At 39.9% G+C, this 142,609-nt stretch overlaps 6 protein-coding genes and 1 long non-coding RNA gene across 24 annotated transcripts; 3 read left to right on the top strand and 4 right to left on the bottom strand.

Moving 5' to 3' along the window:
• Nucleotides 1–7,718: 7,718 nt before the first annotated feature.
• On the top strand, nucleotides 7,719–11,728 carry LOC148224792 (uncharacterized). Its single transcript, XR_015801428.1, has 3 exons — nucleotides 7,719–7,902; nucleotides 8,434–8,762; nucleotides 9,999–11,728. It is a non-coding gene; the product is annotated as an uncharacterized LOC148224792 (long non-coding RNA).
• Nucleotides 11,729–11,733: 5 nt separating this feature from the next.
• ATP7B (ATPase copper transporting beta) lies at nucleotides 11,734–53,927 on the bottom strand. Of its 6 annotated transcripts, none has more exons than XM_014868858.2 (21): nucleotides 53,805–53,927; nucleotides 34,794–36,021; nucleotides 33,027–33,263; nucleotides 31,790–31,953; nucleotides 30,802–30,963; nucleotides 29,303–29,379; nucleotides 28,763–28,937; nucleotides 27,993–28,226; nucleotides 27,714–27,805; nucleotides 27,467–27,594; nucleotides 26,236–26,390; nucleotides 25,917–26,051; nucleotides 24,848–25,042; nucleotides 23,123–23,305; nucleotides 21,367–21,565; nucleotides 20,017–20,163; nucleotides 18,788–18,930; nucleotides 16,733–16,936; nucleotides 16,529–16,646; nucleotides 15,661–15,763; nucleotides 11,734–13,762 (listed from the first exon to the last, which is right to left on the bottom strand). In XM_014868858.2, the coding sequence occupies exons 1-21, from the start codon at nucleotides 53,853–53,855 to the stop codon at nucleotides 13,498–13,500; spliced, it is 4,395 nt and encodes a 1,464-aa protein (XP_014724344.2). In that variant the 5' UTR covers nucleotides 53,856–53,927; the 3' UTR covers nucleotides 11,734–13,497. The 6 variants fall into 6 exon arrangements, 5 of the variants coding, with proteins under 5 accessions (XP_014724344.2, XP_088015764.1, XP_014724343.2 ...); XM_088159638.1 differs by lacking the exon at nucleotides 53,805–53,927 and adding an exon at nucleotides 52,451–52,556; XM_014868857.2 differs by lacking the exon at nucleotides 53,805–53,927 and adding an exon at nucleotides 43,377–43,892.
• Nucleotides 53,928–58,007: 4,080 nt separating this feature from the next.
• Nucleotides 58,008–62,993, top strand: ALG11 (ALG11 alpha-1,2-mannosyltransferase). Its single transcript, XM_014868863.2, has 4 exons — nucleotides 58,008–58,129; nucleotides 59,032–59,262; nucleotides 59,978–60,909; nucleotides 62,600–62,993. The coding sequence occupies exons 1-4, from the start codon at nucleotides 58,092–58,094 to the stop codon at nucleotides 62,869–62,871; spliced, it is 1,473 nt and encodes a 490-aa protein (XP_014724349.2). The 5' UTR covers nucleotides 58,008–58,091; the 3' UTR covers nucleotides 62,872–62,993.
• An 860-nt stretch (nucleotides 62,994–63,853) lies between these two features.
• NEK5 (NIMA related kinase 5) lies at nucleotides 63,854–89,237 on the bottom strand. 2 transcript variants are annotated; one of them, XM_014868861.2, is made up of 23 exons: nucleotides 89,182–89,237; nucleotides 87,984–88,124; nucleotides 86,168–86,264; nucleotides 84,703–84,800; nucleotides 82,579–82,662; nucleotides 82,401–82,471; nucleotides 81,054–81,140; nucleotides 79,962–80,016; nucleotides 77,738–77,938; nucleotides 77,570–77,651; nucleotides 75,874–76,010; nucleotides 72,445–72,644; nucleotides 70,958–71,024; nucleotides 70,520–70,639; nucleotides 70,151–70,234; nucleotides 69,949–70,050; nucleotides 69,028–69,108; nucleotides 68,132–68,200; nucleotides 67,227–67,350; nucleotides 66,877–67,032; nucleotides 65,752–65,889; nucleotides 64,997–65,108; nucleotides 63,854–64,610 (listed from the first exon to the last, which is right to left on the bottom strand). In XM_014868861.2, exons 2-23 carry the CDS (start codon nucleotides 88,098–88,100, stop codon nucleotides 64,415–64,417), a joined length of 2,478 nt encoding a protein of 825 aa, XP_014724347.2. In that variant the 5' UTR covers nucleotides 88,101–88,124; nucleotides 89,182–89,237; the 3' UTR covers nucleotides 63,854–64,414. The 2 variants fall into 2 exon arrangements, with proteins under 2 accessions (XP_014724347.2, XP_088015755.1); XM_088159629.1 differs by lacking the exon at nucleotides 66,877–67,032.
• Nucleotides 89,238–90,595: 1,358 nt separating this feature from the next.
• NEK3 (NIMA related kinase 3) lies at nucleotides 90,596–103,443 on the bottom strand. 6 transcript variants are annotated; one of them, XM_088159623.1, is made up of 17 exons: nucleotides 103,322–103,385; nucleotides 102,499–102,556; nucleotides 101,974–102,190; nucleotides 101,069–101,162; nucleotides 100,734–100,831; nucleotides 99,622–99,705; nucleotides 98,939–99,006; nucleotides 98,734–98,820; nucleotides 97,640–97,694; nucleotides 95,873–96,073; nucleotides 95,464–95,533; nucleotides 94,817–94,863; nucleotides 93,842–93,941; nucleotides 93,298–93,420; nucleotides 92,157–92,291; nucleotides 91,399–91,525; nucleotides 90,596–90,829 (listed from the first exon to the last, which is right to left on the bottom strand). In XM_088159623.1, exons 3-17 carry the CDS (start codon nucleotides 102,088–102,090, stop codon nucleotides 90,766–90,768), a joined length of 1,470 nt encoding a protein of 489 aa, XP_088015749.1. In that variant the 5' UTR covers nucleotides 102,091–102,190; nucleotides 102,499–102,556; nucleotides 103,322–103,385; the 3' UTR covers nucleotides 90,596–90,765. The 6 variants fall into 6 exon arrangements, with proteins under 6 accessions (XP_088015749.1, XP_088015748.1, XP_088015753.1 ...); XM_088159622.1 differs by lacking the exon at nucleotides 102,499–102,556 and having other exon boundaries at nucleotides 103,322–103,443; XM_088159627.1 differs by lacking the exon at nucleotides 100,734–100,831 and having other exon boundaries at nucleotides 103,322–103,352.
• A 313-nt stretch (nucleotides 103,444–103,756) lies between these two features.
• On the bottom strand, nucleotides 103,757–114,135 carry CKAP2 (cytoskeleton associated protein 2). Of its 7 annotated transcripts, none has more exons than XM_014868866.2 (9): nucleotides 114,014–114,135; nucleotides 112,355–112,442; nucleotides 111,494–111,572; nucleotides 108,996–109,807; nucleotides 107,817–107,982; nucleotides 107,155–107,322; nucleotides 106,532–106,604; nucleotides 105,426–105,816; nucleotides 103,757–104,618 (listed from the first exon to the last, which is right to left on the bottom strand). In XM_014868866.2, the coding sequence occupies exons 1-9, from the start codon at nucleotides 114,072–114,074 to the stop codon at nucleotides 104,387–104,389; spliced, it is 2,070 nt and encodes a 689-aa protein (XP_014724352.2). In that variant the 5' UTR covers nucleotides 114,075–114,135; the 3' UTR covers nucleotides 103,757–104,386. The 7 variants fall into 7 exon arrangements, with proteins under 7 accessions (XP_014724352.2, XP_014724351.1, XP_088015742.1 ...); XM_014868865.2 differs by having other exon boundaries at nucleotides 111,494–111,569; XM_088159616.1 differs by lacking the exon at nucleotides 114,014–114,135 and adding an exon at nucleotides 112,864–113,005.
• Nucleotides 114,136–114,221: 86 nt separating this feature from the next.
• Nucleotides 114,222–134,222, top strand: VPS36 (vacuolar protein sorting 36 homolog). Its single transcript, XM_014868869.2, has 14 exons — nucleotides 114,222–114,389; nucleotides 116,184–116,252; nucleotides 119,651–119,721; nucleotides 120,773–120,887; nucleotides 122,293–122,382; nucleotides 123,711–123,797; nucleotides 126,608–126,640; nucleotides 126,759–126,836; nucleotides 127,251–127,385; nucleotides 128,282–128,347; nucleotides 128,905–128,969; nucleotides 129,414–129,498; nucleotides 131,929–132,005; nucleotides 132,089–134,222. The coding sequence occupies exons 1-14, from the start codon at nucleotides 114,294–114,296 to the stop codon at nucleotides 132,180–132,182; spliced, it is 1,161 nt and encodes a 386-aa protein (XP_014724355.1). The 5' UTR covers nucleotides 114,222–114,293; the 3' UTR covers nucleotides 132,183–134,222.
• The last annotated feature ends 8,387 nt before the right edge of the window (nucleotides 134,223–142,609 follow it).

The raw sequence follows: 142,609 nt of genomic DNA, 5'->3' as shown, positions 1-142,609 counted from the left end.
TGACAAATACATATAAAGTTTCATTGCTAAAATGATTTGTATTTTGGGTACAGATGCTGGACTCCTCAGTTTAATGCTGGCATGTGAAATTATCAGTTTGCAGCCTCAAGCACAGAGACAATAACTGCTGCTGCACACATTGTCACTGCTGTGTATTTTTAGACTCTTGTAGGCGTTTGTAGTCGCTTCAAAGTGCCTTGATGATTTTTTTCACATGTTTTCCACCAGGAATGAAGATGATTTCCTGAGCTAGCTGGATATAATGACCAGTGTGAAAAAAAAAAGGCCAAGGAACTCTCTTGTTATTTCAGATCCAGAGCAATTCTGAGACTGAACAGACATTTCCTTTTGCTTTCCATATTAAAGACTTTGTGATGGCAGCTAGAAATGTTTTTCATGACTCTGCCCATTTTACCATGCCCCCTAGCAGGGACATACTGCTCATGGGTTGCAGGATGATTTCACTCTCAGGTACTTAGGATGGGGCTGGTTTTCTCCCTTGGGCTCCCTGAAGACATACTGTCCTTAGGACAATGATAATTGTACCCAATTGCCTTAATTTCATTATAAAAGAAAACATGTGAAAATTAGATTTTAGTGGGTTCACAGTTCCTATGAGATCAGTGCTGAGTTTTTCAAGAAATAATGTCATTTTTCCACAAGGGTCTGGAAGGCTGAGCTGGGGCTAAGGAGTCACAGGAGAGAGCTGGAGGGCAGCACTTGGCTCCTTTCAACTCACCCATTGCCAGGATGCAAAGTGGGGGAAAGCTCCAGCCAGGGCAAAGGGGAAGTCATGGGTGGGCAGAGCAGGAGTGGTCAGTCCAACGAGCCAGGGAACAGAAAATGTGGGACAGGTCCTGTACAGCTCAGCCTGAAAAAGAGGTGAGTGGGGACACAAGTGAAACAGGCCTGTAAAGTCCCGAGGGACACAGATGAAGCTACTGGTCTCCACTACTACAAAATTCAGGAGGCATCAAAATAAGCTATCTGCATTCTCAAGAACAGTATTCCCGGTTTTAAGTGGTCAGCATTCCCTAATTTCCAGAAATTTAGTTTTAAATGCTAGCCCTTTCCAAGTCTTCAGAGGTTTGGAGTATGTGGCCCTAAACATAATGTTTAAACGTTTAAATGAGAGGCAACCTTAATTCCCCTTTAACCAAGATCTTCTGCAGGGTTTTGTGCTGAGTGCCTGCCAGCCAGCCATTTCCAAGGGACTAGAAGTATTTTAGTGCCTGCAAATCCATCAAAGAGGTCCTGGCTGGATTTTGGGGTCCCTTTGGGATCCCTGAGACTGCTTCTGCAGCCCTCAGTGATGGAGCACATTCCCGAGCCTTGCCCAGATAGAATTTTGGCTCGCGGTGAGATCTTAGACCAGCGGGGTGAAGAGATTGGAATATGTAGAAAGGCACAAATCCATAGTTTATTCTAGCCAATCTAGCATATACAACGGTTATTGTTTTACAGGGGTTTTTATATCTTTTGAGGGTTTTACAGTTTGCACCAATTACCAAGGGAATTCTACATTCTAACCACTCCCTGAGGGATTTCACGTTCAAAGCTGGCCTATGGATACTAAAAGGAAATGAGCCACTAATATTGAAGATAGATAAGATGGTCTACCAAGAGGGGGAACTGGATTTATTTTTGTATTTGTCATTTCACAAGCCATTTCTTATCTTTAAGCTATGGTTTTCCAAGGGGCTTGTTCTGAGGATGCAGGGAGACTTTCTTCTTTGTGAGTATTTTCTGCTCCCTCCATAGTCCTGTATTGTTTTTAGGTCACATTTCTGTGAAAATCCTCCCATGCTAAAGGATGATTTCTGCAAGGGACACCAACACCACAACCAGCTCCAAGGTATATCCACAAAAAGAAAAGGTCAGGGCAAAGCAGGTGAAGAAGGGAGCATCCATGCAGCCTCATGCTCCTGTTGTGCACTGCTGTGTCCCTGCTCCAAAGAGCTCTTTCTGACCTTTCCACACCAGTCCCAGGGCTGGCACAAAGCACGGCTGCACAAGGACAGCAAACACAAGAAATACAAGAAACTCCTCGCAGCAGCCCCAGGGCCTTCCTGGGCAGCCTGGGTATGCAGCAGTCCCAGTTTCTCACTGCTACACTTCTAGACAAGCTTTTAATAGTCTCGTACTTTTGCCTCAGCAAAAGTATTCCCACTCTCAGCAAAACCAAACCAAATTAATGGGTTCACATGGAAGAATGTAACCAGTAACATGGACACCAGTACATTCTCATAATTTGGTTTATTATATGTTCTAAACAACCTATTTGGTACCAGTATTTCTTGTGTTAGATACCATCAGTAATTCTGTCCTCCTCATTTATCAATTAAAATTTGTAATGAAAATGTACCCAGCCAGTTTAACTCACTGAGCAACTCTCTTGTGGTTGTAATCATGGCTCTAAATGTCCAGCACTGCAACTGCAATCAGTGGTAGAGATCATCCATGGTATGGCTGTCCTCTCATTCTCCAGAAACAGCCAGCAGAAAACAGCAGTGAGAGACAAAATAATCCTCTTGTTGCTTTTAAACATCAGCCGCAGCCTACAAGGAGCTGGAGAAAAAGATGTCTCTTATTAAGCTGTAATCAACATTGTCCTCTTTTTTCAAGTATTATTAACTGAGTTTGAAAAAATATCTGGGGAATCACAACTAAGGTCCAGAATCACCAAGGTTTCAGGAAGCAGTGTCTCTGCTACAGGAGAGTCCTCTGAGCGTGCTGGAAAGACCTGAGACCACCAAGTCTGTGTCACTGAGCTGACTCTGCAAGGGGTTAACCCGGGTGATGGGGCAGAGTGCATCTGCAGCAAGTTTGCTGATGACAAACAGGCAGAGGTGGCTGATGCACCAGAGGGATGTGCTGGCATCCAGAGAGAGAACAACAGGCTGGGGAAAGGGGCTGGGGGATGCCATAAAGTTCAACAAGAAGAGCGAAGTCCCACACTTGGAGAAGAACAATCTGAGGCACCAGCCCATGCTGAGGGCTTGGCAAAGAAGCACCTGGGGGTCATGAAGTTGATCATAACCCAACCGTGTGCACTTAGAGCAAAGAAAGTGAATGATGTCTTGGGCTGCATTTGGATAGGTGCTGCCAACAAATTGAGGGAGGTGATCCTTCCTCTCTGCTCAGCTCTGGTGAGGCCACTCCTGGAGTGCTGGGTCCGCTCCTGGACTCCCCAGTACAAGAGAGACTCCAGTGAAGGCCATGAAGATGATGGAGGTTGTGGTGTACCTCTCCTGTGAGGAAATGCTCAGAGAGCTATGACTGTTCAGCCTGGAGAAGAGAAGGCTCAGAGGGATCTCATCAATGTGTATTCACTCACCTGAAGGGAGGGTGCAAAGGGGACACAGCCAGGCTCTTTCCATTGTGAGTTCCCAGTGTGAGGACCAGAGGCCATGGGCACAAACTGAAACACAGAAATTTTCCCTGTGACTGTGGGGGTCACCAAGCACTTACATTGTTGGATCCCAGAAACCTGGGGTTTTTGAGCTTTCTGTGCTGTCTGGCGTGGACCCCCTGGAGAACACTGCTTATGACATGAGGCCTTGGAGAAGGCTTCTAAATTTGAGTGATGAAGTTAAAGTCATGGGTGTGTAGTTAAATAGAAGTGTGTGCTTTCACATGGTGATGGGTTTTAAATTTGAGGTTTTTATGGTATAGTAATAGGTATGGGATAAGATGAATGATTTTGGGTGGTGTCTATTTCGGTGTTCATCTTCTTCCTTCTTCTTCGTGGGTTTCAGGTAGTAGTTTCTGACTGATCAGTCAGTGTCACACTGAGGGTCAAGGGAATCTAGTTATTGGGTTAAAAGGATAAATAATATAGATGTTAATTCTGTATTGGACTGTTTATCTTTAAGAGACCTTGTAGCAACTGGATCTTCCTCCATTTTCCTCACTTCTAGCAGGTAGCTAGAAGTGCTGTTGAACGCTCTGTACTTTCTGATAAGATTTAATAAACGACCCAGCCCAAACATGAGAAAAACTGTTTCCATCATGTATTTGTTAATTCTGGCTCTGAGTGAAGGCAGAAGAGACTGAGACAAACCATTAATTAAGTGATGCAAAACTCCCACTGCTGTTACATGACATAGGTTGCCAGTTTTCAAAAGCTATCTGGAAATGGTCCTGGGCAATTGGATCTGGTGGCCCTGCTTGAGCATGGGAGGTTGGCCCAGATGACATCCAGAGGTCCCTCCCAACTTCAACAATTCCGTGGCTCTGTGAACCTAATTGCTCCCACCACTGCGTGCTCTTAGCACATTGGTCTTTCACATCAAAACTTTCTTCACAATGAAGTGGCATGGAGAAAAGGTGACCTCTTTCCAGTTCTCAGCTTCTGGAGGGAGGGACAAAACAGCACATTCCTGTACAATGACAGGAAATGCATATTCCCAACATGGTGCCATGTGATCCTTGGCACAAGACCAGTGATGGTGGGAACAGCATATCTGGTGTGGGCAGAAAGACAGGATGTCCACATGGGCTTTTGGGGCTGAAATGCATCCCCCAGCTTTCTGAGGCCATGGGAAATTCTGATTCATGGCTCTTCCTGTAGTCAAACCAGTCTTTCTGAGTGGGAAAGCCGTCTCCCCAATTCCTGGTAATTGCTTTTGTGGTAAATACAGTTGGGGATGAATAACACTAAAAAAGATAGCTTTTCTGCAATTAATTATTTTCTAAAGAATCTGGTATTCAGCCAAATGCTAATGAAGCCAGAGGGAAATGGGAGCTGGGCCATTCCTGAAGCAATGAAAAAGCTTACAGTTTAAGAGCTGTATAATTTTATTCACAAAACCAGACAGATACTGCCCTTTGCATTCACTTTGCACACTTGAATATTCCATTCTGCAAACACTATCACTTAAATCCTGCACTAGTATTTTAATACTAAGATTAAAGACTTACATACAGTGGGAAAGTCCAAAGCAGAACTTGAAAATATTAATGAAATTAATGAAAAATGAGGTTTTGGAAAAATGTCCAAAATAACTCTTTAGTGTGGAAAATATTATGTGAAGAAAAGCAAAATGGAAAGAAACCTGTACAAAATGGAAAAAAACCTGTGCAAAAGAGACTGCCTAATATTTTTTAAGCCCAGGTTGAAAAAGAGATATAAGTACCCAGGGGCATGCAGAGCTGTAAGTTGTCATGACTGGATAAGTAAATGAGAGGGTCTAATGGGTTTGACACTACAACCATGTGCAAGAACAGCAATAAACTAAGGCTGGGAAAACTGCCTTGATCACGAGGAGCTACCAGGGAATAGGTGACAGGGTAAGTGGTAGACAAAAGTTTTGGAGTCTAGTGCCTTGCTCTGGGCCCCAGCATCTGTCTGAACAGCTCACCAGATCAAAGAAAATGTAGAAAAAACCATTTCTGTCTTTAGCTTTTTTTGGTTCTTGCGTGCTAAAAGTTCTTTTTTGCTGAAGCCAGTGCATGCATTGCAAAAAGGCTGTTCACAGCATGGGATGTGCGTGTGTGTGCACCACAGTAAATCAAATAGGGAGAGTGTTAATGCTGGTGTAGGTGCTGTCATCCTCATTACACCCACTGCCACTCCTAAACGTGTAATTTGATTGATAAAGAAGGAAGCAGAAGGGGAGCAGGCAGGGGAAGTGCTCTCATCAGTGCAGATGGGTAAACGTGATGCACAAGTACACTCACCTTGGCAGAACCCTCAATCTGCTCATTTCATTACCCTTCAGGTCTCTTGTTACAGGGGTTTCCAACAGATCTCTTTTCTGACTTACTCATACAAGATGCTGAAAATTACGGAAGAGCTGATGAGAACGGGGAGGGTGAAGAAGATGTTGGGAAAACAATTACACATGTCTGAATCAGAGACCAATAACCTGTCTGCTGGCAAGTTATGTTTTTGTTCATTTGTTATTATGAGCTAGAGGTCATTTTTTTCAAATTCAATTTTTATTTTATTGGTGGCTTTTGAGGTTTTTACAAACAAGTCAGGCAATCAGGAGAACAAAACAAGACAGTGATGAAGAGAGAGCTGAAATGCAAAACACCCTTGTTCTGCTGTGGTCAGACACCAGTCAGGTCACTTCACCTTTGCCTTAGCTCAGCTTTGTGTAAGATGCAATCAAAGCTTTCCTTGTGGAAGTGTCTTGATGCTTTATTGATGTAAAGCAACTTTATCTCAGGGCTTACAGTTAATAACTGCACAGGGAATTATTTAACAACATTAACAACAGCAATGACAGTGTTATCAAATCAGTGGTATGCTTTCCATAGAATTCAACACTTTTCAAAGGAGAAAAATAGTGAGGTTGCTTTGGGCTCAGCTTTGCTTTTCTCCCCACTCCCTGCCCTTTTCGGCCTAAGACTGTGAAACCAAACTTTCCAAGCAAAGTTGCTTTTCTTGTTACTTTAAAGACATCTTGAAAGCAAACCTGTTTTTCTGCTTATATTTGCCCAACCTGCTTGTTTAAGCAAGAGGACCTTTTCCTACAGCTTAGCATGTTCAGAAGGGAGAACTTTCTGCCAAATTGCCATTTCCTCCCTTCTATTTAAGCTTGTAAGTTGTTGGTGTAACCATTAATAACTGGTTAATGGTTTCCTTGGGGAAAGGAGTCCTAATCTGACATCTCTTTCAGTGCAGTGATGCTGTATGAAACCTACCTTGGACTTGCAGGTTTTGGGGTGCTCATGTCTCCATCTGTAGGCTGTGGTGGGTGCTGGTCAGACCTTGGCATCCCTCTGGATGACTGAGGCTTTCCACTCTCTGAGATCCTCCAGCAAAGTGCCCTGGTGGCCTGAAAATAGAGCGGTGCCCCCTCCCTCCCCTAAAATCAACCTTCATGTCCTAGTTTCTCCCAACCCTGCACGTGGGTCACAACAACCCCTTGCAGTGCTACAGGCTGGGGGAAGAGTGTCTGGAAAGTGGCCCAGCAGCAAAGGATCTGGGGGTGCTGGTTGACAGTGGCTGAACATGAACCAGAGTGTGCCCAGGATGCCAATGGCATCCTGGCCTGTGTCACCAACAGTGTGGCCGGCAGGACAGGGCAGGGATTGTGCTCCTGTACTTGGCACTGGTGAGGCCACACCTCAAATCCTGTCTCAGTTCTGGGCCCCTCACTGCAGGAAAGACATTGAGGGGCTGGAGGATGTTCAGAGAAGAGGTTACAACTCACCTTAAACACACTGACTTTCTCAGCCCATGTTTCCCACTCGTGGGAACCTGCACCAGCAGAAGCAGGTGAGAACAGGCATCTTCCACCCAAACCACCCTTCCAGCAGCTTCTTATTATTCTTATATTATTCTTATATCCAGAGCTACTGGCTTAAACTTTTCCTTTATAACGTGGCCTTGGCCAGAGTAGTGTTGGCCAGGTCCTCTTTACAGCCCAAATTTGCCTCCCCCATGGACAAGAAGAAAGCAGCATGCTACCCAAAAGCCTTGCCTACCTCTTGTTCATCCCTAAGATGACGCACTTAAAAAGCTCCATGGTCTGTATAGCAAATGATCAAACAAAACCTTCCTAGTAAGTTAGTTGTGGCACAAATATATTGGCAGATGTATGGGGTTTTTAAATCCTTCTGCTGTAGAGAGAGGAAAAAATTCCCAACACAAATGGCAACTCTGCAGCAAGATTCTGACATAATTACTGTAATTATATTGTCTCTGCACTCTCTTATAAATCAGTGACAGTATATATTTAATGAGCCCTTTCCCGTTCAGCAGGTTGCTCCCAGCCACTCAGATTTGCAACTGCAATGCAGAGGTATCTTAAAATAAAATTAACCCTTGGAAGCAAGGCCCCTTTCTGTGAGGATGCAGGAGAGTGTCTCAGAGACTGGCACTGCACACCTTTCCCTGCATGGCTGGAACACACAGGCAGACTTCAAAGCAAGAGCTGATTCGCCTTGGTGAGTGAAATTTTGCCTGAGCGAGCTGGGTGTGGTGGAGGTGAGCACTGTCAGAATGGGACCTGCTGGCAACCCGTTCATGGGTTATCCTGGCTCAGCCCGCAGTGGTTGGTGTTGCAGAGTCTGATTTGGTGCCCTGTAGGAAAGCCAAGGGCTGCTGCGACTTCCCCTAAGGTCTACTTGAAACAGAGCCCCACTAAAAAAGCAGTCTTGCACCCTCAGCTCCCTGGGGAGTTTAAACTCCCACCACAAGGTGTAGGTTTGTCCTGAGGATGCAGGCACTTTGCTTTGACTTCTCGCATTACAGCTTTTCTTCTTGAATCTCAGCTTGTCGAAGGAAAAAGAAAGCAATTTCAGCAGACATATCTGTGCAACTGAGGATTTACTTAAGCACCAAATAATACAAAGTACCAATTCAGAGTTCAAGGCAAACACACACTAGCCTAAAATCTATTCCTGGGCTATATAATATTGTCAGGCCAAAATTTTAGACATTAATTAAACTATCCCTTTACAATTTTCCCCTTGCAGGTAACTGGCAGTGAATGTACTGGATCTTCAGAAGCTTTGCAGATTAAGGGGTTTCTGTGGCTTGGACTGGACCTGCAGTGACATCTCGTGGTCCCCCACGAGGTGAGGTGCTGGCTGCTGAGTGTCACAACCCCCTACCCAAACCTCACCCCGACGCCCCCAGAGCACAGAACTGCTCAGCGCTGACCAGCACAAACCTCCCTGGGGACACACCTGCACCCGGCGGGGCTGAATGCCCCGGGGGGAAAACAACACACACCTCCCCCTGCCACATCCCTCTACCTGCAGCACCAGCGGAGACTTCAGAAATCATCATTTTAAGCACGCAGGTAAATCAGTCATGAAAATCAGATCATTGCACAGAGAGCCTGTGGGTGGGCTGTACTTGCCTGCAAAGCCTTGTCTGTCTCCCCCTGTGCTTATGTCTGTCTGAGACTCACATGTTAGCAGGATGTTTTGCGCTTCACCACTTCTTTTGTTGTGACTCTCAAACAATTTCCCACTGAAAACCAACACGATTGCTGTTGGCGTCTTAGTAGAGGAAATTAAATCCAACATTTCAGCGTTATCTGATTTCACATCCCTGCACACCATTGTATAATTTCACCACCTACTCATTCTTTTTCTTCACACACAAGTGCATTTAGAGAAAACACAATCCTTGAACGAATACTTAGTCAGAGAAAGCTTGTAATCAGCTCAGATAGAAATCAGACAGCTTATTTGCTTGAAAAAAGGTGAAAGGAGGAAGAAATTAAATGGAATAATTTCTTTCCTGCGAACTTAGGGAACCAAAAAATTGTATGGCAAAACTATAACCCTAGAAGAAAATTAGTTGAAAAACTTGACAGGCAACAGTACTCCTGAGCTATTGCACTAAAAATAACAGGAAAGTCAAAGATCTGATTCATTAGATGTCTTTTGTGTTCATTAAAAATAATTTTAAAGTTTCAACAAAAGACTCACAATTTTTTCCCAGAGCAAAATAACTGGATGTCCCTTGTAAACCATCAGATATATCAACACTTTCCATCAGACAGGCAGCAACCGAGCTGTGCTGGGAGAATATGCACAATGCCGACACCTTAGATCAAAAGTGGATTTGAAAAGTTGCTCCATACTGTCTAATCCACTGAAATATTCAGTCCTAGGAAAGAGGACAAGTGTGGCACACTGCTGAGCACCTCGGGCACTGAGCTTAGGGAGTCCACGAGTCTCAGGCACCTTCCTGCAGCTCTTTTGCTGTAGGGGCAGCACAGGCAGCAGACCCAGACCAGTACCACACTCTGCTGAGGGCTTCAGGCTGGTGGGGACAAGGACAGTTGGTAATTACATTATGCAGAAATGCAAACTCTGAGCTCTGCCTCATTCACCCCTCCAGTGAGACTGGATGTGCAACAGGAGCTCAAGTTTAACAAGAGCTCATGATCACAAGTGTCAGGACTATCACCTATATTTCTTTTTCTTGACTATGTGTAACTATTCTAACGTTCTCATAGACATTTTTGCCTTGGGGGTGGTGGTTGACGAGAAGTTTAAAATGACCCAGCAATGTGTGCTTGCAGCCCAGAAAGCCAGTTGTGTCCTGAGCTTCATCCAATGCAGTGTGGCCAGCGGGGAGGAAGGGAATTCTGCCATTCTGCTCCCCTCTGAGACCCACCTGGAGTGCTGCATCCAGCTCTGGGGACCCCGGCATAAGAAGGACATGGACCTGCTGGAACAGCTGCAGAGGGGAGCCATAAATCTGCCCAGGGGGCTGGGGAACCTCTCCCATGAAGACAGGCTGGGAGAGGTGGGGCTGCTCAGCCTGGAGAAGAGAAGGCTCCAAGGAGAACTTAGAGCACCTTCCAGTGCCTAAAGGGGGCTACGAGAGAGCTGGAGAGGGACTTTTGACAAGGGCATGTAGTGATTAGACAAGGGACTATGGGTTTAAACTGATAGAGGGTAGGTTTACAGTAAGCATTAGGAATATTAGGAAGAAATTCTTTACTGTGAGGGTGGTGTGGCACTGGAACAGGTTGCCCAGAGAAGCTGTGGATGCCCCATCCCCGGCAGTGTTCAAAGACAGATTGGAAGGAGCTCTGAGCAACCCATTCTAGTGGAAGGTGTCCCTGCTCGTGGCAGGGGAGTTGGACTAGATGAATCCTAAGGATACTTTCAAACAAAACCATTCTATGATTTTATGATTCATGCATGTTTCACAGCCGTTTAAAGCCTAAGACATTATGCAAACATAATGAGCAAACCTTTTCCAGCTCATTTCAAGTATGAAATAAGTCAATCTTTCTTCTGGTTCTTCAGCACTTCTTCAGAGTAGGATTGTGTGGTCAGTCCTCTACTCCAATAATTTTTCGGTTCTTATTACTTTCACAGAAATAAGAGAAAGCTCATCTGGGGAGAAGGTCAGGAGCTGGTATAGGACAGCTCGCTGCCCCAGGGCAGGATTCTCCTCTGGCTAACACATTATCACCAAATATGTGCCTGATTGCCATGTGCATCTGAAGAGCCTCCATCTGAAACCTCTTCCAGTGTTCCACAATCTTTCCTGTCACATAATTCCTCACTAGTGACTAACCTAAATATTCTTTAGTTCAATAAGCTTATTATTTTCTTGTTCTAGTCACCATGAACATAAAAGACACTGAAAAGATGAAAGGAATAAATTGTTCTCTTTATGTCTTGAGACCTGTATTTCCTTATGGTATTCTGTAGGCAAACCTACTCAAACTCCTTCGATCTTCTTATAGTTCTCATTCTCATATACTTACGTTCCCATGTTTTCTAGATTTCTGTTAAATCTCATTGTTCTTCTCTGAACTGCTTTTTCCTAACAAGCATGACATATAGAACTAGACCTGCTATTTCAGCTGATGCCCCTCCAGAGCAGAACAGAATGAGGTATTTTGTCATATGGGTGATGCAGTTTTTATACCTTTCTATGTTTCTCTTCCTTTTGCAGCATCACTGTGGTGTTAGAACAGGTCACAAAACGAATACCAGACAACCACCTGGCCTTTTCCAGCTGCATTGACCTTTAATTTCTCTGTTCTGTTTGCAAAGTTTCTTGGTTCTGTCCAACTTCCCAAGATGATTTTGATTCCTATTGCCATCCTTTAACATGCTTGCAGCCTCACCTGTCTCAACATGAAACAACACCGTCTCTTTTTCCCTCCTATATATCCTGCCTGAAATAGGAAAGCAGTCAGAAAACCTTGTACATATGTACCCTGCAATCCAACAATCTCTGTTTATGCTCTTTTTATTCTGAACCCCTCAATAAAAAAAGAAAAAGACACACAGTTATTTGTTTAATTTTTTTGTAAAGCAAACCATATTTTTACTGTAAGGACTGGTAAGAAAAAACAGAATAGTAAAACTTCTGACCCTCTTTCCCACAGGGACAGGTACCTATGGCATGTTCGAAAGGTGTGTGTGCTGTGAAAGTAATCTCTACTTATATAGAGTTTCAAAACTGATTTGTAATTATATTTAAGAGAGTGCTGAGAAAATAGGAAGACCCATCCAATGCTTCAAGAACAATTATTTTGCTCTCTGACTTGTTTTTCATTTTTACCTTAGGAGAAGCAGGATTTGAACCCGTGTTAGAAACAGCTCTATATTTCAGTCAATGAAAAGAAGTAGCTATTTCATGTTGTTTAGCAAAGTATTTCCTCTTCTTTCATTTTCTAAATTAGACTATAAAACTCTGTTTACATCAGAGTCCCACAGCTGGACAACACAGTGCTCTGAGACTGGAACCACTGCACTAAAGCTGTTGATTCCTACTGTCCTGACTCTAAAAAGTGTTAAGGGGTGAATCTGATATCCATAGGGATGAAGCTAGTGCAAGCTTTGGTAAAGATGTTAAAGCAAAAAAAGGTTGTCCAGCACTTTGATTTGTCATTGAAATAAAGACGGTAACTAAAACCAATGCAAACCATAAATACAAATTTTCTTAGTTCAGGTCCTGTCATTTATTTGTATCGTGGCAAACAAAAGCCCATTTTAAGGCCATTTTTCCACCTTTATAATTTAAACTTTTTGCTGCATTTTAAGCAACCAGCAAGCTGGGCTTAAATGATGCAATAAGCTCTCTCTGTTCAGCTACACTGGAGTTACACCAGTGTTAGCTCTGTTCTGTCACACCAAGGTAAATACCACCTTTGCTCACACTGGCATAAATTCTTCACTCTGTCAGAGGAAAGAGACTGACAGCTGCCCAACTCTAAGGAGCTTCCCGGGGTCCAGCAAGGTATCTTGGATAACTGGGCCCAGGAACTGTTCCACCTTTATGGACTTCAATAGGAATGGAACGGCTCCTGGTGACTTAAAGAAGTTTGTCCCAAACAGGAATCTCTGTAAACATAATGATAACTCATAGATCTCTTGTGCAAGAAAAAGGGAAAAAGGTCTCATGTGGAGTAAAAGAGAAAATCAAAGAGAGCAGTAGAAATGTGCATCAAAAGGATGCAATACCTCAAAGCAAGTGAAAATCTTTGAAAAAGACCTTTCGGAGAGTTATAGCAGGTGAAACAACAAAGCATTTTTGGTCCTAGGAGATGATATGAATCCTAAATACAAAGTGTTCTCACAGTGACATGATTAGTTAGGATTCTGTGTAAAAATTCAACTTCTGACCACAGAGTTCCTTATGCCATTGCTAATTTCATTTAAACACAAATTCATATTTGGCAGCTCTGAAAATACCTTTGCTTTGTGTGGTCTTGAAGTAATAAAGTTTGAAAGAGTAAAAAATATGAAATTTGGTTCCTAGCAAAGAGTCACAGAGAAACAGTTTTAGACTCTGAAAATTACAATTTTACATTATTTCACTAAATGCTGTGTGCAAACAAACCAGTTCATTATAGTGTCGCAGATTATTTCCGTAACTAGAAATAACTGGTGACCTGAAAATAATCCACAATCCATACAACCCAACAATGAGCTGAGTTGCACTTGTCTTATGAGCTGAAGGAATACTTCACTTACAATAAGTGGAATAAGTCAGTCCCTCCCCTGACTGGGGAGGAGGAACATTTCCTCCTGTACTGAGAGTCCAGTGCTTCAGATGTGCTGTTCTTCATCTGCTCCGTTTATGAGCAATGACCACTTGCCCTTTTCCTCCTCAATGAAACCATTGCGTCTCAGCAGCTTGTCTGAAGCCAAGGAAGACAGGGACACCTGGCTAGTCTGATCCCAAGGAGATGATTTGGAAGAATCCCTCCTCCTGTCGTCCATTCCAATGTGAACACTGATTTGAGAAGGAGTAAGTGGCTTCATGCGGCCTTGGGCTTGTGCTTCATAACTTTCTGTGTCTGGCTTCTTGTAACTAAGAGGAGAAAGAGAAAAGATATGAACAACTAGAGGTCAACATGTAGAAGCATCTGGCACTAGAACAAATCCGACACTTCTGATAATGTAAATGTATTGAAAATGTTTATACGGAAAAATATAATTATAGATTAATTACATATGTTTAAATTAAGTTTCCTACCTAATAGCTCACAAACAATTAATTTAAAATGCGTGGTGTCAAGAATGTAATGGTCTCAAAAATTAGTTGCAAAATAACTTTTATTACTACTTGAATTTTGAGCCTGCCAATTCTCTCAAGCCAAGATAAACACAGAAGGATAAAGGAAGATGATGGAGAAATGCAGAACACTCCTCAAGATGTTTCTGATCTGAGTTTTCAGTCATTCAAGACCACATACCACTGATTGAGCACTCTTGCATTTAGTGGTTGACTTGGTGGTGCCAGGTTAAGGGTTGGACTCGATGTGCTTAAAGGTCTTTTCCAATCCAGATGATTCTGTGATTCCATGCACTTCAGACACAATGTTAAATAGCTAAGAGTACTCATCTCATGCCATTAAGACATTTCAATAGTAAAAGAGAGGGACTCTCAAAGTGAGGTTCTTTAATAAAAATTATGACTTCGCTGAATTATTAGAAGGTTCATAGAAGAAAATTGCAGGTGAATGGACTCAATGAAAAAACAAAAAAAATAAAATTAAAAAAAAAATCACTTTCTGATTCAATGTATACCAAGTCAAACCCCAGCAATGGCATGTATGCATGGTCTTCTTCACATATATAGGCACTCTTGTGTTCTTTGGAACCTGAAGTTCTATTCACCTGAACTGAAGCTTCAAGAAAGATTGTTCTAAAGTGTATACTGTAATACAGCTTCCATAAGACTGAAGCCAATTTTTTTTAGGGGGGTTCTCAATATCTACCCAAAATGGTGTGTGACGCTTAATGCAATCAGCACAAGGTCAAAAGAAATGGAGAATTAAGGAATCCCTTTATAGAAATTTCTCATCCTTTGGATAACTATACACTGAAACCTTTTGGGATGAAAATCCTGTAGTAGTAGGGCTGATTCTGCAAACAGACGTGTATGTATGTCTTTTGTATTCATATTGAGCATTTGCAGGATTAGAAACATGATGTAGTAACAGATTTCCTATATTAATTTATACTATACTGTACTGTACTATACTGCAACATACAGAAGATCCCAGCTACAGTAAAAATATGTGAAGGTTTGGACCAATTTCAGACTACATAAAACATAAGAACAACATAACAAACATAAAAACAAAAAAAGTCTTATTCTTGAAAGGTGTTTGTTTTCTATGCTGTTAAGAACAGGTCCACTGTAACTGCCAAAAAGGGCACCCAAAAAAATGTAGCATTAAAATGAACAGAACTTGAAAAATTTTGCTGTAGATCAGAAATTGGTTTGCTTCCAAAAGATTAAAGAAAGATTCCTTATATGCAGCAAAGTGCAAAAGAATAAATACACTGCTTCTCCATTTCTCTCTGGCTAATTTAAATAGACAAAAATAAAAAACCAAACAGGTGCAAATATTTTTTCAAAAATCCATTGCTACATTATAGAGAATTATCTTTCAAACTAATTGTTCATTTGGTATTCACAGCAAAAAACTTCCTTATCATTACTTTACTTGGTTTTGAACTAGATCTCCACCACATAGGCCCAGGTGACATCCAGTCCCACTGCTAGTTAAAGCACACTGCCTACTGCCTTAGTCCAGGTAAGTTCATAATAGTGACACCTGTCTCTTTTGGAGACAATGATTAGACAGAACAAGCCCAAGCTAATGGACTTTCAGGTACTTTTAGATGTAAAAAGCCCAAATTGAGTCCCAGCCCCAGTACTGCCACTGCTGCCCAGCTGATAAACACAAGACAACTTGCCATTTCAGCTGCAGGGAAGACAGCAGGACAGACACAGAAGAAGCTGCCATCGCAGCTGATCCCATCCAAGGCTGAAGCACGAGGCCAACAGGCATGAACACACCTAGCAAAAAAAATATGGACATGAGCCAGAGCTGCTCGTCCCAGGCATTTCTACCCCTGCATATCACAGGACACATCAGCAGTTCTGCAACACAACCTGCTGAGACCTCCATAGACACAACTAGATCAATATTTGTATTTACTCACTTCTTACTAAACATGTCCCTTCCACTGCAAGGGATGACTTGCACCAGTACAGGTACAAGACTGCAGCCACAGGGTGAGACTATTTGCCCCTTCCAGATATTCTGCACATATGAAACATAGCAAAGGCAACAAGAAAAACAAGGCAATAGTAAGGGAAACGGAGGGAGAAGTTACTCATAAATAAACGAGGAATACTTGAATAAGTTTTAAATAGGAATTTAGAGCATGAGAAAATGTCTGACAGAGGTATAAAGAATACAAGCAGTAGGAGAGAAAATGTGTAATTCAGGGCAAATAAAAGAGGGAGCACCCAAAAGTAGGATGATACATCTGATTAGAGCTGGGTTTGTATATAAAGAAACTAATCCCCAAGTACTGCTATACGAAGTAAGAGTATAGTTTTAATTTCATCTAGGAGTATTTATTCCTAAGAGGCAAGCAAAGAGAAAAAAAAAAGTAAAAAAAAAGTAAGTATTTATTTTCCCCTTCTTCTACCAAGTTTTAAATAATCTAGGAACCTGTCTTTGGTTCCTTGAGCAGAGAATCAATCCTACAAGAGGCACCACAGAGATCAACTGTGCTGCTGTCTTTGAAAAGCTCAGCTCTGGCAGTCACATACCTGCTGCTATGGGTATTCCAAGCATATTGTAAATTAAGGCAAGGATCAGATTTATTCGTATTCTTCGAACTGTTCTCTTGGATAAGTGAATACTGGCAACTACATCCAGCAAATCATTCTGCAAGACAGAAGAGCAGTGAAAGTTTTCCACATGCAGTCTTCAGAAAACTAAATCAAATAAAAGGCCAAAATTGTAGTGCTCACTCGGATAAGAACAACATCTGCAGCTTCAATGGCTACATCGGTGCCCGTTCCAATTGCAATTCCAACATCAGCCCTGGCTAGTGCAGGGGAATCGTTGACTCCATCACCAACCATTGCAACCTTCTTCTTTCCATTTTGGAGTTCCTGGACCTTTGCAACCTTGTGAGAAGGAAGAACCTCTGCAAAGACTTTTTTGATCCCAACCTACGTACAAAGAAAGACACCCTGTTGGTGACATGCTTCATGCTGGAAGGAAGAGACATTTGCTGTTTTAGGTGAAGGGTAAACAGGAATATCAACCAAACTGATTCTGGTGAAGGCAACACCTGCAAGCTACACGGAAAACTGAAGAGTAACATGCCTTTGGCATAAGAATAGACTGATAACAGCACCCTCCTACTGCAGAGATGCTGGCAAACCATACTCTGTGCTTAGCATCATGCCCTGCATGGCTTCTGGAGCTCCACTGCCCTAGCAATAAAGATTTGTCCTTTAAATACCTTCAGGGGTGGTGACTCCACCACCTCCCTTGGTCCTGCTGACCACACTTGCTGATACAGGCCAGGATGCCATTGGCCTTCTGGGCCACCTGGGCACACTCTGGCTCATGTCCAGCTGCTGTCAAGCAGCGACCCCAGGTCCTTTTCAGCTGGGCAGATTTTCAGCCACTCTGCCCCCAGCCTGTAGTGCTGCCTGGGGTTGTTGTGGACAAAGTGCAGGGCCTGGCACTTCACCTTTTTGAACCTCACACAATGGGCCTCAGCCCATCAATCCAGCCTGTCCAGATCCCTCTGCAGAGCCTTCAAGCAGATAATGCAACACACGAATCATGTATGATCAAGCATTACAGCAGGGGAAACACAGAGACAAGTATGTGCAGGTCTCAGGGAGATTATAAAAATAAAGCACATGGCTGGCTAAATGCTTCTACACATCATAACTTATGTGGAGTTGCTAGCAATGGCTCTAGTGTTGTAGTTGAAAAACAGATGAGTGTATTAAATAGTGCTGGGATAATGCCTTTTTTTTGGCTGCCTCACCAGGCAGAAGTAGCTTTTCACCACATAAGATAGAAGTACTCTTTTAACCTTTTAAAAAGCAGAAAGTAACATTTTATAATGTTTTTAAAACTGCTTACCATTTCTTTCAATTAGAAAGTACATTCCAAAAATTCAATGAAAATGTAGGTTGACACAAATTAAGCTTGTTTAAAACATTCATCTGTGTTCCTGGAACCATAAATCCAAGCCTGTTTCTGAAAGACTTTTTTCCCTTGACAAAGAGAGTTGGGTGGGAAAGCACTTTACCATAACTGAACACAAAAGCAAAAGAGTGAAACCCAATAGGAGGAGCATTAAAGCATCACACAGAGAAACAAAACAGACCTCACAGCACAGAAGAACGTGCATACCACAGTGCTGGCTGAGTCAGCTGTGTGGTGGGACACCTGAGGAAAGCAAAGTGGCACATGGTAAGATTAGAAGTAGACCAATGCAAAAGGAAAGAGGGAAAATAAGATTGATAGGGTGGAAACATAGCAAGGTAGAGTGAGAATCTGACTTTTCATTTATAGTTTAAGATGGGGGAAATCTCATATAAACCAAACTCCTTTATACTGCTATGCTTCTTGACAAAAATTTGTATTTTTATGTTACCCTTTAAGATAATGACAAATCCACACTGTGGATTCCCTAACTGTGACCAGGACTGGACCTTCAAGGAGCTTTCCTTCATCATTAACCAAACAGGTCTGCCTTTCAGCAAAGGGAAACAGGAAGCTTCAGTTCAGCAACCAATTACTGCAAGAAACTCCATTACTCTGGGGAAGTACTGACTGCATCTCTTCAGCAGGATCTTAATGCAGCCACTGCCTCTTCTATGCCGTAGGACTTGACCTGATTTTCAGTCCAGTTCAAGAAAAATTTGTCTTCACTTAAGGTATCCAGGGAAGCTGCAGTTCCAGTGAAACTGAAGCTCCAGCTTCAAGTTCACCGGAGCAAACAGGAGTTTTAGAACCTCATTGTGTAGCTTTTTGAAACACAGAGAAGCAGATACCTGAGTAGCAATGGCTTTTGCAGTTTTCCTGTTGTCCCCTGTTAGGAGCACCACGTCTATTCCCATGCTCTGCAGTGTGTGCACAGCAAGGGCTGCCTCCTGCTTGACGGTGTCTGCTATGGCGATCATTCCACACAACACACCTGCACAAATGAAAACATCCTCTGTCAGAGAGAGCTGTGGGAGCCAAAGTGACAGTAAGAGAACAGACCTCCCCCTCCATCCCACTGTGGTAGCCTGTGAAATAGCACATTCTGAGCCAATATTGAAAGTCATGTCTGCAGCTTTCTCACTTATGGTCTCTTATTTTTATCATTTGCTTGTTTCAGATCAAACAATAAACACCTTTGATACTTAGGGATCGGGAAGACAAAGAGGAGAGTAGCTTTTAAACAAGCCTAACTTTTATGTTTTATGGTATGTGAGTGTGGGTCAGAGAAAGTGTTGGTAGTTGTGCCCAGGTTAGATGTTGAAGCCAGTCCTCCAAGAAGAAGCATATAGAGTCTGGTTTTATGTCTCCTAGTCTTTCAGGGTTGGATCTCTGCTAGAATTAATTATTTTAATTGAGAAGCCTTGCATCTGCCTTCCAGTATATTTGCTCAAAGGTGTATACAAACTTTCTTCACAAGCAAATGCCTTTCAGAATTGCTCTCTAGGAGCACCTAGAATATTTGTTCAGTAAATGAATCATTGGCCTCATTCAAGATCACAGGTGTGCTAGCAATCTATCACCATTGCAATAATTTCTCATACCGAAGTATTGTCTGGAATCTCTTTCTGCCTGGCATAGAACAGAATCCCACTGGCAAAACTCATTTAGTCTAATCTATTATACTTGAGTGATCTAATGAATCACCGTGTTCATTCACTGCATGTTTTGAAACCAGTGATGTGACAGGTTGGTCCATGATCCTTAACTGATGTAAATTAAGGATTGGACATGGCATCGTATCGGCATTGCTTGTTTGAAGAATGATCCTAGACAAGAGGCGGTTCAGAAATTAGTTCTTAAATTAAAACCTCCACAACAAAAGATTATAGACACTGTTCTGTGGCAAAAGCTTCTTTTAAGAGCACCTTGATATTTCACAGTTCACAAGCAGTTCTGCACTAAAAGATTAGTAGTTTCTTGACACTGAGCCAGTGATCAACCACTTCAGATTGTTTTCATCCATTCCACAGCAGGATTGACTCATATTTGTTAAATCACTCTAAGGAAGAGCAGTTACCATCTATAGCCACTAGTATGGCAGTCTGTCCTTTCATTTCATGGTTTGTCATAGCATCATTTATATCATTTGTAATATTCAAGCCATTGCGTCGCATCCACTCACGATTTCCGATCAGCACTGAGTATTTCTGAGAAGCTGATGGACCTTTGTGCAAAAGAAAGAAAAAGACAAAAAGGAAAATGAGCATCTCAAAAGCAGTGTACACAGGCAGAGATGTTTGAAGAAGACAAGTCAGGTGGAGGCACTGCCTGAAGAGAGCCTCATACAAGTTTTCTCTTTCAAGACCCAATCTGTGGCTGTTTACACACAGAACTGCGTCATGGACTTAATGGAAGTACTTGCTCATGTTTGCCTTTGTCAGCTGGCATTGTTTCTCTGAATAAGCTCAGTAGGCGCATTTAATAAATGCCATCCTGCTTTGTTCTCACAACTAATGACTTTCAAACTTAAAGGCTACTTCTGACAAGAAAAAAGTAGTGTAGTTCTAACAAACAATGCACCTCATTATGAATTCAATCCAACTTCACAAGAACCATATAAGCAAGTGAGAAAATATTACATTAGCACCATTCAGAAATGGCACAGTTCTGATGATTGAAGTTCTCATTCTATTTAATTCTTCTAAAAGTTTTCTCAAAAAGGTCAAGAGGACCACAGCCTTCTGAAGAGAACTGATGAGCTCTTTAATGAAGGCTTCAAATACCTTTTATTTCTCTCCTACACTACAAAATAGCAAAGTGGCTTCCAGAGAGTCTGTAACAAACCTGAATGTATTGGCTTAATCAAAAATATCAAGCACTAAAATCAGTTTTCAGATATAGCATACTTTGTTTTGCATCTGCTGGAGACATTTGGGTTTGGGTTTTTTTAATTTTAATTAAATGCCTTGAGAGGTATATGAACAGGAAACAAAAGGTCCAAGTTAATATGGAACTAAGGGGTAGGATATAAAAAGTTATAGTAAGATAATATATGTTAAAGGTAACTGCTCTAAATGGGAAGAAAATGCTAAACGGAAAACTTTGCTGTCTGCTGGACCATTCTTCTGTCCAAAAGGAACATTGCTGGATATGCCTTATTGTCTATGTATTGTATGGAATTTTCAAGTACCCATCACTGTACCTAATTCTCATTTAAGTTTCTGAATTGCAGAGAGAGATCAACAGTTGTGGAGAGAGCTTCAATTTTTTGTTAAGGCACATTTTTGTCCCTCCTGTTCTTTGCCTTCTTCTGCCCCATATCCACCTTTCTCTTGTACATAGTCTGGTGGGTGGTTGGTGCTGTTGGTTCATTCTCCCTCACGTTGCAGCTGTCACAGTGCCAGCACAGGGGCAGATAATCACTTACCTTGTGATTCCAAGGGTGTGATCACTGCGTTATCTCCCAGAGCAGCACTGCTGTCCCCACTCCTGTTAGCATCCAGCTTATCGGGACCTTCCTCAGCTGTGCCAAGGATGGCCTCAACTCCCCCGACCTTGCAGCTGATACCACAGCCTGGGATTGCCTGGAAGTCGGTGCAGTATCCCAGGCTCTCAGTGCCAAGCTCCTGAAGGTGTAACCAGAGGCCATCATCAATCTGTGCTGCCCACGTGGGGTACAAATATGAAATAACTCTTGCCAAAAAGAGGCCTCATTCCTCCCCTTGACAATGACTGACCAGCTGGAGTATCAGTAGCACAGAACTAAAAGTAAGGTTGCTCTGGGTGTGCTGTGGCTTAGACTTCCAGAAAGGGACAGCCATACAGATCCCAGCCAGGTCTCAGCCCAAGCACCAGCAAACCATAAGGAACAGCTTTTCCTGGTAGTTCAAGGGTGAAAAAAATTAAATTGGTGGTTCATGACTCCAGCCAAGACTAGGAATGAAAGAGAAATATTTCAACATTAAGCCATGCAGCATCTAAAAGATACAGCTTCTAATTAACCTCACAGACAATTGGCTGTGGTGGATTAGAACTTTTGTATATATGTAAGAATACAGTGAAAAACTGTATCTAATTCTTCAAGGGATCTGTCTGGATGTTAGGGAAACTGGGCTTTTCTGTTGAGTTAGGGAGAGAAGCCAGTGAGTATCTTCAAGATTAGATAAAGGAATTATCAGGACCCTACAAGTCAAAAAAAGAATGGAGAAAATACTAATTTGTAAACAAGTTATTCTAGGTTGCCTCTGAAAGTTGTAACTTTATGTACCTTTCAGTGATCTTAAAATACAGGGATGACAAGATAGGTGGTAAGAACATCAACCAACAGTATAGCATTACAATTCATGTAAGGCATGATCCAGTAACAACTGCTGCATGGGAAGACTACAGAACTGTCATGGGAAGACTACAGAACTGTCAGGGTACTAAACCAAATTTTAAATAAAAATGTAATATACAAGAAAGACAACTGATTTATTGCTTATATTCTCTTTTTCTTTCTAAATTTATGTTTTACTTCTAAATTTTATAACTGAAAGATCTAGCAAATTTGATATATTTTTAAACATTATTTTTCCCTAAATCAATTAATGATTTTTCTTAGCAGACATAAATTGTTTATTTACACAGGCTTCCTATTTTCACTATGACTTGTGTTTTAAATTTCCTGAGGCTTGAGGAACACATGACATATATAAATTACCTCTGAGGATATGTAAAATTTGCAAAGACTGGAATAATCTATTAATTTATTTGTGAAACAGTTTAATATTCAAGCTTTAAAGCCTTTTGCCTAATTAATTCAAATGAGCAAGTGACTAATAGAAGTGACTATAGTCAGGTAATATGAAATGTCATCACACACATTTGCTTCATGGTGTTATTTTAAGTAAAAGTATTCCTCCTGCACACATTCCTTATTTTCTCACTAGTTCAAGATAAACTTAGCAAGATCTTCCTTCAGAACTCCACACTGTTACCAGGAAAGCACAGCTTAGAATACACTGTCTGGTAATGTCCAGACCAAGATGCACAACCATTCAATCTCCCTGCTTCCCAGCCTGTTACTGTTTAAGTAGGTATTTTTCTCTGGGACCTGCTCATTTTGTACAACATTGCTGCAATTTCACAGATGCCTTGGATGCATTTTCACAGGCCCTGGATGGAATAGGAAGGCTAAGTACCTCTTTGCAGTATTTAGTGACAGCGATTCCTAAAGGATGTTCACTGCTGGCTTCTGCTGTACCAACGACAGCCAGCACCTTCTTCAGGGGGAGCACAGCTGTGTCTCTCATCAAAAGCACCCTCATGACTTTAGGAACTCCATAGGTGATGGTCCCAGTTTTATCAAACATCACAGTCTTGATCTGCAAGAAAAAAATACAGTTACTGCCTAAGCCCTGCAAGCAGAGGATGCTTGTATGTTTATGGCACATAAATACAGTCAAGACTTTATGAAACAATTGACTATATCCACACAAAGACAGAATAAATCTACAGAAGCAGGGATCCCTGTAGGTACCTGGAACTATCTGCACAGCAGGTCTCCTTATACTTTCTTATTCTTTCCTCATAAAGCTACAAGATCCTCCTGTGCCATATCAGGATCTCAGACAACAGTGTAATTGTAGGACTGAGATGCATACACAAAGGACATACATGCATTCACATGCAGGATTCATGTAATGCCACCTTAATCACTTTTACCACAAGGTATGCGATGCAAACAGGGCTTTTTTGAATAAGTTCTAAACAATTAACAATAACACTGAGGAAAGAGTACTCTGGAAGTGGTTTGGTGATAGAGAAGATGTAAAGAGTGCAAGAAGTTCAAGAAACAACAACCTAAGCAAAATCGATGTCATGCTATTCACCAAACTCAGCCATCACTTGTCAGCCAGGCCAGTGGGTCTTGAGGAATCAGAAATGAACCAAAAAACCACAGCCCCACATATACTGGAACCCAAAGATAAAGTCAATTCTAATCCTGAAAATAAACACAGCAGAGAGAAACACAAAACCCAAAAACTTAGCAAAATAGGCACTTCTTCCACATCCAGCTATTCCAACACACCAACTTTGCAGAATCCAACAGGTCACCTAATTTTCTAAGTCCTGATCATAGCCTTGCTTGGATCCAAAAGGTAAAAAGTCCTAGCATTAATTAGCAGTCTTTTTTTTATTTTTCCCAGAGCCTCGGAAAAACTTCTGGTCAAGTAAGAACAAGAATTATCAGTCTGATTAACTTGCTGTTACCATCCTCTTCCCTTAAAATGTTCTGGATATGTCTAATACAGCCTATTACAGCATGCTTTTGATTCATTTTCTTTTCAGCAGCTGTGTTTTCAAATCTCTTTCTCCTTCAACCTCTCCCTCTTCTTTGCATAATTTAAATCTTTAATAAAAGTCTAATAAAATTTAAGTCTATTAAAAGTCTTTGAAGACATTTTTCTCCCTCCCTGCTATCTTTCTTGTCTATAGACTAAAACAACTTCAAATAATTTTTTTTCTTGCATTTTACATTTTAAACTTCTGATCATGAACAATATGTATTTCACAACAGGTCTTAAAGGAAAGACAAAACCTCAGTGGATTATTGGGCTCTTCCGCAGAAGAGGTAAACAAAGTGCAAAATCAGAAACCTCTGAGGCCATGAAGTGGATAAGCAACCACACAGTCGTGCAATTGTAGGATATGTTGGCTCTCAACACTTTGCTGTGACTACTTTGAAGAAGGTCCAATTTGTCCTCTTAACCTTAACAAGCAGCAGTCAATTAAAAAAAAAAAAACAATAAAACAAACCAACAACTTTCCACAGTCTTTCCTCGGATCTGCAGGATTTCCTGGGGAATTATATTTGATGTAGCAATAGCTGGGTAAGCTACAAAAGTACAGAATGAACTATTAACCTGATGTGCCATTTCCAGGGGTTTTCCACCTTTGATGAGAATACCATTTTGTGCAGCCACTCCTGTGCCCACCATTACAGCTGTGGGGGTAGCCAGGCCTAAAGAGCAAGGGCATGCAATGCTCAGCACAGTGATTGAGGTTTGAAATGCAAACCTCAGTATTATTTCAGCTTTTGAAATGTTTTTGTTCTGATTCTGCAAAAAGAGGGGAGAGAAGGTGAAAAAAACAAAGATATGTAAGATTTCCAACAGCAGATAACATCAATCAATCACAGTGCAATCAATCACAGTCATTTCAGAAAACACATTTATCTGGAAAACTTTAGTACAGGAAATCAATCTATTATTGCTACTGTAATGCTAAAGAAAGGTCAATGCTATTAATTGTTTATGGCAATATTTTCTGGATTTTTGCTGCTCAAGCATACAAATGCTTGTCTCTGCTCTGAGTCTCCCAGGTGTCAACATAACTTGTTGGAATTTCCTTTAAAGCTTAGCAAAGGAGAACACTATTTCCAGATACACAGATCCCCCCAGCTGCTGAGCATAGCAAATACACATCCTAAAAATAACAGAAGCTCAGCTTCTTTCTCAAGCCAAAACCACTATCTGCCATCAGAAACAGGAATATCCACAAAAATTTCAGACATAATAGGAATGGCTCAGCTCCTTGCAATGCAGCTATAGATCGTATTTAATCCAGAAATGCTGTCAATAATTTCTATTTGTAAGAGCCCCATGCAGAACTGAGGGGTAAATGCAGATAGATTTATACCTGCAGAGAGATTTTAAACAGTATAATTATCTGCTCTGTGTAGAAAATACCACGTTTTACAGAAGTATTTGCAGAATATTCTGAGTTGGAAGGGACTCACAAGGATCATGAAGTCCAACTCTTAAAGTAAAAGGCCCATACGAGGATTGAACTCCCAACCTTGGTGTTATTATCTAACCAACTGAGCTCCTCTCAGGGTGATTATAACATCAACCCCTATATAGAAAAGGTATACTAATTACATTGGAAGACATCCTAACACAAAAATCCAGTTATAATAATAAAACTACTTACAGGAAAATATTTTTTAATAACATCAAAATTTACAAAACCAATTGTGATCCATACTATCAATGTCACAGTTGAAATGAGGATGATAAATGGAACAAAGTATCCACTGAATTTATCTGCCAGTTGCTGGATGGGTGCCTATAAAAAATAAACCCAGTTATTTGCATGTTCATGGTCAAAACACATAAATATACAGAGTTCATGAAAATACGCAATAGTTCTGGGAAAACAGTTTGCTGAAGTACGTAAGTATCAAAACATAGAATTTTTTTATTATTCAATCAAAATCTGTGAATAAGGCTTTCTTCTCCATTAGTTTTACCTTTGACATTTGAGCTTCTTCCACCAATTTCACAATCTGTGCCAGAGTGGTATCACTACCAACATGAGTTGCATTAACAAGAAGTGAGCCATGTGCATTTATAGAACCAGCAATCACTGTGCTCCCAGGCTTTTTAATGACTGGCATAGGCTCCCCTGGAAAGAAGAGGTAAAAATAAATGAGCCAATACCCCTAACACATTAGCTAATCCATCAGCACACAGCTCATTCTGTGTTAGCAAAATCAGCATGCTAAGCAATAATGACCAGAAATCATATACTATGTATCTCTGTCTGGTGAAGACATGGATAAGTAGTGTCATACTTTTATAAACCTTTTTGTGGAATTAGTTTCAAAGCAAATGGTTGTAACTTTTCAGTATACCATCCCTCAAAAGGGCAAGGAGCAAATTGGCTGGAAAAGGTAATTCTAGGAATTTCTCCATTAACACCTTGCATAGCAATGGGAGTTTGAGAAATCTGTCTTTATCTCCACAACCGTCAGTTTTCAAAGACTAGGAAGTTTTTTCTGGGGAAAGGCTCCTGTTCTCCTGCTACCTCTGCAAGAATACTAGCTCTAGAACAACCTTATTTTCTCTATTTTTAGTGGTAGTGATAATGACTGGTTTCCTGAAGCTAAAGGTGTCCCTGCTCCCAAGTAAAGTAAAAACAGAACTAGAACAAGTAATCCAATGCCAGTGTAATTTTTTTATATCCCTTATTTATAACGATTGTACAATGCATTAAATCCTTACTATATTTACAAAATGAAATGAAAATTTCAGAAGATGTAAAAAAAGTCCTGTAACCCTTAATGAACATCAAATTTTGAGGCTTTCTTTCCTCCTCCTTGTTCATTGAGAGAGCCCTGTCATATGAACTCCAGCATCTCATCAATATTTCCACATTATCCTTTAGAACTTATTTCTGAGAAGGTACCATTTCTACAAATACATTCAAGGGGAAACTCCAACCAGATTGCTGGAATAATGACAATGCTGTCATGACTCTACCCATCCCATCACTAGGTTAGTGAGTGGCCAAACTGAGAGGAAAACCTTTAGTTTTTTAGGGTGTGCACAGATGCAGGATTTGAATTCAAGCTCACAAAGCCACAGCATCCATTGAGGGAGGCTATTCAGACAGCAGTGTTTGGGTTGGGTCTGCCCTCTTTTCTCGTAATAAAGAGTTCCAGAAGATTTCACTTGTTCGTGTAAGATAAGGGAAGTTACCAGTAATGAGAGACTCATCTGCCATAGAACTGCCATCAATGACCTTTCCATCCACTGGGAACTTTCCACCAGGAACAACTTTTATAATATCACCCCTTTGAACCAGTTCAACAGGTACTTGCTCCTCCCTGCAAAAGACACAAGTAGAACAGGCAGGTTACTTACGCCATCAGCTTTCAGGTTAACTGGATCAAGTCTAGTCCGTGACCCAGGCAGGCTGAAGGGATTTTGATTCATAAATACATACCTGACAATAGAGTTGCCAGGTCCAAGAGTCACCACGGTGGCTTCTGTGGCTTGAAGAGACATAAGCTTAGCAAGAGCTTCTGAGGTCTTACCCTAAGAAACAGAGACTCATGTTTAAGATACACTGAGATGTATAAAACCTCATATATACTTAACACAATGAACTCTAAATAACCTTTCATATTATAGACTACACCAGAAACAGCTGGCTCAAAATTGCTCTGAACAGTTTATTTTACTCCTACCACAAACACGCAATGTTTGTGTGAAGTTGAGTTACCTTGGCTATGTGTTCCAGCCATCTGCCAAGTGCAATGAACACAAACAACATCGGAGGAGTGTCGAAGAAAGTGACAGGGCTTTTCTCTGCCTTTTCAATGATTGCTACTATCAGAATCACACAGGAATACAGATAAGCAATGGTCGTGGCCATTACGATGAGCACATCCATATTGGCTGTCTTGTGTCTCAGTGACTTGTAAGCTTGTACATAAAAATACCATCCACCAAGGAACTGTTGGTGTAAGCAGGGACAGACTCATATTAAGAGCAGTAACCACAGAGTACATAATACTGCCCACAGTAGAATTAAAACCATGTAGTACATAAGGGAAGGCACTGCTGACCCAAGCAAATTTGATACTGATATAACTTCAGTTCTACAAGGAGACTGACTCCACTGACATCCTCTCATTTGCACTTCCTTGTTCTCAGAACCAGCAAATATAATCCTTTTCCTCAGCAACACAAAGTAAACAAGGCATAGAAAATAAAAGGATTTACCTACAGCTACCCAATTACTTTGCAGGTATTTCTTTAATATCACCTTCTCCACTTGGAAACTGTCTGATGTAACTTTGGCAGAAATAAGAGCCATGAGTAAATACAGAATGGATAACTTGCAGAAAAGTGCCACTTTGTTCTGCATAGGTGGTTCAGGCAAGAGGGCCTAATCCACTAAATCTTTCCATTAACCTGTCTTTAACACATCAGATTACATAAATGGGAAATTGATAGAAAGCAAACCCCTAGGAGGTAGTATGGACATACCTGAACAAAAGTGCACAGGATAAAGAAGAGAAGATTCAAAATAGATAATCCAGGAATGAGATTCTGTTCCAGCACCTTAGATCCATGGTCTTCACCATTGGGTATTTGCATATAAATCATTAGGACTACAACAGGGATACCAAACACTAGGCTGTACAAAAAAGATTTCCTCCACCTGAAAAAAAAAAAAGCTGTAAATCCACGGGTTTTTTACATCCCACTCAGGCCCAACTATGCTGGCAGTGCAGGGCTGGGGTTGGTTATTAGCACTGTGCTAAGACACAGCTTTGGGATATTTGCAAAGATCCAGTATTTTGGAACAGCTTCGGTGCCTGCAACATGTTTAACTGTATAGACTTCTGGCAGTTAAAAACTAAAACTAATGAAACTAATAAAAGTACTTGAACTAAATGGCGAATGGTAAAATTAAAATTGCTTTACAAAAAGAATAATCTCATTAACTGGGAAGAGTGCTGGGGGAAGTAAAGTTACAAGATATGATCTAGACGTTCATTAGTGAGAGAGGAAAGAAATACTTACTGCTGTATTTCCTTTTTATGATCCAGGTTATGTGCATTTGGAGCTCTTTTAGCTACAGAAGCATGAAAGCCAATTTCCTTTTTATAGAAAGGGAAGGAAAATAAGTTAGTTTTGATGAAGCTAACCATATTACTTACAACACATTTAAATGACACTACTTTCAGAAGAAATGTCAGAAAAGGACAATGTTCAATGTTCAGTAAATTTCAACCCCTTATTTATTTTTTCATTCTGCCAAAATGAGAGGCTATTTCAATCAATACTCAAAATTTGGAATGCAAAGGACTTCTGGTTCCTATACATGAACACAGTGTATAGTCCAAGTTCTTAGGCATGGGGAGCTTCCACTGATAGATGGAATTCTACTGCACTCCTCCTAAAGGAAAATATATGCCCTTTCACCTCCACTGGAATAATCAGGAGATATGGCATATACCACAAAGGAAATTAAAATGCACAAGCCACTGGAAACTAGGTAGCCTTGTGAAGAAGTCCCTAATACTACAGTTTAATAAATACACCTGAAGTTGAAAATTGAAGTGTCTAAAGTTAGTTTAAACCCATAGGACAACAAACCGCAGGGCAAAACATCCCAAGCAAAAATCCAGCTTTGATTTGAGTCACAGTTGAGTGAGTTACTGCAGTAGAACCATGCCTCCTGCCCAAACCCAAAAAAACCCTAAAAACCCAAAGCACACTTGCAAGAACAATACACTTAACTTCCTACCTGCATCATGAAATGCTTCTGTGGCAAAGCATGCTTTAGAGAACTACTCTGCCAGCCTGAACAGTCTACTAGTTAACATGTTAATAACTGCTGCTGCATCAGTTCTGTGGTCTAGCAGATCTTTTCTGAGTAAATACTCTAGAGCATAGAAGACAAGCAGTCTCTGCTGTCCTCCTGACTATTCACTGCATGCACCTCATACAGTATCATCTCTTCCCTTCTGGCGGGACAAAAAAAAGAAAAAAGTTTTGTCCACATCTGGGCTATGATAACAGTAGATTTTATGATCTTTGTGATTACTGGTAAACCAGGATTTTTTTATTTATTATCAGGCTGTATCACAAGCTGTTTCCATTCAAAAAGATGTGGGAATAGATGCAAGTATGTACATATATATGTAATACTTGTGACACGATCTGTGGCAAAACTTCTTTTACAGTCTTTGCCACTGTCAAGAGAAATAAGGGTTTTTTCTGAATTATCAACACTTCATTGAAATGACTGTGATTCTACACACAGAATTGCAAGAAATATATGACACTTTTCCCAGATCAAGATAAAAAAGGTTCATTTTGTAGTGTATGTTTTTAGAGTAACAGCTGGGGAGCCTATGCATTCCTGTGGAGCATTGCAGCCTCACCACAAGAGCACAGAAACATGTCAGCAATATGGCATCTACAAAATCAGTGGAATCTCTCAAATATCAGCTGCTTTATTTCTTTATACATTTTACCATGTGATTGTCCACACATAAAAAATTTCCAAAGCCTACCTTGATTATTTTTATAATATCACGAGGTCCAATAACTTCAGGATCAAACTGGATGTGAGCTTTGCTAGTCGCAAGTGCAACTGAGGCAGAGAATATGCCATTTGTTCTCATGAGTCTGGATTCAATGTTGTGAACACAAGAAGCACAAGTCATGCCTGTAATCTAAAGAAAAGACAATTTTGGGTAGTTAGCAATCCCCCACATTCACCCAATATTTGTAGGTGTACTTGAGACAATGCCTCAGCATAGCTTTATAGAGCTGTCTTAAATGATACAAAGCTGAGAACATAACTATCCACTTTTATTATAAAATTGTGCAGACGGCAGATATAGTCACAGCCATGTATTTGCATGGTATCACTCAGATATGCTATTAACTGTAGAAGTATAACTAATATGGTTCTATCAATACCTATATTAACATTGCCAAAGCTAAACTCTGCACGTGTAACTTCACCTCTCTTAAATTTTCCCGTGACTTCAATAAGGCATGTTGCCATTTTGTGATCTATTAACACAGCAGCAGTCTATTGTTCTCTGTCTTGCAGTAAGTATTAGAGAATAAAAATTAGTATTTGAGGAATCCATCCTTCATATAAGCAATTTACTAGTTTTACTGATTTCACCCAATGTTCCTAGACCTCTATGCAAAGCCCTTAACATTAGCAATGCATATTTTTGTTGACATTCTCAGTTACTCAGAGTCTGTACTAAAGCGCCTTAAAGAAAACTTCTGTTTCATTTCTGGTTGATAAAAAAAGTCTAATCTGTACATAGAACTATCACTTTTTATTTCAGTGCTTTTGGATGGGTTCTTCTAAGAGAAGTAGATTTTGTCTTTTCAGCAATTATGAAAAAAATAGTGTCACCAGCCAGAACTGAGCTGCTGAAGCCACAAGTGCTCAAACAAAACTATTTGCAAGAAAATGAGACTTCCAGACCTCATTTTTCCAAAACAAACATTTAATTTCAAATACACATGACTTACAAGAAGCTCCACTTGTCCTTCTGTTTCTGCATTATTTTCCATGATGGTAGCTTCAAAACCCAAATTCTGGATCAGCTGTGCAATTTCAAGAGGCTCTATGAGTTGTGGCTTGTATTTTATCTCTGCTTTACCTGCCATCAGTGCCACCAACACTGAAACAATTCCTGCAGTGGCAATAACAAAAATATTAGATAATGTAGCTCTTCTGAGGGAAAGAAAAATGAAATGTTACAAGCTACTGTCAGTGAGGACTGTAACAATTTAGAGATATTATAAGCCTAATGATTTCTCTCTGCCTCCTTCTAGTGTTGTTCCCTAGTCACAACAGCAGTTTTTACAGAGACCCAGCCACACTGAGTTCCCCTTTAACAATGAGAGCAAGATTTACACATGGAAGGAGGTGAGTTTTGCTGTGATTTAATGCTATAAAAAGGATGTTTGGAAGCAATCCACTGCTGCAAGATCTCCCCTAGACTCCTGTAGTTTGGAATGAGCCCCGCAGCACAATGACCTTTGTATTTGCCTGTTCTCCACACTCCTTGTTTTTTTAATAAATAAAAAGCCCACAGAAATCTAAATTTAGAATTGAAAAACAAAACATAAAGATCACAAGGCCAAAAAAAAAACTGTTTTGAAGAGCTGTCACTTTTTCTGATTTCTAAATCAAGGCAGTGAGATCACCACTGGGAGACTGGTGAGAGAATAATCAATAAGCAAAACCTCCCAAAGGCATGCTGACACAAATGAAATCAGATCTTGCTAAGGCTCATCTGTTAATCTTCTACATGGCCAGAAGAAAGGCAGCCCCAGCCTACAGACTTCTAGACCAGTAAATATCACTGTGCCTAAGCTTACCCTGGCAGTGGAGCCATACATTTGTTTGCCCCTGCTTGTGCAAATATGTTCAAAATGCCTGAGCTCTCAACGGCTCTGGGGGAGATGGATTGCTTTGTAAACCAACAAGGCCCTGAAAACTTAATGAGAACCATTTCTCTGCTCTTGTCTTCAGACTTACTTGAATTTTTTAACCTGTTAGAAGTATGTTCATCGTGCTTGTCCACCAATGCAATAGGATAGCTAAACAGTGACATAGTTACACCAGCACTAAAAAAGAGCATTAATTCTATTTAACTTCCAGATGTTGTAGGACAGCCTCTTCCATTAATCTCACAGAATATATTTTCCATCCTATCATCCCTTATTATTAGACTCATTAAAGAAGTCTTATATTTATTACCATCTTCTTTCTGCAAATTTCTTTCAATGGTAGACACACACGATGCGCACGTCATGCCTGTGATTTGTAGAACACACTTTTCTTCTGTGGTTCCACCGAGCTGGTTTGACCCATCAGGGTAAGGACTATCTGGAGGAGCATCCGAGGCATCACCCTGGCGAGGAGGCGCTGGAGTTCGAGGCTGCACAGCAGCTTTGCTGGCGTCAGGCTGGAACCTGTGTTCTCCAGTGGCAGTATCTTGAATAAATGCACAATACACTGAACTGCTTACAGTGTGATTAGATGATGCAAAAATACAAACAAGTCACATTTAACAACCACACAAGCCCTCATAGTTGTTTAGAAGGTGAAACAATAACCTTGGTCTCTATATGGAAGTAATATAAGTTGTTACTATGCTTATAAAATTACATATTAACTAGTACCACTTAAATGACCATCGAACTCTACAGAACTAGTTTTCTACATTCAGATGGCAAATGATTCCCTCCAATTTCAATGCCTAGAGCTGTCAGCTACCTCCACTTGATAAAGATACATTGGTATCTAGAGGGTCCTTATCCAGCACAGAGAATGTAGTCCAGTCATACCCATTCTGTCATTGTTGCCATCTATGCAGCACTCATATCACTTGTTGAGAACAAGTCTCTCAACAGGTTTCTCTTTATGGCACAATATCCATACTGCAAGTACTGCAAAATGAGCATTGGAAGCACCCCAGAGACCTGAACACAAACAGGCCTCTTGCAAGCATTTTTATTCTTTGCCAGATATCGAACAGAAACACAACAGCTCCAGCTGTGTTCATAAACTACCCCCCTTGGGCAGAGGTTTGTGTAAAGGAGCAAGAGTTGTTTCTGAACATGTTAAACACGGGGGTTTCCTTCTTTTCCAGATGGAGTGGAAGGTCTTCTACTAACAAATTATAAGCCAAACAAATTATAATTAAACACCACATACATGCCCCTCCTCATTTGTAGTAGTACCACAGATTCGGAAGGATTGGACCCATGAGAGAAATGAACAGGATGTGGTTTTTTGTGATCAAACTACTTAATTTCAGGTAAACTACATCAGTATTTCAAAGCAAATGCATTTAGTTGAAGCAGGTAAGAATTGCCACATTTGAAATTTGCAAGAGAGGAGATTGTGCATCAAAACGACTTTTTAAATCTTGAGCACATGTACAAAATGCATACACTGCTGCAGCTGACATGTAAAAGCAGCTGTTTCCACCCAAGAGTACCTGCATTTTGCCATTTACCCTGCTTAAAGCAAGGTTTACTGAAGCAAGGCTGGTAAAAATACTCAAGAAATAAAAGTCAAAGGCTAAATAGAGGTTTTATCTAGGTAAAAAGTGGTTTAAAATGAAAGATACTTCATTAAGTTTGTAGGTTTTAGTATTCTGGAACATAAAGGCAAACATTTGGTTTGACAGATCTACTTAGAGCAGCCTGTAGACATAGGAGGAAACCTATTTCAGGGGGTAAGGGGATGAGCTATTTGAAAGGCTTTGTACCTCAGACCTTGTGGCTTCATAATGTAACTCAGCTCTTACACCCACTGATGCAGTTACTAAGGGCTGAAACAAGGTGCTTTACAGCTGAAACCTCTCTCCCTTGCTAAGTGAAGTCGGATCAGGACAGGAACTCAGAAGAGACAATGGAAATGTGATGTTTTAAGAGTTTCTCTCCAGAAAGGAATCTCAATGCAGACATTGCATGACCCACCTTGGCACACGACCCACAGAAGAAAAATCGCTGTTACCTGTCAGCACAGAGGCATCAAATCCCATGTCTTCTAAGGCAGCTCTTAACTCTTCTCCACTAGTGACAGCTGGATCATAGTGTATGGTCCCAGTACTGCCAGCTAGAGAAACTGCTACACGCTGCACTCCTTGTCTCTGTGATATGGCCCCTTCTATGGACTGTACACAAGAATTGCAGGTCATGCCACCAATCTTAATAACAACCGTGTGTGTCGTGCCTTGTGGTGGTTGTCTGACAACATTGTATGTGAAAGCACCCGAGGGAGATGTTGCTTCATTTGCTTCTGAACCATTAAGGAGGTTTACTTTAAAGTTTCCAGGTGGTAGGGATTTGATAGCTTGCTGCAAAGCTGACAGGGTGATTAAATCTGGGCTATACTGTACCACAGCACATTTATGCTCCAAAGACACTTTAATACTTTTTATGCCAGGAAGATCTGATATATTTCCTTCGATGTTTCTGACACAGGACTTGCAGTGCATGCCCTCTATCTGTAGAGTCACTGTTGCTGTGCTACCCATCTCTGTGACCAGTGGATCCAGCCCATCACTCTCAAGACTTGCAGGTGTCTCCCTGGGGTTTGCATTCTGCAAGCGCTGGAGATCAAGGGCACCCAGCTTCAAAGGGGCTGATTTACTTTTAATGGTGCAGTCATACCCAAGGTCACTGATGTGTCTCTTGAGGTCATCAGGCTGAATGATGTAAGGATGGTAAGCAATAATTGCTTCTTGGTTATCAAGTGACACCTTAATTTTTGTTACACCTTGCATTTTCCTAATCTTTCCTTCAATGTTGGTGACACAGGACTGGCACGTCATGCCTTCTACCCGAAGCTTAACTACTGCTTCTTTCAAGCTTGGCAAATTTACAGTTGCTGTTGTCAACTTCTCTTCTGCTATGTTGGCATCAAAGCCCATATCCAGAATTTCCTGGCAAATTTGTTCAGGGTTTATTTCTGACTGCAGATACTTGATAACGGCATTGTTCTGTTCAAGGGAGATTTTAATTCTCAGAATGCCCTTCACCTTGGAAATTCGGCCTTCTATCGACTGCACACATGATTGGCAAGTCATTCCCACAATGTTGACTACCACAGTATGCTCTTGGGAAGGTGGAGAGGGCATGGTTTCAGAGCTCTCCTCATAGCCCATGTTGTCAAAAGCAAAATTATGTTTCATTGTAGGCTTCAGCTCACAACCAGGAGGAGCATCGGTGTTGGACAAAGCCTAAGGAGAAAGTGGAAAAGTAAAAATAAATGCATGTATCTTCAGCCCTGTAAGAGCAACAACAGTCTTCATATGCTCTCAAGCACATACTAGAAGTGCTCTCAAGTTAGTCTACATGAACAAAACCCTTTACAACATTATTTTACACTTTGAATATTTACCAATGAGTTAGGCACATGATGATGACAGTCTCTTGAGCAGCAGTTTAGAAAATACTGACTAGAGATACAAAAACAGAATTGATTCAATATTCCTACCCCAACCAAGTAATTTAAAACTTGAGTTCTCTGCAGCCACAGGACACTTCATTCACACAGCCTGAGCTGCTCTTCAGAGCACACTGTCACTGGCACAGTGGGTCACAGTAGAGAATGTGCTGACTGCCTCTCTAAAAAGGTCATAAACTGGCCCAGTTTGTTCAACCTGCTACTTCCCAGGAGGAGTTCAAACCAAACAAAAGACAACCAAAAAGCCCAAGAAAACAGAATCAAAACTTTTCCAGAAGCCTGAAACAAGTTGGTGCAGGCGGGGTCAGCTGCATGACATTTGAAAAGCTATAAGCACACACACAAAGGCCTGGGCTCTCTGCATTTAATATATAATCCTTTTAGCTTGAAATCTGTATCTAACAAAGACCTTGAAGGAAACATAATTCTAAGCAGATATTTTCTCTATGGCTTAATTTTATTTACCTACTTGTGAGGCACCTAAGACTATAAACTGTGGTACAGTAACTCACTGATTTGATCCAACATTGATTCTCAGGATGGCCAGTATTGAAATAGGCCAGCCAGAAATGAACTATCTCTCAGTCAGATCACAGGCTCTGCAACACTGGAACTCTACAGCTGAGTGCACTTCAATCAATTGAAAATTTATTTTTTTTTAAAGTGCCAATGCTTCTCCCAGAATAATTATTGAGAGCAGAGACTCTGTCTCCAATTGCTGGAGCCATATGATGAGAAAGATTGAAAAGGGCAGGAACAAGTCCTAGATTGACAGATTTCATGGAAAGAAAATGAAAATTCATGTCTATGATTTAAGGCAACTTGAAATACTAAAGATCTAGATGAAACTACTAGGATAAATCTATTCTATTGCCTGCAAAGCCTTGGGCTCTCTGACATTCAATAAAACACCTGATGCTGGGCATTACAGCAGGAAGAGCCTGGAGAAGGGCCCACTGGATCAGGCTCAGTTCTGCAGATCCTGTTCCTCTGACCCACAAGAAAACTCCCTTCTCAATACCACAGCATTGTTACAAATTTACTCACCACAATCGGGTAGGTCAATCAATAAGGCAATTTATTAATTCGTTGATAAGGAACGGGCAGGCAGCACTGGGGACGAGGGGAGTCTGCGCTCCACCAACACGTCTGTCCTGCCCCTGGTCACTGCCCCTTCCATAGGCAGCTTCTGGTGGGGTCGTGTCGTGCTTACTGTGCTGGGGTACAAGCCTGAGGAAGCCCGAACACGTTGGCTACCATTCAGGTAGCAGTGGCTACAAGCCCCCCACCAGGTCTGGACAAGGCTCAAACAAGTTGTCAGGTTACACTGCTAGCAGGCAGGTAACAGCAGTGACAAGTCTGTTCATGTCTATACAAGCCTGCATTTTTCCTTATACATAAAAAGTGGATACGATTTATGATTTTAGTGACAAAATAATAAAAATACATGAAAACAAAAAGCCAACAATTTACAGCAAACTGATTTAAACAAACATAACGAAATCGTTAGATTTTCCTGTGTCTCATGTCCATGATTTACTTTGGGTTTAGTATTTTTGTTTATATTGATCTCATGGTGTATATTTATAATGACACAAATCACTATGTAATATCTCACAGCACGGATGAGAAGCATTTAGGCTGCTTAGTAACACTAAATTGCATCCAGTTCATTTGATGCAGTATTCAAAATTCATTAACTTGGTTTTGTTTCACGCTTAGACAGCTTGGGAATAATGAGGACTGGGGTCACAACCAAAACAGCAAAAATTTGAGAAATTTGCTTTCAGCCTTTTCTGCACTGTATTTGTTAGAACAGGAGGAGGAATGAGCAAGCTCAACTCTTCAAGATGATGGTGCAGCCCCTCAACTATCCTGACAGAAACTCTCCCTCCTGCTCCCCCTCTTCTGCTTGGCCTCATGGCTGCACTCCACGGAAGAAGAGTCAGAGGAATATTATAGTCCCGGGTCTTTCTTTTGTCTCCTCCTCCCACAGGCCTGGCAGCACCCAGGACACTGTTCTCCTTGCACTTCCCATAAATCAGTGAAATCCTCCACATACATGGGAATGTGCCACAAGCACCTCCTTTCGAAATGAAGCATTAACAGTTAATCAGACTTCCCTGAGAAGGTGGTGCCCTTCTTAAGCACCACACAAAGACAGCCAAGACACACCCCCATTCCTGTGTCCTATCATTGTGACTTCCCACAGTTTGAAATAATGATCTGGCCTCATGTATGGGAAAAAAACCCATCTGAAAACAGTCTCCCAACCACCACATTTCAAATGCAGCCTAAACTCAAACTCTCATTTATTGCAAATCCTGCCTCAAGAAGCATTATATGAATATTGTCCATCATCCCCTCTTCCCTGTCTCCAGTCCCCCAAGGACACTGCCAGCTCTTATCAAAAACACCCGGTGAAATCAGTGTGACATTTACAGAAGCTCACCTTGTGCAGGTACTTTGGCTCACAGCACAAAGGCATTTTGCCTTCTGCATCCTTTGGTGAAACAAAGCACGAGTGGAGGGGACGAGCATCCACTTTCTGCCTCACTGCCTGTTTGGCCACCACTTGCAGGTGAAACTCAGGAACCATCACAGGCCTTATGTCCTCCACTGTGTTCCCTCCACCCCCACACTCACTAACTGTCTCACTTTTCCTAGGTACCCCATGACATAAAAGAAATTCAAATTAATCGTGTAAAAAGATTAGAGGATATTTCTCGTTATCCAGTCTTTTTGAGAAACATAAAAGCAAGGACTGATTCCACTATTTCAATACATTGTAAGCCATAGAAACTTCAAAACTTGGCCACTGCTTTTCGTTTTGTGCAAAAAGCTATCCCAACATTCAGAAGAATTGGCAAAAATACTTGGTTTGCTACTCGTCAAAACCAGACGCTTATGCTCTGTAGGAGAAAAATCCTTGCACACAAATTTTTAAATGACAAGGAAAAAATAGAGAGGGGATGTGGATATAAGAAAAGAAGAAAGCTTCTCTCCCTTAAAAAACCCAAAAACACACAAGTGCCAAAACACTGAAGAATCTCCCCATAAAATAAATGTGCACAGGTACAAATAAAATATTTACAAAGCCTTTAGTACTGTTTTTAACAGCTTCAAAAAATCCCCCCAAAAACGTATAGGCAGAAATACATCTATGTGTATATTTGCAAGAAGGGTGTTTCTACACCAGACAAGAGGAAAACGGCAGATTCATGTAAGGACACAAAGATGAGGCACACAGAAATGTGTCCATGGTTTTCCTCAGGCACATGCTGGGTCTCAGAAAAGAGTTTCCTGATACTAGCTAACACCCACACATAAAATGGCATCTATGAGGCTGTGTAGTAATTCAGAGATACTATCTGAATTACTACAGAGAAGCAATCACCACCAAAAGTGCCCAAAAAGGTGCTTGGGAGCCACAGGATTTGCCACTTCTGCTTTTTTTCTGCCCAGAGAGAAATACGAACAAAATAATGGAAATACATCTGACTCTACATCCAGAAAGGAATGTGTTAAAGAACTGGCCCTAGTTACTCTTTTGTCTTTCACACCAAAGGAGAATGGTTCACTTTTAAAGGCAGGTTTATACCACGTCTGTTTGCTCTACCAGTATCATGCATATTTTACAGTATCTATGTGAAGAATATGCAAATAATTACACATGAAATTATGACAATTCTTTCCCTCCTTTGTTCTGCATGTAAAAGTTGGAACTGAAAGCACACAGCAGGGTGAGTCTCTACTCTGAAAGCTAAGAATCCTGACACAAAGAAGTTACGAAGCTCATATGAACGATACCAAAAAAACTGAAGAAATTTGAGAAATCATTGACACAGAATCAATAGTAGATGGAGAGAGCTTTAAAGAAAGCACCAGAACTGGTTGGAAAACCCTTGCATCTACAGGAGAAGCTCTGAACCAGACCCAAGATGAGTAGCAAATGTGCAGGAGTGTGGCATCTAAAGCCCAGGTCCCACTATGAGGATTTCAAAGCAAGGAACAAGGCATTAAGAACAACCCTTGATGTCCCAGACAGGAGCTGTAGCACTCATGCCTGTCCTGGGGCAAAGCAGGCCTTGGGAACAGCTGAAAGAGGCAGAGGCTCATGCTCCCCTTTCTAACTGCCTCCAGCCAGCAGGAAGGTCATCCAACAGGAATACGCCGTGGGGCTGGACTAATTTTTGTGAAAGCATGGAAGTGGAACAGGGCAGGGAGATGCTGCTGGATTGGAAGCACCAAGTCTGGAGCCCTGGTTTGGCAAAGAGCTCTTGGTATCACAGCATCCAGTTCATGGCAGGTCCATTTGGGGAAGGCAGTCCTTGTCCATGGTCTGTATGGCTGGTGGGGAAAACCCACTCCACTGAGGGCTGCCCTTGGAGGCCTAGCATCATGCTGACCCACCATCCCCCAAAACAGGCTCCTTCTTTTGGATATTCCCATTCAAATATGCAAAGGCTGAGAGTTCAAGCAGTGAAGGGATACATAATAAATCTGAGAAAAACCACTGAACTCAGAAAAATAACCCTAAAACCACAGCACTGGGTAAGATCCTCACACATGTACACATGATGAGCCATGTGTTGAGAATGGATGCAACACCATGGCTGTGAACTCAGCAAGGAATGTGCCTTCCTTGGCTTCACAGCCCAGCCAACCCTCTCCATGCTGCCTCCATGGTCACCTCGTGGGATGGCCTGTCACCAGGAAAGCCATCCCTCTACCTGTTTCCCCTTCCTAAGAGGTGCAGCCACCTCCAAAAGGGCAGTATAGCTCTCCTGGCCTCTGCAGCACAAGGATGAGGTTATGACAGGCACACTCCACAGCTCCCTGAGCATCACCCACACCAAGATCCAGCACAGGACCTCTCCTCTCTGTTCATCCAGCAAAGCTCTCCCCCCTTGGCTGGCATTGCTCTCCTGCCCTCCATTGCCTGGCCTCCATGCATGGGAATTTTCACATCCTAAAACTCAAGCACCAGGCTCCTCAAAGTGATGCCAGGCAATCAGCTGGGGAAGAGATGGGGCCCAACCCACTCAGCATCTCCCCCTCTGCCTCTCCCTGCATGCTCATTCAAAAATGCTGGAGGTCACTGAACCTCTCATCCACTATGTCCTAAAGTTTTGGGCTGCTCTTTTCCCTGTACCTCTGTGGGCTGAAATCAATTATTGCCCTCTTACCTTTGAGTGCACAGCTACCAAAAAATAATCTAATCTGTGTTTTACCTTCCCTACTTCCGTCTCTCACAACACCTGATTCATGGCTTTGGATTCAGGCGGCAGCAGCACACAACTGAAAAGCCACACACTAATAATTAAATGCTTCAGATGTTTCCCAGTTCATTTTAGGCAGACAGTGAATAACAAAATGAGGGCAGAGCAGCCACAAAAACATCAAAGGTCACGAGTCTTCAATTTCGTGCCTGTAACAGCAGCACTCTGGCACACTGAGTAGCCAGAAATTCAATCCTCAGCCTCCTAAACATTTTTCAGTGCATCTCATTAGAGCATATTGTTTAAATGCATCCGATAATAACTAGTTGTTCTTTCTCCCTTCATCTCCCAAACGAAGATTAACAAATGTCAGTAGCTACTATATTCAGTAACTACTTACAGCACAATTTATTATTTTTCAAACAGTTCCTGAGTCTTACACGAAGAAAAAAACACCTTCTAAACCTGAATATCAAGATTCAAAGAGAATATTACTACAAAGCAGCCTTTATGAGGCTTCTGTTTCCAAAATACTAAGCTAATAATACTAACGCTTCTGCCAAGGGACTGCTGTTCCCCATCTGGGCTCAGGTTTCTCTAATAGTACAGATGATAGGGAAAGATTTAGGCAGTTGCAGGCAGTCTTAGTGAAATGACACCTACACTGTAGTCAACAAACATCAGAGATCTTAACAGGCACTTTTAAATTAAAGGGAGCTGTGCAAACCAGATTTGGTTTATGGGAAAGGGGAAAGGCTTGCTGAAAATGAAATGTTTCTAATTTAGAATTAAAACAAGGCAAACCTCTTCATGATGTTCTTCACAGCACCAGTACAAGCAACATATATGTCCCAGTGAACTGAATATAGAGAAGAGATCCTTCGGTAGAACAAAGTCATTTATGTCATGATTGTTTTCTAGTAAACATTTATAATACAAGAAGTAACTCCAGGCAGAAAAAGCCTTCGGGTATATTTGGTCTCTTCTGGTAGTTATTTCATTCCAGTCTGACACTATTTGAGCCATTCTAAGCATACATCGTTTCAAAGAACATGAAAACAAAATCACAGAACATGCTGAATTGGAAGGGACCCACAAGGATCATAAAGTCCAATTCTTCAGCAAATGGCTCATTCAGGAAGCAAATCTGCAACCTTGGCATTATTAGTACCATGCTCCAACCAAATGAGCTTTTTTCTGACAGTTTCTTTTCCTTAAATATTCACAAATCCAAACTACATTACTGCAGTATACATATATTTTAAACAGCAAAACTATTTTAAAATAATAAACCTCATTATGTTTCTATCAGCATTGATCTTTCTAAGTCTCTTCTAAGTCTCTTCACTACAGCAGTTAATCTCCAAAAATACCACAGTTATATACAACACTGAATTTAAAAAAAAAGTTTCACAGATGTATTTATCAGGAAATTCACTAGCACCCACTTAGTAGATAGAAATAAACTACTTACAATAGTAGTACAATAAGGAGCTTTTAATATTTCTGCAATTTCTGTTATTCCAAACTAGTATGAGCTTCTGTGAAACTACTGGAGCAATTGAGAGTTCAAAAGGAGAAATACTATTATGTTTCGTTCCTAAGAATCACCACTCTACATTATTAGAGGTGGAGCTGAAACAATGCTCATTAGCTACTACAGCATAAGTCATCATTAACATCTAGTTTCAAAGCTTATTTTCAGAGGATCCCCAGAGGACTTTGCATTTGTACTGCTTGTTATGGGGCTGGCATCCATCCTGGAGATTGAGACAATTTAGATAAAGAAGGTTTAACCTCCTTTAATATACAACCCATGTCCAATATGCTTTGTTTTAAATTCACCAGTTCAGAAACTCCATTTCCCTCCCAACATGCACACCCACACACACCAGTGCTCACTGACCTGTCTTTCAACTGTATTGACTTCTGTCATTCCCATGGAATAACTCTGCAAAAGTTTCTCTTCTTTCTGCAAGTTACTTCTTGCTTTTACCGGCGGTGCTGTCTTGGACTTTTCACCAATAATCAGTATTTCAGGCACATCACAAGCTGCCTGCTGCTTACGAATAGACACCAGGGATATGTTTCTGTCATTTAAAGTAGCTAAGTAGGACAGTTCCCTTTTCATTTTGTTGTCCAGTTTTCTCTCCATTATTTTTCTGGACTTTAAATATTGCAACACCAAACAGAAGCTTTACGAGAGCAGTTGTTTGTTGTCCCACAAGCCACGCTTCTTTCAGCTACATTTACAACAGCTTGAAGAGTTCTGCCGTCTAATCCATGTGCTTATAAGGCATTCATCACAAAATCCCAGATGGAACCTGTGATCCTTATGTAGGCTGCTTGCTGCACTCAGCTACCTGCTCTCCCTGCCAGTTTAAATGTTTCCCACCAATTGCATCCCTCGTGCTTTCCAAAATGCATTCGGCACTGCTGATCTCTGCACACGGCGTTGCAGAGGCTCAGCCAAGGCTGCCTTTCACAAGCTGCTCAAACATGACCTGTGTGCAGCAGCCAGCACGGAACCAGCCCACACAGACAGGCATTAGCTCCTTGTGGCCATGTACACAATCCCAGCTCCCACACAGGGAAAATGCTGTCCCATTTCCTCCTTCTATGAAATATCGGGGGTTTCTTGGATAAAATGAAGTCCTTTCTAACACTGAAAACATGCCCACGATTACCTAATTAGATAAGGCTCCTACACCAAAGGTCTTTCACTCATTCAGGGCACAAGAACATTCATTCTTTGTTTCAAGAGGGAAAACAAAAGAGTGAATACAATACATTCACTTTCTGAAATGTGCCTCTTTACCATCAAAAAGCTTTACTAAAAACCAATGAACCAAACAAAATTACATGAGCAATTAGTGCCAGAAAGGCAAGAAATAAAATATATTCTCCTTAAATTCTCTGGGCAACAACTTGAACATCTAATTTAGACAGCCAGACACACGACAGGTACCACCACTAGAAGTGCCTTGAGCCAAGCCTGAATATATTTCTTTGGGATTTCTCACAGCAAATTCACAGGACTATGCTAATGCAGTAAGTGGGATCTCCTGTCACCAGCTCCACAGTAGTGCATTCCACTTCTGAAGGCACCACTGAACAGGGCCATGCACTTATGCATTCATAAAATTGATAAAATATAACAATGTTATTATTTATTTATTTCTTAGAAATTTCCACCCTCTCTGCCTGTGCAATGACATCACTGCACATGCAAGCCTTAAATAATTGTTTTAAATGCAATCAGAGTCTCTTGGACTTATTGGAAAAAGTAATAACCTTACTCCTACGCAGAGTTTAGCACACAGGGTCAAAACCTCAGCATATCTCTGTCACATCACGAAAACCTGAGGGATAAATGACTGAGGGATAAATGACCTGAGGGATAAATGACTCCACCTGACGAAAGAATTAGTATCATATTTATAATTTCTATAATGTGCCTCTTTACCATCAGCTAGCTTTACCAAAAATCAATGACAGGACAAATTCAGATTCTTCTTCTGTTCTTCTATACTTCTGCCTTCTATTTCCGAAGGCAGAGGTACACCACTCACACCCCTGTCACATAGAGTGTGCTCCAGAAAACCACCATGCAGGACAATGGCATCCTAGCTTGTCTCCCTGTCATAACTTCCCCACCACTCTGGATCCTGAGTTCTTGGAAAAATAAGGTCTTCTGCCAGAGAAGCGTAACTCCAAATACTGCTGCAGCACTGTTCTGTATCATTGTCTTAATATAAGAAACCAGCGATAATATTAAACTTTTTAAGGGCTATTTTGAAAACATTTTGAGAAATGGCCCTTCTAAAGGGAATTACTACAAAGGTTAAAGTGCCCCTCTTTGTTCTATATTTATCAAACCAATTAGAGCCACATCTGACCAGTTTAAACACTTTACTGAAAAAGAGAATTGTGCTAAAGATGAAATAATTTCAGGAATTACTAATTTTAACTGGTTTTGAAACGAGCAATTGAAAATCATACAATTTGACTTACTTAGTCTACATACTAAATACATCTATAAAGTTAAAAATTAATATTCATCCTTCTAAAACAAAACAGGCCTCTCATCCTAAATCAAAGGTATTCAGAAATTCATCTCTGTGTTCTAATTCCAAATAATGACAATTTCAAAATATTGATTTTCTAAGGGAACAGGAATTCCAGTTTCTGGCCATCAATAAAGCATATAGTTGACCCATTCATCTCTGACAGTATCTTTGCTATCAAAAATATCCCAAAGCCTACTGAGTAGGTAACTCAGTTCTGCAGGGAACTAATATGCAAAAGTATACTGTGATGAAAACTACTGTAAAAACAACTTAGGGTTTGGTTTTTTTCTTCATTTCAGGTTAACCAGCAAAGCTCAGCTTAGACGACAGAATAAGATATTGAATAAGTATCTTCTCTTCAATTCCCCTCAATCATCTTTGTTTCCCCCCACAACTTCTGAGCAATCCTAAGATTAAAATCTGTTTGTTTCTAACAGCAGTGGAGAGAAATTCTTGCTCAGTGCCCCACAGTCCTTTGCCTTCAGCAGAGTCTTGAATACTGCTTTGGAGATAGAGAAGAAGCACATGAAGTTGTGCTTTGAGCACATTCAGTTTACAACATATTTATCCACATTAAAAAGAAGGATTCGGCAGGGGGAAAAAAGCTTAATACAGTTCTTCAGATAAAAGGGACAAAAGATATATTTTAACCACTTTAAGTGCCTAGTTTAGCTGTGGGCTGGAGCAGAGCAGTGGCAAAAGAAACCTGCACAGACGACAGAGTCTCGAGCAGCTCTTGCAGAAGAGGCACCAGTCACAAAGCAGAAAAAACTGATAATCTTTTAAAGCTAAGCAATTCCTATTTATATTAATACATGAGACTGAAAGCTCAGAGGTTCTGCCCCACCTCAATCACTGCACAACTCTCTCATGGTTCAGGAGACATTTCAGGAAGGGATCCAGTATTGGCACCTCAAGGCTGGCAACATCTGCCAGGGAAGTGAGGCAGATACTTGGAATTAACCTCTGTGATTGTCTGCTGCTACTGGCTTCCAAATTATTTTCTCCATTCTGTCTCAATCAATTGCCCCTTCAGAGTCTAAGCTAATTGTGTGAGCTGCTGACTAAGGGTGAGCATTTTACTTAAGGCTGAAATAGGAAAGGCAATACTGCCCTTCTCATCTGATAATTGTACCACTCTGGTTTAAGGCAGGATTTTGCAGAGCTTAGGATTTTCACTAGGAGGAATCATTCTGGCTTGGCAATATGAAATTCAGATGGCAAACAGAAAACATGCCTGCTGCCTTCACAGCTTTCTGCTAGTGTCTGCCAACGGTTGCATTTTCATGTGAGAAAACACAAATCAAATCCCTTTGATTTAAAGGCTCAAAGCTGATCAAACATGGGTTTTCCCCTTTATATTACCTGCATGATCAGATTACGTGACAAATACAAAAGAACAATGTGTTCTCATATAAATTTTGTTTCCCAGGTGGTGCATTCATCCTTGGCTTTATAGGATATCTGGCCTGTGTCTAATCCCTCTGCTTCCATGACCAAAGAAAGCATCTTAAATAGTCTTAACAATGCCTTGAAAGGTGAGATGCTTGGGTTGAAGGAAAAAGAAAAGGGGACTGTGAGGTTAGGGGGTAATACTTATTTAATCTGTGTAGGGGAAAAGAATGAAAAACAAAGTTCAGTGAGAAGGAGCACAAGTGTTGGCTACAGTTCACCAGGAACCAGGAACAAAGTGCTGCACACCTTAGGAGCAGAAACACTGAAGAAGTTTGATGTGTCACTCTAAGAGAGGCATGAAACAAAGGGTGGAGGTGTTGTGGTCATGCCATGTTTAAGACAGTGCATGTAACAGGCACTAAGCCACAGGAATGACACAAATGGTGAGCAAAAGCTGACCTTTGCTTCACTAAATCAAAATACATACTATTTTTCGTGCCTCTGTACATGCTGACAGACTAAAACCTGTACATGCTTTAGATGTATGACTGTAGTCTCTCAAACGACATTTAAACATGTAATGACATCAATTTTAACTTTTCCCTTTTTCCTCTCCCTCAAAGAAAACAATATAGATATAGCTTAAATGGAGTAGGAGGCTAAAGAAGACTCCTCCTTTGTGAATGCCTAAGAAGTAGGACTCAAACACTTAGCTATACTGAGTGCTTCTTTGGGAAATTTAAAAAGAAATCTTGCATTTGTCATCATACTTTAGCCCAATAGAGCCATCTGGCAATTTAACGTCCTTGTCACCAGCTGTATTATTAATATTTTGTGTATTCACACATTTTGTGTATTCTCAGATGGTGTATTTATAAACAGCAATCCAGTAGCAATCTGCATTTCTGTTGCTCAATAAATGACACTATCTTGTACCTGGCCATAAGAGTTACTGAATGCACCAGACTTCAGATCTGGCTGCAAAAGCTCATTGGGCACAACCAGACTTACAGGGAATTGCACTGTTTGTGCATCTGTAACTGTGATGCTTCTTACTGAGCACACCTGGACCTGCAGTGTCACACTGCCTCTGCATTTCTGATGCTTAGAGCTGAATTAACTTCCACTCAGCTGTCCCAAGCCCCTGATACCTGAGATCCAGCTGGACCAAAAGGGGGGTTATTTTTTGCCAAATCTCCCTCCTCTTAATGCAACAGAAAAGTTAGCCTTACTCTTAAGGCAACAATCCATCAGATAGACAATAGGAATTATATGTGCACTTCATGTCAGTACAAAGAGGGATGTATTGGAATTAATTTATCACCCTAGAAATCCAGTCTGCCTTTGAATGTTAATAATTTTCCTACTCTCCTCTTCAGACGTAATTTTAAACCTAGACAGAATCATCAGCAGAATACAATGAGGTATACAATGATACAAGGCTAAACTACAAGTCATGTCATATTTGACAGTATTTTGAGTTATTCCTAATTTGTCTTCAGGATGCAGTCAGCTAAAATGTTTTAATTCCTTCCCCCTTTCCCAATCTTAGCAGAGTTAGATTGTATTTGGTTTTAACACATACAATGCAACTGCAGGAAATGGAGCATTGAGTTAAAAAAAATTAAAAAGCAAGGAGGGGGGAAGTAAAGTACTGCAAAACTCATAGTAATATCACAAACAACAGTGCTAGCAACTCACCAGGTATCAGCAAATTGTTTATACATTGCTTGAGACTGAACCTGGGAAACACCCAGCCCTTGTGTGAAACAACTATTTCTCCTCTGTCAGGGCCCTCTTTAAGCCAAAAGTGAAGTAGTTAGTAAAGGTATCCACTTTTTCTTCAAACAAATCCCTCTGCTTGCTCCACATTCATTTACTAAGCAACTCAAGCCTCCCATTTCCCCCATGGATCAATCAGTCACACCTGAAAGTTCAGTGGAAGCTCAGTCATATTCATGGTACAGAACTATATCCTTTATTCTCCTAACTGATATACTTCTTACTGAACACAAAGAAAAAGGCCACACCTCATTTTTATTGAAGAAGCAACAAAATTCTCTCTTTACCTACATTTGTACCTAGTTTTGAGCCACACAATCAGAAAAAACTCTTTGGTCACAGTCATAAGAAAAGTGGCAGCAGCCAGATACAGAAGTGTTTCTATAGCATAAAAACCTGTAGATATTTATTTCGAAAGATGAAGAAGCACGATCATTATTTCTTACATTATAAGGAAAAAAGGAAACTGCAGAAAACTGAAATACAAAGAAACAAATTCCTACCTGCTATGATTAAAATTGCTTAAGAGTTGATGACCTAATTTCAAATCAAATCAGCTCAGACTTTGGCTTCAGTTTTTCAGGAAGCAGACTCAATCTTCTCCAAATATTTATAAAAGGTTTGTTTGCTCGAAACCAGCAAAACTCAGCGAAGTACCTTGTTTGTAACAGGGCCCCAAAACGTGTACTGATCTTTTTCATTCCACAGCTTTTTGTATGATCACAAATTATGTGGACTTGGTACTTTGTCTGCTTTTAAAAGTGCTGGTTTCAATATGATAATTTCTGTTATCTGTTTATACTGCAGAAATTTGTTTTCAAGACCTGGAACTATGAGGCTGATCTTATTATCACACAAAAAGGCACACCTTTTGGGTCAAGGTTCAAGTGCAAAGAACAATTGCAATCTGCATGAATTAATTTGAGTCAAGATTTCCACTACTGCTTATGCACCAAGCAGTTTAAGAAGGCTGGCAGAACTTGTCAGGCAGTGCCACAACAAACCCAGTATTTTTACTTCTGTGTTTCCTGCTTAATTTGCTTGATTGGCTCTTGCTCAAAGCTGTTTTTGTCTTGTGTAGTTTGTGCAAAAGCTTTTTAGAATTCCATGCAGAGAAAAGTGACCTCCATTTTACCCATTTTAACTGCAAGATTTAAAATACAACTTGAGAATGAGTAATATTACAAAAGTAACTATTTTAAAAGGCTAATTTGAGAAAACAGAAAGGGCTATTACTTGTGAACTAATATTTGCTGTCCACATTTAGAAATAAGAAAATATTAGTGTTACTTCTTAAATTTGTCAATTTCTCAGTATTTGTTGTAGCATTTAAGAAATATCGCCTACACTTACTTTGATTATATAAAGTGATAAGTCCCTGAATTGTGATTTAAGTAAATAAGAGAGCTGATTTTTTTAATTATTATTTTTTCCCAAAATAAACAGCCATTCACCCTGTAGCAGGCAAACAAATGCAATGAGGCACCTGGGACTATGTAAACAGCATAAAGCACATCATATTTGTAAAGTATACCAAAAAAAGAAAATACAAAACCAAAACCAAACAAAAATACAAAAAAACAAAAACCAAAAACAAACCCAAAAAAACCCACCCAAAAACCAAACCAAAACAAAAAAAACCCACAAAAACAAACCCCAGAAACTGGTAACTCTGATTTAAGCTTGCATTTCAGGTTCTATGGCCAGTCAACTGCTCAGCCTCTGAATTCAAGAGAAAAAAGGTAAAACAGTATCGTGTGTTTACATTACAGATGCCACATCCAAAATACAAACATACTGCCTTTGTTAGAGCAGGCTAGATATGTAAAGGCAAGATCAAACTCAGTTCCTTTGAACAATGATTTCTGTGTATCTCAGACTGGCAGGAACCACCTATATACACACACAGAGGAGTTTCCAGAAACTCCCAAATCCCTAAGTAAGCCTAAAAGCTGCACTCCTCACCACAGCACCTGGACTCCTCCAACACAGTGCCTAGAGCAAAGTCCTGTCTGCTTTCTTGGTGGTCCAGGCAAAACTCTGCCTGGGAAGAGGGGTTTCCACTTTTTGTTTGATTATTTTACTTCTTTTTTCCCTGCTCTCCCTGTGAACCGGTTGCAGTTGCTGGGTAGAAAAAGGCAAGGCAGTGTCAGAGCCCTCTCTGCGGTGTCACTCTTGCAGAGAGCACAATCTCTCAGGTGACCCTGTGTCTCTAGGCTCAGGTACAGCCCAGGCATGAGGGCTCTTCTCACCTGCCTTCCTCCTCTCGCCCTTTTGGACTGTGCCACGTGCTGCCGAGACAAGGTGACTGTCCTTCCAGGCGGGAACAAACCACAGCACTGCTCACAGCAGAGCCGCACTCATGGTGGCACCAAGGGGACACCAGGGGCAGCAGCCTGGGCCTCCCCAGATACACTGCTGCCCTTAGGTGCATTTTTCTTCCCAATTTAGAGAGGGAAGATGATGCTGCCACAGCAGGCAAGAAGTGAGGAGGGGAACCTTTGCTGAGAACATGAAGTAGAAGATTTTCTGTTTCCAGTTGTCAAGAGTTCAAAATTGTAAAATATGTGAGCTACTGTTTAGCTAACCTGCATTTCCACAAAAGTCCTGTCAATTATTTGCTATCCAGGGCTAAGAAGTATACAACAGTGCCCTGTCCAGGTCTAATATCTCACATAAACTTACATTTAACTCTCAGCAAGAGCCAAAGGCACAGAGCTGCCAGTTTCTATCAGTGGAAAAAACATACTCCAAATTACCATGAAAGTTAAGTAGAACTTGCCTGGATAGAGACATACTGATTCATTGCAGAGCCTTACAGAAACTAAGAAGATAAATAAGAAATAAAAATGAAAATATATTTGCTGTCATTGGTTTTTTTTATTTTATGTTTGTTTGGTTTTTTTCTGCTGGAATACCTAAAAATAATTCCCTATTACACTGGCAGCCTACACTAATTCGGTACGAATTCAGGTATAAACGCCAGAACTAAAGCAGCAGTCAGGGATGAAAATATGAACACACAGGAAAGTGCTGCTAATTTTATGCAATCTCTTCCATACAAACAGTTGCTTTGAAAAAACATCTAAGGGAAATCGCACTACAGAGTAAACCTCTTTTTGTTTACAAGTATTTTATCTGAAATATTTAACACCTGGATTAAAATACAGTTAAAATCCTGTTTTCAAATGCAGACATGTTGTTTCAGGTTGTTTCCTGTGACATACACACCGGGTCATCACAACTGAAACTCACTGTGAAAACAGCATTCATTTATTGCATGAGGACACAGAGGAAACTGGAGACATCTGACTCCTAAAGAAAGAATTCCTGGGAGCCTGAAGCTGTGAGAGAAGGAAAACACAAAAAAGCTTTCTAACTCTAAAACTGAGCTCTCAGCAATACTCTCATTTCCAGAGGTCATGTCAGCCTGTTCTCTAGGCAAAGAATGTTTCTTCCAAGGTCACATTTAGCCAAAACCAATACATTCTGCAGCTCAGCATAAAAGAAGGTACCAACCCTGGGAGTTGCTGAGCAACCATCTGCCCTCAATTCCTGGAAAGCATAGATGTTATCCACGGAAATTCAGGCTTGATTCGTTTACCATTCCCTCCTGGTACCTCTGCTTATTGAAAGAAAAGGTACTGCAGCAGGGAACTACTTTTAAGCAGCCCTGGTCCATCCCTTGAAAGAGAATCTTTGATTGAATCTACTTCATGGGAAAATCACCAACCTTTCAAGCTTTCTTCATACTTGGAATAGAAATAAGTCATAGGAGGTGATGAAGCACAGTATCCACAACTCTCATGCCTGGACTAGCCAAACAGTCTCCTCCAACTCCCTTCTGTCCTGCTCTGCAGGCAGTTTCTGGCTCCCTTCTCTTTCCTAATCAGTGCCAAGGAGCCAGACACGAGCACAGAATGCAAATCCTGCTTCGGCCTGGCTCCATGTGAAACAACTTGGATTTTCATCTGAATACCACTCTTCCTTGCTTCCTGAAACAGTCAGAAACACATGTGGCAAAATGCACACTGAATGAGCCAGTGCAGTGAACAAGTTATGTTCACTTTACATGAACCCTTTATAATTTGAAAAGGAAAGCACCTCACTCGGTAAAAAAAAAATACAGTGGAGTTTTACAGCTCCCTGTGGATCCATAGTTGATCTGAGCAGGTGTTAAGGTCAGACGGTGAAAGAGGTGCCCCTTCATGATCCCCTTCGTGTTCTAATTAGGTGCAGATGGCCATGGATATATTACTATCTATTTGCAGAAAGGAGAATTAAAAGCAAAAAGGGCTTGGTTCTGCTATCAGACCCTCAAAAATAGTCCCTAGCTCCTCAAGAATCTCAAACTTCCACTTGAAAAAGCTGGGACTTAAGATGAGTCCAAATGTTCTTTTGCATGCTCAATGATGTTATCATTAGGGGTACATCATTTGCCATCTCATTTCTGCCAGTGCTCTAAGTTGCTTGAAAACATTTCCTTCAGCTACCCGAAGAAATGGCAGATGTTTAGAATCCATGGGAGTTTAAAACACTGTCACAATCTACAGGAACTGATTTGTTTCCCTTCATGGTCCTTACCAAACTGGGACAATTTGTGTGAAAATAATCTTCTGTTTATCAAAATATACGGGTTCAATCTGTATAAATTGCTTGGTGATACAAATAAATGTGCTTTATGGTCTCTCCTGCAAATATAATTTGTAGATCCAAGCTGCTTAATTCTTCATTGCTTCTGCCAAAAAAAACAGAGCAGCTTTTGCTCACAGATACATGGTGTGAACACCTATGCCCTAGAACATGTAACTCAGAATTAAGGATGACAGTGAAAAAGAAATTACTAGAATTGCTTATATTTAGCAACTTCAATATTACAATATATCAGTGAAAACAATCCCATAGTGTTTTTCCCTGGGTATATCAATGCCACAATTTCTTACCAATGCTTGGGCTTTGCTTCACAAATATTTAGCATAGAACTGGTGCAGCTTTATTTCTGATCCTGTTACTATGCAATGAAGAGCAAATGTACTGTAATGTTCAGCAGCCTATCACAAGACACATACAAAAGTGAAAAAACTTACTCTGTATATGAATGATCTGAGATTCCATCTACTAAAAACAGTCCCAGGCATTTTCGTAGCTCAGACAGCAGCACTGAACAAGAGACTTGGTGCTACACAGTGAATATTTCTGAAAGAAGTAACTAACTGTACAAGAAAGCATAATAGACCACATGACTGTCATATGAATATCCTTACACAATATTAATCCAGTTTCTTTCTATTATTACTTGCCAGCGGTTTTATCTTGCTAAGTTACTCATACGTGAATGAGAGATACAAAAATATACATTAAAACTGTCTCAAATGCCTTGCAGGCTTGGGGAGAACACACAGTGAGTGGATTCTGCTCTTTATTCTAAGTACTCTTAACTTTAAAAAGCCAATTTGCATGGGTTTCTTCAGAGTAAGGAGCTTAATAAGGAAAGCAATTAAAACAGGACCAAAAAAAGCTTACAGAGGCAACAGAAGATTAAAAACTTGGTACATCTCTGGGAAGGTGAAAACAAAACTGACTTTGTAACAAGGGTAGTTTACTTTCCCTGGCATGTCAACCCTGTGGAATTTCTACAAAGTTTTGAACAGCATTCTCACCGCTGGAGGGGGAACGCCACAGAGAGCTTATCACTGCTCCTGCTGAAGTTCTTGTCAGTACCCTAAATGCATGCATGCAATATCCTCTGCTGTATATGAATGAAGGTGGGGAAGTTGTGAAGTGTTGATGACTCAATTAATGAGCCTGTGTTGGACATTCACATATTAAAGGTAAGCCTTGCAGTCAGCAAGTCTGTCAGCAACACAGGATTCATACTGCTCACATCAGCAGCTGAAAACTCTGTGATTAATGAAAAGCTAACAGAAGAACTTTGAAAGTATTAGTACATCTGTTTTTAATTACCACTAGAGGGACTAAGGAAAAAAAATAAAACCACTAAGATGATTAAGAGTGTGGGACAATTTTTCCGTGAGGAAAAGCTGAGGGAACTGGGATTCTTCAAGCCTTGACAAGACTTGACAGGGGCTTCAATGTGTGAAGTGAAAACGTGTGAAGTGCTTCAATGTATGGGTAAAAAGAGCAGCTCTTTTCACTGGAGTCCAGTGACAGGACCAGAGGCAATGGGCATAAACTGAAGCACAGGAAGTTCCCTCTGAACATCAGGGAATACTTCTTCACTATGAGGGTGACCAAGCACTGGCACAGGTTACACAGGCAGGTTGTGCAGTACCCATCCTTGAAGGTATTCGAAACTCATCTGGGCTCAGCCCTGGACAATCTGCTCTAGGTACTCACTTTGAGCAGGGGAGCTGGAGAAAATGGCCTCCAGAAGCCACAGAACCATAGAAAGGTTTGGGTTGGAAGGGACATTAAATATAATTTAATTCCAATCCCTCTACTGTGGTCAAGGATGCTACCCACCAGATCAGGTTGCTCAGGGCCCCATCCAACCTGGCCTTGAACACTGCCAGTGATGGGAAATCCAGAACTTCTCTGGGTAGCCTGTTGCACCCTCACAGTAAAGAATTTCTTCCTAACATGTAATCTGAATCTCTCCTCTTTTAATTTAAAACTGTTTCCCCTATCACTATTTGTCCATGTAAAAAGTCATCCTCTTTTTTAAAAGCCCTCTTTAAGTTCTGGAAGGATGCAATGAGGTCTCCCTGGAGCCTTCTCTTCTTCAGCCCAAAGAGCCCCACATTCTTGCCCTGTATTCATAGGAGAGATGTTCCAGACCTCTGACCATCTTCAGGGCCCTCCACTGGACTTGCTCCAATAGGTCCTGTCTTTTCTGTGTTGAAGAGCCCAGAGCTGGATGCAGCACTCCAGGTGGGATCTCACCAGAGAGGAGCAGAGCAGCAGAATTCCCTCCCTCGCTCTGCTGGCCACACTGTTTTTGATGCTGCCCAGGATCCTATTGGCCTTCTGCACTGCAATTGCACATTGCCAGCTTCTCTCCAGCTTTTTGTCCATGAGAACCCCCAAGTCCTTCTTTGCAGGGCTTCTCTCAATGAGTTCTTCTACTCTATACTCATGTCTGGGATTGCCCAAATCCAGGTGCAGCATGTAGGCTTTGAGATATTGACCACAACTCTCTGGCTGCATCCATCCAACCAATTCCTCCCCACCTCAGGCATTCTGTGATTCTGTGAACTGTAAATTATTAGAGCTGAGAAATGTATTTGACATTCCCACGGTCACACAGATTTCTCCCTAAACTAGCAAGTGAAACTCAAAAGCCAGGTATGTAGGTATCTCCCTCATTACCAAGTCATCTTGCTTCCAGGAACTCTTCACCATTATTACTTAAGTCTCATCTTAATTAAGCTGTGACCTGTGGTCCTTCAGCTTCTTAAAAATTGGTGTAAGATTCATACCTCCCAAGGGAGTGACCGTGAACTCCTTTCCAAGTCAGTGGGGAGAAACATAAATTTCATAATCTAAAACAGTGTGGACTTCCTGTTCCCTAGAATGACTTGCCTCTTCCTCTGAACTCTGAACTCAGACAATAATCTTCAAATGTTGAAAAAAGAAACGTGCTTTGAGTTCAGAGATGTAAATCCAGCTGAGATCTATTCTGTAAACATTCCACATGCTTTTAAGGCAACTGCTCTGTCAGGGAAGAGGAAAAAGATTAAGGGAGAGAAACCAATACCTGTTGCATCCTCCTTATGAGAGCTGTTGATTCAGAAATTAAATGTTAGGCCATGCTTGCTGGACCCCCCACAGACCTCTTCCAATTTACCTGCTTACATAGAGACACCCTGGTAAAACCTACACTCAGTGGTACTTAGGACAGTCAAAATATTGAAATAAAAACATCAGTAAAATAACCAATAAACTTCTGAGTTTCCACGTTTCCAGTTTCATTCTCACAGGGTTTTCCACTTCTTAAATGGAAAACTCAATCCAGGCAGGTCAGAACCAAATAATTATCATTTAAGCTGGAGTTTTCTCACTCTCACTAGAATAGAACCTTTGTCTCTCTGCTTCTGGTTATAGCATTAATTTATGGCCACATAAATTAATGATTCATCATTTTCCAACCTGCACTCTTCTCACACAGAAGACACAGAATGAATTTCATAAACATCCCTAACATCTACAAAATGCACAGGTGGCTAGAACATGAATTAGATCATGCCCACGTCAAGGAGGCTGAAGGATCACCAGTTCTGGAAAGGTCTTGTTTAAAGAAACAAGGTTTGAAACTCCCTCAAATTTTGGACAGCCTCAACTCTGCAAGAGATTGAAGAACGAGTTACCTGGATCAGACTTCCCACATAAAGCATTTTATTATTCTAAAATGGAGAATGTGGAGGGGGGAAAAGAAGCATGTAGCAATGTGACAGGAGATCAGAAATGTTTCAGATTGTTCTGTCGAAGTCTCTCCTGATTTAGAGAGTCTGGTAGTTTCACTCAGCGTTTCCCAGGACCCTGGAGATCAGGGTGAGTTCCTTATGTTGTTCCAAGGATGACATCTTAGGAACACGAAGTCTTGACGTGGACTGACACATGATTCGTAGTATTTTGAAAAACCAGCACCATTCAGTCTTACTGCTACACTGACCCTCTGGTATCCAGTCAAGACAAAATAGGGCAAGTATACTAGACAGAGATAGCCTCAGGGACAACTGTCCCCATGATGGTGCTCATGGGACACTTTTGGAGACGGTGCCAGGCACAGCCTGTGTTGGACACCCTGCTCTTGGCCTCACACCATTAATCTGCACACAGCCGCTGGCAGCTCCCTCTGGATAATGAGGCTTTCAGGGACAAGCAGGAGATTACGGCTGCAAGGGCTGCGAGCCAGGCCACGGAGCCCATGGCGGACATCCTCTCCTGGCCAAGGAGAAGGGCCAGCACTTACACAGGCTGAGCTTAGGGGAGTGCGGGATGCAGAACAGACCCCGTGTGCTCACAGCGCCCTCCCTTCCACCCTGCCCAAGGAATCCGAGGACGCGATGCAGTTCAAGGAGCAGCACGTGTTATGTCTGACTACACTGTGCCAGGGATGTGCTGTGTCCACTCTCTTCCGGCATCCCTGCGAAAAACGCTCAAAACAGCAGCACACGTCTCCCAAAAACCCACAGCACTGGCGGAACGCGGATTCTGTGTTTGCTGGGTGGGGCGAGGGCGAGGAGGAGGCGGGCAGGAAGGCGGGCAAGGAGGCGGAGGCAGCAGCGGCGCCGCTCCCGCCCCTCCGGAGCGCTGCCAGCCCGGAGCCGCTGCCCGGCTGGTCCCGCCCCGCCTCCCGGGAACCTCCCTGGAACCTCCCTTTCCGCTGGGAGGGCGACGCCGCGCTGCCCAAGATGGTGGCGGGAGGGCTGTGCCTGTGTGGGCTCCTCAGGTACCGGGGCGCGGGGCCAGGGCAGGGCAGGGCAGGAGGGAGGGAGGCGGCCCCGTCCCGGCCGCTCCTCCGTGCCCCGGGGTGGCCGCTCCGGCTCCGCGCTGTGCCGCGGGCTCGGATGGGTTAATGCGCTTTTCCGCCGCTCCCGGCCCGAAATGAAAGTGCTTCCTTATGTGTCAGTCCTGACGCGTGTGTCGCTCCCTTGGTAAGCGGGAGCGGCGGAGTAAACGCTGTTTGTGCCGAGGCTTAGCGGCACAGCGGGAGGAACCGGGCGCTGTCCCTGTGAGAGCTGTCAGGGAGGCGGTGCAGAGCGAACACCTCTGCCCGTGACTGAGAGACCCGTGTCTCTCTGCAGAGAGAAAACAAAAGGCTGTCTGCACAGAGAGGCTGCACAGAGCTGCTGGGGACAGCTGGCATAGCTGCTCCTGCCTCCGAGGAGTGGGACCTGCAGGTTGCAATAGGAGCTGCCTGGCCGCAGTAACCCGGCACCAAAGCAGCTCACAGTAGAGCGAGCCAAACAGGAGATTGGGATGAAAAAAAGTCTTTAAAAATCCACTGGGAAGTCACTCTGCTGGTTGTGTATTGCCAGGTTGCTATGGGCGTACAGCCTGTACAAAGTGTGTAGAACACGTGGAGATAGAAAACACATAGCGCGTGAATAAATAATAATAAATGATTGCAAGGTAACAGCAGGGGGGAAAGAGATCTTCGGATAAACAATGCAGATTATGGATTTCATTTCTGTAATTGTCAGTCATACACACTGATTATTTCTGAGATTAGAAGAACTCAAGAAGTTGTCAAACTCCCTGTAGCTCTACTTTTAAATCCTCCTCGCTTAATGCCGTTCACAGTAATTCTTTAAAGCAATTACATATTTTAAAATTTCTGGCTTGTTTCAGATTGCTGTGCTCATTGTTACTCCCTGCATTATTTCTAAGTGGAATTTTGTGCATCTGCTTGGTGGTGCTGCTGTGGGGAGTACGGCTCTGGTTACAAAGGAAGAAACAGTTGAGCTCAGCGGGAAGAGATGGGAAGCGGCCACTGCTGGTGGCATTTTTTCACCCTTATTGCAATGCAGGAGGTGGAGGGGAGAGAGTCTTGTGGTGTGCCATAAGAACGCTCCAGAAAAAGTAAGCTTATGTGTTTATCAAACACCATATTTCATTCCCAGCTTCTGTTGCTATTCTTTATGCACGTGTTGGCGTTTTACGTATTTAAGTAGGTGTTATTAATCTACTAGTCTTATATTTTATTTTACATCTGAGTTTCATGTGGTTGCATTCTACTTCATCCCTTTAGATTTTCGTATTTCCTGCTGTGGCACCTCTCACTTTTTTCCTTTTTTTTCCTTGAGAAAACCTCTCCTTCCACCTCAATTTTCCACTACGGGTATGGAACTTTGTATAGTCATAACTCCTCAGAGATTACTGATCATCTTTATACTTGCCTCTTGGTGCAGGAGGCAAAACAAATTAATACCTAAAGTGGATTTAACATAGGCACATCCATTGATTTGCCATCATTTGCATTTTGCATGCTGTACACTAGATATCTCCTAATGTAGAGCAAGGTGTTCTGAAGTCTGTAGAATAATAGTGAGCTCCTTTTATGTTTCACTCAAATTAAAGTATTCCCCAAGTTCTCAGCCATAGGTTTTTCTTCAGATCAGAAAAAAACCTGTGGAAGGATAAGGAAAGTATCATTTAGTACCATTTAGTATCATTTCTTGGCCAGACATTTGTTCTCACATCCTTCTTTAGTACTTTTAAGTGGATTATATTTTAATTTCTTGCTGAAATATGTGAAGAGAAAAATATATGAAATTCTTTTTCTTTATTCTTGCAGGTACAGAAATGTAACATGTGTTGTTTACACTGGTGATAGAGATGCCACTGGAGAAGAAATAGTAGAAGGTGCTTTCAGAAGATTCAATATTAAGTTACTCCATCCTGTGAAGTTTGTATTTCTAGAAAAACGCTTCCTTGTGGAAGCTTCTCTTTATCCTCACTTCACTTTGCTGGGACAAAGTTTAGGATCAGTGTTCCTTGGCTGGGAAGCTCTTTTCAAGTGTGTTCCTGATATTTATATTGACTCAATGGGTTATGCCTTCACAATTCCCCTCTTCAAGTACCTGGGAGGTTGTCGCGTTGGATGCTACGTCCATTATCCCACTATCAGCACCGATATGCTCTCTGTCGTGAGGAACCAGGATACCAGGTTTAACAATGCTGCCTTCATTACAAGCAGTCCTCTCTTCAGCAAATTTAAACTTGTCTACTACTACTTCTTTGCTTTCATGTACGGCTTGGTTGGTTCCTGCAGTGATGTGGTTATGGTGAATTCTTCTTGGACACTGAATCACATCCTTTCCCTCTGGAGAACTGGGGCTTGCACCAGTGTTGTGTATCCACCATGTGATGTTCAGACTTTCCTGGATATTCCTCTGGAAGTGGAAAAGAGCACCAGTGAATATTCCATTGTTTCTATTGGCCAGTTCAGGCCCGAAAAAGACCATCCTTTGCAAATCAGAGCCTTTGCTAAATTGCTGAAAGAGAAGAGAGTGGGGCAGCAGCCATCACTGAAGCTGATCTTAATCGGCGGCTGTCGTAACCAGCAAGATGAGGAGCGTGTGAATAAACTGAAATGTCTGTGTGAAGAGCTGGATGTCAGTGATGATGTGATGTTCAGGATTAACATTCCCTTTGAGGAGCTGAAGAGACACCTGGCCGAGGCCACCATCGGCCTGCACACCATGTGGAATGAGCACTTTGGGATCGGTCAGTACAGTTTCTTGAGTGTTCAGCTGCTTGTCCCTAGGTGTCTAAGCATAGAGGTCTGCATGCCAAGCAGGTGTCCAGTTCCTGTTCTTGTTGGAGGCAGTGTAGCTGCTGTAAAGCCTACAGGACCAGTGCAGATGTGGTACAGATGATGCACCACTAGGTGCTACTGTAGTGCAAGCTGAAGGGCTGTAGTCACAGGCTGTTAATTCTGTGCATCCTCTGGTCATCTGAACGCAGAGCTAATCTGTGTGCTGCCCAGGATGTCCTGCTGACCTCCAGCTATCACCCTGCAAGGTCATGGGTCACCCTATTGTCCTTGGGTTAGGTTTGCCAACCTCATAGAGCTTCAAGAGGCTGCAAGTGCTTCTCTTTGAGCACTTTAATTTGTGCCCTGGTTGCTCCACTGACTGTAGGGGGAGCTTAGAGACAGTTCATATGTAGGCATCTTGGTTGCATTTCACCTGCCTCAAATGCCATTTGAAATATCCAGTGTATGTCATGTGGCTCCAGCTGCTGTTTCAGGGGTGTGAGTCTCCCACAGATCCTGTCTGGTACAAATAAGCCCCGTGTAGATGCCACCAGGTACCTTTGGTCATCTCATTGCATTAGGCATCTCTGCTGAGGCAAATGTATGAAGCCCTTAAATTGTTGGCTGTAGCATGGAGCAGACTGCCAGAGAGGAGCTGGGACCCAGAATTAAGGTATGGGGCTCCGTTTATTTGGATTAGATTACTCCTGACCTTGACAGGGAATGCCAGATTGTCCATTTATTATAAATCTACAGCAGTCAGGTAAGTTAGTAGCCAAGCAGATGGATGCCATACTCTGCTATAATGTGACTAAACTGCAGTTAATGTCTTCACACTTCATTAGAAAGCAGGTTCAGTAAGTATCAGGAGTAGTAGTTTATGGTCTGTAGGAGCTTGGTATAAAAAAATTGACACTGAAGTGTCTCTCAGAAGCAATGGCAAAACATTGGAAATTATGTCTTCCCCTTTTTGTTTTTCTCCCACAAAACAGTTTAGTTAATTATTTTTTTTTAAAAGTGATATAATCACACTATGATTTTGAATTTGAGCAGGATTTAACTTTCATTTCACAGGCCTTTTATGTGTAAAAAAAACGTATTCCAAAACTTTGGAGCCCTATTGATAGTAGGCAATGTTTGAGCTGAGGGAATTTATATCAATCAAATCAGAACTGAGAAGAATCAGTATTTCAGAGGTCTGTTTTGGAACCATGGAGGAGAATTGAAGTGGCTGTGTGTATTATATCTTGTTCCTATCCCACAGCTTTTGGCTGAGGAAAGCTTACTGATTCCCATTTCATTAAAATACTGCAAAATACTGGACTTCTGAATATTTTCTGATTGAAATGTGTGTAAACTTTTTTCTCAGTATCTTTCCAAACGTTTAAAATCCGGTCTGTTACAAGACCCACAAATTAACCAGTTATATATGATATCTAGTTTCCATTTCACGTGCTTAAGTGAAACTATCATTTCAGTCCTTAGAACTGAAAAATTTAAATTTGTGTTTCTTACGGGACTGTTTTCACTGTATTTTTCCAGCTGATTTGGAATGGCAGTCTAGTGAATTTTGCTGTTGGTTTAACTTTCCAGTATTTTGCAGAAGGTCAAAGCACACGATGTACAGACTCACCTCAGCATGTTTTGTATCTTTTACAGGAGTTGTTGAGTGTATGGCAGCTGGCACAGTTATCCTGGCTCACAATTCTGGTGGCCCCAAATTAGACATCGTGGTACCCCATGAAGGACGTGTTACAGGCTTCCTAGCAGAAGATGAGGACAGTTATGCTGAGACAATGGCTTTTATCTTTTCTTTGTCTCCTGAGAAAAGACTGGAGATCAGAGAAAATGCTCGTCGCTCTGTGCACAGGTTTTCTGATCAGCATTTTGAAGAGACATTCCTGTTATCTGTGGAGCCGTTATTTAAATAAGTGTATATAAGTAAAAATGAATATGAGTAAAATTAAATTTTATATTTGACTGTGTGGCTCGTGTAAATATATCTAAGCTATGTTCCCTTGGTTCCATTCAATAAAAAGGTTTTTTTTCTTTCTGTCAGGCTGTCTGCTTTATGTACAGAGACATTTTTCCCTGGGAAAGAAATGCTTCTGTGTTAACTACACGAGAGTATGGTGCACTTGAAAACTGGCTGGCTTCACAAACCATGATATGCTTTGCTAACAGATCTATGCCAAGAAGTTATTTTATTTATCATGAACCTCTTTTATTTATTGAATATTTTCCATCTTCACCTGTTTCATGACTCTCTACCTGCAATCATACTTTTTGAAGTCAACATTTTTGTTTTATAGCCTTTGTACCCAGATTTTTTTAGGTTTTTTTTCAGAATCTACAGTATGCCTGTATTTGGCACTGGTGAGGCTGCACCTCAAATCCTGTGATCAGTTTTGGGCCCCTCAGTTCAGGAAGGATCTTAAGATGCTGCAGCGTGTTCAGAGAAGGGCAACAGAGCTGGGTCTGGAGAAAAGGTCTGGAGCACAAGTCCTGTAAGGAGCATCTGAGGGAGGAGGAGTGGGGGGTGTTCAGCCTGGAGAAAAGGAGGCTCAGGGGGGACCTTACCACTTTCCATAAGTGCCTGCCTGGAAGGAGGGTGGAGCCAGGTGGGGGTCAGTCTCCCAGGTAACAACTAACAGGAGAAAACGGCCTCAAGTTGCACCACGGGAGGTTTATATTGGATATTAGGAAAAATTTTGGCATAGAAAAGGTTGTCAAGCATTGGAACAGACTGCCCTGGGAAGGGGTGTACTCACCATCCCTGGAGGTATTTAAAAGACATGGCACATAGGGCCAGGGCTTAGTGGTGGACTTGGCAGTGTTAGGTTAACAGTCAGACTCAATGATCTTTTCCAACATAAATGATTCTTTGAAAAAAACTGCTAAAATCAGACTACAGACTGTAGTTTTCCCTTTATTTTAGATTCACTTGGATTGTATGAAATTTATGTTAAAAAATGTGTTTGGAAGAACATACATACCTACATGTTTTATTAGGAACTGGCGACTGCACAATTCTCATGGTGCTAATAAACGCTTTTACTGCTACTATATAAAATTCCTGAGCAGTTGCTGTTACTACATAGGGTCAGTACTGTGTAAATGAAACTGTAGATTACAAAGCTGCGCTGGCAGTACACATTGATTATGAAAAGCTGGAAGAGATTTTTAAAACAAGGAGTTGATTTATCTAGGGAAATAAAATACACAAACTAGGAGACTCTTACATGATACAAAAATGGTTAAACAGAGTACACAATCAGAAACTTGCTCAAGCAAGACTTGTCAGGTAAGTCCAGGTAGTTCAGAATAATAGATGAAACAGCATTTCAAGCTGGATGAGGATTTTTCAGTGTTCAGACATCTGAAGAGTACCCTGATTTATTTTTCCTTTAAAGCAAAAGAACTGCAGTCTTCAGTTGATTTTAATTCTTTTTCATGATGTGCATCAACACCAAACTACCCATGATAATTTTCTATATCATCATCAGATTTTCCAAGTTTATCAGGTAAACTCGTCTTTTCTTCATCTGTTTGACCTTTATTTATAGAAAAGTTGTGAGATTCCATGGTTCTCTCTGCTGGCAAAGTTGACAATTTTTCCAGAGATTCCTCCAGCTCGCGTCTGAGTTCATCTTCAGAATCTTCAAAATTCCTGCAAAGTAAAATGGAGAATTATATGAATTAAATAAATATTACTTTATTACAAACCTTTCTCAGTTCAAGGACGCTTAGGTTTTTTTAAACACTTTATAAATAATATACAGGCAACACACCTAATTGTGAGCTGTTTCTTCTGTCTCTGTCAGAATGTTTACCTTTATTTTAAAAGCAAGAAAAAATAGCTGCAAGGCCATGTTTGTATTTATGCTGTAATTTTGAATGACAGCATTGGCTGTGGCAAATTCCAGAATTAAAAGTTAAATTAGCAGACTCTGTAAGTTTTATTTATGAATTTTTAAGAACACGGAAAAACTTTAGGCAATGCAACCCAAAAACTGTCCAGTTATGTGGATTTATCTTCTGATGTGCTTGACTTACGTGTCTTCATCATCTGATCTTGGCTCAAGTCTGCCTTGATCAACAGCAGCAGAGTATGCTTCTGAATCATCTTCCTTGTTTTCTTTAGGAGGCAACAGAGTTAATCTCCCTTCTGTAAAGAAAGATAAAGTTTCCTTCATAGACTTGTATAGTAGAAAACTATAAAGGTATATGTAAAGGAATAGCAAATAAATAAATGCTTGTTTTGCTGTTGTTCAAATTACAACAATGTAAATGTCACACTTCTGTTGATGCTAAGTAAATGTAATTTTTTTAAACAGTCCTTAGGAAAGTGGGCTGCAGTGTAGGTGAGTTTGAATCAATTGCAGTGTCAGCTGTATCAGCATGGACCCTATTGTAAAGTGGCCGCTGTCATTTAAGTCACCATGCATGTATTTGAATAGATGCTTTTTACAGGGTTCTTCAACCTCAATAGTTGCAGGGGCTAGCTCCAGGTTTGTGGTACCTACCAGCTTGCTGGCAGTAGTAGTTTTCCTCTGTATACCCAAGCAAATGAAAGAATTACTTATGGAGGTAATAGCCAGTAAGTAGGGCTTGCCCTTTTCCCTGCTTTTGAAAACAGCAATGTCGAGGAAGAGGTCTCTCAGTGCTTCAGGGACAGAGCAGAGGTTCTGTCTCTGTTTTTCTAGGTTTCCAACTGCTTCAAAATATTGTTCCTCATCACAGACCCTCTGCCAAGGGTAGAAGAAATATTAAAGAAAACCATGCAGAATTTACAGGAAAAAATATCCTACCTTTGTCTTCCTCAAAACAGATAAAGGAATCATCAGACAGCTCTGCTTTTGCTAAGATGTTCAGGAGTGTCTCTGGTGGTGTCTGCTTCCACTGCTTCCTGTTTTCTGGGATGTCTTCAGGCAGAATAACATGGTCAGCTGAAGAAGAGCAAGATTCTCAGGTCATTAAAGCATTGCTGTATCTCGGCACTGTCTTTTGTCAGATTCAGACCTTCTAGTCTCAACACTGATTTCTTCCTTTTGTGTAATTCTGGAATCTATTTTTTACCTTTATGGAATACTCCTGAGGGGTTTTTTTTGTAAGTACTTGATCTGATGGATAGGGAAAAATAGTCCGGACTACCCATCACTAAAAATGTTTAACACTGGTTTTAATGCTTAAGTAACTTCTTATTAATCCTGGAATAAGCACGTGCAGCTTCACTGAGCAGTCCTTGCTCTGAAACTTGTTGGCTTCTTGGTTTGAAAGAGCTTAAACAAAGTTCCTGTTTCTTTTGTGCCCTGTGGTCTTTCATCTAAGGCAGAATGAACAAAACGTGGTGTATTAATAATATTCTGCTTTGTCTTTACTACCCATGCAAGCTCTTCAGGTTTTTTTTTTCTATCTTGGGTGTGCAGAGCATGCTGGAATGCTGGAAGAGCTCCTTGTTTGCATAAACCAGACACTGGAGATACTTGTCTGCCTGGGAACATATGCAGTGGTACTGTAAGAAGCCTAAGGACTAAGCCACAGCCACAGCTGGGTGAGGTGGCACTCGTGACAGTGGTGGCACCGCCACTGTGTGCAGAGGGAAAAGAGAACTCCACCACACTCCAGGATGGCATTGGCACTCACTGCCCTAGTTCCTGTGTGTCTGCAGCTCAAGGCCTGAGAAAGTGGTGATTAACTTAATAGATTGGCATTTTGAGCCAGGCCACACACTGACTCATAAAACACAGCATTTTTGATATGTATGAGCAACACAACATGATTGCAGTGTTAGAGGGGAAAATGAGAACTGTTTTCTATGGCTTAACATCTACAACACCCTCTGCTGTTACAAAGTCCTGCAATTAAAAGCCTGCTGGATCGTGTGAACATTCAGGTATGGATGAATTCAGTCTGCCTGAATTTTAGGTGCTCACTGCTTTCACTGAAAGCTGAAGCTTTCCCATCGAGTTCATTTCCAGCCATAGTAGGACATGCAGATGTGACATCAGCACCAGCTAAAAAATTCAGTAGTGTCTGAGGGGCTCCAGGTTGCCAATGTTTTCTGGGTTTTTTCATATCATGTATGGACTCTAAGGGAAAAAAAAGAAGAGGAAAAGTTCTGTGGATTTCTTTGTAAAGCAGATGTCCATGTGATTATAATATTATGTGATATAAAAAAAGAGCTCGTGAGATAAACTTGCTATAGCCTGTAGTTACTGGATTTACCTAACTCCTATGTAATTTTCAGGATTAATGCTCAGCATTGCATTTGCCCAATAAATACCTGTTGGGTAGTCACACAGTTTTTCCAAAGCTCTGTCTGTATGATTTTCATAAACTTCCACCAATTTCTCCTTAAGATTTTCACCATCCACAAAAGTTAAAGTCTCATTGAGTTTATCTTGTTCCTGAAAAAACAATTAGTTACTCTGGAAACAGTAAGCAAATATAGTACAACAGTTAATCCCTTCTTTATATTACTATGTTTGCCAGCCAATCTCATGTATGCACAGGAAAATTGTGCAACAAGAAGTGAAGTAGCAGGACTCAGAAGCCACATTGTGATTTGTGCATCAGAGGGCTGCATGGGGCTCCACAGAAATGGGAAACAACAGAATGACAAAACAGTGCTTTATAAATTAAGAATATATATACTAAAAATAATTTTTTGTTGCTGTTAGTATTTTTTAAAATTCTAATATACCAATAAAAATCTTAATAAGTAGCTACTACTTATTGATATGCCACAAATATAATTTTGCTAAATGAAAACATAATATTGTCTCTAGTCGTTCTCGCTTTGTGATATAATGTAATACTGTTTCATTTCTGAAAAGAAACAGAAATGTACTACAACAATCCACAAATCAAATTTAGCATTTGTAAACTAACTCAGTTTGAATTGTTGAGGTAAGTTCTTCCTCTCAAGCCCATTTCAGGAAATTTAAATACCTGCACTCCTTCATATTTTACTATGTGAAAGACTGGCCCAAGTATCACCCAGTTTTCTTCTGAGCAATTCTCCCCTTGTAAAAGGGCAGACATATGCAACATGACAACAAATCCTCAATAGGAAGCGTCATTACACCAAAGGCAGAGCATGATAGTAATGGAAACAAATCTTAGATTATGGACCTGTAATGCTTTCCTATTTCTAATGTAAATGCTTTGAATATAACTAAAACATACCTCTGCTTCTTGAATGCTGTCTTCCTCAGGAAAACATACATCTAAATTAATTTCAAATTTTACTCCTCCCTAAAGAAAATTAGTATGTTATTAATTTGTTTTAATAAATAAAAGCATTTCATTAAAAGCACATAGATTATATGGAACTACAAATTTGAAAATCATTCTTCTATTAAAAACAGCTTCTATTTAACAACATTTTTCTTCTATTTCAGAAGATCAAAGTTGAACACATTGGACAAAAATAGATTTCCCTAAACATAATCCTTTTCCTTTACTGACATTTTAAAATTACTACATCCACTTTTGATTTTAAGGGCCTTTGATAAACATTTAATTCAGATCATTGCAATGCACGGAGTTGGTTCTTAAAGCTGGTTGTCAACCAGAAATAAAATTGAATACTGTACTGCTTCCATGCAATATTTCACAAAAGACTTTTAGTCCACTTCACAGTGATCTTACGGTCAGAAACATTCCTGGTATCTTATGTGCATTTCTAATTCAATTCCCATCTCCTTCTATGATTTAAAAAGCAGTATAGGGAATCACATTTTATAACAAAATATTTTAAAATTAGCAATCTGACTTGACTTTACTTAGACTTTGAATAAACATGAGTTCTCATGCACTACTAATGCAGTTTGATATAAGAAGTAGAAGGTAGAGATTGATTACTAAGTGTGAATATCTAAAGGGAATCTCCCTCAAATGATCAGAAAAGCTCATTTATTTTCTTCTGATATAAACTTTTATAAAACAGAAAACCAGCACTCTTAATTGACTGTCAAATAACTTAATTTCCAGACCTACCATAGTAACACAGGAATTTGAAATGTACAGACATAATAGGAAATTAAAAAAAACCAAAACAATACAACAGTAAAGATGGATACTTTTGTGGTATGTCTCTTCTCTAATATTGTTTGATCTTGTCTGTCCTGGAGTCTGACTTGTTTAAAGTTTTCCTCCATATCCTGGAAGGAGAGAAAAAAAACAGTTTGTGTGTATACCACATAAAGAAACAGACTTCTTCAAGTAGCAAATATAGTAATAAATTTCCTTTACATAGCTGTGTAAGAATATTCCATTCATTGCCAATTCTGGCTTATCTGGCAAAAAGGAAAAACAGAAATTCTTGCATAAAGTGCAAACCTCCGATTTTTCAAAAACCCATGTTAGAAAGATACAGTATTGTGTCAAGATATAATACATCTTTTATGGTCACATGCAAGATGACTCAGACTCATTTTATTCTGGAAAACTCTGGAAGTGATTAAAATCAAGATTTTAGTGGAAACCTATGCCTCTAGAAAGTATAGCCCTGTTTTGCAATATCTTGTTTCCTGGCAACACCTAAAATGTTTAATTACTCCTTTTCATATTTTTCTGTCTCCTGTAAGAATGTGTCAGAGAAAAGCAAAGTCAGTAACAGTACACAGCTTCTTCTGTGATCTGTAGCAATCAGTGCATGCCTTCAGCCTCAGGAGAAACCACAACAATTTACAGATTTTACTTTTATGCGGTTTCTCCAAAAGATGGAGAGCCCGTGAAACAAAGTGACACCAGGCAGGCCCAAAATCTAATGTTTCTTTTTCATTATCATGTATTTCCCATTAAGTCACTGGGAATTCATTCTCTCCTAATGTGGCTCTGGCTGCCCATAACCCAGTTTATTTCATCAAGTGGTGTAAATTCCTTTTAGTAAAAGTCAGATCCAGGATACTACTGATGTTAGCAGGTTTGTCCCAGAGAATGAATCAAAGACATGTAGGTCTTGCTCAGAAAGATCTATTTAGATGGGATGGTACTGATACCTGAAGTGATTCTCCTGTTCCAGATATATCTTTGTTTTCAGACTGGTGCTCAGCTTTCCCTTGCCTCACAAGATAGGTTTTATCTTGTATTTTCTGGTTCTCCTAGGGAATATTTAAAAAAACCCATTATTTTCAATTCCTAATAAATTATTCTAGCAGAAAAAAAGTAAGTATGAGTACCCATATGTTTGAGCTTTGTTACCTGGACTACTCCTGCTCTAAATCTGAATTCTTTTATGGCACTGTGGTATTCTTCCCGAATTTTCTGCAATTGTTTCAAATACTCCTATTAAAGAATAGTAGGGTAGAATATGTTTTTAATAAACCAAAGATAGAAAGATTAAATGTATTTGTATATGTTCACATAAGACAGAAGTATCAGTTTGTTTTCTGTCTCCCAAAAGCAAAACTATAAAAGTATATTGTTTCTCTATTAAAAGATGGGAAAAGAATGGAAAAGAATCGATGATGGAAAAGATTATCTGATGAAAATGAATTCTTATGCCAGGAATATTACTGTCAAGAAGTATAAGAAAAGAGTTTTAGGCAATTAAAGAAGAGATTAATTTACCTGTTCTTTCATTTCATTCTTTCTAGACATGTTTTGCTGATGGTTTTTGAGATGCTCTTCCTTTTTTTTCTGCTTCTGTATTTGGTCATGATATGGGTCAGCAGAGGATGGTCGCAGTCCCTATGGATGTACAAATTCATTTAGAATCCTCTCCTTCAGTGCTCACTCAATTCATTCTCCCTGCTCCACTGAAGAACGCAGTAAGGCACGTATACATTTTTGGAGGAAAAAGTCACAGTAAAATTTTACATGGTTATGGTTTTGTATGAGAAAATAAACCCTTAGGAAGAACAGTGCAGAGCAGATGAGGGAATTTGCTAGAGCAAAACCTTCTACCTGACAGTGTTATAGTTTGCTGTTCAAAAGACATCAATTCATCTTTGGACTTTCATTCTCCTTCTTCTACAGATCTTATTCTGTGGTTCAGCATTTACCTACCATCTGCTTTTCCACTTTAATCTTGTACTGCTGAGCTTCAAACCGCCTTTGAAGAAATTCTGCAGTCCTGAGAGAAGAAAGTGATGTACATATACTACATTTTATTTCACAGACTCTGCTACCTTTGCACAAATAATTCTCTATAGATTCTATCACATATGACAAACAGAGCTTTCTTTGTACTATATGAATATATAAATACGGATAAAATATGTATAAATAAGGCACAAGAGTAAAATTAGGAAGCATTCCTCCAAGCACTCCCTTTCCTATTACTTCAGTTACTTAAGTCTTTTGAAGAGTGCAGCAGAGCTCTTCCACCTTTTATCTTATAAATGGTATTGAAAGCATTAATTAAAACAAAATTGATTTCCCTGGTCCTCAAAATAGTGAAAACTGTCAGAATGGAGGCTGTATATTCAGCAACCTTTTTATTCTCTTTCTCCTCTGAGAAAGGATAGAATTATTCTATCAGTCAAACTTTGTGTAGTTTTTAAACTTTTCCTTTGCTTTTTTATATAAAATAACCATCAATCACTTGTAAGCTCTCTGTTTCCCATTTATTTAATTTCCTGCCTTGGGAATCCACTCGTGCCACAGGGAGTCAAACTGAATTGACTCTATTGTTCTTAAATAAGACACCAGAATTCAGGTCAGGAAGGATGTTCTAAATCTGAAGATCTGTAACTGAAACATTCTAAACACTGCTGTTGTTGAGTGAAAATTAATGATTCTGTCAACTTTAGAGGAAAGCTTTGGAAGTATTCAAAATTTCTTTCTCAACATTTTCAATGTTCATCCACACTAAAAATGGCCAGTCACAAAATGGACAGGAAATCTCCTAAGGTTGTACCTCTAGTTTGCAACAGAAAAGCTTTAAAGTAAATAAACTGCTAGAGAAAGGGTCTTTATATCTGAAATAGAAATATAAGCATTGCATGAAAAAAAAACCCACTTTCATGGCCTGCCTCTCACTCTGTTCCCTTCAGTGATGAACTGCTTCTGATCTTTGTGTTATTCTCCTCCTGGTGTGACAGGACTGGAAAGACAGTGTTTATCCTTGGTATAATCAGAGATTCTACAGAAAGCTTGTGTTTTACTTTTCGCCCAGTAAAAGACTGGGCTGAGACTTGGGAGACATTTTGACAATGAAATGTCAAACACCAGGTCAATTCAGATGGAATTTCTGGATGAAAAGGAACAGGAATTCTGTTGTTGTGTAACAAAGTTACATTAAAGAAAAACAAAAACCAACCAAACAAACAAACAACAAAAACAAAACAAAAAACCAAACAAAAAACCAAAACGAAAACAAAAAACCAACCAAACAAAAAAAAACCAACCAAACAAAACAAACCCAGAAAATGAATCAAAGACGAAGCAGGCAAGGCATCCCACTAAATCAGCTGTGCCCAGCACATTACTTACTCAAGAAGGCTGATAGCTCAAAATACACAAAACAGACATAAATAGAGTGAAATGTTTACCAATCAGGTGGTGGAGGTGGAGGTGCAACTTGTCCTTTTAGTTTATAGTAATCTTCAGCTCTTTGGCTGATATGAGACAGGTCATAATCCGCATTAGCTTTCCTTTGCAAGTTGTCAAGCTTCTCATAGTAATGACCATAATGACCACGTACTCTAAAGCTTTCTGGCCTCTCTGCCATATTAAATCTGGAGGTCTGTGGCTGAAAATATAATAAAGGATGTTATTTTACCTGTACTCATTTGTATCAGCACAAGTTTGTACTCACCTCCTGTACTTCTCCTCAGTCTGAGTTGCACAGTAATATGACTGTCTATGGTATGGATAGTTTTCCAAATCCTTTCATATATAACCCAGAAACTTCCAAATATCTCAGGGCTTGTGTGATCTCACCATTGCCTTTTCCTTTTCCCCTGTTCCATCAGCTCCTGTCATTAAGCAGAAGCCCACACTGTTGTGTGAGTCAGCATGGGGCTTTGTACTCTGTAGTGTCCTTGCCCCAGAGTCACTTCATTGTTCTGGAGCCTAAAGCACTGAATTATTTCCAGGAGAGCCTCATTTTGACATGTAATAGCAAGGGGAATCTGGGATGTAGTTTTGGACAGTACAGGCATTGATGGCTGCTTTCAGGGGAGCACTGTGCTGCTTCATTTCACATCTCTTTGACTATGTGCATGTGGGAGTTGGGCTTTCATTTCTCAAAGCCCTTACTGTGATGAAACAGCCCTGTATTTCTCCTTGGAGATAAGACTGTCATTTTTATTTCTCATAAGAACACTGGAAAGAAGATTATCACCTAGCTGCCACTGCATGATATAACTGTGGTCAGACATCCACAAACTTTTCCATTGTGGGAGACTATATGGTGCATGAGAAAAATGCTAAATTTTGCTTACTTTCTTACATAAATGTAAATGCACCTAAGTATCACTTTCCCAGATAGTAAATACATTACATACTCCCCATTTTTCTTCTTAGATACACTGAAAATAGGCTCATGTCCCTGTGGTAGAGTCCAGATTACAGAAGAATATAAATTCACATCTGTATAAGAAGAAAGTTTCCAACTGTCAGAAAAGTTCCCAAGGAAGAAGTAACCTCAAAAAGTGTTTATCTCATTCCTCAGTGAAGTAGGTTTTCCAATATAGTATTCAGAAGTACGGCAATCCCAAGCAGTAGGGAGAACAAATTAGTCTATCCAAATAAATGCCAGAGGAGTGAGAACTGTGACTAGTGAAGCAGGCACCAGGAAGTCATGCTTGACCAACTCACTAACATTCTACAATTAAATGACTGGCTTGACAGACAAAGGGAGAGCAAGGGGACATTTCCTACTAAACAATTGCCTTCATGGATGCTTTTGACTTACTGTATGCCTTAAAATCCTCATAGGGAAGCTGATGAATTGAGGGGGGATGAGCAGACAGTGAAATTTCTTGAAAAGTGGCTCAGAGGGTAGTGATCACAGGGTGAAGCATAGCTGAAGGCCAGTAACTGCAGTTCAACATCTTCACTAATTATTTAGGTCACAGGGGAGAGTGCACCCTCAGCAAGTTTGCTAATACAAACTGGGAGGAGTGGCTGATACACCAGAGGGTTGTACTGCCATCCAAAAGGACCACAAAGGGCTGGAGAAATGGGATGACAGAAACTTCATGGCGTTCAACAGTAGAAGTGCAAACTACACTCTGCACCAGTATATGCTGGGAAGCAGCTTGGCAGAGAAGGGGGGCCTGGTGGACAACAAGTTGACCATTAGCCAACAATGTGCCCTTGCTGGAAAGGTGAATGACATCCTGGCCTGCATGAATAAAACTATTCCCAGCAGGTCAAGGGAGGTGATCTTTTTGCACTGCTCAGCACTTGTGAGGCCACACATGAAATGTTGTGTCTAATTCTGAGCTCTCCAGAACAGAACAAAAGAGACAGTTATAAGCTTGAAAAAGTCCAGCGAAAAGCCTGGAGCATTATTTGGATGAGGAAAGGCTAAAAGAGCTCAGACTGTTTAGCCTGAAGGTGGGATCTTATTAATGGTTATAGCTACCTGAAGGGAGAGTGCAAAAAGAATGGAGCCAGAACTCTTTCCACTGGTACCCAGTGACAGAGGCAATGGGCACAAACTGAAACACAGAAGGTTCCCTCTGAACATCAGAAAACATTTTTTTCGCTGAGGGGGAGGGTGCCTGAGGGTGAGGCACAGGTTGCCCAAATAGGATTTAGAGTCTCCATCTTTGGAGATATTCAACAGCCAACGGGACATAGTCCTGGACAACTGGATCTAGATGACCCTGCCTGAGCAGGGGTGTGGACAAGGTGATGACCACAAGTCCTTTTCAACCTCAACCATTTTCTGTGGTTCTGTGAATCCTGAAGAAACACCTTTAAAGTGTGGCACTATGCAAGTATCCCTGAAACCCTGCACACTGTTTATTTGGATGTTGAAATAATGTGGAAACGTTCCCAATGTAGGTCAAAACACTGGGCAATATTCTGCCTTTGATTATAGCAGTGCACAGTGAAATGAAACTACCTTTCCAACTTAATCCATCTCTGGATTTGCATTGGCAGAAATGTAACTGTGAGGAAGATTAAGTCCTATGCTCCACATAGGGCCAGTATTATTCATAGTAAGTGTTAGTGATGGCATGATGGATGCAGTTCTGGGAATTCCATGCTCCCTATCAGCAGTTAAGCTGTAACAGCTCATGGAACTGCAGTGTGCAGATCTGGGGGCTCCCAGATCCTAAATGTGCTGTGCTTATATTCACCAGCATTCAAGGTACTACTGCATGCTCTTAAAGATGAACATAAATGTGTGCAGTGACGTTAAGAAAGAGGCTGAGCATAGCATACAGCTGATACCATGCCCGAGGAAAGGAGGGGGTGGAAAACAAGTGAGACAAAGTGGTCGTGAAAAACTGGGCTTGCAATTGGGAGAAGGCTGTCAATAACACGTATCTGAGGCAATGGCAGCGAGTGCTGGTGATTTTGCCCATGAATGAACTGTCAGAAGGGCTGAAGTAACAGGACAAGTGTATTTGCTTCTATAGCAAAAAAATGCAAACGCGGAGCTTATTTACTTTTGTGCAAACATAAAGGCAAAGCATGCCTGAATCCTTTTGTTACAAAGGACCATACCAAAGCAGCCTAGATTCAGTATTTACCATTTAGGCTTTCAAAACATCTCTTCTGAGGATTCAGACACATTTAACTGTCTCTACTCTTAGTATAGGCATTAAGCTAAATAGACATCTTAATGTCTTAAGCCTTTAAAAGTATCTTTTTAATGTGCAGGTATTTGCTTTCTGAAGATTATATATATGTGTGTGTGTGTGTAATAATGTATAATTCTGAAGGTGTGTGTCTGCATATGTGTGTATACCTATATATGTGTGTGTATATATATATATGAGAATGTGGATACACAGTACCTGAATAATAGGCTGTCGTGCTCTTGAAGGAGGCTTCCATTCATTTCTTTGAAATAATTCTTGTTTCTTGAAAGGCATCACTATTCCAGATTCCAGAGAAACTGGGTCCTGTACTCTTGATTTCTGAAGTTTATATGCTTTTTAACAACAAGAGATTAAAAAATTGCATTCTGTGCTCTCCATGCGATTAATGATCATGTGCTTGCAAACCATAGTAGGATGCCCACACCTAACATTGACAGGTTAAGTTAATAAACATTCCCTACATCCTTTCATCATCATCACCGTATCTCACACCTCCTAGGCATTCTGCTTTTCATTCTGAGAACGACATGCTTTGAAAACATGGTTTGTCACATTCATGTAAAGAGGATCTCTTTGATTAGTTTTGCACAGCACACTGAATAAGAAGCAGACCTTTATAAACTAGAGTGTTGATTTCATGCTAGTTCTGAGAACAGAAAGCAGGAGGTCTAATTCACAGGCTCTAGGTGCCTCTGCTTAGGCATCCCCTTTCTAAACCCAGCCCTCTATACTCTACAAATTGATAGGCAATGTTGTAGTACTTGTGAAATTTGAAAAGAAAGGCTGAAAACTGAAAAATCTACCTTATCAGTCTCCCATGTAGAATACAAGTACAGACCATTCCAGTTTGGTCAGTCAGTATTTTGCAAATATCTTAGATGAAGTAATGAAAAGCAGTATCCCTTCTTGGATTAAGTAGTTTCTAAGTGATTTTAAATCTTTCATGAGTATTGACTGTTAGAGTATCTTGTTTGGTAGATAAAATGTATTAAAACTATGATTAAATGACCAAAGTTTGGGGTTTTTTTAAGTGCTTAAGTTATTTAGTTGCTCAGGTTTCTGTCCAAATTGCATTGGTTGAACGGGCAGATAAATCTCATTGAAAGTCATTTTAAAAATAACATGGATTCCTACACTACTGATGGATATTTTTGAAGGGGGGTGAAGGAGGGGAGTCCAAAGTGTAGCTAAGTGACTACATAGGTTATTTTCACAGAACTGTTCTAATTGTTTTGATATTTCAAAGATAAATTTGAGTATTCATTGTGATATAATAAAGAACATAGAATTAGAACAAAGTTACACTGCCAGAACCATGCAGATATTCAACAGTACATAGACATACATTTAGTCTCATGTTTTCTTAGAAACTGCATACACAGTCTGGTCTATCAATAGGCATTAAATAGAGTTCACTGTCTCACAATTTAACAATTAACTAAATTAATTATTTTTAAAAATAACAATTTAATAAAATGTATAAGACTTTGTAAAATACTAAGGAGCATGTTTTGCAAGATTTATGCTTTTTTCACACAGTAAGGATGTTCTCCATGTGACGCACACAAACTAGACCAAAGCCTCTCACTTATGGAAATTCTGTTTTTTAAAGAACTAAGATTAGCGTTTCAGCACTTCCCTATGGCAGCTCTTCTAGATGACTGTAGCTACTGAGGCAGTTTTAAAGCTGTGTTTCCCTGAACAGGACACCAGGGCATTGCCCGGTTGAATGGCTCTGCTGTTGCAGTTCTCTCCACTATTTAATTTTCGCTTTGGGTGAAACCCTTCATCCAGATGTGCAGCAGAGATTGCTGGAGTTGCAGCCAACATTTGTATCATAACTAACAAATGTTACTGTAGAACTAATGATACATAATATTATTATCATTACCTTGTATCTGCTTGGCTCTTGAGTGAGATGCTGAAGGCCTTTTTCTATGTACCACAGTGTGACTGAGTTCTTCCTGTGCTACCTATCAGAGAAAACAGTATGTGATAGAACTGTTCATAGTACTTTCACACTTATTTTCTCTCAGCAGGCAGCAATACAGTCACTCACCTCAGGGGGCAGATACCTGAGAACAAGCTTGTGCAAGAAGGGCTTCCTTAGAATAGAATTGATGGATGGTCGATCTCTCGGAGATATTTTAAACAACTGGGAAATTAACATCCTCAGATCGTAGGAATAGTTAGGAGACACTGGCTGAAAACGCCCTCTGCAAATCTTCAGCACCAGTTCATGCAAACTATTGCCTTGAAACTTAATTAAGGAAAACAATAAAAAGAGGACAGTAAATACTACTGGTTCAGAATGATGGACTAGACACCCCAAGTTGAAAACGGTACTTGTTGATACAGTCATAGAATGGTTTGGGTTGGAAGGGACCTCAAAGATCATTTCATTCCAACCACCCTGCCATGTGCAGGGACACCTTCCACTAGACCAGGTTGCTCAGAGCCCCATCCAGCCTGGCCTTGAACACTGCCAGGGATGGGGCATCCACAGCTTCTCTGGGCAACCTGTGCCAGTGCCACACCACTGTCACAATAAAGAATTTCTTCCTAATACCTACATTTACCATCTTTCAGTTTAAAGTCATTCTCCCTTGTCCTATCACTACATACCCTTGTCAAAAGTCCTTCTTCATCTCTTTCAGGCCCCCTTTGGGAACAGGAAAACTGCTCTAAGTCTCCCTGGAGCCTTCTCTTCTCCAGGCTGAACAACCCCAGCTCTCTCAGCCTGTCTTTGTAGGAGAGGTGCTTCAGCCCTCTGATCATTTTCATGGCCCTTCTCTGTCATTCCAATAGGTCCACGTCCTTCCTTTGTTGGGAGCTGCAGAGCCGCAGAGCCGGATGCAGCATTCCAGGTGGAGTCTCACAGAGTGGAGTAGGGGGGAGAAGCCCTGTGCTGTGGAATCCCTCCACAAATCCTTCCTTTCTAACCATGGTTTGTTGTGGAAAATTAATATAACCACTCTCTGATTGTGTTTCCTGGTTTCAGCTGCACAACTAAAAGGTCTAATGACTTCTGTACCCAGAAGAGTTTTATTCACCTTCTGCTGTCAGACAGCAACACAGAAGCCCATCTTTCCAGAATGAAACATCATATGTTTTGCCAAAAGCTGTTCAACAGAGATCTACATACACATTGTCTTCACAGGGTTCACCTTCAAAACCTCCCTTCACCCAACAACTTCTGCATTCTGTGCTCCCTCCAGAACAAAGACACAATCCTGATTTTTTAACAAGTGATGCCAGTCAGGTAATTCAGTCCTCTCAGTTCACTAGATCGCTTAAGAGGCCAGCATTGATATAGTTTTTAGGGCCTTAGGCAAAAAACCCCCCAAGTTCTTTCTAAAATCACCCTTGTATTTATGTGGCTATTTTGAAGGTGGTAGAATTGAATTTACCTTAGCTTCACTTGCATTTCCTGTCTATGTATGCATTGAGTCACTGCCCTCACACTAAAACAGTGAGCAGCAATACAGAATAAAGCACCTAATATTCATACAAAGTAGTATTTCACGTTTTGCCACTTTTTGAAATCAGCAGTTTTCCTCAGCAGTATCCCCCTTGCTCCTAGCTCAGCACAATTGCTCCATTAGTGCTGCTCTACCTTCTCTGACATCTGAGCTCAGCAAAAAGTCAACATCTGCTGGTCCCAGGAATCTGATCTTTTTCCTGTTGTCAAGATTAGTTTCTGCTGTATTTCTTTCTCCATGCAATAGTCACAGGCTGAGGATTACCTCAGTTATTTTTTGACATTAATTGCTTTCAACATTTCTGACATTCATTGCTTTCAAACAAAATATATTTCCTTTAGGAAACTCCTTCCAGGATTTTTTCCTTTTTTGTTTCCTTTCCACTTTCTGGGGAAATGTGGGGTTTAGGTTCTTTAATAAGTACAGACTAGTATTTTCAAACAGGAATGAGTGAAATTATATACCTAAGCCTAACCTCGAAGCCTGTCTTTAATTCTTTCCATTGTTCATCTGTATTGAAAAAGTTTAGTAATTTTTAAAGAGCAAATGTATGTTCAAAGTATGTACACACACATGCATATATGTAAGTTATAGGAATACAACATAATACTTTTTATTTTATCATGCACAAAACAGATACAATATGAAAAGTTAAATACTAGCAGTCATTCTTTAATATCACTAAATAAGATGAAAATAACTCTTCTAGCTGACTATGAACACTATTACTACTACAGGCTTTGAAAGGTGACCACTATATTTTCTAATAATATGATAATGAGCTGATTGTACAGTACTCACAGGATGCTTCAGTGCACACAGCTCATAAAGCACACAGCCAAGAGACCAAATATCTCTGTGAATAAGAAGTAATTAAAGTTTCAGTGAAAAGTCTGTAATATTTTCATACATGTAATCAGTACCTCTTCTCAGCTTCCAAATCTATTACCGTTATTCTGTCACAGACTGGTGCAAATTTTAGTTTTTCTTAAGATGCTCTAAAAAGAACAACTAGACATTAATTTTTAGTTGTGGCACCAATGCTTCTATGGTATCTAATTAGGTTTTATCATTATAATTGGAAAAGGCACATGATACAGGAAGTCTGCTTAATATTTCTAGCAGGATGAAGGACAAAGCTGATTTGATAGCTGAGGAGACAATAAGAGAGTAAATTTGTCTGAATAGCACCTCAGAGCTGAGATGCTACTCTGAGCTCCAGAACATTTGGTGTTGACCCTATTTCCCACATGGAGAAGGGGGTCTAGGCCCACTCACCACCTGACTTTGCAGTGCTTCTCATCTGGTATTTTGTGGTAAGCCTCAGACCTAACTGTCTTTCCTGCAAGTGGCTACTGCAAATTTCCAAAATAGCCAAACTAGCAGCTTTCATTTTAGCCTATTTTTATAAATGATAAATGAGTGTATCAAAAACCCACGAACTTGGAACTGTAAAGATTCATTGGTTATTGCACCTTGGAAATGAGAAAAATTTAGTAATTGATGAAGAAGCAAATTAAGCAAAGGGAAAAATACTGGGTTTTATTTCCCAGCACTACTAATAAGAAGTATTAACAGAGAGTATAAAGTATAAGTAATTTTATAAAGCCGAAACATATAATTGTATTAAGCCTATGGATTAATCACAGCAAAGTCATGATTGCTATATTACAGTGTAAATCAAAATACTACTGACATTGTTGTATAGTATAAGATAGTTGTTGTGTACAATGATGCACCTGATTATTGTACACAATAATACAAAACTGCACAAAGGTGACCATGAGAAATTCCCATGCTCTGCACAAATACCGATTTAAACCATATTACTAAAATGAGTTCTTTCGTTTTAGCACATCCTCACACATGTAAGAAGGAAAGACAGAGACTTACGTTTTGTTGTTGTATGGTCGATTTTCACATATTTCAGGTGAAAGGTAATAGGGAGTCCCTACACAGGTATGGGCAAACTCTGTAGTACTAACAAAACACAATGAACAAAAAGGCTTACACACTGAAAAAGCTTACAGTTGAACTAGGTTAAAAGTCCCAGGTTAAAAGCCTATGGGGAAAATTACATCTGCTCTCCAAACAGTTGAATAATGGAACAGCCCATGAAAATCTACATCATTTCCCAGTTCTGTGTAAAATGACCCACTATTTTAAAAGTGAAGAGTGTCTGCACTTCAACAGAAAGCACAACAATTCCCTGTCCTTATCCTGGCCCATGAGCCTTCCATTGTATTTTCTCTCTTCTGTATAACTGAGATGGGGAACAGTGACAGAGCTTTTGTGGACACCTGGCATCCAGGCAGTGTCAATTCACCACAGAAACTTAATTCACTAGTTACAGGAGGAGAAGTACTGTCAAGCTCCAATTATATTGTTGTATAAGCCTATCATATACTTTTTTAAATGTCTGGTATTTGGACATTCAAATTCTGAGGTTTACTTCCTATCTGCTAGGTACTGTTCTGCTGTATAGAAGCAATCCTTACAGCAACTATGCCCAGAACACTTCCAAAGGAAGGCACTTTGGGCATCAGTAGTTTACATGCTGAGAATGGAGTTCTGTCAAAGATAATAAAACAGCACAAAAAGAGAACAAATATAACATTTTCCTGTTGTTATCACGCCCCCTGGCAGATTTTGGCCATACCTGGCCACTACACAGGGCAGGCCAACCTTGTTATCCCAAAGTCATTTAAGATAAAGCCTCTCGTTTTGGGAGAACAAGACAGATGCAAGGCCACCCATGCCATATTCTCAGGGCCAGGTGGTCATTCTGGGTATTTTTTAAAAAATTAACATAGGCTCCATCTTGAAGGACGTACAACATACGTCCAAACTGTCTTCCTTTACTCTCTCTTTAGTTTTAAATGCTCTTTACTTTTGTTTTTATTACCAACAGAAGTTACTACCAGTAGCTGCATGGGCAGCAATTGTGCCACCAAAATCCCTTTATGTCAGTTCCAGAGAGAATAGGCAAAAGCTGTAGCTTCTCCATCCTATGTCCTACACCTAGCAGAAGTCCAGTTACTAGGCTAGATACATCTGTGGTTCCATGCAGGATGGCATGTTTTAAGGCAACAGGAGAAAGTGTAGCATCAGACCCTTTGTATCCCAGACCTCTTGAGCAAGCACAACCCACAAACAATTTGCATGTTCAGGCTGCATTCTGGACATTGATAAACATTCCTGTTCTGTGCAGGTCACAGGCTGATTAAAAAACATGCTTACCTGTTCAACTGTCTTGCTATGCCAAAGTCCCCAAGCTTTGCTACCTTTCCATTATTGCTAAGAAAAACGTTCTGCAAATAAACCCAAAAATAGTATGTGATAATGAAAGCTGGCAAAACTTCTTAAGCATATGTTTCACAGGACAAAACAACCTCCTCTCCAGTACTAGTTTTACTACCTGTGCTTTTACATCTCTGTGTAAAATCTTCTTGTCATGAATATGCTTCAAGCCCAATGAGATCTGCACAAACCAACTGAGAATCTGCAATGAAAGTTACAGAGAACAGGTACCTATAAATTTGTGTGACTCTAATGGGGCATCTTTCTGAAATATATAAAATAAAGACAACAGCTAAATCTAAAATATATAGAAGATATAGAATGTAAAACAGTAAAAATAGTATTTTTAAAGTTAATGCCATAGACCTTTCCTTTACATTTAGTGCTATCACTAAACTAAATGGAAATAGATACCTACCCTTCTTCCCTTATTCCCATCAAGTTTTCCCTGATTGTGCTGGGACATGCACTTGAACAACGACTGAAGAATTTTGCCAAAGCAGAGTAAGAATAATAGACCTTTTTTAAGAAGCAAGGGAGTGTAAATAACAGAATAATAGAGTGTAAAGACAGAATTGGGAAGTTCCTTCTTAATCCCCAGTGATGGAAGTCATACCACCCAGCTGTAGTATTTGTAGTCCTACTGAATGTGATCCAGGAACAAAACAAACAAACGAACAAACCCCCCAAAACCCCAAAACAAAACAAAAACAAACAAACAAAAAAACCCAACCCCCCAAAAAAAAACCACAAAAAAACCCCAAAAAATAAAACAAAAAAAGGAGAAAAAAAGAGATGAAGACTGAAATGTGGTGAAAGAAGCGAGCGATGAAGAAACTTGCATAATGAGTAAGCACATGTTTATCCTTTATCCTTGATCCAGTACAGCTTTTAAATATATATTTAACTTCCAATATAGATATGTCTTCTTAAATAAGGGCCTTTTGGACTAAATTCATAAACAAAACTACAACCTGGTGATATGCTTCTCTATTTAGGAAAATTCATGCACAGGAAAGACTTTGATTCAAGTAATAAATAACCTTCTATTCATCAATGTTTGGCATTAAATAGATGATTTCCTAACTAGGGGTGCTGCCACAAATGAGGCTTTCTCAGAAGTACATTTGAAAATATAAAGATATTTTAATACTATTATGTTAAGTTGGGAAAATTTGCCTTCATTTCTTTGACCAGCAGATGTATCTTTCGTTTCTATAATCCATTCTTCTGTCTGTATTTCTTTTGCCTTGGATATGCATTATTCTGTGCCGTTGTCAAGGAGTTTGTGTGTTGGTTCTGTCCTTTGTGTTTTCATGATCTGTGGGTTTGTCCTCTATTTCCTTTCGTGTTCTCTCTGCCTCTAGTATGGCTCCCAATAGGATCTTAAAATTCATTATTACTGAACCAGTAATTCACTTTCAAATAACTTCTCCACCAAGGAGCTTCTCTTTTACTACTACAGCAAAAACAAATTTCACAATAGTTTTTTTTCCCCCCTTCAATTTCATGGCTTAGAGTATATTTCCACTAGCAGGTTGGATATTATCTACTTGGTTTCTAAGCAAAACTTCATTGTACCTGCAAAAGTATATTTTATTTATGACTAAATAACCCCAGAGTTAAGTCCACTAATTCCTACATAAATAAAATTTTCTTCAGAAAGCTAAGAGTTAGTAAAAAAATAGAGGAGTAAGTAAGGAAGAATAATTTGAAGTTCTACTTCTCTGAATTGCAATACTTATCATATTCACCTATATACAAAATAAACTATACATTAACATGGCTCAAAATCAGTCAGATGTCTGTGCTGGTTTAACAATTTAAATGGCATTAGAGAAGTTTGACTGAAATGAAATTAATGAGATTTACCAAAGACTTCAGTATAAAGGAGGACATGCCATGATGCAAATAGCACCAAGGAATTAAGAACTTGCATATAATATATCCTCCTCATAATTGGAAAGCACTATTTAAAAGAAGGTCTTCGTGGTTTAATGGGTATTTTACTAATGTAAAGAAAAAGTACATCTACAATAGAAAAAACAATAGGAGGAAGGGGCATTTAAAAAGTCATCATCATACTGCTAATGAATTAATTTCAGATCTTAAAGAGTGCTAAAAAGCCTTCACACACTCCAACTAAAATTACCAAAGTTTTCTTTAAAAGGTCAGTTATTACTGAATAATTCAAACCGTGTGTTTCACATAAGTTCTTCCCTCTAAAGAAAATGTCTTTCACCTGATCCTCATCAAAAAGCACTCCATGCTGCATATTTATCCTCTTCATTAAATCTCCACCATCACAGTATTCCATCACAATATATAGCTTGTTCTTTTCTGAAAGGAGAAGCATAATTTTGCCTTTATTCCTGTATTATTCATTAACAGCAACAACTTATTTTATTTTTATGGTCCTTCTTTCAAAATATAGCAGTTAACCTTTACCCACTCCTCCATTTCAAAGACTGAGAAAAAAAAATTGGATAAAATGGATACTTCCTGTGAAACCTGATGCAAAAATAAGATGTGAAAATATATTTAAATAGAGATTCAGAAAAATATCAAATACATGAGAAAATCCTCAAGAGACCCTACTAACAGATGTTCTTAGAGGTAACTTAGCAGAATAATTTAAAGTTCAGGTTTTTTGCTCAATAATTAAGTATGCAGTAAGGCTTAGGGAAAAGGTTAAAAGTAGACAATATTCCAAAAAGCAAAAATACACAGCAGGGCCTGCTTAATAGAAAAATTAAACCTATTCTTACCTTTCTGGGGTCAGAAGACTCTCTGATGTACATGTCCCCTAAAACATTTACAGTCCTGGTCACAGAGAACAATTTGAACAGAAGCTGCAACTATAGCTTTTATTACACAAGGCAGTGCTTATGGCAGATGTCAGAGGAAAAATAAATACAGGGAATTTATTTTCCTGGTGAATAGAATTCCTTCTACCTGTTTCACACCTGACAAATCCCTTATCCTTGAGTGATAATTCAAAATACATCTTAAGGAAAAAAACTAGCACAGCATTATGAGACTGATGCTGGATCACTGGAAAGAGTGCTGTATCAAGGTATGAGATGCCAATATTGTTTTTACATTCCAGATGCTGAAAGACATTCTCAGATGTACTAATAGATTGCATTTCTATTTAATGGCCCCTTTTTGTGCTTGCCTATTTTGTCTGTGTCTATGTATATGCATACATAAGTATGTGTGCATGCATATGTGATGCATGTATCATAACCATATAACATCATATGAACATGATATGGATTAAAAAAAAAGAGGAACCCGAGGTTAGATCAGATGAAATGATCATTCTATTTCTTGCCTATTTCATCAATCTTTTGTCCCATTTTATCAGCCTATTCCTTTCTACACTCAAAAGCTCTCTTCTGTTGAAACTCCTAGAAAATTCCCATTAAACTCTGGACTCCCATAAAAAGTCAAGACTAAAGTACAACCTGTACAGCACAGACACCTCAGGACCTAGGGTCCACGCCAAGTACCCACCCACACATGTGAAAAACACAAATGATGCCTGAATTTGATGCCTCATGTCCATTTCTAGGAGTTGAGACCTTTACCCACATTTAAGTAAGGCATGAGGGACAAGGCTAAGGGTGGTCAACTCTAGCAAGGTAGGTTTTCTGCCTACCACTCCTTTCACCACAATTAAAACAGAAATTTTAAAAGTAAACCTTGCAAAGAAGCATAGAAGGTTACAATATTTGCATGCTTCATCTTGGCCAGCAGAATGACTTCTTTCTCAGAGGCTTCTTTTTCTTTCACAGGCATCTACAAAGAATTAAGAAACTAAATGCTAGCAATGATATATTTAACCCTTTTCAAAAATAGTTACATCATTAGCGAACTATTCCCACTAATACAAAAATACAGTGTACCAAGACAATGTAGAAATATTATAAAATATGATGTATATATAACATAAATTTGCAGTGTATGTTTGAAGGTGTATTGGAACATTACTGAAGTCAAACACAATTCTGACATTTTACAAACAGGCTAATGTATACCTTTAAACTTAAGTTAAAGAATTTAAACTCTAAAGTTAAAAAAGTGCTTTAAAAATTTGAAGACTATGGATGTAGATGACTTTAATGCTAACAGGGGTGATGTCAAAAGATCAAAGTAAAAAGAAAAATAAAATCCTTCATTTTACTGATGTTACTTCTTGCTGTAACATTTCAGGCAAACTCTTTGCCCTGTTACATTAATGGAAAACTTCTATTTAGTTTATTATGACCACATTTCATCAGTACTACTTAAAAATTCATTTCTCTGAGTATCTATATTTCAAAATGTCCTCTTGTACTTACAAAGTTTCTTACCCTCATTCTTAAGAAATGTTTTTGAAATGTAATCTCTAAAGATTCAAAAATCAGTAAATGAATAAAACATATTCTACTATATAAAAAAAAAATTCACTTCAAAGTAGCAACTTTCTATCTCCAGCTTCTGATTTTTGAACAAGTAGGATTCACAGTAATATTTCATTAGCAGCCATTCTTCTAGTTGTACATCAAAATCTAAGATTAGAAATGCATGGGGTTTATTGGTCACGAGCAGAGAGAGAAATTATCCATCTTTTCATTTAGCTGTCATTACTCATGTGTCAGCTTTTCTGGGTTTGAATCTGGAAGACATACAGCTCTTTCTAGAACTCATTCTTCTACTGTAATTTTCTAATGTATTAGAAATTCACTGGGGTTGCCCAGAATAACAACAGACCTGTCAAAAGCATGTAGGCACTCATTGAAACTGACTGTTAAAACCCCTGCATTGAAATCGCAGAGATTTCCATTGCCTTTATAGAACCACATAGAGCTGTGATATTCCCTCAACACCCGAGCAAGCAGCCCTAAACTGCCTCTGCAGTCAGTGGGGAGGAAGACACGAGTTTCTTGGTCCAATTGAGCTCCTTCTAAATTAGAAATCTAAAACACATGTGATCAACAGCTTCCTAAAAAGACTTAATTCTCTTGATCTTCTTGATTCTGGCCAAGCAGCTCAAATGCTGACAGCAACAAAATGGCAACTTAACATCAGTTGAGATGAATGGAACTGCCATTAACATAAATGAGAATTGGAAAGACTCCATTGTGAATTACTCATGTCTGAAAATATGGATATGGGAAACAAGGAAATTAAAAAGCTCAGAGAAATTTACCACAGAATTGTGATTTCAGTGGCAATATTTCCATTGTAGTTGAACCAACTATTACAGAATTTGAATTAGGCAGTGCCACGCATTGTAGGCAGAAAGAAGCTTTGAAAAGAACAAAAATGCAGTAAAAAGCAAAGACTTAATATCAAAATATGTATTTAATTTATGCTTTCAAAATAATAAATTAGCAAAGAATACAGTCTTTGGAAAGCTTAGCTCTATATAATTAAGATAAAACTACAAAGGAGATAAAATATAACCGAAGTTCATGCTGAGCTAAATGCAAGCAGCACAGTCCAGTAAAGGTAATTCAGATTTTGTTGGTTTACCTTAGTTAAATTGATCTCTTTGATAACACACGGCTCATTATCCATTTTTCCTTTTGCCAAGAATATTTTGCCAAAAGATCCTTCTCCAATTTGTTTAATGATTGCATATTTATCCATGATGTATTCGTCTTAGAACAGTGGCTAAAATAAAAATTCCCCAAATTAGTACTGCACAGTCAATGCTTTAACACGAGTTGGTGCTACTGAAATAGACATTACCTTTTAAGACTGTAATTTTTATTACTTTTTATAACATTACTGCAGTTGATTCTTCCTAAAAATAGCATGTCCTGGAAGTATGCAAATTATTGCAGATCTTAACTTTTAATAAGCAGCAAATTGATGAGTGTCTCATAAAGAAAAGCACAGTGCACCCTAAAGTTAATGCATGGGAAGAAAGTACAGAGTACTGTGTAGTATCATGATATGATTTTGTAAAATGTGACATTCTTTTGTGAATGGAACAATACTGCGGAATTTTAATAAAAACAAAATAATCCATTCTATATTGGTTTAGTTTATACTAGTGTGATGTAGGGGCAGCAAAATGAAAAGCCGCAGCAGACCACGGCCAAGCGAAGCCAGGGATCAGCGGTAGTCTGGAAAGCTCTGTGAGGATCACTGAAGTCACTGGGTGCTTGCAGTGGTTGCACAGGCAAAGCTGCGCACCTAAATATGAGCACACACCACAAAACTGCTCCTATTAGTTGTTCTGAGTTTCAGCAAGGGAGATTAGCTCCGACACCAGACGTTCTCCGGCAGCCAAGCTCTGCAACACGCTCCATCGCCGGCGGCCTCCGAGGGCCACGGCAGTGCCAGCAGGGCGACCCTGGCACGTTTGGGATTTCGTGCGCGGGTCAGAGCCATTCCTGCAGGCAGCCGCGGGGGCGAAGCGGCACTCGGGGCAGATGCCCGCGCAGGGTGCGCTCCGCCCGGGCTCAGCCCCTCACCCATCGGCCACAGAGCGCTGGGGAAGGCGGCGGGGCCCGCCCCGAGTCCCGCGGGCCCGAGCGCTGCTCGGCCGGGACGAACACCGCGCGGTGTGCCCGGGCAGGGCCGCCCTGCGTCCCCATGGTGACAGGACGCGCCGCGCCGCCGGACAGCGCTCACCGGGGCCTCCCTGCCCGACGGACCGGCTCGGCCCGGCCCGGTTCGGTTCAGTCAGCCCAGCCCCGGCAGCAGCCGGGCGCCTTGGTACCTGCGTGCGCTCAGCCGCCTCCGGAGCCCGCCCGGCCGCGGGGAGGAGCCGGCCCCGCTCCGCGCTCCGCGCCTCGCCGGAGGAGTGGCGTTTGCAGCGCCCTGCGGGAGCGGCAGCAGCCTTGGTTCCTTGGCACGAACCGCCCCTCCCTCCCACGGACACGGACCTGTGGTTTGATGGTCAGTGCTAGGAGTGGGGCGGCCCGAAAGGAAATCTCGGCTTCCTCAGGGTCTTGAATTCTTGGTGGAAACTCATGTACTGGCCTATGTACAATAGGGGAGGTGAGGTATGAAGTAGCTACACTCCAGAACTACAGATCTCCTAAAGCTTTCATTGTGTATTATTCCTAATATTATTTATTACAGGGACATAATCTGGGACAGCTGCCCCAGGAGAACTCTGCCAAGAGTATTTGTTCTCTCTCTTGCCGCATTTTTCTTGTAAAGTGTCTATTTATTACCCAGTCACCAGAACAGAGCCCAAACCTGACATTGCCCATAGCATTCTCTGCAGCAGAAGTGTGTCTCCGATCAAAGTCGGAAAATTTGTCCTTATTCATGAATACATTTGCTTCCTTTCATACATGCAGTGGCATATAAAAAACTCTTTTCATTGAATCAAGGCAAAAGTTCAGTCTCAAAGAATTTTCAGGGCATTAATAGTTGCATGAACTAAAGCCTCAACTATTTATCACAGCTAAATTGTTTCCCATAATATGTCCTTCGAACATCAATTATGTATGTATGTATGTATGTATGTATTGGGTTTGCGTGGCAGGGTTTCTGTAGCAGAGAAGCTACAGAGGTGGATCTGCCAGAACCTTTCCACACGTTTGACAGAGCCAATTCACCTCCAAGGCAGACCCACCCACTTGTGTCCCCCGTCCCTCTCCCCCCTTCTCTGATTTGTTGTCCCAGAGACACTACCACCATCGCTGATGGGCTCGGCCTTAACCAGGGAAGTGAAATTGACTCCAGGAAGAAAGGAGGGTGGGAGAAAAGCGTTCTAAGATTTGGGTTTATGTTTCATTACTCTGATTTAGTTGATAATAAATCAATTTCCTCAAGTCAAGTCTGTTTTGCCTGTAACAGTAATTGGTGAGCGATCTCTCCCTGTGTTTATCTCGACCCTTGAGCCTTTCATTAAACTTCTCTCCCTTGCCCAGCTGAGGAGGGGAGTGACAGAGGCTTTGCTGGCACCTGATATCCACCCAGCATCAACCCAGCACAATGCTGCATTTCATTACATACTCAGGAAAAACACTTTTACACCTTTTCAGAGTGCTACACCATCTCCTTGAGATATGACAAGAGGACAATTTGAACAATGCTATAACTTGACTGAACATTTCTGCAAAGGTATTACCGACTTCAAATACACCTAATACATCGACTTGTTCAGCTATCTGCAAGTGTTCTTTCTAAAAAAGTTTATTGTGCATTTTCCATCTTCAGTTTTTGATACAGAAAACATGCCCACTCAGATTTTTTGACTGAAATTATTTAATGAATAACCAATTATTCACAACAACTTGGATACCAGCACACTTAATTTCACTCATTGCAGGTAAATTCAGGTTTTCAGTCACTCTGTTTTCAATACCATTTTCAGTTCTGACACCCAGTCTGGGTCATCTTCATCAAAGTCCCTAAAAATAGATTTCAGAAAATGTTATTTTGAAGAGCAAAATACGTCTTTATAAATCAATTGCTTTTTTCCCCATAAGAAATTACTCTTTAATTAGGATAAATTATGTTAAAAATATCAGCACAAGAGACTTACTTCCTACCCACTGTGATTAAAGAACCAATAGATGTTCTCTATGGAATTTACAAAAATAAGTTTCATCAAAAGCAAAGACAAATTAATATATTAAGAGACTGCAAATGTGTTGATAATTGACAGCCTGCAGCTGAACTGCAGCAGTACAGGCCTATATAGCCATCTCTAGGTGCCACAAAAATAAACAGTGACACAAACTGAGATTCTGAGAATCTAAGAACCATGCCCAAAACATACACACGTCCAAAAATCACAGCATTTTTGTTCATATATTGTAAGATATTAAATGCTACTAAATTTCAATTTCATTATGTAAGAGAGGGATGGATTTAGATGCTGAGAAAAATACTATTTTTTTTTTCCAGGGGAATGTTGTTATGGAAAAATCTGAGGAAACAAGGAAAACATAAATGTAAGGACATAATTTGGACATACGTGTCATCTTCATCAGATCTAGGTTCAAGTCTCTCAGAATCTATGACAACAGCTTCATGTTCACCATCTACTTCATCAGATGCTTCACTTTCATCAGAAAGTGGTCCTCTTAATATGTTTTCAGAAGCTTTGAAAGTATAAAAATTAAAATGTCATCAAAATATTTTAATTTTTAAAGAAAAAACATTAAGAATATAAATACAAAATAGTCTTTCTAATTCATCCCCAGTTTGTAGCAGATTCCGAGATAAGCTGTTACCTACTCTAGGTGAGAACAAAAACTAGTAAAGCAACTGAAGTGCAGAACAAGTATTTGTGACTGTGAACATCTGCAGACTGCAGCTGTCTTCAGCAGTGCCATCTGACCATCGTGCCCTCAAACCAGGGCACCACTTCCTGACCTGATGGGGCTACAGTGCATTTCCTGCACCTCCCTAACATACACACCACACAGCTCAGTGGGAGGGAGGATACAGTAGGTGTCTGTGTTTTGTCACAACCTCATTCAGCTCTTGAGCTGCAAGTGAAAGTCCATCATGAAGAGCTGTAGTGAAGTACAAACACTCATGAATTCCAGATTTGGCTTTTTTTAAGTCCACATTTCATTTGGTAAACTTAAAATACCCCAAAACCTAGCCTGTTGTGATATGAACACAGATGCATGATCTGTAGACACAGGAGCTATGTACGAAAAAAAAAAAAAGCCTTTATTAATAAACCTGTTTGCAAAAGTGTTTGCCCAGAAAATGGGGATTTACCTGTTTTAAAAATTGTGTATGTTTTAAATGCTAAGCTGACATCTGCATTGCTGAGCATGTCCATCAGGGTCTGAGAGGGGTCCTTGTTCCACTGCTTCCGTGGCTTATTTTCACTGTAGTTTATAACACCACCACCTGGGTATAAAATCATTCATAAATGCTATTTAAACAAATTGTATTAGCAGTATGGATTACATTCAAGGTCACATTCAAGAGAGAAATGAGAAACAGGAAGAAAAAAGTCTAGATAATTCTATCTGTTGTAACACTGTCCTCTCAACAACCTGAAGGAACAGTGGAACCTCCTTGTGGTCAGGGACCCGCAGGAACTGAGGGGTGTGAGGAGGCAAACTCTCTGCAAACTTATGTGGTGGCTCTGCAAGTCTCACAAAATGAAGTCTGAGGTTGTTTCTGTGCCTTTTAATAGCACCTAAAAACATGCATTCCTCTGTCCACTTCCCTTGCCCTGTGCATAACTATCAAATAACATTCCTACCACAGCTTGGGAATTTTCTGACTACTCATAACTTGATTATTTATTTCCACAGCATTTATTCCCATTCACTTAGATCACATATCCAGAACCATATTAAATAATTATAACAATTTCATCAGTGTGGGGCATTTTAAAATTGAAACCTTTCTCAGATGATAAGTGTTTTAATCAAAAGAAAGAAGTCTCTGTCTTACAACTGAGGTACATCATTTATAGTTCTTGTCACTGGCCTTAACCTGCACCTGTGTTAAATCACAACTAAAGTAGAGGTGTAGATGTTTTATGCTCCCAATAGTATGCTGTACTTGAAAGACAGGTGGTTGCATTCTGTACCAAATGATCCTCACTGCTACCTCCACAAATGGTGTATAAAAGGAAGATTGTAGAATGATTTCTTAGCAATGATTGTAATTTTAGGGTTGCTAATGTTATCTGTCAGTTTCATCAAGCTTTGCAATCCTCCTGTCACACAAAAGCATTAAGAAATTCTCTTCAGCACAATGAACTTTCTGAGTGTTCATTAATGGAATACTTTTAAATTATTTTAATGTAATTTTAAACGTGCCGTATAAAGTTTTGGCTTTTGAAATCTGTTAAGAATCACTGACATTACTTGAATTAAAAGAACATTTAATTAAATCTTACTTTCAGAATCTTCAGGTGTAAAACTGGAAGAAAGCAAAGACGCATTTTCCAGGACATCCAGCACAGTATTGGATATCCTCTTTTCCCATTGCCTCCTGTGGGTGTGTGACAGATCAGTACTTCCTGGGAGGACAGCAGAAGTTGATATTGTAATTGTAACAAAAAACCCCGTGATAACCAGTATCTAGCTCGATTCCATGTCCAGACTGCCCTGTCCAGGCAAAATAGTACTAAAAATCACTTAACTAGCACTGATGTTTGATTCTATGGGTGCAAGTCTGAACTGGAAAGTGTTCCCCATACATTTACTCTACTTCAACTCTTTTCAAACAGTCATTTTTTATTACTTGTCAAGAGAATTTTTTTTAAACCTCAGATAAGCAGTACGAATCAATGTACTTACAAAAGTAACTGATGGTGGCAGTTTTCTTGTCTTAATTTACCTGAGACTAGTTTGAGCCACCTATTTAAAAGGCTTTATCAGTGACATGTAGATACCAGTACACAGAAGGAAATGCATCAGCCTTAAAACTGTAAAACTTACCTTCTTGATAAGATTTCCTTTGTTCCCTTGTGCCTTCACTCAAACCCTCAGCATTTTTCCTTTCTAAGGGGCTATGCTTGCTACTTTCCTCTTTCCTTCTCTTTAAAAGAGTAAAGACTGTATTAATTATTATCCTTGTTGGCAAGAAAGACAAACCAGTCCTATTTACATGGCATTAATTAATTCAGTTTTGCTATAAAATACTTGGCCTAAAGATTGGAAGATTTGAAAATTAAACTACTAACATTGTGAAGCCTACTGCAATTGCACACTACCTATTATTGCACTGTATTTCACACTGTATGCCCATGACAGATAACCTCAGTTTCTGAAGCTAAGCACATATGTAGTTATTTGATGTAATTTTTTGTTTGTGGTTTTGTTACATTTAAGAACACAAGCAATATAAATTATTTACATTCCCAGAGAAAACAAAATGCACCCAAATATTAAACTTCTCAGATTTACAGGTCTATGAAGAGAAAAAAAACCAAACAAACAAGGGCAACATGCTTTTTAAAAATATACAGAATATGGCTGAGTCAGGCTATGGTAATGTATCCATAGGGGACACCTTGGCCATGTGTGACTTAATTCTCCTCTCCTGAAATCTCATATGAGCCCTAAAATCTGGTGAGAACTAGACTGTTTCCACAGCAGCCAGTTCTAAATGTGTCCCAAAAGCAAAGAAAATGGATAATCTTTTGCAGTGTCAAAAAAAATAGGAAGACAAGAAAAGTTTTTTATTTGGGTTTTGTTTTGACGGGGTTATAAGAAAACCCACTTTGGAACTAAACTAAACATGGGAAGAATCAAAAAGAGTGCTGGGAAATGCACATGAAAACTGCAATTTTAACACTCATAGGCTGATTTATGGTTTAGCATAGGAATAATTTCCTGTAAAAACTTTTCTCTTAACACAGAATATTCTAAATTACTAGAATATAAATGTTATATGTATATCTGAATACTTACTCTATTTTCTGTCTTATTGTTTGAGCTTCCACCAGCCATGACACTACCTGATACATTAAGAAACAGATTCAAGAGTTAATACCTTTAGCAAACATTTGTAGTAAAGTGGCATTCCAGAGGCATGACAGCAATGTCACTGAACCAACCAATGACAATTCTGTGACAGCTTCTTCAAACTTCTTACAACAGAACTCATTCTCAACAGAGTCCTGCAACTATTCTGTTCCAAATGTACACTAATTGTGGTGTAGCTAAATTTAAGCAGAAGAAAAAAGTCCAACATTCTCTCTCTGAAAATTAAATAATGAACATAACTTGCTTCACCATATTCTGGGAAAGAAGGAACTGTCATATTTAAAATACATGCCACTGTTACAAGTTTTGCTGATTCTAGAACTGAAAAGTTTATTTCTAACACAAGTCTTAAGATTTACAATATATATATGGCAGCTTTGCACTCTACTTATGTTGGAATATAATTTACACCCTTCAAGCATTTTTCCATGTAAGTTCAATAATATTGGATTTTGAAGTAATTTAAAGTAGATTTGGACTTATAATATTAATGTTTCAAAGCTGTACTTAAGATCTTATATTTCCTAAGCATTTTGTCATTCTTTACATCAACAAAAATGTTATTGACTTACCCTTTTGTCTTGCTGCATTGCCTTCATGTTTCTTGGTTTCCTTTAATACCTGCTCAAACTCATTTGCCATCTGAAATGTGTATGAAGAGATGGAAATACAATATAATTTTAAACTTCTACGAATTATTACATATACTATTTGTTGAAAACAGACTCACTATACAAGTGCAACATTCCAGCTAACAATACCTAATTTTATCAGCATCAGGTCAATATCCAACTTTAATTTTCAAAAGAGACACTTTTAAAAACTCAAGCTTTCTGGTAAGTCTACAACTGTATGGATATTAGAGTAGGACCTACACAACATTACATTTTATAGTTAACCACACACTAACAAACTACAAATGAAAGGTATCTAAAATGCAGTTAGAATTGCTTAAATCTAGGGACAAAGAATATACCATACCTCAGAAGGCAAACAATTTTTCACAAGTTTGGTTAGGCGACCTCTTGCAAGAATAGTACTGGCTGATGGCCGATTCTGGGGATTTCTCTTAAACATCTGTTTTATTAAGTAATGAAGTTCATAGGAATAGTGAGATGGAAGTGGATCATAGGACCCTTTGCATATCTTAAGGATGAGATGTTTCCAGCTCTTGGCTTGAAACTGCATTAGAAATAAATTAATATTAGAGCACAGAGTTTAAGCATAAGGTAAAAAGTAGCTGACATACTTTAAGAGAACTTCTACAACTGAAAAGCAGATAGGAACTACTGCTATAAATTTAAGATTGTTCAAACTTTATTTTTATAGGCATCAAATTCATCAATTCATATACTTGAGATCAGACTCGAACTGCAAGAGTGAAACAGTAAGCTTGGAAATATGGAGACTTTGATTAAAAAAAACCAAACATCAAAAGTAGCCTGTTAAAGCACAAACATCCTCTTGCAAATCTAATGTCTGAGAACTTCTAGCTCCCATGCAGGAAGTTTCCTTGGATTATGCCCTGCTGGCGTGGCTGCAGGGTGCCAAGCATCCAAGGAGTGTCACCTTTTCATATCACCTCTGATAGATTATGCAAGAACCTATGTGACCATCACATCAAACCAGACACATAACTTTTCAACACTGCTAATAAGGGAAGAATACTCATTGGAATCCCAGCTCTGAGCTCTGCCTCAATACCATGACACTGCCAAAGACCTGCCACAGACCTACTTAGGCTAACACACATCTATGCACAGGGTCTGTTATGACTCAGTCACATCAGTATGAACTGCCACACTCTTGCACAGCTTGCAGCTGTTGAGAATCTTTTGCTGATACACAGAATTTGAACAATGCCCTCAGGCACATGTGTCTGAGAGGCCTGTCCTTCACAGAGTCAGGAGCTGGTACTTTGATGATCTTTGTGGGCCCTTTCCAACTCAGAATATTCTATGGTTCTGTGATTCTAAGATACAGTATTAGCTCACTGAAAGGAAACTGCTGCTTATAAAAAACTAAGATAAAATGACCCTCAATTAGGATCTCATTTTCCTGCAAAACAAACATATCCTGATAAGGGCTCTCATCTTACCTATATGTCTGTATATAGAAGCCAGAGGAAGTTAACACATAAGAAACATAGCAACAACACTGTAAAAGAGAGTGTCTCAGAAATGACAGAAAGACAGAATCATTCATCAAGGTCTCCACTGTTCCAACAGGAGAGTGGTGCTTGGACAGTGACTTGTTTGATTTGAAGAATAAGCAAAGGTGTATCACAGACACAAAATGCTACAAAAATGCTTATTGCTTAGTACATTTTGCTGTAATCGCACACAATATATTTTCATTAGCAAAGATTTTGAGTATCTTCGTCACCATGTCCTGGGGATTACCCTGACCCTGTAAAATGCAATGATCTTGCAACTGCAGATATCTGGAACCAGCCTAGCAGCTGCTGGACTCTACGCCCAGATCACCTCACTGATATTGAGGAAAATTACCCAATCAAAAAAACCCCAATTGTTTTCTAACAAATTTGAAAATTAAGTCTTCTACAGAAGGTCCCAAGAACTGCTGAAACAGAAGCACATAGTGGAGGAAGCATAGGAAGGGTGGAGCAATACTTCCCTCTTTTGGAAGCAGCAGCAAGCACTTCGGTCAACTCTATTGTACATCTAATTGCTAATTAAGTTTCAAGGAATTCCAAAACTTTTCTAATAGCAATAGAGCTGTACTTACCGGGTGTTTGAGAGTGCACAGCTCATACAGAATACACCCAAGAGACCATATATCACTGTAGATATAGAGAGAGATGAAAAATTTAAAGCCAGAAATTACTATTTAATATCTTGCTTAAAAGTGTAAAGATTTGTGTACATAACTGATCTGAATAAGCTAAAAATAAGTAGCCATAAAAGACAATATAATTATGCATTTAACCTCTCCTGTGGAAATGTTCTTGCTTATTTTATCCTACCCTGATGTAAGAGAAGACAGCTGTCATACAGTTATAGTTGGCTTTTTATTCCCAGGATGTCTCCTAAGTAATTTGCTCCAACAACATTTATCCTCTTGCACTTGAAAGCCTTTGCATTCCATGGCCCTCAACATCAAATGGCAGCCACACAATCCTAATTCTGAGAGCTGGAATTCTATCCCTGACAAAAATAATTTTCCTATTGAGAAAAAAGCCCCATCATTTTCCACCAAAAGTGAGTACTGCCATTTGCACAAGAAGCAACTGAAGCCTTTCTTGCAAGAAGAACAGGAAACAATTTGAACTGTAGAAGGTTTCTTACCTCCCCAGGAAAATCAATCACAGCTCTTGCATAAGGACCAAAATAACTGGGCTCTGTAAGCCTAATTAATCCATTCTGTGCCATTATCCCTACATTATCAAGACTGGCATGAAGAGGTTAAAAAAATCACCCATCAACCATCATCCAAACAACAATCCCACAAAAAATAAGACTAGCAAAACGATGCAAACACATACCTATGTTTGTGCATATATATACAGTACAAACATACACACAAGTATGTATGTATTTACCCTCCAAAACAGGGATCTGCACACTGTTTTTCAGACTTCTAGAAACTAAAGATACTCTGCTCTCAGCTACCTAAGTAGAGAGGAATTTATTTGTATTTTTAAGATTACATAATCATCTTTTAAAAAGACGTAATTATCTCTTTGTAAATATTCTTCAGCTCAGTATCTTCTCTGAAACAAACATGGATAAGCCACAAAACCAGATTCAGACAGCAATAAAAAAACCCATCCATTGGTCAGGCATTATTTGTGATCACTGAAAACACCTTTTGAAAAGTACCTTTTGTTGTTGTATGGCAGGCTTTCCCATATTTCTGGAGGTACATAATAAGGAGTTCCCACATAGGTGCAAGCGTAGGACATTGGACTAATGAAACGACAAAGAAGAAATGCCAGGTGGAAACTAATGATTTATGAACTCTGTACTGTTTGTCAATGGTAAAATAAAACTTGACACCACTGAGATCAGTTGGAATGTCACATACTGTGCAAGAAGGCGTGCAGATCCAAAATCTCCCAATTTGACTTTTCCATTTTGAGTGAGGAAGACATTCTGCATTTCAAGAGCAAAGATTAACATACTTAAATATTCTTCTACGAGTCATTTGCAGTTTGGATGTACAGAAAACACAGCAATAATCACTTATCATATTTTGTCTTTGTATTTCCTTTTACCTGCTTCTCCTAGTGTTTCTACCAAAACAGAAAGGCTTTATGGGCCTAAGGCCCCAGCATCAGTAGCAGAGGAAGATTCAGGACTTAGAATTGCCTTAATCTCCATACTATACTCAAACCAAGGGACTACTTTCTTCTGAATTTCCCTCCTTCTGACAGGGTAGATTTTAAAAAAAATTGTGAGGCAAGATAATTGCAAACTGCATAATCCATACACTTCTTAACAGTTCTGTAATTCTTTTATGTTATATGCCATGTCACAAGCAATTGGTGCTATCAGCAGTGTGGATATGAAGGATATAGCTAAACTTAGATGATGTTTACACCCACAGTATTACATCATTCCATGCACTCAACTATTTCATTTACATAATATTCTTAGGCCTAAATAAAAACCAGAGAACTTAGCAGTCACGGGAAATTATGAAAGAGGAGGTTTAACTTTTGCATGCAGGACAGTTTTGTTAATGGCAACAAAACTTGCTCTGTTCACCTTGGATTTTATATCCCTGTGCAGCACACGTTTATCGTGGATGTGCTTCACAGCCAGGCACATCTGCACAAACCAATGAAGGATCTGAAAAAGAGCAGCCAAAATAACAGTGCTCAGTGCTCAACATAATGAATACTTTACTGATAGATTTTAAAAAAAATTAGGAAAACAAAAGCATTCAGAACATTTGGGAGTTAAAAGTAACTCCGGCGTAACTGCGTCCAACCAGCATGACTGAGTTCTTCAAAACAGATTATATTTTAACATGGCAGAAAGAATGTTTATTACTGTGTCCAAAAAGTTCTAATAATACATAGCAATAATGAAGCTGGGGAATTACTACCTGGTGCCTTAGCTGATGGTCATTTTATAAACAAGTTAACTAAAGTTACACAGTAAATTAGCAAAAAGAAAAAAACCTCAAACCACCAAGTAACAAACAAAAACAAAATTCACATGGAAGTAACATACTGTTTGCAAAAGGGCATGTGTCCCGTTCTAACCACAAAAGAGAACTCTTAAAGGTGCATTGGAAATCTAAACACTCAATTAGTTGAGGTTTCTGGTCCTTTCATTCAAACAAAGGTGATGCTCCTAACCGTAGCAAGAAGTGGCTTCTATTCACTATCCCTTTGAACCTAAGTAATCTTATACTTTCTCTGGTTTCTCTGGTAAAAGGAGTTCGCACATACTGAATGGTTTAAACATTTAATTGCTACATAAAAAGCAGGCATTTATTATCCTTGTTAGCTTAATTTATCTTACCAGAGTGGTTTGTTCACTTTTCATTTGCAGTACTCTTACTATGCTTTAAATTCTGCCGGAAGGTTGGTAAAATTCCTACTTGATTGCATACAGACCTGACTGATTTTACACTACCTAAACAATTTTCAGATACAAGTAGCAATTTCTTTTTTTATTCCTTTCAGTCCAATTCTTGTCTTGATCTGCTGGAAACTATAAAAGAAGTAATGCTCCAATTCTACCTGTAAGTTACTTTGTTTGCATAAGATATTTGCATATCTCTAATTTGGTTTATGCAGCATGCTTCAGTTTACATGGAAAAGGATTCCCAGCCCCCTTGGTTCATTCAAAACAATGTCTTTTCTTACCATGTCTTCAGGGAACAAATTTCCTCCTTGGTGTTTAATCTTTTGCATTAGATCTCCATCGTCACAATATTCCATCACTATATACAGATGTCCATCAGCTAAAGTTTTGGTAATTTAAGAATAATTCGTATTTTCATTAGCAGGATATGTATTGATTTTTTTTACTATATGTAATACATTTTACTAGAAAGCTCCAACTACACGCTATGTGTTACGCTACAATAAACATGTATTTTGTTTATAACACGGACTATAAACAAAAAAAGAAAGTAATCTCAATCCTCAAAGAGTATGCAACTTCAAACAAATGAAGGAATTTAAATTTTTATACTTACCTTCAAATGATTCTTTAAAGGCAACGATATTTGGATGTTTCATCTTAGCCAAAAGAACAGCTTCCTTCCTAGAATTCTCTACACCAGAGGAAGACTGAAAATAGAATACACTTAGAATAAATTTCACAATAAAATTCACAAATTTTCACGTATACACATGAAGTGCTTCAGTTTCCAAAGAAAAATATTTTTGAGAATTGTTCTTCAGTTCTTTTAAGTCATTTAGAAACTTTAAAAGCCCCATATTTTTAATCTACGCTTTATTATTAGCTGAAGACTTCTTTGGGTTTTTTGGGCATTTGATATTTTGTTGTGTTAGATTTTTTTTAATTTGAGAGAATCTTTTCCTATTTCAATTAATGACTTTTTCTATTTTAAAAGTTGCAGAACTATATAACAAAGCAGCACACACTAATTTTGAAACAGATGATAGTCTGCATGAACTCAATATAAAGCCAAGTGTTAGGTCTTAGCTGAGCTTTGGCATCAGAAAGCCAGTGCCTCCCATTTTATGACTTTTAGCTTAGCTGAGTGAAGAGAATGTAACCCAAACAGCTGATTACCAGCAGCAATATGACATGAATTTCCTCATTAGACACTGAAGATGAAATTTGTATTTTAGTGAAATCAATGGCAATCGAGACAAGGGCATCAGGGGTAACAGGGATTTCATTCTAAGCGTCTTCATACTTGCTACACTTCCCAAAATCCCAAAATCTAACTATGCACTTCACTTAGTACCAACATCAGCTCAAGATGTAATTATACAGTAACCATACCACACACCTGTCTAATACACAAAACTCTCAGCAAAAGTGTTCAGTGTTTCAAAGATACACTCAGAATTAGGATTTTTAAATTTAATTTTTAAATGATGGGAGAGGTGATGTTTCTGTCACACTTACCAAGGGAAGCCTTATTTCCTTCATTACATAATTCTGGTCACTGATTCTGTGATGAACTAGGAGAGCTCTGCCAAAGGACCCCTCTCCTAGTACTTTCAACACGTTGTATCCTTCCATTCTTTATAAATCCAGTTCCAACACTTTTCTTCATTCACAGGATTATCTTCTAAATTTTATCATGACATTAACACTTTAAAAATTTTTCTCTTAATACAATCTGCATGAGAAAAGACCCAAAAACAAAATAACAAGAGGTGATAAATGTGGGTACCTAACTGTCCAGCATTACCATAACACATCTCCCTGCACTGTTACCTTGACTTTATTAAAGATGAGGCCTCGAGAAAGTACAACTTAAAACACTTCTGCATTTTTTAATGTACAATGCTAAAGCTCTTAAAACTTACAACTTCGCATCTTCTTTTGTTACTTTGCACTCCTGCAGGTGGTTTCATAACACTAAAGACAACTCACAGGCATAATAATAGAAACAACAAGTTTAAAGCTTCCAGTGACAATTCTTACCTAAAACAGCATAAGCAGGATCAAACTGGTAAAAGTTACTGTGCAAAGACTTCAAGAACTGGAAGATACAGAATATAATATTTTTGTTGCAAGGACCCACAATGATCATCTGGTGCAACTGCCTGACCACTCCAGAGGTGACCAAAAGTTAAATTGGCGTGACAATATTTTTGAACAGCAACAGGTTTAAAGCATTGGCCAACTCTCTAAGAATTCTGTTCCAATGTTCAAAAACCCTCTCAGCAATGTCTAGTATAAGCCTTCCCTCGTGTACTTTTGAAATGTTCCCAGTTGTCCTATCACCACATTTAGACTCTATCACGGGATCATGGAATCAACGAGGTTGGAAAACACCTCTGAGATCATTAAGTCCAGCCCATGACCGAACATCAAGTCAACCAGACCATGGCACTGAGTGCCACATCCAGTTAAACACCGCCAGGGATGGTGACTCTACCAGCTCCCTGGGCAGCCCATGTCAATGTCCAACCACCTCTTCTGTGAAAAAAATCTTCCTGATGTGCAACCTGCAAGGCCCATGGCTCAGCGTGAGGTTGTGTCCTCTCCTCCCACACTGAGGTTAGCCCCAGCCCTCCTGAGATCTCCCACAGCGGCTGAAACTCACACACGATTCCCTTTCCTGCTAAAAACACATCTCCTGAAGGTTTTCTCATCCAGCAAGGGGTTGTTATCCTTTTTCCAAGACCTTGGTGCTTTTAAGATGATATTCAAATACGGTGTTCTTTGAGAGTGATGAGCTCTTTGCCTCCTCCGGAGCAGCCCAAGCCCGCCCCGAGCCCCTCAGGCCCCACTGGGGACTCACCTCAGCGGGCCGGGCCGAGCCGAGAGCAGCTGAAAGGCCGCGGCCGAGCACCGGCCCTGGATCGGGGCTGCCCGCGCCTGCCTGGGGCGGAGGACGGGCGGGGAGGGGGCGGTGCTGGCTCCGGGCTGGGGCGGAGAACGGGCGGGGAGGGGGCGGTGCTGGCTCCGGGCTGGGGCGGAGAACGGGCGGGGAGGAGGGGGCGATGGCTCCGCGCTGCCCGTGCCTGGCTGGGGCGGAGGAGGGGCGGGGAGGCGGCGCTGGCTCCCAGGGCGGCCGGCGGGAACGCTGGCCCCGCCCGCCCCACGGCTCATGGAGGCCCTGGCACCGGTGCTTCGCTACGCGGGCCCAGACGCATGAGACCCACGGTAGCGTTCCGCTTTGACAGCTCACTTTCAAGAACAGAGCTTTAACCTTTAAATAACGAACAGACACAACTAAATGGATGAGTTTAATGAGTATAGCATAGTACAGGCTAATACAAACCAACATAAAAACTGTCATATCGTAAGTAGTGTATCAGACCTCATCTACAAGTACTTGATAATGGACAAAGCTCTGTAACTAGAGATTAAAATCTTGTCTTGTGGAAACAGCCTTAAAATATATAGAACAGTTTAAATTCAGCACACACCTTATTAGCTGGCTTCAGTTTTAAAAGCTAAATCTTGTCAGAGTAGACATTGCATTACTGGAACACCTACAGTACTTTGTTTTCTTTAAGCTAAGATTGTAATTCCTATTAATTCCTTAGAAACATGCAACAAGAAAACAGTAGGTGTTAGCAATATACTACTATCAGCTACTAACATGAAGCTTTACACCTAGGTCTTAATTGAGACTTTAATGAAACATAGTCAACATAAAGACAGTGCTTGGCCTAGTACTTAAGCCAGGACAGACTTATTACAATTTTGAAAAGGCAGAAACTTAAAAGTTTTAGTAACTCAGGCAGTCCAGAAAAGTTTTAGATAGCTCCTTTCTCAAAGCTACATAAAAAAAGTACCCTTCAACTCTCCCTCAAAGCTATCAAATCCTTAACACCCCCCTGTAGCAGTAGCACTACTTTTACTCTTCTATGTCACCACTTGTTTCTTGGAGGGCATGGCTCTGTTTGTGGATAAACACAGTAGCTTTTGATTCCAAGTCTCCCAGCTGCTCAAGTGAAGAGACACACGGATCTTGATCTTTAACAGCATCAGGCAGCTTGCACATCTTCTCCCGAATGCGTTGAGAATATCGCAAAGGAGTTACAATGTTCAGATCTTTAGCACTGTCACCCTCAGGATGTGTCTTGACACTTAGGAAGAAAAAAATAAAAACCAAAAGCACTAAACATAGGCATGCCATCATGCAAGTTGCCTTTGCAGCAACCAGCAGAAACAGCAAGTCAGGATTCCTAGTCAACTCTTTCCCATTCCCATACCCAAAGGAAACAGATCCCTTCCCATTCATTCATTTAAAACCAGATGTACAAATCTTTTCTTGGGCAAAATATTTTAACCCAGAAAACCTCCTGAAAAGAGTTCCCAAGGAAAGAGGGATAGTAGACAGCTGCCAGGACTCCATCGGATGTCAAAGCTGAGCACAACTTTCCTAAGTCTACCATCTTAGAAGTAAATTTTTTTTGCCATAAGTTTAGTTGGTTTGTACTGAGGTTACTATCCAGGTTTTTGCCTCAAGATACAATTAAAATAGTCTTTACATGCCAGTTACATCTTGTTCGCTAATTCTGTGTTACATGACATACCACATTATCTACATCTGAAAAGGAGAGGAATGGAGACATCTCTCTTTACATAGCTCACAGCAGAACTGCTGCTGCCATGTTGGCAGTGGGAGGGAATCCTAACTCTTGTGGCAGAGACCTAAATTCCAAAGTCTCGTTACTCTGTAGTGAGCCATTCAAAAAACAAAACAGTTTAACTAAATAGAGAAGCTTACTTAAAAATACTTCCTTCTGAAGGAATGGGAAGCAATCCTAAAAATGTGGTTCTTGAGAGTCTTTAACCAAGTATTTATAAATGCAGTGCCTCCCTTTTTTAACAGACATGAACAGTTATTTCAGACACTACAGTCTTTCCATGCTTAGCTGAAGTAACCTTACCTTTCCAAATATGGTGTGGTAGGAGGGTTGTATCCCACTGAATAAGATGTGTTATTCTCCTTCTCAGGAGAATTAATTGCTTGGGCTGTATTTTTTATCCCATCCTTGTTCTGTTCTCTTTCATATTTTCCCTTCTTTTTTGCCCGTTCTTTAGCCTTCTGCTTTTTAGTCTTTTTTGGCAAGGTCTCTCCTCTTGGTTTTAAGTCTAAATCAATTTCTTCTCTTTTGGTAACTTCACTGCTTGTCTCTTCCTTCTTATTATCACTCTCTTCTTTTTTGTCATCATCAGGGCAGAGATCTTTGAAGGTTTCCTGAACTGGCTCTACAGACGAATTTGGTTCCTTGCTGACTTCCACTACCTCACTTAAATGAGGTTCTATCACCGATCCCCCTAAAAAAATGAAACATTGAAGAAAGTACACTTGCAATTAGTTACAACTAAAGAAAATGTTTTTAGGAGAGATACCTGAAATCTTAGCGCTTTACATGATAAAAGTATGCATTGGAGTTGGAGCCACAGCAATTTAAGTTTCTGATAATTTTATCCACCTTCAAGAAGGTGCAACCCAAAGGCTCATGCTAAGTACCCATCCTGAGAAGTCATTCTCTTCTTTTTCAAATGCAGCAATTCTCAAGTATTTCAGCCAGTTTCTAGGGTCAGATACTTATCAGGTTATGTTACATTGAAGAGAAATATTTATAGCTACTTTACTTCCAAAATTAGAATACTTACTGGCTTTAATTGACACTATGCTATAACATTACCAGGCTTCTAATAGTGAAGGAGTTTGTGTCAGAGGCACTGATTTTTAGCCCACAAGAGTAGTTTTATTTACTCTTTGATTATCAGGCCAAAACAGCTGGACAACACAGTTTTGATAAAGTTTAACTAACAAGTTTGAATACAAGAGCATCTCCAATCATTTTGACATGCCCACTGTTGAAAAGGATTTGGTTAGCCAAGACTGTTTTCAAAGACAATTGGGTATAAAATGATCATGGAAAATTTTCCATGAATTAAAATTTAATATCAGTACAAAGAGCTTAAACAACTTGTGTTGCCTGTCAAGTCAGACATATAACTAGAAAAGAGTACTCAGACTTACCATTGACAGAGTTAAGAAGACCTTCAGCATTTCTGATTGTATCTATTAGTGTGTCTCGCAATTCCTCTTTGGGCTGAAAAAAAGCTGTACTGTTTTAGAAAAACAATTCCAATATGAATTATCATCTCAGCTTATTTGATTCGTAGAACAGTTACAGGGAAAGTGGAGCAGGCCACATGATATTCATATTATAAATCCTTTATTTAATGCTGTTCAGACTTAAGCCAGAACACAAGTGAATCCTGTATTTCCAGTATTTGGTGTGCTAAAGATGTATTTGATGCCCTGAAATCTTGCTGATATTAAAGTGTGGAAATCAAGTCCATCAGTAAGTGTAAAATTAAGTTCTATTTTGCGTTTCTAGTGGTACTAGAAATCTCAGTCCTTTATTACTTTTAGGCAGAACATCATAGGGTAATTTGATGATCCTAAGCCTTTCTTCAAAGTAGTACCTACAATGGTTACAGAGCAAAACAAATCCATTATTTTTATGGTCAGGTAGGTCATGTGGCTCTCCTCCTACTATAAAGGTATTTAATAAAATCAGAAGCAGTTGTATTCTACATGCCATACTTTCATGCCTTTCTAATTGTTAATCTCAAATTTTAAGACAAGTTTCTTACCATTGCTCCTGCCAAAATGGCATCCTCATAGACAGCAATAAGCTTTCCAAGATGGCCCATCTGTTCAAGACGCATACAGCAGATCCAATATTTTGCAAGCTTTTTAACCCCAGGAATGCTCAGTATCAGATCTTCCAACATGGCCCGTACTTCCTCACCTTTTTGTCCCTAAAGTCAACACAAAGGTAGAGATTTAAGTGCATTTGACACAGTGAGGTGCTGTAGTTTTGCTGCTTTTGAAGTAGAAAGCAAGGGTTTTTTTCCTTCGGCAGAATTGTCATTCTCCTATTCTTCAAAATTATAATTATTTATATTGTAAGTAGGAGTAGTAAGATGTACAGGCATCTCTAGAACTACTTGAAACAGACTTCTTCAGAAGTGCAGACAAGTTTCTATAAATGCAAACTTGTTTTAGATTAATTCCTTCTAGCTACTCTCATTACATTATAGTTCAATTACTATTATTACCATTATTGCCTATACTTATTTAGTAGCTCAGTGAGTTAGTAAAGGTTAGCTTTTGCCAACAACTGAAAAAATTATCATATTTCTTAACTTGGGGAACAAGTAGTCCCCTGTATCCGATTCACATGGGTCTAATGTGCCCAGAGGATTTTCATGTTGTCAGGACCTACATGATCAGTAGGCAGGGGTCCAAGTACCTGTTCTATTAACTGTAGGCATTCACTCAGTGTTTTGTTGACCTTTTCTGTTTCAGCAGCAGAGAATTCCTGTTCTTCATTTTTAGACTGGGGTCCCAGAAGTGCATGTATAGGAGGTCGTCTCATCACTTTTCCTCTCGATGCCCTCCATTCATCCAGGCGAGCCCTGCATTTAGTAATATTATTAGCTGAAGTGACAGATGGTTTATTTTTTTTTACATTGACTGACACTAATTAGGGTAAGTCATGACAAGATATACTTTCCAGGTAGTCTGAGTCTTCTTCCTTTAATTCCAAGAGGAATAAAGCTGCCTTGTAGATCTGCATGGAAATTTCAGAACTACACATTACTGTCTGCTTTAGGTATCTACCAGGGTAAAACACTTTCATCTCTTCCCTTCCAGCTGCAACAAGATACTTAGGTTACAGACCCTTCTTCACAGAAGAAGGCAAAAAAATGCTTCTAAATTATTCATCTGTGTCACCTTTCCCCCATCATTCCCCTCCAAAACAGAAAACTAGAAACCAGTATCTTCAGACAAAGTGCAGAGAACAGCCCGAAACAACCCTATCACACAACCTATAAAATCTGAAACTGATGTGAAGTGCAATTCCGTTTTAATGTTTCATTTCAACTCCACCCCATAGACGATCATTTTTTAGTAAATGTGACTTACTACAAGGAGATCTATATAAAGAGCATTAAATAACTTCTAGACTGTGAATCATATTCCCATCCACTGTCTAAGCGGCACTCACCAAACTGAAAAATGTCATTGATAAGTTCTCTCCTTCAGTCTGTAATGATGCTCTGCCTATATACATCCTGCCTTGGTCTTTTTTTTTTTTTTTAAATCAGTGACATGCATGTGAATTCACATGATTATCTGTCATCCTTAAGGCTGTCACAACACTCAGACTAAAAACACAGCTCCAGCTACATCTATCTTTTAACTGCACAGGAAAAATTGTAAGCCTGGAAAGCTCCTGCAATTAGTTTGAATCCTGATTTCTCCGTTTAAGCCAAAAGTTTTAGTCTGCTATCCTTGGGTATCAAGTCCAAACCCTTAGTTCTCTGTTTTTCAGAGTCTGTACAGCAACAAATAGATCTAACTAGATATTCTTGGGAAAAAGGCCTGAATAACTCCCAAGTGTAAGCTACAACAGTAATTTAGTTACCTTCTCTCTTCTGCTGACTCTTTTGGCAGAATAGATTTTCTGTCGCCATCAGTTTTAGAATTCTGTCCTGATTTTGTACCAGAAGTTGACTTGGCTAGAGCTTCTGGTCTTGCATCTTTACAAAAATCTGTATGTTTCTTCACAGCCCGCACTTTACTATCAGGATTGCTCAAAGCAGCCTTCAGTGGCTGTGGTCCCCTTCCACCAACCACTTTTGGGACTGTTACTTTCTTTGGTGTCACAGCAAATGTCAGCTGTTTCTTCAGACCAGACTGTGAGTTAATAGCAGCTTTGTCAGATGGTTTGCTTTGAAATGGCAGGACACCATTTGATTTTACAGACTTAGTGTTGTTTGAGACTTTGGTGGTCTTCAGAACAGCATTACAGCTTTTCGTGGACAACGGATTTGCTGCTTGTTTGGTGGCAGAAAGAAAATGCTTCTTCTCCGGCAAAGAACTCTTTTCTCCCTCAATTTTTACTGCTTTCCAGAACGAATTTATCTTGGATTGAATAACTTTGCCACGATATCTGCCAAGAGGTGGTTTCTTTGGTACGTTGATACTTGCATTTTGCTTTTCTGCTGCCAAATGCCTCTCTTTAATTCTTTTAATTTCCAAAAAAGCCTTGCTAAGTGATGCATGCTGAGATTTTGTATCAACGACTTTATTCCTTGGAGCTTGATTTTCAAGACTACAGTTTGTCCCTGATACGTCACTTGTCAGTGGGAATGTAGAAGAGTTTAAAGTAACATTTGTTTCTGAGACTACAATTGATTGGTCCCATGGCACTTTATCAGCATTCTCTTTATTTTCCTGAAATCAAAAGCAAATTATAGAAATGTTAGAGGTATGTTCATGCTGAAAGTTAGTTGTTTCTAAAGAGTCTTCCAATGATTTACAGGACTAAAGTGCTGAACGGTAAATGCCAGTTGAAAGGTGCCTACATAAGTAACATATAAATATTGAATATTTTTAAACTATTTCTGCAGAATTCACATCAAAAAATCAAATAAAAATTGCTTAAATTCTGCCTTGGAAGTAAGAAATAAAACTCTTAAAGCAACTGCTGGCTTTAAGTTGCCCAAGTTACCTGCTTAGAAGAGTTATAAAGTAGAAACTTGCTTTGTATATAGTCAAGAGCAGTACCTGCATACCTCATCACTTAATGGCAGCACCATTCCTCCACTTAATGTGAATAATCTACTAACAAAAGGTAGTGAGTAAAGTAGTAATTAAGACACTAGATGTTACCAGAAGAGAATTTTTTTTACTATTGAGATATAGGATCCTGCAAGTTGAGAATAGTTACATCAGTTTTACATGGCTTTACTGAAACTCTCAGCAATACGTTCTCAGCACAACTCCTCATGAAAAACAAAATTTAGTCTTTTCCTCCAAAAAAGTTGCTCTACAGCAACTAATTCGCTATTGTCCAAGCAGCAGCTTTTGGAAGAGTGAAATATCCAAAGGAAGGAGAAAAACATGTGAATGACACATGGAAGGCTGCAGGAGTAGACTTTAAGGAAGATGCCCTTGACCTGAATGAAAAACTACACAACATCTCATTTCCTGGTCTGTCATTGAGGCTTAGTAGTTTAGATTTGACAAAGCCTGCATAGGTAGCATTTGAGTGTGAGGACTGTTATTTCAGGAGACTATGTAGCTTAACTCAACTTTAAATCACACAAGACATTTATACAGAAAAATATATGTCCCTTCAGGACATTTTTAAATCACTTATTTTTACATTTGCAATTTTTCTCAACATTCAATTTTGAAGTTTTAAGTTTTTTGCTTTTCTCCTCAAATAACTCCACGTCTCACATCTTCTGAAACCCAAACTTTAAACTGTCTAACATGAATACGGGTCTTACGTCTATTTTTTCCTCACTTTACCCTGAGAACAGGACTGGAGAAGAATCTCTGTTTTGCAATTTCTAAACAGTACAAGCATTTGCATCTTAATTCCAGGAAAGTGACATGAAATGATAGAGGGAACACATCCCCTTAAACTCTGATTAAGTATTGGCTTCTAATTACATTACTTTTGCCAGCACACCACTGAAAAAATATACTCAACAGCACGTTTTGTTAAAGGTTTGGATTTCTTTCAAGCAACAGTAAATTTTTTACTGTAACAGAAGACCTTAGTCTGATCTCAAATAACTTCCCTGAATACTCAAAATGTATCAAAAGCCCCTTTAACTTTCTTGAGAAATGTTGTTAAAAGGTAAGCATTATTTCAGCAATAATGGTATCCTCTTTAACTCTCCTGTTGGGTACAAACTGAATATCAATATGATCCATTTCCTACTATGACAGCATTCCAAAAAACATATTCCAAAAAGCACTGACTAAAGTTCTAACAAACCACACCTCTGCACTTGCAAACTTCTCATGCTCTGGAAGTCATACAACATAAATAGATTTAAGTAAGTGGAATGTTGTAGCCATAGAAACAGAGTGCCATCAGGTTTTAAGTAGCAGTCAAAAACTTACCATTTCTGGCTTGGGAGATGTTGGGAGCTGTAACTTGTCTTGCAGTTTACTGGTAGTCGCTCTCCTAGTTCTGCTACTGCTTAAAAAGAAAAAAATAGACATCTTAAATCATGCAACAAACAAATGTATTTTTAGAGGATGTTCACATGTTTCAGTTGGCAGTCAGCAGAATGAACTCATTCTGAAACATTTATGTTTAGCTTGCACTATTCCTCCAGGGAAAACAAATGGTTAAGCAAACACTGATCAGAATCCAGGCTGAGAAGCATCCCTTCTTACACCACAAGGAGCTGTCTAACAGATTGGAATATACTGCAGGTGTAACTTCTCATGTTTAAGAATGAGTACCAACTTGTCTGATCTGATGCATCTGCTACAGAAGCCCAAGTTTCTAAATGCTGCAGTTGAGGAAAAGGAGGAGTAGCACAAGAAGCTGAAGCTCAGTTACTGCAATCATGAGAGTCCAGGCCATTCTGAGGCAAGTCTGAACAAGAACATGTAGTTCCTACCATACTGACAGGTTCTAAAACCTTCAATCAGGCAGCAGAGCTGGCATCAGACTACCCAGAAAGTTACAAAACCACCAAGACCAGTAGTGTCTCTTAGCAACTATGAAAATGTATTAACAACTCAGAAGAAAAACATCTCAGTTTAAAGTTACAAATCCAAATTCTTCCTCAGGTGCTTTGTGATGTGTTATGCAAGAGATGTGGCACTACTGCATGTGACTGAAAATGAATATTCTAGTTAACAAACAGTATCTTCGCATCAGAGGATCTTACAGAAGCCAGCTGAGATGAAAATGAAGGCACATTAGTGAATATGAAATTAGGAGAATGTAAGCCATAGCAGAAATACTACCTGATTGATGTCTGGTTTTCTTGAATGGGCACACCAGAAAAAGTCTTCTTCCTTGATAGATATTCTTCGACTTTCTGTCGTCTTTGTTCTAGCAGATTTTAAGAAAGACAGACTTGTTACATTTTCCATTTAAATATTAATGCTAAACTTTCTTAGTCAAGAGGGAAATGCAGTTAGATAAGTATGAAGACATTACAAAATATAGACACTAATGACTAAGAAATCTTTTATTTTCACATCTCAGTATCTTACACATTCTCACATTTCTTGAGAAAGGCAATATTCAATGGTTGAATGTAACTTGACAGCTACACAAAGTGGCCGGTTTGCTGTATTAAGCTAAAAGAAATACAATTTTGTGACATGAAGAAATCAAGCTTGCTGTCATCTTCTGTATGCCTGTCCAGTATTTCACATAGGTACTGTTGGTTGAGCAAGCACACTTTTCACTTGTGGCAGTAGCAAGTACAGCACACATGAAAAGCACCACGCATGTGAACCCAACTGACCATCTGTAAAGTCATTTGCTTCTCTCCCACCGTCACTCAGACATCTGTGCAAATGAGCGAGTGTTACTGCCAGCATGAAGTGATTCTGAAAGGGCCCTAAGAACAGCTGTCACTGTCCCTCCAGGCATGGTGATTCCACCATCTCCCTGGATAGTTCCCATGCCTAATCACTCTTTCTGTCAAGAAATTCCTCCTAATGTCCAACCTAAACCACCCCTTGGCATAGCTTGAGACTGCCTTGTCCTGTCACATGTCGCCTGGGAGAAGAGGCCGGTCCCCACCTGGCCCCACCCTCCTTTCAGGCAGTTGTAGAGAGCGATAAGGACGCCCCTGAGCCTTTTCTCCAGGTTAAACACCCCCAGCTCCTTCCTCACAGGGCTTGTGCTCCAGACCCTTGCCCAGCTCCTTGCCCTTCTCTGGACAAAGCGTACAGAAGGCAGTGTCCATCACCTGCTTCTGAGGGAGCTACCACGACTCTTGGCAGCCGTGTCCCTGCCAAGAGCCGCTGCACGGCACTGAGCCGGGCGTGCATCCCAGAGCTCCCCAGCACCTTCTGCTTCAAAAGCGGCTCTCATCGCCCCTCGCGCAAACAGCAAAGCCCCACCAAAGCGAGTCCCTTGCTTTAACTTGCAAAACCCGAACCGATCAGAAAACAAATAAGTATAAGGGCGCGGATCTAAGTCGGCGCCGTACTTGGTGCTTTCAAGAGGATGCTCTTAACATCAGGGCGTCCCGTTTGTCATGAGGGAGGGCTTCCAGCCCAGGGGCCCTACCTGGGGCAGGCGATAGGATAGAATGGGGTGGGGTCCGTACAGGCCCCAGCCCTGACAAAGGAGGGTCAAGTCTCGTACGCCCGCTCGCAAGCTCTAAGACCACAATAGCGAGCGCTGCTACCAAGACCTGCCCGGTCTCCAACCTCGCCTGAAGTGCCTGCCCCTCTTCCCACTGTCCGGAGAGACTGACGGGCTCCTCTCTCGCATCGGCTCTCCTGCACACACCGCGGCGACGCGCGAGCCTCTAACAGCGGCCAGTAACGCTCAGCCACAGGCGAGCAAGCGAGCGAGCGGGCGGGCGGGCAGCCTACGGCGGGCAGCAGCTCAGTCCCTCGGTACCCAGATGTCCCTGTCCCCACCCAATGTCCCGGCCTTACCGCGGAATGCGGGCTCGGACCTGCGGGTGACCGGGAGCTGCGGAGCCGCGCGGGCTGCCATGATCGCCGCGCAACGGGCGTTTGAACGGCCCGGCGCCGCCCCGATTGGCCCGGCCGCGGGGCTTGAACTGGCCAATGGCGGGCGGCCCTGCCCTCCCGCCGCTCCCGGGGGGGAACATGGCGGCGGCTGCGCGGGCCGCCACTAGAGGGCGTGCTGCAGCCGTACACGGTGCCTGCGCACCCGGCGGCCGAGGCCCGGTGCGGGAGGGGAAGGGCAGCCATGGACAGGTTCTCCTGGACCACCGGGCTGCTGGACATGGGAGAGACGCTGGTGGTCCAGCAGCGCGGCGTGCGCCTCAGCGACGGGGAGGAGAAGGTGACGGGAGCTGGAGCAGCCCCGCGCGGGGCCCGGCGGCGTGGCCGGGGCGGGGGAGGAGGGTAAAGGACGCGGCGGTGGGCCCCAGGAGGCAAGGGAGATGGCAGGGCTGAGAGTACGGGCGACGTCGGGCGAAAGATGCGACACGCAGGGTGTGGAGGGCTTGGGCTGCAGGCGGAGCATCCATCGGGGGTGTGGAAGGACGTTTTGCGCCAGGGTCTGGCAGGGTTTGTCTCTCTGGGGAGATTAGGGCGGAGCTGCAGGCTTGGAGGGGCTGTGCTGGTCGACGGCAGCTGAACATGAACCAGAGTGTGTCCAGGGGGTTAAGAAGGCCGATGGCATCCTGGCCTGAATCAGCAGTAGCGTGGCCAGCAGGGCCAGGGCAAGGATTGTCCCCCTGTACTCAGCACTGGTGAGGCCGCGCCCCGAATCCTGTGTTCAGTTCCGGGCCCCTCAGCTCAGGACAGACAATGGAGAGGATTCAGAGAAGGGCAGCGGAGCTGGGAAAGGGTCTGGAGCACAGGAATTAGGAAGAGCAGCTGAAGGGGCTGGGATTGTTTAGCCTGAAGAAGAGCAGGCTCTGGTGGGACCTTATTGCTCTCTGCGACTGCCTGAAAGGAGGGTGGAGTCAGGTCGGGGTCTGTCTCTTCCCCCAGGCAACAAGTGACAGGAAAAGAGGAAGTAGCCTTAAGCTGTGCTAGGGTAAATTTGGGTTGGCCATTAGGAAGAATTTCTTGACAGAAAGGGTAATTAGGCATGGGAATGGACTGCCCTGGGAGGTGGTGGAGTCACCGTTCCTGGAGCTGTTTAAGGAAACACTGGGCATAGCACTCAGTGCCATGGTCTGGTTGATGTGGGGATGTTGGGTCATAGGTTGGACCCGATGATCTCAGAGGGCTTTTCCAACTTAATTGATTCTGTGAGAAGGGCCTTGGACAGTGTGTGTGACATGGGCTGAGGGTTGAGACCCCCACAGGGTGCGTATAGGCTGTGTCACTTGTCACAAAGCGCTGACCACTGCTCAGACTGTCACTCCTGTACGGGGCTGAGCTTTGGTGTGGTACAGGGCATGACGCACAATTCACACTTGAGTCGTCCTGGCTGCTGACATACTCTTTTCTGAGCCATCCTGCTTATTGCTTCACTTCACTGCCAGACTGACTCTTGATCTTTCCATTTTTCTACACCATGGCAATTGCGTGCCCTCACAAAAAGCTGTAAAAGTGTGCTCCGATTTTACACGTAGAAAGCAATTTGCTAATGCAGATTTTCCAGGTACTGTTTTGCTGTCTGATAAGTAAAGATAAGTAAGTTGCTATTTTCAACAGCAACACAGATAGAAGTAATACTTCTGTGTGATAGGATGGAAGATTTCAGACTGTGCACAGCATCTTATTATTAGGTTGCTTTGCTTTTTTCACATAACTTCTACCTTCTTTGTCAGCATATAGTGAATAGTTCCAAAGCCAATGGCCTTATTTAAAATACATGTAAGAACTTTTGTATATTTTGCAGAGTATATGGAGGAAGAATCCCTCAGGATTTCCAGGGGGAAAGTTTATACACTTGAAAAAGGAAGTTTGTGTTTATCTATCTAATCCTTTTATCCTATTTTTCTCCATTGTTTCCTAAACTTCATTTATTTTGTTTTCTGGAAAAAAGGGAGTGTTCTCAAAATGCTGTCTGGTTAAATCTGATTGCTGTGTTGTGGTAAGGTGTAATGTTTCCAAGACCAGTATTTATGTAACTTACTGGTTTAATTTGTTGTTGATCTGTTTTATTTTTCCTACCCAGGTGAAATTTGATAGTGGAGTTTTACTGCTGAGCACACACAGACTGATCTGGAGGGATCAGAAGAATCATGTAAGTCCCATTTTTGTCTTCTGTATGTTATTCAGTTGTAAATAAACAATAAGTAGCTTACAATGAAAAGCCTGCACACAGAGAGGGGACTATTCCTGCCTTTGTATGTGTTTTGTTGTACAAGTATTGTCCACTTTTGGCTCTCAGCAGAAAGATTATGTAGTGATCTTTCACCCAGTCCTGCTTTAATAAAATAATTAAACAGAGATAAGAAGGGATAGAAATGTATCCTATAAATTTTTCTTTTATACTGCACAGAAATAAAGGAGAAGATCCTGCACTAAAAAACATTGATTTTGAAACTGAAGTTGAATGTGTCAGGCAAATCATAATGTGAAGTTCTCTCCTGTGCTCCTTGTCTAGGGAGGCCTTTTCTTACTTGTTGGTTTCAAGTCCAAGTTGCCCCACAATGTAGTCCCAGACCATGATTTGATAACAAGATGTGTTTGGTGGCAGCATTGTTTTGCACACATCTTGCCCTCCCAGTTGCCTGTTCTGCCATGAGCCATCCCTTCAATCAGCCAGAACATTTACTGTGCTGCTGTGGACGGCTGGTCATAGCTAAGTGGCACTGCCAGAACTACAGTGTATTAACTGTAGTAAAGCTGCTGAATGCTTTATGTCATCAACCACAGCCTGGGAATGTGGCTGGAAGTGGGAGAAGGAGACCACAAACACATAAAGCTCTAAGCATAGACTGTGACAATGGACACCACTCCACAGATAAAATTGAAGAAGTCTTTTTCAGAGCAGATTGGATTATGCTTGTTTTGGACACAATAAGTGAGAATTTTAACCCTGAAAGCCAAAGAGCATGTTAAGATGACAACTTCCCAAGAACAAATTGTATTCCACTGGGCTTTTGTGCAAGGGATGCTGAAGCACCTTTCACATTCAAAGGATGATCCCTAGCAAATATCGCATCCTTGCTTCAAAGCAGGGAGCTACTAATTCTGAAGGTAATGCCACCAAGGATATTCTTAATTTGGCAGAGCAGTATGATTTTTTCTTTAGAGATTTGCAGGAACAGTAGACCTATTTTTAATACAAATTTTTTCACAATGTTTAAAGAGCTGTTAGCCATGGTGGGGTTACTGTTATACAAGTTAGGGCTTGATTGTCCAGATCGTGAGCTGTTCCATATAAATTTACATGGGGCTTTTTTGCACAGTCATCACAATATTACATGAGGTAATGTGCTAAACTCTGTATTAATCACTTTCTATTTCTTCGTCAGCATCTCTCTGAAAGCTGAGCACGTACTGCAACAACCACTGCATCTAATCTTCTCACTTGGACTTTTTGCATGCTTGCAGTAATATTGGGCATTATGGCTTCAGCAAGTCTTAGAACTGAACATACCTCCATTCTCTCCTTTCCAACAAAAAGATTGTATTTGTCTCTTTTCCCAGTTTCTCTGTCTGCTCCTAGGCCATGTGGTTTCTTGTACTCTTCCAAGGTTATTGAATTTGTTAAATCGGCAGAGGAAGACCTTGGAGAAGAAGAAAAATAATAATCAAGCTGAGGCTTGATTAACAGAAGGGGCAGAAATGTGGCCCAAGGACAGGCAAAAATTACCCAGTTCTGAGTGGGAGTTGTAATTAACTTTGTTAGTGGGGTAAATAAAGCTGATTAATTTTCAAACTCTCAGTACTGAAACATGGGGAGCATGGTGCCCTTTTGTTGTCTTGGTCAGTTGTTATCTAAACTCTAAGCTGTGGTTTAACATCAGACTTAGAAACTTTAGCTAGCTTACCTAGAATAAATTTGTAGAGAGAGTCCCCTTGTTGTGTCAGCAATGTATAATAATTAATGGGGTACATGTCATTAGGTTAACATAGCAAACCTTCTTACAGAAACTGACACCTGGGTCCTATAGCTACTTTTTTTACATGCCATTGCAGTTGAACAGTGTTTAAAAAAAGGAATTCTGTAAAGTTTGCTACATAGCTAGATTTGTACAAATTTTTAAATGATAAAATCATGCATAATGTGAGCATGAGGCATTAGAAGACGAAATTCAAATAAACACACGGCATATTTAACACATTTCTGTTTTTGTATCCCTTCCTGTAGCTTCTCTCATCAGGAAAGGATGATTCTAAGTCCTTGTACTTAAAATAAGTTCATAACTTTCTATCTTGGAACTAAACGAATCAGTCACTTTGACAGTGCACATACCACGTATAATTGAACTCTTTGTCATTTTCAAAACCTTTTTTTAACAGAAGCATAATATTGCATATCTTTTAAAGTGTCCAGAACTTTGTGGCTGTTTTAAAAACATTAACTGTTTGTAATGGCTTTAGAAACTAGAGTCATAGAAGAGCCTAGATAGCTTGCAATTAAGAGTTTTTAGAAAAGGAAGTACAACCCAGGTTTTTTTCCAATTAGAGATTTACTTACTTGTTAGAGTTCCTGCATGTATACTTCCCTGCTCTCAAATTTAATGGGTATTTCATTACTCCATATAAAGAGGAACAATTTTGGTAAAAGGGATTGAGAGGGCCGTGTAACAGTGTCTGTTGTAAACTGCTGCCAGGCATTGGCAGGTGGAAGAGAGAAGTTGAGAGAGGGAATTGCAACCTGTGTTTCCTGCATTCTGTGTGACTATGTCAATCACCAAGGTGTTGTGTGGGAGATGATGTTCTTTAGAGGATGTTCACCAAAACCAGACCAAGCACCTTATTAGATGTTTAAATCATTCCTGTACCCATTTCTGTCTCAAATGCACATAGAAAAAGTTTAGCTTGGGATAGGTTAGTTTCCAGCAGATGGATACAGCCTTTTTTCTTGCTCTTTGTTTTTTTTTTTAAAGCACACTCCAATAAATGTGTGGTGACATGCATCAACTGCTGGATTAAGTCCTTCACTGTAGGATGGGTAGAAAATTTCCTATTTCATTCAGACAATAGTGTAGATTTTAGATATTCAGCATTTTGGAAGAATGGTGAGTTTGGATATTTTTTTAGCTCCCAAAGTAATATCAATGCAAAAATGTTAAGAACCTGTGAGTATTGTGTACCTACAGAGATAAGGTACAGAAGTGTGGAAATTCATGTGTTTACATTTTGACCTTTGATCTGAAGATTTGTTAAATCTCATAGTCCCTCCTATGAATATAGCTTGAGGTTTTTAAAGTTGACACATTGACACTTAAGTTTCTTGAGTTTTTTTAATTAACTAGAACTCAGTTTAAATTTTGTGCTATTTTTCTACCTGTATTTTACTGTAATACATTGTTTCTGTTGTTACCATCATATTTCACATAGAGTGCTTCAGGCAGCACCTGTAGATATCCATACTGTTTGTGAAATGGGGAAAGGGAACACTTGGGTTTAGAGAGTGAATAGACAGGATACAGTTTAATTCACCTGTCTTTGTGGTGTTTGTTCCAGGAGTGCTGCATTGCTGTACCTCTGTCTCAGATTGTATTTATTGAAGAGCAAGCAGCTGGGATAGGAAAGAGGTATGGCCATTTTCCTCATTGTCTTTTTCATATAGATCCTTTCGCATGCATGTTATGTGAGGTACCCAGTATTATAGATTAATTCATGGTAGGTTCTGTTTGCAATTTTAAGTTTTCATACTGACAGTCACAAGAGCCATTGAGGTCAAATGTATAAGAGAGTCATGGCTAATGTGGTTTGTTAAGTAACTGTCATGTAATCACTCGTGATGATTTTGGAGGTCTTTTCCAACATAAATGATTCTATGATTTTAAGTTTCTAAAGAGAGAAGAAATTTTGGCTGAAGAAATATATACACAATTAATATCTGCTTAAAGCCTACAGTCAGGTTGGTAAGGTAATTACCTGAAGGTATTCAGAAGAAATCAGTTCATTCACTAGTGCTGGAGGAGTAAGTAAAGACCAATGCAAGGATTATCAGTAAAGTGAGATGGGAATGGAGGACTTGCAGTCATGTTGTGGTAGCAGTCTGTTAATTTACCTAAAATCACGCTCTCCCAAGGTCTTTTTTTGGTAGTAGGTGTCCTTTTAGACAATTATTTTCATGCATGTTGTCTTTGAATGTTGGTTTTGGATAAGTTCACACACAGTGTCCACAAGCGATATATTAAAGTAGGATAGGTTACACATAATATTGAAACTTTTTGTTGTCCTGTGTCAAAGATAGTGTATTTTGGCTTTTGACCTGCAATAACTACTGCCAAATTAAATGACAACTTGGCAATCAGTTTTTATCCTAACTAAAAGGGTTTTTGGAAATTATTGCTTGAAATTTTAAAATTTGTTATGTTCATTTCTTAAGAATTGGTGGTAGGTACATTTTAAATTTGTAAAATGTTTGTGCTTTAGAGGCTGTAATAGTTTTTATGCAAGATCTACTGCATCGAAGTATTTAAATATTGATGCATAAATGTAAAACATTATTTGATAATCTTAAGCTCTTATGTGAGATAGTTAATAGAGGTTTTGATGAAATGGTTAACTTTGATGCAGAAATAGTTTATTTAGATATTACAGAAATATCTTCTCCTTCCTTTACCTTTTCCTTAGTGCCAAAATAGTAGTTCATCTTCATCCTGCTCCTTCAAACAAAGAGCCTGGTCCATTCCAAAGCAGCAAATATTCCTACGTCAAGTTTTCTTTCAAAGAACATGGGCAGATTGAGGTAAGTCTTGTACCATGGATGCCAAACACAATCATGTCTTTGGACATGCTTTTCTCCTCTTGCTGTGTTAGTGATAATTTCCCATGATCTTTCCATGTTTACTTTTGAGGTGGAGCTTTTTCAATACATCCTTTTGGTAGACAAATACTATGAGCCTCCCATGTTCTACGCTTTCATTAAATACTGCAAATAGATAGTAAAAAATGTCAAGAGGCATTACTTGTCTAGTCCTTATTTTAGGTGGTTAAGTATGATCATATACTTCCTTTTCTCATCTACTAAATTGAACATGGGATTTTTGAAAATGACATCTCTGAAATCTGTTAAATGTTTAACAGAGTAAAAGATGTTTCTTTGTACCTAACCCTCTATTGAACAGGAATCATAAAACTTATTCCTAATTATCTCTAATTTCGTTGCTGAACACGTTTTGTTGCCTCAGAACTTTTGTTCATTTTACACTATATAGTTTTTTTTTTTTAATCTACACCAAGTTTCAAAGGCTTTGAGCATTCTAAGAAAAATGTAACATATTCTTAATTCTAAAAGCCAAAGGAATTGCACCCTGTAAAGAAATTTCACAGTGGAAGATCCTCGTTTGACAAGACTGAGAACTTTAACTTTGGACTGTGGAAAAAGCTGTACCCGTTTATTGCAGAAAATCAGATTTGCAACTCATGTCAGTTAGAAATGTCTTAAAAATGCATGTGCTTGATCATACTCACTTTCATTTCATTGTGAGCAGTTTTCAGATTATGATTGTAGATTTATGCATAGTATAAATGTGTGGTTTTTGCAATCATAATTGTATTTATTTTAATCTTGTGTCTGAAAATCAAAGTTACTGTGCTTACTGATTGCCTAGCACATCAATTAAACCCCAGCCTTTCTTTATGACTTCAGAATGCTTTCCTGTAAATTTGAACAACGAAAAGGGTGGAATAGATTTTCTTTCTGGATACTGGTCAGTAGTTAACACTTAGTGTTAACTTACACCACGTTCTGGTATTAGCGGTAAACAAATTGGTGTAACTGATCTGGTTGTTTTTATATTGTTGAATTAGCAGATCAATAGCAATTGGATTGCTCAGCTTTCCTTCCTTTAAAAACATGCCTTTGAGTATACCTCAATATTTAGCATGGTTTGGGACATTTTGAATATCTGAAGAAATATTTTACAATATAAGTACTTAGTGACTACTTGGCTTCTCTTGTAATGTGAATACTTGCGAAGACTGGACATTAAGAATTTCCATATAACGAATTCTTTGCCATGGTTATGTAGGTGTTACGTTTTGACTCCATGCTTTGTGAAGTTTATTTCATCACCAAGATGCTAAAAATACACAAAGAGGTACTCTGCACAGTTCATGAAACATCCGTTGTCACTCTTTAATGTTTGCAGTTCTACAGACGATTATCAGAAGAAATTACACAAAGGAGATGGGAGAGCTTGCCCACTGGTCAGGCCATGCAAGTTAACAAGGATTCACGGGTATGTGCAGAGCTTCTGAGCAGGATCTGTGTGTAATCTCTTACTGCCACTTCTTGCCACCCCCATGTACCACATCCAGTATGTGACTAACCAACATCACAGGCATGTGCAGGATTCTGCTTTAGTTTGCCTGTTATTTCACTGGCATAAATTAGTTTCTCCTTTGAATTTTTCACATGATGGAGCAGTTGCCTCTCCTTCTTGAGTATGCTTAGATAATGAGCTCCTTTTTTTTGTTTGTTTTAGTTAGACAAACATACATAATTGTGCAAATACAATATTTATTTGCATATACTGTTATTCAGCATGTGAGGTCCAATGATGCTGGAGAATTTTTTGTCTTAGTTGTGATTTGTGGTTTATTTTGTTGTGTCTGGAAGTCAAATATATAACACATTACTTTTATTTAACTCTTTGAAACCGATATATGTTTGATTTAAATGTGTATTCTAAACTGACAGTTGTTAGGGAGAATGTCATATGTTGTCTGCCTTCATACTTCTAGGTTATAAACTCTGATAAACATGTAGATAGATGTTGTTTCTATATATTAATGTGCTGAATATATGAATATATAGTATTGGATGAGTGAAATAGGATGATTTAAAGATTGTTCAACATGAAATCCTGTAGGTGACCTTTGGTAAATGCAGCACCTATAAGCACAGCTGCATTTGGAGTAATGCATGTAGAATCTAATCAAAGTGCCTTACCTCTTCTTAAGTCACAGCAACTCATTAACACCAGTGCTAAGCTGTGCAGTCAGAGATGAGAGGTCTGACACTGCTGCCGCTTAGGTACCAACTCTTCTAGAACACATTTGGCTTCTGGTAAAAGTTTCACCATCACCCACATTCTAATACCTCTGAGGAAGGTAAATTAGACTGCACTTAGCATTGTGTTTCTATGTTTCTGTTTCTTCAGGCTGAATTTCTTGAAGTAATGTGCTCAGGCAATTTCACAGCTCTAGTATGGGTGTTCACATGGACTTGAGAGGCTAGAATTGAGATGAGCTGGAATACTCAGTCCAGATGTTAAGCCATATTAATAGATGCAATATACTATCAATATCATTATTTGTCTAGTACAGCTGATTCATACATGGTTCACATTTCTTGTTTAGTTTTTTTTTACAATAGTTTAAAAATTACTGTCAAGAAATGCACGAAATACTGTATAAATGATATCTGCTGTTTGGGGGAATATTTTTGGTCCTCTAATTTTCACAGGAGTGCAAATGAGAAAACTTAACATTTCTTATTTTGACTTTTCCTTTGTTTTTTTTTTTTCTTTCTTTCCTTTTTTTTTTTTTTTTTTTTTTTTTGCAGGCAGGAAGAATAAGGGCTGTAGGAATTGTAGGTATTGAAAGGAAATTAGAAGAAAAAAGAAAAGAAACTGACAAAAACATTTCCGAGGTAAGTACTTTTTAAGTTTCAAGGTCAGCCATCTGTCTGAACTTTTTAAATTCATTCACACTTTCTTTTAGGGACAGCTGAGACTATTTATTGTTTTTGTTGAGAAGTCTGAATTGATTGAAAGTGTATAGTTTGCAGTTATTATTTATTTTGTTTAACTGGCTTATCAATATATGGAAGGGTACTTCATTTAAACAATTCCTTTCAAGGAGATTGTTCTTTGAAACTAACAGTGTGTATTTATTAAACTAATTTTGGTTTCAGTTGCAAATTGAATATATATTAAGTAGAATATGCTGATCAAGTGTCTGCACATAACTGTGATGAAGCTAGATTTTCCTCTTATAGTCAGGTTTTTAGATGTTACATTTAGGCATATAATTACAGTAAAATGATTTGCAGTCCAGGCATCGACAAGATATTACAAGTATTTTGCAAAATACCTGGGCTAGATGGAGACCACCATTTTCTATAGAACCAGCACAGTAGTTGAATTTCAGATATCAATACTGATGGACAGTGGAGGCATTTAATTTCTTCATGTATACCTGAGAGCAATACCCTCAAAAATAGTCTAATTCTGTATTGGTAGTAGAGATTGATACAAAAGTACTCATAAACTACATGCAGCAAATTAGTTCTTGTGGCAAAGCTTTGTGGGATTCAGTGTGCCACAAGAAAAAGGCATTCCCTGCTCTAATACTTAAGAAAATTAAAGTGCCCTTGCAGGCCACATGCTGTTTTAGATTCTGGGAGCATTAAACTTTTTTGATTTCTGTCTGGGAGGAACGTAATGAATGAAGTTTTGTGTGTCGTTCAAAACGTATTGTGGTTACATGCGTGGGTATATAGTTCAAAAGGCATTGTCTGCTTATTTTTTCCTTTAGTAGCTTTGTCAGAGAGTAAAAGAAATCCATTTATACATGTTGTATGAGCAGAGGAAAACCATGACTTGTAAAATCCTGCCTTCCTCCAGCTTTAAATGTTATAAATGACTTAATTTAAAACATGGTGCCCTGGCTTCCAGGAAAAGGCTTCCTGCATCTGCTGTTCAGTGCTGATAAGAATCCAGTTCTTTAGCCTTTTGTTTATCTGAGGAAGTTCCTGTTAGGTGTGTGCACATTCCCCTTTGTTTCCAGGCCTGCCCTGGGTGAGTCAGGCAAAGGAGGAGTTAGACACAGCATACTGTTTATTTAGCTAAATCAGGGGTTCTTTTGATGAATGTTGTTTCCATGCAGGTATAGAGATTAGAAATAAGCTGGGAAAATCCCTGTCAGAAAACTTCTTGTTGATATCATATACAAGTGGAGTAGCAGGACTTTGATTTACACTAGAGATTGGGAAGTCTATTGTAGATTACTCAATTTGGCAGATTAGGGAGTAAGAATTATTCCAAAGAGAAGCTTTTGTTTTATTAGTGGTAAATTATTATTATACAGTGGTATATTTTCTTTTCTCTCTGTGGACCACTTAATTTTGGATATCTAATTCAGGTACCAAGTGTTAGGGGGCTAATCTTGTCCACTTAGCGGAGAAACACTGGCACTATTGGGAGGTGAAAAGCAAGCCCTGTCTCTTTCTAGAGACATCTCCTTTTGTTCTTTGCACATTAAATCTCTGATCAATAAGCTTCTACATAAGACACCTAAATGTAGATGGGAACAATGGGGTCTTCCTGCACAAATACTGCTGAAGTATGTCTTTCTAGTGGGAGATGAGTCAGAGTAAGCCAGAAATGGCATAAAGGCAGTGACTAGAAGCTATAGGCAGCATGTCTCTCTGGCCATTTGACAGTGTAACTGAACCTTCTTTAATTGTGGCTGGAGGGCTTGGGTGCTGCTGTCAGGCAAACTTGAGATGAAAAGATTCAGGAATTTTTCTCACACCAGTTGTTCAAAAGAGGTTGTTTAAAAAGATTGACCACCTGGACGTGTTGTCATGTATTTGAGAGAAGTGAGGAGGCTGAATGAGAATGTGTGTTGGTGAGAGTGGGAGAAAAGAGTTGCTTTTTAATATAGTTGCATTAATGGAGTTGCTAGCTCTCTCTTTTTTTTTTTTACCTGATTTTTTCAATGCTAGTTTATCATTACTAAAAGTTTGGAATTACAGTATACCTTCAGCTGTTTTTAAAGTATGATTTATTTAAGCCTTTGTGGGTTGTTGTAGAGTCGTCGTATTTGAGACCATAGCATTTTATTGGAGTACTTAAATGAAGAGATGTTGCCACACATTCCAGAGGTTTTGTCCCTCAGATATCCCCTTCCTTGCTCATTTGAAATGAATGTTTCTTGCTAAGTAAGTAACATTCACTGATGAAAGTGAAGTTGTCTTGTTTGGAGGAGTACATTTGTAGCTTTACAGCTGTCTTGCAGCTGGCCAGAAGCAACAGATCTCCTTGAGTGAGGGTTAACTGTTGGAATAAAACCTACCATCACCACCCAGAAACTTTCCCCCACCTTACAGAGAGCATAATAAACTTGTACAGTGTAATCTTTTCTGGGACTCAGTATCTCATTGTCCCTTCCTATCACATGGACATCATAAATCATACTGAAATCCTGTTAATATACTGGAAAAGTATGTGATTGTTTGATTCTCTTCTTCATTCTTTGTGGTTTATTTTAATTATAAGACATGCTATAAAACAGTTGTATCAACAAATAAGGTATGGTATCTCATATTGTAACATACTCATCTAAAGGGGTAGCAGCTCTTACGAACAGCTTGGGTAGGTGGACAAAGGCAGCTCCCTATGTCCATAAAACAGTGATGTAATTATACTGATCTGCATTGTCTGCTTTTCATTTCAGGCTTTTGAGGACCTTAGCAAACTAATGGAGAAGGTATGGATGGATGACATGTATCACTTGTCCAAGTAGACTTGTGCTTGTTTTCTCAGTTTTAAGCATGCTTTTCTCTCTTGAGCTGGAAGCTGACTTATCTCTGTGTGTTTCTTGATAGGCTAAGGAAATGGTGGAATTATCCAAGTCAATAGCTAACAAGATTAAAGAAAAACAAGGTGACATCACTGAGGATGAGGTAAATTAATTTTGTTTTTAAATTCTACTGAAATGTTCCTATGAAAAGCAAAAAGTTATCTGTTTAATAATGTAATGTTAGTAAAATTCCTTGCTGGTTGGTTTTGTTGTGTTTGGTGTCTTATACTTGGTGTACAGTTTACTTGCTTAGTATTAATTTTACTTTTAACCCTTCTTAAAAAGAATAATTTTACTGCTTTTATATAATTCTTTCTATTTTTTTACCTGTGCTGGTCAAAAATAAATAGTACTAAGTCTTGCCTATTCACTGGCTAGTGGTGGATTTCATTAGTAGAAAACTGAAGGATTTATTCGCCAAAACTGTGTTATAGTAATAAAATCAAAGATTTTTACAAACCAGAATCACTCAGTAGCTGATGTACTTTTAAATTTATTTGTTTGTTTGCTTGTTCAGACCATTAGGTTCAAGTCCTATCTACTGAGTATGGGTATAGCTAATCCAGTTACAAGGGAAACATATGGATCTGGTACACAGTACCACATGCAACTGGCAAAGCAATTGGCTGGAATCCTGCAGACACCTTTAGAGGTAAAGCACCACATCTTGCACCAGCATTTTCCATGTGTTGCTGAATTTTGATCTAAGTGTGTTTTGGCTGTAGTAGTCTGCTTCTTTTTAAAGCAGATTTATCAGCACAGCTTCCTATTCAATGTTAATGGGAGGAATATATACTGCCTTTTTGAATTAAAAAGTTCAGTACAAAATTTTCTTTGGACTGATGGCATCAACTTCTGATTTGCAAAATGTTGATGAGATTTAGAAAATTATTCAGGTGGTCTTCCTTCTATTTGAACAGCTCTGTATTCATCCCTTTCTGCAGAATATTTCTTTTTTTAAAGAAAGAGTGAAATGACACTGACTGAAAATAAAAAGTCTTTTTAAACTGCTTAAAATTTATATATTTTGCAAATATGGAACAGATTTAAGTACATTACCAGCCCATAGTAATATCTCCTGTTTTAATTTATCTTAAGATATTATAGATTACAGGTTTCTCACTAAAAAGTTAAATTTCATATTGCAACTTTATAAGGTTATGTTCCTCCTAAAAAGCATATATACTACAGTATTGTTGTGAAAGATATGTGCTACCTGCTGTGATCAGAATGGAAAACTGAGTTTTTCTGAAAAGTAAAAACGGTAAATTGATTGACAGATTTAATATATTGAAATTTCTTATTCCTGTGATTTATTCTCTGCTTTAAAATCCAAGTAATTCACAGACCTCGGATGTAGTGTCACTATTTTGCATTTTAAAAGGATTAGTGAAACGTACAACTTACCTCTTTAGTTTTTTCCCATTAGGGCCCATCATTTAGCCCCCTGCTCTGCTTCACCTGTTCAGTCAGCCATCAGCAAGTAGAGGTGCTGTTTTTACTGGGTGAATGCTGGTTCTCTTACCGCTCTGGTGCTTATTACCACAGGAGCGAGGGGGGATCATGTCTCTTACGGAGGTGTACTGCCTGGTGAATCGTGCTCGAGGGCTGGAGGTGAGACACTGCTTTGGGGCAGTATGTTATAGCAAGACTTCAGTCATAAGGAAATTAAAAAGGGTAAAAATGTTCCCTACCAATTGCTCATTCTACGAGTCTACAACATGATGTGATCAGCTTGTTATTAAAATTAGAGGGTTTTTACTTTTCTCATTCTTCCTTATAATACTTACGTATCTTCTACAAGTAGTAATAATATACACTGCTTTTTGTGATACCATGTAAAAGGGAAAATACATACTTATCTAGAAACAAAACTTAAAGGTCAGAGACTACTAAAGAGAGGTGAATGTTCTGGGAATTTTTTTTAACAAAGTACAGCAATTCTTTTTGTAAATAAGGAAAGGGGGATTATTATAGAACACATAGTAAGGGAACAGAAAGGAGCATGGAAGCCAAGAAAAGAGACTGCACAATAGAAAGGAAAAAGAATTAATAGTAAGTGTAGCCTGGTGTATTTTATAGCTGCAGCTACTAAAACTTTGGGTTTCTTGATATTATACAATATACTTGGAACGCAAGCTGTGAATAAATATGTTTTACTATTTTAATAGTTGCTGTCACCAGAAGATTTAGTAAATGCTTGTAAGATGCTGGAATCACTGAAATTGCCACTAAGGTAAGAGCTTTACAGATTTATTTATAAAACATGGCACTCAGAGGTCAGACTATGATTATTTAATATTTTACTTGAAGTAGGTTTTTTTTGTGGTTGTTGTGGGTATTTTTAACAAATTCATTCTTTGCTCAAAGGATACTGCCATATGCACCAACATCCACTCTGCATTAAAACATTAATTTTTAGTTAGGAAGACATTATTTTTTTCACTTGGCATTTTAACCAGGGTTTAACCAAGACCGGACATATGTCCTGGTCTTTTCTCTCTCTTCAGATTTTGAATGTGCTGTTAAGCTTAAGCTCATTTTAGAGAGCTTATTTGGGTTTGGGGGGATTTTGTTTTCCCTTTTTTAAAGTGGTTATAGGTGTGGATGCATTAGAAACGTGACCATAAGTGATGTGCACGAGGATTTTAGTTACTTTGCATCTCTTTTTTGATTTTAGGCTTCGAATATTTGATAGTGGTGTGATGGTGATTGAACTCCAGTCTCATAACGAAGAGGAAATGGTAGCTGCTGCTTTAGAGACAGTAAGTGTACTTCATTTCCTTCAGTGTTCTGAACATGCTAGAGAAATTTAAACACATTAGGTAAAAAACTTGAGGTATGGGATTTCCTCTTGAGGTTTCAAAATACAAAGCATTCCACTTCATATCTTCTAAGAGAAATATTTAAATAGCACTTCTCATCTTCAAAGTTCTGTGCAGGCAATAATCTTAGTCATAACTTTCTCTTTAAGGAATAAATTACTTTTCTATCTCTTTTCAAACTTCATTAACCTTCACCCTTCCTCCAAATCTTTTGCACTGTAAGATGAAATTCACGGCATGTATTGAGCACCTAATTTAACCAAAGTGGACTTCAGACACCGCACATTATGTGCTTGAAGGCAGTGGAAACAGCTCTTAAATGTTGATATAGGTAGTCGTTTCGTTTAGGTTTATTTCATAGAGCACTACATTGTATGTGTATTGAGTTTGCTGCTGTGAAGAGCACTCAGTAGGAGAGTAGTGTGTATAGAACTCAGCCTGCTTCATCAGGGAAAAAGTATGAATTGCTCAGTGTCATAAACCTTTGTGGTCTTGCTGCCTCTGGACCCTTTACAGTCCTGTTACCCATTACTTGTTACATGTCTTTCTGAGTGGAATGTAATTTTTTGATTTTCATACATTTGAGAAAAGGCTGATCCAAAGTTAAACACCAAAGTCAAAGAGGAGGCAGTCAAGAGAAAGTTAAGCTATCACAAACAGGTCATCACTTGTCACAAGGTAGACTGCTCAGTCTGCTTTGCATGACTGTCACTATACAGCTTTTGCTCATCAGAAAGATTTTTAGATAAAAGAAATGTTTATAGGAATTTAAAAGATTCCATTCTAAATCAACAACACTGAAATGCTTAACTCTTTCAGTATATGTTAATATTTTCAGTTTATTTTCTTAAATTTATAGAAAAATATCAAGACCATTTTAGGGCTTTTTCTGATTACTTTTAGTTTCTAATGAATTTTTTGTCTTTAGTAAGATTGCTTATGTCATTGAAAAGACAAGGAGGAACCTTACTTGCTAACAAAGGAGGTCAAGTGCAAAAAGTAGCAGAAGGTGGATTTATTACCAAGATGCCTTTTTTCTGGTTTTTTTTGTAATATGAGACTTTGGCTCCATAGAAGAATGGAAGGGAGAGGCTTCAACTGAGGAAGACTAGCTCGTATGGGAAAGGGAAGATGAGATCAGACTTGTGGCCAAAAGCACCCCACACTTTAATGTTACTGCACATTATACATTAAGTTCTGAGAAGTGAAAGGAAGCCATAGGGTTTCAAGCAGGAGAGAGATGTGGTTTTGAATGACTGACGAAGACAGGAAATGACACGGACATCAAAGGAATCCAAAGTCACCCTTGATGAGGGTAGTGGTTTGGGAAGGAAAGACAATTAATCACTGATTGTATAGCTGACATCCATTACTCAGATTTGATCTCTTAGCTTCTGAAAATTTCATGTTACGACTAATTTAATCTGAGTTTCTATAAAAGGACTACTGCTGAGAATGAAGCAGAATAGACCCCTCCCCACCCAGTTATGTGGGAAGCAGGAAATGGCAACTACATCCGGATTTACAACTTTGCTTGAATCTAAAGCAACGGAGTAATGGAAAAATTATTAATTTTTAGGGAATAAAACATGTTTATCTGGGAAATTCAATGCAATAATAAGTCTAGACTTCATATGTAGTATTTTAGTATTTTAAACATCCACATGTCCAATGTGTGTGGGAAGGTTTCATTTTAATAAGAAGCATGGCTGAGACAAAAGGGCCAAAGTTTTGAGTCCCAAGAGGGAACCTGTCTTTTGTGTCAGCTGAACGTGATGGTGGCTTTTAGTTACTCCTCTAGTATGCCATAATGTCATATGAAGTACTAAGGTGTGGGGATTTTCCTGTAGGCCGTGGATTTATTTTAAATGCCATAAAACTCAAATTCTTCTCTTCCACTTGAGATGACTTATATTTCTACATTAATGAGCTGGCCTGAACAAGTCTTTTATTTCCTCATTTAGGCTTCAGTGTTTGCAGAATCACTTAGAATTGTTCTGCTGTGTAAATACTGATGGAGACTGTATTCTGCTGTCCAGGCTATTCCAATTTTTCAGTTCATTTGGTTCCAAGGCATCTTTTAAAAAAATCCAAAGGAAAGGGTATCATATGATTTTTTTACAGTTTTAACTCTTTTCTCTCTGCCTTTTTTATACTTGGCAATTTTCCCAGGACACAGAAGAGATGTTTTAAGGGGAAATACTCATAATTAGTTGTACTTTTTAAAAAAGCAAACAAACTAATTTCCTTCTGAAGGGATTTGCTATCATTTTATCACTTCTCAAGGGTAGACCTGATTCAGTAGCTGAGAGAACTTCATTGTTCTTTTAATGCCATAGTTTGTTTATTTGTGTATTTGGTTTTTGATAGGTATCTGAAAAGGGTTCTCTCACAGCAGATGAGTTTGCTAAGCTGGTGGGGATGTCTGTTCTCTTAGCCAAAGAAAGGTAAGTAATAATTGTTACATTTAATACTTCAGTTATCATGTTGTCCTCAAGTAATACAGGACATCTTCTTTTGCTTTCTCTAGGCTGCTTCTTGCTGAAAAGATGGGCCATCTTTGCAGAGATGATTCAGTGGAAGGCTTGAGATTCTATCCAAATTTATTTCTGACACAAAGCTAATACCATTTGTGTACCATTTGTTATGTAATAGTTGAACAAGAAAGCAGAGGGCAGAATCTTCCCAAGAACTGACTTTAAAATTTTTATTTTATTAGTCAACTGCAACAGACATGAACATTGCAATGCTTTTACAGTTCTCAGGTATTTCAAGTGCTGAATCCTCTTACATGGAACTGAAAGGAAATAGAAATCACAAAGTCAGAAGCATGTCTATTGTCTCAAGACAACTCACTCATTTTTCAACTTTTATTTGGTGTGCTGTGTAGTTTCTCATTTCAAGAGAAGATTCCACACCAGTGAAAGTGGAGGGAATATCACCGTAGAGTGCTGTGAGGGTCAGCGCCCAGAAGCCAGGTTACTGCATACTCCAATTCCAGTTTGTTTATGTCTGGAGCAACAAAGCAGACAGATGTATCCACAGTGATAAGAAACGGGACTTAGGTGTGTACTGAGGTATATGGAACAAACTAGTGTAGAATAACCCCTTCTCCCAGAATTGATGAACAGTTTTCTGGGGGAGGATCTTGGGGCTCTGGAATTTGAGACAGAACCTGCTGCAAGAGAGATTATTGTATGTCATGCGAATCTAGAAATTACCATGTTTATTTTGTCACATCTCACGCAAATATCTCAGATAGAAGCATTGTTAGCACACACCTCCTCCCTCCTCTTTCCTTGCCATCTTCCTTCCTGTCCATTTATGCTGCACTTTGGGTGCCCTTTCTCTGTCCTCTCCGTAGCAGAGTGGAGCAGCCTGTTGTCACTTTACCAGAATCTGTGCTTTAATGTGCTTGTATTTTATCTTGTACTTCTAAAAAAAGATCATTTGTTTGTTTCATCAGCCTATTACCTGTTTTGGGGAAACAGTTCATTTGCTTACCTCCCATATGTGAAAATTAACATGCTTTCTGTATTGAAAGGAGGAAGAAGACTATCACCCTGTGTTTAATAATCACAAGGTATTATTGTTTGGTATTCCTCACCCTGTGTTCACACTGAATGCAATATGATAGCCTCAGTTTTCATAACTCCAGTGGAGTTGCTACACTACTTGAAGATCTGTCATGATAATAGCAGTTAAGTGGATGTTTATGATCCACATTACCTGAATTTTTGGCATTTTGGAGTGACTATTTTTAATACATAAAGTTAATTCAAGGTATGGGTAAGAACAGCATACAGGTAACTGCATTGTGGTTGTGATGGCAAGATCAACTTTACAAGAAAGGACAAAAATTTTAATATGAGCCTGAAGATATTTTCAGAACTATTTCAGTGTTACCATAGCATGAGTTAAGAGCCAATAGTTCTGTGCAGAGATTCCTACAGAGATTATGCCTGTGGCTTGTAAGATGCCCTTTATATCCAGGGAATTGTGTCCTCTTACTCCTGTCACAAGCAAACTTTTCAAGCAGTGCTTTCTTTAAGGCAGTTTTCTTCTGCTCCACAAGGGTGCTAAAAGTTAGGTCTTTGACACAGCTGAAAGAATCAGTTCCACACTATTATTACTGTGTTAGTCACCTGGTGTCATCTCTTCAGGAGCCTTACAGCTTGCTGCTTTCCTTCATCCTCCTCACAGCCCACAGGAGAGATCCATGCAAAGTACACCGAGCACGACACATCTAAGGAGGGACTGAAAAGTGAGAAATTTGGGAGCAAAAAGCTGTTTGTAACAACTCTCTTTTGCCCAATAAAAACTGTCATGGAAGGCCAGTGGTTTATGGCCCTCAATCTCTCCCCACAAGGTGGCACGTCGTGTGCAGGAGGAACAAAACCTGAGAGGAAATGCCAGGTGTCAACTACCAGCCTCTTCCTCCAACCCTGAGTGTTTCATTATCTTAATTAAGCAATAATAATACAGCCTATTTAGAATAATGGTACTTTCTCAAGCTTTTATTTTCCAAGATTTTTCCTTGACTTTGTTTTTCCTCCAGGCAAGAAGTCTATACGGTAAATTGTATTGCTGGTTTAGAATTTAAACAGATACATGAGAAAATGACTACTAGAAAGTAAGAAAAAATTAAAACATTTTCTTAAATAGATTGTTCTGATGAGTTTTTTTTCCCCTTCTAAATGTTTTAAATGCTTTAAAATCTTTACACATTAAAATCTTGTGGTTCCATGGGGCAGGTTTTTAAAGCACATCATATTTTTCCTGTCTCACTTTGTACCTGAAAGAGTACAATGTAGTTTTGATGTAAAGGGCAGAATTAAATGTAATTAGAAGGCCTTGCTTCTGTTGCTGAGTAGCCTGTGACCAATCCCAGCCAGAACAATCAAACTATAGGTGTCTACACAAGCACTGCTTTCATGAGATCATACTAGTTTAATAGCGAAGGTGCATATACGAATCTTTCCTGTTCTAGAATATTTGTATCACGATATATGACCATTACCTCATTTTGCCAGGGCTGCCTGCACAAACAGTGCTTGTCTTTATGGAGCAGTCTTAAATGATGATTATGTTTTCATTTGAAAATGTGGGCCTTTTTATACCTCAGACAGGAAAACTCTCCTCAGGAATCTGTACGTCTTTTCCGTTTCTCCTTTGCCTTTGTTTTCAGGAAAATTATATTCAGCCTATGGAAACATGGATCTAATCTGGACCATATTTCTGAAGTGCAATTTTTTTTCTTCTGAAAAGTATATGTGGACGTGCATTTGTCCTCAGAAGCGTATCTTGCATAATCATTAGTGAGTGCATATTGATTAGCTGAACTCTTTGATGCTCAGTTCTTCTAACAGAACTTTTACCGTTTGTCCAAAGAGCCTGACTGTGCTTCTAAAATTAGTGCAAATATTGTCCCTGAATTCATGAGTACAGTAGTGGGAGACAGTAGGAGCCTGTTGCCAACAGCAGAGGTTCCTGCTTCCTGAAGCCTGGGAGGCACTCATTTGCAACTGGACAGTTCTTTGAAAATACATACTGAAAAGGCAGTTCAAAATTATTTGTGGATTTGATAAGAAGTCATTGGTTTCTCTGGGAGGAACTCCATCACCAATGTATTTTCTGTTGAGTTCAATTGACAAATCTGACAATTATGTTCCTTCTCCTATTCTAGCAGTTCCCATTTCATCCCAACTCTCAGCCCTTCAGGCATTCATGTGAAATGCAAGACCTTGGAGTTCCAAGTCACCTGCTGGGAAGACTTAACTATCATTTTGTTCTCTGAAGAATGAGCTACAAGTATTCATGCTGAGAAAGTATTCTAGACACGTCTCTTAGCAACATTCGTCTGTATTTTAAATATGTATTTAAATACTTCTATTGGAGCAGAAGTCCAAGTATCTGTCCTCCCAGACACCTCCCAGGTAGTTGTCCTGTCCAACAGGCTTGAGAATAATTTTTCTTTGTGGCTTAGAATTAAGGTATTATTAAAAAAAAGAAAAAAAACTAAACCAAAAAAACCAAAAAACCACACATCAAAAATTCCAGGAGTGACTGAGACATCTTAAGTTTCAGAAAACCCCACAGCCTGCTAGTTAGCACATTGCTTGTGGAGAGGCAGGCCTGACAGAAACTGCATTCTTCATATCCCTGTTCCACACCAAAGACCAGGTAGGACCTGGAGTCTGCTGCTTTCCCACTGGACTCTAAATGCTGTGACTTCAAGTTTTCTACTGATGAGAGAGCGCATTAAACTCTGCTCTGCCATGCTCACAGCAGAGATGGACAGCAAGTTTCAGGTAAAAGGGGTTGGTACTGATGGAATAGTTAATATGAATCTTCCTGCTCTGACTACAAAGCTCAGACTAGACTTTTTGCATAATTCCAAGTATTTTATGTACTTGTATTATAATCAGTATATCTCAGGAAGTTGTAAAGGTGGAACTGATCTAATCTAAGTGCTGTTTCACTCTATTTTTCAAGCCAAAGATCAATCAGTGCTCCTGTGTCACTTGCTTCATCCATGCAGAACACTCCCAGAAACTAAAAGACTGGAGTTATTTTCTTTAAACAAAACAAAAATTGCAGGCGGATACATTCTGTGTGAAGCACTCTCTTTTTACAAAGAACAAGAAAAAGTTAGCACAATTGCAGAGAATACATTTGTGTCTGTTGCTGGTATGGCGTTTTTACTGTGGCTGCTTAGTGACTCACATCATGTAGGTAGAATTCTTTCTAAATGTTGCCTAAATTTAACAGCACTGGACAACAAGGTATATGAGAAACGTCTGTTGTTTCAGTCAGGCTCAGCAATTGTGTGCATTGGGCATAATTCCCCCGAGTTTCACTTAGCATTGAACAGAGAATTTGAGGTGTGTCCTTAAATTGCAAAAATCTGGTTTGATCCACCCATTAGATGAGAACGGCAAAACTCCCACCAACTTCAAACCCAGCCTTTGTTGTGATTATCAAATGTTGACTAGCTAGCAGCTCTGGAAATGGATGTTTTGGGTATGGCTGAGCTCTGGCAGGGAGAAGGAAGAGCTTAAAACACATTCTGGAGTGAAAATAAAAATGTTTTGGTCTTTTCAGTGGAAATCTCAAACTAGGCACAACTGTTGCAAAGTGACTGTTTCTGATCTTTCTGCATTCTTACTGTTTTATCCACAGTATTTTGGGAAAGTCCAAAATTAGGATAATTCTTTTTTTCCACCATAAATACTCCACCATAAATTTTTCCATAAATAGGTTGGGACTCTAACCTATTTATAAGTTAGAAGGCCAGAAGAGACTAATGGTCATTTTGCTTGATCTCTTGGGTAGCAGAAACTGTAGGACTTCCCTTATTTAATTTGTGTTTGAGGTAGAACTCCTCTTTAGGAACAACAAGAGATTGCATTTTCTGGGAAATCCCACTGCAACCCTTGGTAGATTATTCCAGTTACTATTGCCCGTTGAAAAAATTATTTTGGTGTACACAATCAATGTCTTTAGCTTTGTTTTCTAGCCACTAGACCTAATATTCAGTCAGTGCTTTATGAAGCATGAGTTCCTGTCATGCCCAGTCTCCTGGAATATAACAGTTTCTTAAACATTGATCATTCAGGGTCTTTTTTCCCACCTTGTTCCTTTTTCTGCTCTTCCAAAGGCTTTCCATAGTTACCTAATAGCCCCCATAAACTGTGAACACCACCACTGGGCCAAGGGAAGGTACAGTAAAGGTATTATTTGCAGAAGCAATTTGTTGCACCAGTTTTTATACCCTCAGCCATGCCCACAGAGGGCATTCCTGCACTATCAAACACGTACTTGAACCTGTGCTAATGCTTAGTTCACTCCCCATGCACATAGCTCAGACTCATCAAAGTAAGGTGACATCGTTCTCTGCTCCAAACCTGTGGGCAGCAGCACAGATTCACGGATGTGACAGTAGGAGCTCAGGATTAGCTAACAACTCAGTCTCATCTCCAGATCTTTGTAAAGTAATGACTCCCAGGTGGGAGCTGTGCATCTGACAAAGTTCTACAGTCTTTGCTCCTAGATGTGTCATTTTATGGGAGCTACATTAAAATAGGTACTGTTGGCTAAAGTCCAGCTTCCTCAGTGATTGGTAAATTCTGAAGACAAGTCACTATTACTGAACATTCTCCCAATCTGTGTGTTACCTGAAAACTTGAGCAGTGATGGTGTTATATCCTCTTTTAGGTTTCTGAAAATGTTTTAGATTGCTACAGCCTAATCTGTGTTTCAATCTTTAGGTTAATATGTCCTCCATGAAAATACACATTAAAAAGACATTTTGGAATCAATTAGTCAAGACCTAATTCTTTTAAAGAATAACGTGCTAATTCTACACAAGCATCCTTCATGGAAATATCAGGTCTTAGCAATCCAAATATTCTATGGAAATGTTAAGTATAACTACATTATAGCATTACTTCCTTTACTCACCAAACTTGTAAATTTATCTACAATACATTTTCCAACAACTTCTGGCAAGTTGGTCAAGTGGTATTGGTGATGCTACTCTCCCTTTTATTATCAGCTTTTCCATCTCTGTTTTTGGAATCAGGGCTGTTCTCTGTTTACAAACCAACCAAATCAATGAAAACCCACACATGATAATTCATCCAATGGTCTGAAACCTTCACAGCATCTCCAGACCAACTGATTGGGAAAATAATATTAAAAACTGTTGGATGAAAGTTTATCCAGAGCTGCTGATTTTAAGTTCTTTAACTGGAGCTGCTCTTATTTTACAGTCTCAGGCTTGCATTGGTACAGGAAGTATTTTATTGCCAATCTGGAACATGGCTTTATCATCTGTTTTTCACCCCAAAACAGAACAGAAATATTTCTTGAAAATCAGTGTTTCTTTTGAACTCCACTTGATTAGTCAAATTTTTCACATAACAGTAGAATAGCAACCATTCTTTTGTTTCAAAATTATATTAAAATTAGACTAATCTTTGTCACTCAACATTCCTGACTGCAAAAATCACCTTTTACATTTTTTACCAGCTTTATGTTATTTTAGTACTTTTTCCTACTTATTTTTGTTAATTTAAATTCTTACTTTATTAAAATAAGAATATCTGATTTTATTTTATTAAATTTAAATTAATTTAAGCCTTTCATCATAAAATTATTCATATTCTTGTCAGTTCTCCAACCAAAACTGCAGTGCAACTTTTCTCTCCTTTTTTCTTTTTTTTTTTCTTTTTTTGGTTTTTTTTTCGGGTTTTTTTGAGACATTTTCTTGAACAATGCAGAGGTATCATTTCCAAAAGGACATGTTTCAGTTTCTCACTCTTTCTAGCTTTTTGAATTTTTCCCCTAAACCACCAAATATTTATATTAACGTTTTGGCCCTTACCTTGATTCTCTGTAACAGATTACTGTCCTGTATCCCAGCTAGCCCTGCTTTGTGGGTTTCACAATTAAATCTTGTTTGCCAGTGTGGATGAAGGCAAACAGATTTCTCTGGGTTGCCTGTTTATTATTATTGCTCTCCCAAGGAAGCTTGAGGTCAATTTAATATCAGCAAGAGAGGGCTTTTAGCATATTTTGCACAGATAGAAATCACATACAATGTCACATCTCTCCCCACTACACAGAGAGAGGGAATTTAGTAGCCAGCCATTCTGCTTTCACACTTGGTGGTCTCTGGACAATATGTGCTACTACACGATCTTGTTTTTATGCCAACATAAGAAAAAGACATTTTCTTCCCAGCCCAACTGTGCTGGCAGCAGGGACAGAGCCAGAAACCAACACAACACCTTATGCCCACTGAAAACCACCAACACAGCCAATCTGGTGATTGTGCCCTTCATATAAGTACCCTTTATCTGGTTTGGGTAAAATCAAGCAGACTGGTTTCAGCTCCTGGCTGCAGTCAAGGTGGCTGCTCTGGCCTGGCTAAGCAGAGGCAGCTGCCCATCACCACACGTGCAAGCGTTTTTCGCACAGCTGCCAGCAGCTGGAAAACACATAATCCCATTTTTACAGGCCATGAAGCTTTTTCCTGTCTGACCTTCCTGCCATGGCTGTCTTCAACATTTCAGCCACACGTGCTGCCTCGGCCCAGCAGCTACCTGGGATCTGTGTGCAGGTGGGATCCCTCGGCGCTCCCCGCTTGCTTATCACACCGGCAGCTGGTGCTAGAGATCAGCAATTAAAGGTTACTCTCTCTTTGTATCCATCAGTGTCCGACTTAATTTAGATCTCAACGTTTTGGTTGTGGGCTAAACGGGCACTCGTCTGCTCCCTTGTTCTCCCATCCCTTCTGTTATTAGTTTCTTGCTCTCCAGGGAGACCAACTTTAATGGCAAGGATTTTATCCACCGCTAGCCAGATGCCTCAGAGACCAGCTCCGTTGAAGTATTTTAATGAAAAATATGTTCCTGACGAAATTTAGATGGCATGTTAACAAAGACAGATCTTAGTCCTCGACATCACAGCAGGTGTATTATGTGCAAACATAATCCACTGTGCTTCAAAGGGTTTAATAAAGTAGCCTGTCTGTTTATCCTGTGTGCATCTTCCTGTTATCTGGGGTCTTTACAATTTCTACCATACAAACAGAGGGGCAACTCGTGATTTCTAATCACCATTTTTTGGACTCTGTCCCCTTTTGGATGTGTTGACACAAAAGCAATACAGGTCTGAAAGAAAGCACTGAGGGGGAGTGCAGTGACCTGAGCTGCTGTCTTGGTTTTGTTGCTGACTTTACAGCTTGAGCATAATGTCAGCAAATCCATTTACTCTGACAGAAAAAAAAAAATAAGGCAAAGCCTTTTTCATCAGCATAGGGAAACAAAAGATCAAAGATCACTCGTAACTCATAAAATACTGCAAGGCCATTGGATCAAAGGCACTATAATAAGTGCAAAATATTGTGATACAAGTAAAACATCATGCCATGTGTTCCAGACTCTTTCCTGCTGCATGGATTTCTCTACTTTCTCCTCTGCATTACAACAGAGGAAAGAGATTTTTTTCCTAGTGATTAAATCTTCAAAAGATTGTGCTCATAGTGGAAAAGAAGCCTGGCAATAGATTTCACCCATGCAAAATTTTTCAGATGTTAAATACAGGCAGCAAGTGAGACTGGAGTTTCAGTCTCGGACTTGAGCAGATGTTTCAGAGCAGACATTTAATTCACCTCACTCTTTTTATTCCCTAAGCTTCTCCATCATCTGGAATCTACTTACAGTATTGTTTTCTTTATTACCATGTTTGATTTATTTCCTGTTTCATTCAAACCAGACCCAGTGCCACAGTGCATGCACTTGTGCCAGCTAGTACCTTACACGATCAATGGGAAAGATGCTTCTGGCGAGACTGTGCACCCCTGCACTTTAGCACCTCTACAGTGGCACTGCCTGAAGCTGAAATCTTGCTGCCAGAATCACACAGACCAGGACCAGACAAGGACACAGGAAGCTCCTCATCATTCAAAGGAAACGTTGTCCAATCTCACCACAAGACACGTAACAGGCCATGTAGCTGCAAGTGTCTGGTGAAAAAATGCAGCATCCTTCACTTATTAGACTGAATATACACGTCTGTATGCTCCAAAACACCAAACAAAATCTTACCTACAATAAAAAGCAGGCAAATTAAAAACCCCCAATTGTACATGCTCCTATTAAAACAAACAAGGAGAATATTTAGAATTTGGATTTTTTAAAATAAAATGTTTAAATACCGCCCAGAAAATCTTTATGACACACAAATACTTTCCTTTTTTGCTGTCCAGAATACAGTCTGAGTTCCTCAGCAAGGGTTTATCCTGCTCTCCCAAAGGCTTTGTCAGTACTACAGATGGCAGTGTGCCTGTGAAGCATTAACCACGGCAGAGCCCAGCTAGCATATGGAAAAGGGGTTTAGCAGCAGGTTGATCAGAGTCCAGTGACTGCGGTGGGCAACAACCCTAAGCAGCTGTTTGATCTCAACACTCACTTGGGGCAGAGTTTCCATGTTGTGTGGAAATTTTATTTTCTCAGTCACTTAGAGGATACAAATTAACTAGAGGGGACTTTTTAGTCCGTTTTTAATTCTGGACACCAAAAGCTGACCATTCCTTCCTCTTGGACCTTTATGTCATGCCCACACTTACCATAAATGAATAAGGGAAAGCAGGGAAATTCATTACATGTAACATTGTCTGATGTAAATGCTCCTTAAATTCCTTTCCTATCTTTGTGGGCATGTAGGTTACCATTAGTCTGTATTTAAATCACAGACTTCATGTCATGCAAATAAATTTAACAACAGTTTGAGATAAATTAGTCTGTTGCATAAAAACGGATGGAAAAGGCTTTTCTTAAAGAGGTCTCTGCACGAGGATAGTTTGATCATGTAACATCAATCCCTGAACATTATCCATGAACATTGGACATGACAAATACCCAACATCTATGTGACCCTCAGCTGCACACAGGCACATTAAGAAGCTGGTGCTGCTCTTCGCTGTTCGATCTCCGTCTCCACTGCTGCAAGCAGACTCGCTGACTCTGGAGAGCGGCCTCCTGCCTGCCTGCTCACTTCATAAGTCATCAACCAGCCTGGCTTCGACGTGCCAGCCCGTGCCTGGGCAGGTTGCCCTTACCAACGCCCAGCGGGAGAGGAGTGATTTTCACGGAATATGCCGAGTTGGAAGAGACCCACAAGAATCATGAAGTCCAGCTCCTGGCCCTGCACAGAACCATCCCCAAGAGTCACACCATGTGCCTGAGAGCATTGTCCAAACACTTCCTGAACTCTGTCAGGCTGGTGCTGGGCCCACTTCCCTGGGGAGCTGTTCCAGTGTCCAGCCACACTCTGGGTGACCAACTTTTTCCTAACATCCTACCTAAACCTCCCCTGACACAACCTCAGGCCATTCCCAAGGGTCCTATCACTGGTCACCCCAGAAAAGAGATCAGTCCTGCCTCTCTGTATCCCATCGTAAGCTGTAGACTGCGATGAGGTCTCCCCTCAGTCTCCTCTTCTCCAGGCTGAACAGACCGAGTCTCCTCAGCCGCTCCTGGTA

Source organism: Sturnus vulgaris, chromosome 2, assembly GCF_052056855.1.
Source record: "Sturnus vulgaris isolate bStuVul1 chromosome 2, bStuVul1.hap1, whole genome shotgun sequence".
NCBI lineage: Eukaryota > Metazoa > Chordata > Aves > Passeriformes > Sturnidae > Sturnus > Sturnus vulgaris.
The sequence above is the reverse complement of the archived record's forward strand: the minus strand, read 5'-3'. Positions and strand labels throughout refer to the sequence as shown.

Bases quoted from the DNA above. Each gene is read 5' to 3' on its own strand.
- CKAP2 (XM_088159616.1), bottom strand. From the start codon at position 112,939: ATGCTGGCAGTAACACTCGCTCATTTGCACAGATGTCTGAGTGACGGT. The intron at 112,443-112,863 runs GTCAGTTGGGTT...AAAATCTGCTAG, and splicing joins AGCAAATGACTTTACAGATG to AACAAAGACGACAGAAAGTC. The intron at 109,808-111,493 runs GTAAGTTTTTGA...TTTTGATTTCAG, and splicing joins CATCTCCCAAGCCAGAAATG to GAAAATAAAGAGAATGCTGA.
- ATP7B (XM_014868857.2), bottom strand. From the start codon at position 43,625: ATGGAGAGAAAACTGGACAACAAAATGAAAAGGGAACTGTCCTACTTA. The intron at 28,227-28,762 runs GTATGTCCATAC...TTACACCAACAG, and splicing joins TCCTGTGCACTTTTGTTCAG to TTCCTTGGTGGATGGTATTT. The intron at 16,937-18,787 runs GTATCTGCTTCT...CTTTGTACGTAG, and splicing joins CAAAAGCCATTGCTACTCAG to GTTGGGATCAAAAAAGTCTT.
- ALG11 (XM_014868863.2), top strand. From the start codon at position 58,092: ATGGTGGCGGGAGGGCTGTGCCTGTGTGGGCTCCTCAG. The intron at 58,130-59,031 runs GTACCGGGGCGC...GGCTTGTTTCAG, and splicing joins TGCCTGTGTGGGCTCCTCAG to ATTGCTGTGCTCATTGTTAC. The intron at 60,910-62,599 runs GTCAGTACAGTT...TATCTTTTACAG, and splicing joins GAATGAGCACTTTGGGATCG to GAGTTGTTGAGTGTATGGCA.
- VPS36 (XM_014868869.2), top strand. From the start codon at position 114,294: ATGGACAGGTTCTCCTGGACCACCGGGCTGCTGGACATGGGAGAGACG. The intron at 119,722-120,772 runs GTATGGCCATTT...CCTTTTCCTTAG, and splicing joins GCAGCTGGGATAGGAAAGAG to TGCCAAAATAGTAGTTCATC. The intron at 122,383-123,710 runs GTATGTGCAGAG...TTTTTTTTGCAG, and splicing joins AAGTTAACAAGGATTCACGG to GCAGGAAGAATAAGGGCTGT.
- NEK5 (XM_014868861.2), bottom strand. From the start codon at position 88,100: ATGGATAAATATGCAATCATTAAACAAATTGGAGAAGGATCTTTTGGC. The intron at 82,663-84,702 runs GTGAAAGACATT...CTTTCATTGCAG, and splicing joins TGCTTTTTGATGAGGATCAG to ATTCTCAGTTGGTTTGTGCA. The intron at 77,939-79,961 runs GTGAGTACTGTA...TCCTTAATTAAG, and splicing joins TGTGTGCACTGAAGCATCCT to TTTCAAGGCAATAGTTTGCA.
- NEK3 (XM_088159622.1), bottom strand. From the start codon at position 102,090: ATGGAAGGATACAACGTGTTGAAAGTACTAGGAGAGGGGTCCTTTGGC. The intron at 98,821-98,938 runs GTATGTGACATT...TCGTTTCATTAG, and splicing joins TCTGCACGCCTTCTTGCACA to TCCAATGTCCTACGCTTGCA. The intron at 93,942-94,816 runs GTAAGTATTCAG...ACTCTTTTAAAG, and splicing joins ACAATAAGACAGAAAATAGA to AGAAGGAAAGAGGAAAGTAG.